Genomic DNA, 141,466 nt, shown 5'->3' on the forward strand with positions numbered 1-141,466 from the left:
GCTGCCAACTTGTAAGATTTTTGGAGGTGGTGTAAGATCGTATGGCATAATTGTAAGATAATTAGGTTTTAAATCTCTAGTATTGCTTTTTTTTTTAATGAGTTTCCTGGTATGTTGCTTCAGAAGAATAGAGAAACTGCAGATGGTGAGCCTAAGATAAGCTCAAGTGAATTTTGCTCTTTACAAATAGATAATTTGCCCGATGTTGTGCTAAAAAGAGAGAGAATCGATAAAAAATTGGCTGCTTTGAAGAACTTAGTTGATGTCGATGGTTCATTGAAGTATGAATGGCTCTCCTTTTTTCTATGCTTTCCATTCTAGCCATACCTCACAGCAATGCAGAGTGCAAAAGAAAATTCAGTAGTTAGACAGAGGACAGAGCTGTGCAGTTCTCTGTCCTGATAATAACCTGGATAACATTTTAATCAGTAAGAACTTACAAAAAAAAACTTTTGTTTTGAATAAGTTATTGAAATAAAATTTTTGAATGTTGTTAAGTCAGCAACTTAAAGCTTAAGTTCCAGTTAAAGTAGTTTCAGCTGACTGCATTCATTTACGAAAGAAAAAGTAAGATAATACAGCAAGTTATTAATTTCTTCCAAAAGAATATTTTTAAAGATTAATATTAAATAATGCATCTTACAGAAAAATATTACAGTATTTTAAAAGTGCAGGCTTGTAATTTAAAATTTTTAATGAACAGGCCTGACTTTTTGAATCTATCTGCTTGTTGTAATCCTACGTTTCTCTTTTGTGAATCCAGTTTTTTTCGATTTTCTTCTGTGCTGATTAATTACAAGAAAAATTTGAAAATATAATGTTTTTAGTTTAAACTTTTTGTTGTTTGTTGGTTTAAGAAGTACAAATAAACCCACGGCATGATTTTTAAAGTTGATACGTTGGCAGCTGTGAATGGGTCTGCCAGACCAATTTATTTCTCAAAAGTAGAAACTAAAGATTTCAAACAAATCTTTTTTCATTTTATTTCATAAAAATAGAACTTTAAAATGGAAGGGAAAAGTAGACGGTGGGCATGTCGCAGTTTTTGAGGACATATTCATACTTGCCAACTCTACTGTTTTTAACAGGAGACTCCTGTTTTTTGCTTCCATCTCCTGATTTCTCGTTTTTTACGATTTTCTCTCGTTTTTGCAATTTTTTCAGTCAATCATCAAAATGTTTCACTTTCTTCTCAATAGATGGCGCCCTTTTCTAGTCTACCAATGTCGGAGAACAAGAATTTTTCCAATTAATAACTCATTTAGAAAAAATTAATTTTTTGGAAACTTTCCACATTGCATGTTCAACGAAGCAGGTGCTTTGCTGAAAATTGCTGCACATTTCAATCCTTTTGCATCTTGGAAGTATTTCAATGATTTTGTAAGTTTGAAGTTATTTTAACGTGTGCTACCCTATACCTACTTATTTTACATTTTATTTTCATTATATATTGATTTTTTTTTTTTATTTTTTTTTTTCAGATTTTAGTAATTTAGTTTTTGTAGCTACTTTTTTGGTAGAGACTGGGGTGGTGAATGTACAAAACTTTAAGCAAATTCACTCCTTATTATGTGGGTTTTCCTTTGCAGTAGGTTTTTCTTGCTGCTACCAATTAGCTTACATCTGCAAAAAAATCCCCATATCATTTAAAACTTAGTATCCATGTTAATTAAAAGCATAATTTAATAATTCTGTTGTGAAGATATGTCGCTGGTGAATCGCCTATATGCCTCTAATGACATCTCCTGTTTTTTTTTTCCTTGGAAGGTTGACAAGTATGACATATTCCACATGTTAAGAAGTTTTTAAACGAGTATTAAAAGATAGTAATAAGCCCAATTTTACAACAAAAAAAAAACAGCTTCAGGGGCCCTTTGGGTGCACTAGTGGCCTATGGGCAATCTTTATACATTCTGATTGTTTTGCATGCCATTGTCGTCTTTCACCATTACTCACTTCTCGTTTTCCGTTTCAGCATTGGGAGCTTAGCGGAGATTCGGGGCGACGAAGGAGGAGTGATCGTTTTTGGAAGCACACAGAAAACCCAGACGCGTCGAAATAATCCCGTAGCCGATCGTGCAATGACTCTCTCTCTCGGAAGACACCCGCCATCCTCTCTTCGTGGACTCATTTATGCCGGAGCTATTCATTTAAAAACTATTTATACTAGTAATTAACATTTGGAAAAACGTGGTTGTCCCGTCTCTCTCTAGTGTGCAGTTTTCCTTTGCATATTCGCTCATGTATTAAAGTCATATTTTGAGTTTTCTTAACCGGCGACTCGTTTCTCTCGGACACATCTCTCGAAAGCGGGCAGTGGCCGAAATTTTTGATTGTTCTGTCTTTGTTTTCTTCGATTCTTTTTATTGAGCCGATTTGTTTCTTTCCAAAATATATTTCAAAGGAGTCGAGAATTAAAGCAAATAAAATTAAGAAATGAATTGTTTAAATTTTTATTATTCAATGCAATGATTTCCGGCTGAAAATGGCGAAAGCGCCAGGTTTGGCCTTTTGTTGATAGTAAACAGCAGGGGTGATTGTGTTCCGGTATTTTACTGAATTTCCGGTATTTTTATGTCGGAAAATACCGGAATTATGTTTTTTTTTTTTTTGTTATGCTTTTATCTCCCTACCTCCGCAATTTTTTAAAATTATATAATACTCATCAAATATACCTGCAAGAGCCTTAATATGGACACCTATCCTTTAAGATTGACAAATGTCAAGATAATTTTGTATAACACCAGCTCAAAAGTAACTTTGTAACCCATTAAAAATTTAATCAAATGTGCACACGATATTTTGACTCAGAACTATTTAAAACTATGGCAAAGGTGCACTTAAGTAATTGTGGCCAAAGATTACCCCCTCCTCCCGTTCTCGCTTTGAAACTTTCAGGTATTTTTTGATGAACTCACAATCACCCCTGAAACAGGGTTCGTACGGGACATGGAAATCCTGGAAAGTCATGGGGGGAAAATAAGCTAATTTCAGACCTGGAAAAGTTATGGAAAATTGACATTTTCATTCAAAGTCATGGAAATTTATTTAAAGTCATGGAAAAATGTCCTGGTCAAAAATAAAGTTACAGTAGCTAAAAGAGCATTAGAAATCTAGAGTGATTTAACAGTATTGCACATATAAAAACTATTAAAACTGGAAAATTGAACCATCTCAAAAACAAATTTGAATTTTGAAATCTCATTGCATCCGCTTCTGTAGCAGCCCCTCATCTTTCTTTGCGATGTGATTTTACTACTTGGACATCACTTATTTTGAATTTACTGTCATTTTCAACACTTCTTATGTCTCATATACCGTAGTAGCGAAATTTCAAATTCTTAGTTTTGCCACACCCACTCAAAAAAAAAAACAATTCAATTGCATTTGAGTTCCATTCCATCACTCGTAAGAACTTTATTGTTAAATTTATCAGAGTTTATCTTAATTTGTTGAAGGTTTTAGAAAATAAAGGTCTTTCGTCAGGCGATAGAGTATAGAAATAAGAGAATTTTAATACTCTAAAACGGTAGGGCCCTACATACAGCCTGCAAAAGTAATCCATGTGACCCACTACTGCATTTAATATCAGGAATCAAACACTATGTTCTGGAATTTCTGAACCTATTAATTCATATACATTTGAATATGTGCAAATAAATAAACAAGTACATTTGAATGAGAAGATTTATTCACTTCTGAATTTTTTATTTAAATAAATGTCTGGTTTAGGAACATGAATTTACTAAAGAATGCAGCTTTACTTTAAAGAACCAAAATACAGTCAAGTTATGTGGATGAATAAATGCACTGTTGACGCTAAAAGACAACCTTTGAAGCAAATTTATTGAAACTTAGTAATGACTCATTCAACCTATGTCCCATTCATTCTGTCTGTTAATAAAACAATTTTGAGACACTTAAGCATAATTAAATTCCATTCACTGTATTTTTACTTTACTTAAAATTATATGTTGAAGACAAATAAGAATATTTTATTTTTTTAGGTGTACACTGATATTTTTTCAATCACAAGCTTCTATGAGGTAGTGGCATTCACTTAGCAGTTTTGCTAATGCTCATTTCCAAAAAATGGCAAGTTTAACGTCAAATAATGCTATTCTGTTCATCTAACAAGGTCATGAAAATTTTTATGAAGTCATGAAAAAGTCATGGAATTTTTTCATCCGAATAGAGTATGAACCCTGAGTAAAGCTGTTTGATTCTTCATATTCATGTATTTTTTAAATATTTATTTAATTGTGATGCACTAGAATTCATACATCATGCTTGGGTTTACTTATTTGTTTCTTTAACACTAGAATTTTATGCCTAGTATACCTAGAAATACGATGTATACTTTCGTATACCTAGAAATACGGCAGGGGTCATTTTGACCCTCCGAGAAGAAATCTGCATAGTTCCCTGTATACTGTAAATTGTTCGAAAATTAGTTTCAAAGAAACACATTTATATTAAATTCAGTTTTTTTAAAAGAATAGAAAGGTTTTAATTACATGTAATGAAGTATTTAAAAAGAGTTTAAACTGTCCTTCATATAACAATCGCTGATTCGGCCCATTTCGGAAATTAGCGGCTAATGGTCTCTTTCATGCACAAAAACATGAATGATTCCAATCCTTAACAGTGATATGTTCCAAGCAGGTCCATGTCCAGAATTTTGTAAAGGGAGGGGTTTTGATTTTGCTGTTTCTTCGTTCTTATCTGCACTGTCAGAAAAACACAACAGTGTATCAAATTATTCATTTCTGTTTTAATGGTAACAATGAAGAACGTGGTGGTGGGGGGGGGGGGGAGATGGCTATAATTCCTAGAAGATTCGGCTTCAAATAGTATCACCAACTCTATTACAGTGTTTTTTTCCTTTCCTAAATATGATTTTAGTCAATACAGTCGAACCTCCATGTATCAAACTTCTACATATCGAAATTTTCTATGTATCGAAATCCCAGCAAATTTCTATGTTCATTACATAGAAAAATTGTTTCTATATATTGAAAAAATCTCTATAGATCATTTTTTTTTTTTTTGGAGACATTCGTAGATTTTTTTTTCCCCTCTTTAGACTGTTTGTCTCATGAAAAATGAAGGTTAGGGGAGAAAATGATGTTCACTAAAGGTTGCTACGAAACTCATAAGAAATCTGGGGTTGAGGAGTGTGTAAATAGGTCGTTGTTTCGTTCTAGAATTCTTTAATTCCCTCAAGTTTATTTCAAATATCTTAGTTGTAACCAGTAACATTGTAAAATCAGTTTCAAGTCATCCCTTTTGTCTGTTGATTATCGTTCCTAGTCGTTTTAGCTGCAGTAAAAATCATTCAAGTTAAGTAGATTATTTTTTTACTTTTCTCTCGATTTGTGGAAACGAAAATCCCCTCATGTTGCGGATCAAGTTGAATTGCCGAAGAATGAAGATGTATGAAGGCGCAAAAATGTCATTTCTGTTATTTTTTAAATTATTAACTTTCATTTAATTCGATGCTCGTATCAATTTCATTTAATTCGATGCTCGTATCAATTAGAAATTAGGTTTCATACACGAAAATTAGCTGTAATTTTAATGTTTTAGGAGATTTTTTAGGATAAAATGAGATTGTTTCTATATATCGAATTTTTTTCCGGCTATTTGCTACTTCAATATATGGAGGTCTGACTGTAAATAGAGGGTATTTCAAAATTGCAGGGAAACTTTAAAGATGTACTTTTCTTATTTGGTTTTTTTTAGTATTTTTTTCCCCAATGGGAGGGGCTTAACCCCCCAAAAACCCTCCCCTTGGACACGGCTCTGGTTCCAAGAGATATTTCTGAGTTTCTGCTCCGTTTCAGCATAAGTAAATGTATTTGGATTTCCTTTTTTTTCTTAAAGGACTCAAAATGACACCTAGGTATAACTCTATCGTCAGAGTTAGACAAAAAATGATTGTTTTGAAACCTTTTTTATTGTTACACAGCCTGGTGATTTAGGTTAAGTCGAGGCCAGAAATTCCGCTACGGTCGCATTTTTCGCATAATGCGAAAACACTATCTGAATTGCGAAAATAAAGCAACGCATTTTCGCTTTTTTGCTCTGGACTGCAACGTTCTAAATACCAATCGTATTTTCTTTTTTTATTTTATGTTTTTAAAAAATAGCTGTTGTATTTATTTCTTCAAAGGTGTCACAGATGAAATATGAATTGTATTTTCAACTGGAGATGAAACACACTGAGTCATATATAAATCTATGAGAATGTGTAACATTTTACCATTTTGCTAACATTTTCCCCTCAATTTTAGCTTTTATGCTAAAGAACTTTTGAACCCAACTTAAACCCTGGTTGAGGCAGGATTAAGCCTTTTAAGTGCTGAGGGGCAGTTAGCAAAGGAAGTGTGCTTGTGGTCAAAATGACCCCTCCCGTCATTCTAGTCTCAACCTGTGCTATACATAAGGTTTTCCTGGTCTATGTTTTTACAGGGTTCGTACGCTCCTTCAAAACTCCTCCAATACTCCTTCATTTAGGAAAATTTTTTGAAGGTCCCTTCAAACTCCTTCATTTTGGTTTCAACTCCTTCAAAACTCCTTTTTTAAATCAAGTCTACATAATCATCCTCTATGACAGTAATTTAAAATACTTCGATCGACAACTTTACTTTGTCACAAGGGCGAAGGTATAAGAGCGATTTTAATGTAGTAATTTGATATAACTTTTTTTCCATAAAGATGTGATTTACAAATTGGTTATAGAAGTCATAAAAGTTGAATGTGAAAATATTATCAGATGACTAAGACATTTCATAAGTGAATTAAATCATGCTTAAATGGTGCTTGGCTATTTTGTCAAGTATTATGATTATTGCTTTTAACACTCTCAGTAGCAAAAGTCCGCTTGTTCAATATTTAAATATTGAAAAATACATAAGTAGTTAACAAAATCACTATATTAAGTGATTTTGTTAAAAAAGCAATTGTTCAGTAAATTTCAGTTTCGACATTGTAAAAAGAGTCATCTACAAGCGATGTCATGCCTTCGGGGGAGACGGGTTCATGAAATTGTGACAAGGGGAAGAGGGGGTAGCAAAAAGTGACATCACACAGTTATTATAACAATATGTTTATGACAAATAATACATGTGACAAGGGAAGGAGAAAGGTTAAGTGTGATGAAGGGAAAAGGGGTTCAAATCTGTTGAAAAAAAAGTGACAAAATTTATAAGGATAAGCACAAAATTATTCCTTCAAAATCTCATTTTTTTTTCCTTCAAAACTCCGTTTAATTTATGAAATTGAGTACGAACCCTGTTTTAATTAGAAATAGCGGGGTCAAGTGGTTTGGGAGGGATCCCATTTCATTTGGGTCTGGAAGGTTAAAACGTATTAAGATGAGCTGTTTCTTACTTGGCCGACAAGAAATGAATGTAATAAAAGAATCGCACTATGTTTTGCATGTTTCATTTTTAACTAATGTCACAAAATCATTTCAATTTTTTAGTAAATATTTCTTCACACAGAAAGGTTTTTAAGAATAATTAAATTGCAGTGAATTTAAGAACAAATCCTGTGATGCAAGATTTGTGTTTCATTATTTTGGGACACGAAATGAAATCCTATGTAAGAAAGGGGGTTTGAAAAATCTTTGCTACCCTTACGGTCAAAATTGCAAAAATCATCCCTACGTAATTAATGAATGGCACCTGCACCCTATATTATTGAGGTTATAACTTTTGGTGAAAGATACAGTAGATTCAGGACACTCATGTGGCCAAACAAAAGTGTCTGGATTATGGGGCTGTTCATTGTGGAGGAGGGAGAGACTGGATAATGCACTTGCAATTGCCGGGATCACAATACAAAGTTACCACACACCTGGAATTGTCGGGGAATATCACAAATTGTTTCTGGAAATATCAGGGGAATTCCTTCCCAATTTTTCCATCTGGTGGGTTCGCCATTCTGGCAAAGGTGCTGCAGTACGGTAAATCAGGGTCCTTACAAGTACTTACCTTTATATTTTGCCTTACAAGTGCCTACTTTAAGGCCGCAAGTCCTTATCAGTCCTTACTTTTTACTCTGCCATTATTTTAAACTAGTGGTACCCGCACGGCTTTGCCCGTAATAGAAAAATTAAAAGGTCTTTTGGTTCGCCTGTATATTTACAAATAATGTACGGCCAATTTTCTCGCCAATTGGCTTGTGCCCATGTTACGATTCCACGTTATGATAATTTCGTAATTTGCTCGTCCATCTTATGATAGTTTTGTTCTTAAAATTGAAATAGAAGAAGAACCACATCGAATTTTCGAAAAATAGCTCCGAGGTGCACACCCCCATGCTACACACTAACTTTGTGCCAAATTTCATGAAAATCGGCCGAACGATCTAGGCGCTACGCGCGTCACAGAGATAGACATCCTCCGGACAGAGAGACTGATTATTAGTAAAGAAAATAAGATTTTTGTTTTTCTGATAGCGCACTTGCAAATCACTTCATCACCCAACTGTGGATGGCAAGCAGTTAGTAAAAATTTACTGAATCGAACTTAATTTCCCTTACCGATCTCCTAAACTGCAGGGCAAGATTAGTTGCTGGTGGAACGTCAAGTGGTATTAATCCCAGACCTTGTTTAGGGAACTCTTGCAGATTGGGGGGAGGGGGCAAATGCTCGTTCTAGGAATCCACGTCCCTAATCCGATAGGACTGGTCTATCGCAAACAATTGACGAAAACTGAACTGCAACAGCTGATCGCTGCAGCCACTTACATTTCTCAGTGTGTAATCATTGAATTTATTAAATTATCTGGGTCAGTTAACAACCTACAAATAACCAAAGAAAGGAAAGCAGCTGCTACATCTGCTAGAGCAAAATTCACCCAGTATTTGGGAAGTTTTTTAAGCATTTTTTGATTCATAAAGGAGGTTTATTTACTTTTACCCTGGAATATTGGGTTATTCACATTAAAGAGTGTTCAGATAGAAAGAATTCATTTTATAGTAAAAACAGGCTCTCTGGAAAACTTCACCGAGTGTCGAAATGAAAACTCCTCAGACACACTACAATGAATTTGAAATTTTTTTTTACAGTCGTACTCCAATTTAACGAATTCGCCAAAACTTTTATACGTTGAATCGGCGTTATTCGTAATTTCCGGGTGTGAAAATGGTACACTTTTTATTCAGCATTTCACGACTTATTACACACTAGTTAATTTGAAATTTTTAAGTACCGAGTAGTAGAGGTTTGACAATTTCCTTGATACTCGACTCGAAATAGTTCTTCATCGTTCTTTTGCAGCCTCCTGCATGAGATATGTTTTTTAGTTTCCAGGCCGTGCAAGGCATTTGAAAAGGTAAGTTTTAATGGGAGTTTCGCTTTCTGCTTCAGGATCACTATTTGTTGGTTGTCCCCTTGCCCTCGAATGTCAAAAATTGCCGATTCCAAAAAAAAAAAAATATTTTTCTGCTGCGGACAATATGGATGTATCTTTGGGAAAACAATCCAATATTTCATAACACTAATAATAAAAAAATTTCCAGCTGTTAAAATAATTTGTTATTTCGGGGTTTGTTATACTGAGCAGGGGTTTTTGCCTTTATTTTAGTCGAGGAGAAAAAAAATTTTGTGGAATTCGTTAGAGGTTCGTCGAATCGGGGTCCGACTGTATTAGCAAGTTTGATTCATATCTCAAAACCAAAAGAGTCCTGTTTTTGTAGGAGACTAGTCCATGAGGGGTGTTTTCGGTTCTAGGAATGAAATTCTTCTGGAGGCCGCTACAGATTTATTAAACAACTATGTAAATGGACTTTTAGGAAAGTGACCTGTGGTAAACAGAAATTCATTGCAGATTTGTTATTAAAAGCCAAAAAATACAAGAAACAAATATTTTAATGCAAGCTAATTTTCGTGTTGCACAGTACCGAAGCTTAGATCTTTCGTCAAATCTACTTTCTCATACTACTGAATTTGGTATTAAGTGCCTCATTACTCATTATACCCTCATCCGAAGTTAAGATTCTGGCACTTTCTTCTTGAAGCACGAGATAATTTCAATCATAAGCAATTCAGATGAAGCATATAAGCAAGCAAATTACAATCAGTAATGCCTGTTTAATTCTGTATGTCTCTCTTTTCTTAAGCACCCGTATGATTTTTCGTGGTTTGTTAGATTAATCCAAACATTAGAGCATCCCCAATTTCCATTTCCAAACAAAATCAAGGGCACTAGCTTAGGATTTTATTGTTTTAAATGATGAAATAAAGTTTATTTTTTTAGTTTACTTAAACAAGTATCATTTAGTAATTACTTGAGTTAGTAAAGACAGTTTTCAGTTTTTGCCAGTTCCTGCCGGTTATAAACCAATTTCTGCCACTGGCACGGCAAAAACTAGTTTCTGCCGGCAGAAGGCCGACCCTGCCCGTAACACGAAAGTAATTCCGTTCTGGATATTGTGATGCTTTAGTGTTCTGTTTTTTAAAGCATAAGGAAGTCTGTCATCTATAATTGTGGGGAAAGAAATTATTTCTGCAGGGTTGCCAACGTCTCTGCATGTTGCGGAGTTGTCGGATAAAACATTGAAAATCCGCAAACAGTTATTTTTATTGCATAAATTCAAAGTAACTTGTATGTTTCAAATCAGCAGAGTGAAGAACCTTTGGTAAAAACCTTTTATTCAACACTAGTGATACCCGCACGGCTTTGCCCGTAATAGAAAAATCAAAAGGTCTTTTGGCTCGCCTGTATATTTACAAATAATGTATAGTGAATTTTCTCGCCAGTTGGCTCGTACCCATCTTACGGTTCCACGTTATGATCATTTCTTATCTCGCCAATTGGCTTGTGCCCATGTTACGGTTCCATGTTATGATCATTTCGTAATTTATTCGTCCATCTTATGATATTTTTTTCTTAAAATAGGAATAGAAAAAGAACCACATCGAATTTTCGAAAAATCGCTTCGAGGTGCACACCCCCATGCTACATACTAACTTTGTGCCAAATTTCATGAAAATCGGACGAACGGTCTAGGCGCTATGCACGTCACAGACATCCTACAGACATCCAGACATCCTCCGGACAGAGAGACTTTCTGCTTTATTATTAGTAAAGACTACGTAAATAGACTTTTAGGAAAGTGACCTGTGGTAAAAGGGAATTCATTGCAGATTTGTTATTAACAGCCAAAAAATACAAGAAACAAATATTTTAATGCAAGCTAATTTTTGTGTTGCACAGTACCGAAGCTTAGATCTTCTGTCAAATCTATTTTGGTATTATGTGCCTCATTTATACCCTCATGCAAAGTTAAGAATCTTGCGGAGAATCTGTTTTCTCAGAAGGAAAAAGAAAAAAGGGTGGTATTTAGGTGCATACAGTAGTTTTTTACCCAATGAGAATTGTATTCATAGTGTTGGCACCCATGCTCCATAACACGAAAGTAATTCCATTCTGAATATTGTGATGCTTTAGTGTTCTGTTTTTTAAAACATAAGAATCATCTATAATTGTGGGGAAAGAAGTTATTTCTGCAGGGTTGCCAACGTCTCTGCATGTTGCGGAGTTGTCGGATAAAATAATGAAAATCCGCAAAGTTATTTTTATTACATAAATTCAAATAACTTTTTGTTCAAATCAGCAGAGTGAAAAACCTTTCATTCAACATAGAACACAACTTGATACAATAACTGAACACATAGCATACCTGCCAAGCCTTCGGGATTTCCCGGAAGTTTTACGGATTTTTATGTCTTTTTCCGGTTATGAGCAAAATCTTCCGGATTTTTCACGTTTTGTAGGAAAAAAATTGTATCTCGCCAATTTTGGCGCTAACGATTCTTTTGTGGAACTTTTTAGGCCAAGTAGCCAAGGAAAGGTTGCCGTAGGAGAATGGAACGAGAAGAAGTGAGGCAAGATTATGACGTCACTGAGTGACAGCGCATGACTTCATCGGGATCCAATCAAAGCAAGCGTCGCGCCTGGCAACTAGGGGCACAATTTCGGCGCCGATTATCTTCTCGTTCTCTCAGTTCGAGCCGTTTTTGCTTCGTTCTGTTTTTAAAATGAGTACCAAATGTTATTTCCAAACTTTTAAAGAAAACAATAAAAGTAATATTTACTAAACGAAAGTAAGTTCAATTGATATCAAATTCATAACTAATATATTGTTAAATGTAAAGAGGATAGGGGTCCTGTTTGATTTTATTTTGCATTAAAATCTTGTGGATAAAAATTAAAAAATATTCCGGATTTTTTTTCTCGGAGGTTGGCAGGTATGACAGTGAAAAAAAAACAAAACGTGGCTGAAAGCCAACAGTTGTAAATGCAGTTACATGTGCAGCCAACACCAGATTGGTCCATTGATGTCATCCTATTTAAATTAGCTTCTGGCTGTTGACCACTCACATGTTGGCTACATTTAAGATACTAATTTTATATAAAGAAATACTTTTAATTTTATATTTATTTTAATAATTTTGCTCTGAATTTCCGGACACTCTCGATCCAGTTCAGTCCTTGTTGATTTAAGCCAACATCATTTCCCAAATTGAACTTTAATGCTTATCAGTCATAACAAAGATATATTTAAAGAAGATTTTAATAAAATTAATTTTAATTACTTTGTTATTTTATTATGACAGACATGCAAATACACCCAAACCTGTTTTTATGCAGTGGATAGGAACCACATAAAAAAAGTCTCACATAGAAAATAACCCAAAAACTTACGAAACTGTAATATTTAAACGAAATCAAAATAAACTGAGTGGATAATTTTTGCCGAGTAGTCGGACAAAATTTCCCGAATAAGGAAATTTTTGGGAGGTCACGGTGACTTCCCATCGGGGTCCTATGTCGTCACTTGACGTACTACTTCACACTTGTTTTAAAAATAATTTCGTCAGTTGAATCCCAATCTGATTGAAATTTTAAAACACTGCACAAAAAAAAGCATAAAAACAGGTTATGTTTTAAAGATGCTCATACTCTAAGTGTTGCGTTGTTTTGTTAGTTTTATTTATTTAAAAAAAAAATATTATGCTAGTGTTTCAAACGGTTATCAAAGCACAAGAACAAACAACATTTTTTCTTATTGTTTTAAAGTAATGTTAAGCAATGAAAGTGAGTTTAAAGTATTCCAATTAGTTAAAAAATAAACGCATGGGACAAGAAATGACAAAAAAAAAAATTCATTACTACCCTCTATAAGTTGACCACCAAAGTACTGCACCGCAAGTGGTCAACTTACACAGGTTTCACTGTACTTAATTTGAGTTACCCTTGAGCATGTGCTTGAAGTGAATAGAAATCACTGAATAAAATCAAGTTTGATAAATAAATACCATTGTGCTGAAAAGTACAGTAAGAAATAAAAACATGAGAAAGCAAAAATTTCAGACCACCGCAGACAGGTGTTTCGGCGTTACCAGGAAGGCCTTTCCCAATGCAAAATAAATGAGCTTTAAAAGCCTTCTGTAGGAAGTCTCTTCATCCAGAAGCTCATTCATTTTGCATTGGGAAAGGCTTTCCTTGTAATGTCGAAACATGCAGCTGCATCAATCTGCAACTTGTGCTTTCTTACTTTAAAATCAAGTTTGTTTGTTTTTTTCCTAGATTAGTTTTTCTTCATGTATCCCTTACTCACCTGGTAGTAAAAGTGGCCTTATTTCTTTTCCCCATACAGCAATGGTTCTACTACTACAGTACCGACCAGCAGGGTTCGCTGATATATATCACAGTATTTATTTTGAAAATATCATGATATTTTGATATTTATTTTTCAACTATGGTATTTTCAATCTAAAAATTATGTTAATCATAGTAATATTGTTCATTCATTATTTAAAGTTATTTTTATAATGTTTAATACATCACTAATATAACAAAATAATATAGTATTCCTTTTTTACTTGTGTTTTATATGGATAAAATTATTAGTAATTTAACAATTTTAATTCATATTAAAAGTGCCTAATTGTATTTTAAACATTGCTCAGAAAAAAAGAAAACATCTTGTGACTGTGCACCAAGTAATGCATATTATTTATTTCTGAATCATATAGCTGTAAAAGTAGCTAACAGAAGAAAAATTAGTAAAACAGCTAATGCTAAATTAACACTATCAAAATTGATCGAAAAGTAAAATGAAATATTAGATATAAATAATTAAAGAAACCTTAATTTTAAGTCTACATAATGTAATTATAATATAATAAAATAAAGAGCTATTAGAGGATGTATTTACCATTTTGAAGACTTTAGTTTGTGCTGATTGAAAATATCTGATATACATCAAAATATCAGATATTTTCGAAAATATGATATTTTCAAACCCTGGGAACCACACACATAGTGAAAAAATGAAATAGGTAGCAATCAAGAGCACACAAAAAGTATTTGCTCCGTTATCGAGAAGGTGTTAAAATATGCCGAAGTTTCAAAACTGCGAGAAATTGAAAGCACCAAGCGTTTTTGCCGTCTGCACAGGAGAGAATATCCATCTGCAAAGAGCTTGGACAATGTGTTTGTTTCATTACTCATTTAATGTAGCGACTTTCATAAAATTTCGGCAGACTTGGAAGCCTCATATATGCGTCCAGAACCATGTTTTACTCTGCTTTTTCAATAACTACTGATTAATTTTTTTCCCCCGCTATTTCACTCGTGCATGATTTCCTGCCTTCCAAATCCGAAGCGGACAGTTGAAGTATTTTTACAAAAGTTATAGCATACTCGTCAACCTTCAAAGAAAGAAAAACAGGAGATTCCACTAGAGGTATATAGGCGATTCACCACCGACATATCTTCTTAACAGAATTATTAAATTATGTTTTTAAATAGAATGAATACTAAATTTAAAGTGTAATGGGGATTTTTCAAAGATGTAAGCTGATTGGTAGCAGCAAGAGAAATATGCTGCAAAGGAAAAACCAAAAAACAAGGAGTGATTTTGCTTCAAGTTTCGTACATTCGCCAGTCTCTACCAAAAAAGTAGCTACAAAAATTTAATTACTAATATCCGAAAAAAGAAAAATCAATATATAATTAAAATAAAATACAAGTTAAGTAGGTATAGGGCAGCTCATGTTAAAATAACTTCAAACTTCCAAAATAGTTGAAATATGTTCAAGATGCAAAAGGATTGAAATCTGCTGCAATTTTCGGCAAAGCACTTGTTTCGTTGAACATGCAAAGTGGTAAGCTTCCAAAATATTAATTTTAACAAAATGAGGTATTAACTGGAAAAATTCTTATTCCCTGACATTGGTAGACAAGAAAAGGGCGCCATCTATTGACAAGAAAGTGAAACATTTTAATGATTGACTGATAAAAGTGCAAAAACGGGAGAAAAACGGAAAATCGGGAGCAAAAAACAGGAGTCTCCCGTTAAAAACAGTAGAGTTGGCAAGTATGTTATAGTTATCTTTCATTTTATTAACTTTTAAAATGATAGAGATTAATTTTTCTCTAACTATTCACAGTCCTGTGCTCAATAGACTACAGGTTGAAGCATGGGTCCAAACGGGATAATTTTAACTATCCTGCATAAAGCAGGCTTAAGGAAGGGGGCAACGTATCGTTGCCCCCTTCACAAGTTGACAAGGAAACAGTGAGCTGTGAAAAAATTCCACGCACCTATGTATTATGTTAAACCACAGGGAAGAAATGAACTGTCTCGAGGTCAGCCCCCATCTTACCAGGGCCAAGCTGTACTTGAACAAGATATATTAAACTGTGATCCGTTTTGAGCAAAACCATCCCAATGGATGGCGTTGAAGAAACAGCTTAACGAGCCGTTCAACACTTTGATTGCTCTACCTTATGAGACAACTCACGCAACCTTTGGCTAAAGCGTAGAATAGAGATACCGTCTCCAACTTGGAAATTCCTTGTTGCAGATGTACAATTGGGTACAGTAACCCCTCGTATCTCGAGAGGGTTTTTGGTGTCGACAGGTGCAATATTTCCAAAAAGGTCATGAAAACTAAGAATTTAATTAAAATGACATGTGCACCTACAAAAAGGCTTTTTTATTACTTTACGATAGTTTCCGTAACAAAACAAGAAACAAAAGGTCCTTTTAAAGTTAAAAAAAATTCCAAAAATTTCTCTATTGTGTTATGGTGGAATACAAATCAAAAGTTGCAGCTGGAATTGCAACAAATTAAGTGCAAGGATAAGTTCTTGGCTTTCCTTGTTTTGTTCATTGATTTAAAAAAAAAAAAAACTGTCTGAGAAATCTAATCATTTTCTTCCTTCTGTGATGTCAAATGTAAAGCAACACTATTTAATAAATATAACTTTTGAAAGACAAGGTGAAGAAAAAGAAGTGCCCTGTATCGCGGTGTTTACACACACACATTAGAGTATTTCATTTTAAATCAAAACAAGCACATTGAACTTCAAAAATTTCTCCAAGATTTAAAAAAAAATCCAAATAATATTGCAAAATCTACCGAATAAATTTAACGAGTAAATCTCCAGTTAAATATTCGTACTATGCATTCTCAAAATGACAAGTGCTTCCATGAGTTTGTTTTAAACGAAAAGAAATATTCCCCCTTTCCGAGCCGAGGAATGTCACCAACAATCGCAACTCTTCTAGTGACACAGAAGGATGTGCGAGCGGGGAAAAGAAATGGAAGTCTAATTAACAGCATAACCATTTAATCGGGGTAACAACAGAGCATTCAACATTTATTACATGATAGACTAAAAACATTCATAACAACATCTTTACATCACAGGCTTTTCATCATGGTTGGCTTGAGCTACGTCCCTCTCTCTGCATAACAACAGCTTATAAAAAATTATTTCACTTTGGACAGATCTCAATCAATTCATACACTGAATAATATATACATATCTTAGAACGTAAAGCAAAAACATCCAATGCAAACAAGAGATTTTATGGGGATGAAATGGACTAGAAATTTCACTATACAGTAGAAGACCATTATAACGCACACCTTGGGACCAGAGCTTTTGCGTTATGCAGGTTTCAGCATTATATAGATCATTTCACAAATTTTGAAACTAATATTCAGAATATATCTGCATATTAGCACTTCAGAATGAGTTTTATCTGCAATGAGTATTACAGCACCAATATTACAATTGGTTATTCACAAATAAATACGTTTCACAATCAAAATCCAGCACTTCTGCTAGCTTCATGATTTGCATAACAGCTGCATTTTCAAGAGCCATCTGGTATTTTCTCTTTACTGTGAATACTGATTTTCATTTTAAAAAGCTTTGAATTAAGACGGAAAGATGGAAAAACTGTTTAAAAATTTAATTTGCCTGACCATTTTTATGTTTGCAAAGCAAAACAAGGGGACTTTTTAAACTACAAAACATATTGTTTACTTTTGAAAAGTGGTGCGGTTTATAGGTCGGCATTATAAAGGTATTCTACTGTATTCTAAAACCACATACCATTTTGATTTTATTATCACTCTTCGCAAGGAAATGGTTTTACATCGCCAAAACTATACAAATACACCCCGGTTCGAAAACAAATTCACGACATACGTGAACTGATGATGTTAAAAGACACGCTTTATTGCTTTTATGATGTGGAACTTGAGGGGAAAGTCTATCACAAGACATGACTTTGAGGATGTTTCCCGCCATGCCACTTCCATTATTTGTAAGAATATGGTAACAAACACTCTGTAACACAACCTGATAGTTCAGGGACATTTCGGTTGGAAAGTTTTTTCAAATGGCGTCACATTACAATATCGCAACTCAAAAAAGTTATTCCCGTGTGGTCAATTGGGAAGTTTTTGTTTATGGTGTTTTTTTTTTAATTGCCAAATTGACTTATTCAACCTATACAGGTATGAAAGTTTCTCACATTTTTCATCGGATATCAGTCTTTAAAAAAAAAAAGTGCGAGTAGGAAGGAACAAGACAACCGTAATAATCAGTTAATGAGTAGAATTTCTGAAAAATTAGGACACTTTTTTTTTTGAAATATTAATACAATAAAATCCCTCTAATGCGGACACTAACGGGACAATTTTTTTTTGTCTGTAATAGAGAGATGTCCGCAGGACAGGGGTTTAATAATGTTATTTGCATCGGAACTGGGGAATTAAAAATTGTCCGAAAAGAGGGGTGTCCGTTAGGAGGGGTATATCATCAAATTAAAGAACTGCTACTCACTACTTAATGATAAAAATTAATCATTTCTGAATAAAGTGGGATCACTTGTTATATGTATATACAGTCGAACCTGTTTATCTCGAATTTTACGAGAGAGAAGAAAAATTCGAGATACGGAGGTTTCGAGGCACAGAGGTTTTAAAAAAAGTTCTAAAAATAAGAAATTGGAGCAATGACTCGAAAGTAAAACTTTGGAAGCAATTTTACTAACCAACAATGTCTCTTTCCTCTCAGTTTCCGAATGGATAAAATAGATGGAAAACTTGCTTCTTGTACATAAAGTTTTAAGTCTGGAGCATTATGTGACTGCTAATATTTAGAAAAATGCTTTTTGTCTCCAAATTCCAGTTAATAAAGATCCTTGGGGATCGAACTCAAGAAAGACACTTTAGTCGAAATTCGAGATATAGTTTTTCAGAAAATTTCATTTGAAACAAACATGGGGGAAAACATTGAATTAATACTTTATGGTACAGGGAAAATGAAAACCTTCGACATAGAAAGGTTTTCGAGATAGGCAGGTTTGAGATAAACAGGTTCGACTGTATTTCCTTGTAAGCAAAAGCAATGCATTTCACCCAAAATAAACCTTAAGTTCTGTATGAATTCTCTTACTTTCTTAAAAGTTAATTTCGGAAAACGACTGCTTCTTATTCTGGCATTTTCTGTCTTGATAGCTTTTGCAACTTCCAGCCCTCTGCTGTAAACAGGGGCTATGGGAAGTCACTGTTTACCATACCGAGATAAAATTTGAAACTATCTGCAAACTCAAGTTATTTCTTTAAAATTTTCTGCAAAATAGTGTCATGCTCCTTCCGAGTGCTATCGCCACAAACAGCAAAAACGAGAAATTGAGAGCAGCAAATCGAGTATCACCGAGCAACCAGCATAGTTTATATTGAGTAGCTTTCCAGGATCATTAAATCGCGACGCTCAAAATTGACAATAAACATTTGTCCCTTGATGAAACTATTTTCTTTTTAAATTGAAAATCAAAGGCAATCTTTTTGAAAATTTTCTGCAAACAGCGTTTGTCTATATCAGCAATTCTCAACCAGAGTTAACGTTTAAAAAATTTCCTTTCTCAAAAAAAGAAAGCATTATAACAGAAAACAAATATCCTACATTGGCATCTTTGACTTGAATTTTGCGATTAATTTTTGTACTTTTCTGCGATTTATCAGCAATGCTTACTACTTCTTTATAATTATTACAATAAATACTATCTTTTTTCTAACATTTAAATACATTTTGTAACAGCTCTTTAACATTGAATCAGGTTTTATTTATGTATTTATTAATTACTATCATTATATTTTGTGAAAAAGAAAAATAAATCTCAGTCGTTAGCAGAATTTTTTCAATTATTTAACGGTCCTGGAGTCGAAAGTTTTTTGATATACCTCTATGTATCTCATGGCCTTTTTCCCATTTTATGGTGGACTACTGCGTAAAAGAATCACAACAGAACTCATAAAATCATTCGTAATGGAATATCGAAAGGAATGCCCTAACCCATTTTATTCCACTGTCCTATTTAAGGGAGGAAACCAGTTTAAACCGGTCAAATAATCCACTTTTTTATGTCATAAAATATTGGTAAAACAATTCAGGAATGTGTTGCCAAAATTTGAGTGAAAAATTCCGATCAGTTCCGATGCTACGAGTACTTAAAGTGACTGTGGAGATTCAAAAACGTTCACATCATTTTTTTTTTCAAACAAGTTTTTCTGGAAACAACTTTTTTCCAACAGGTGTGCATTCTAGCTCGAAGCGTTTTTCACCCATCGTTCTGAAAAATTTGTGTGAATATTCTTTATTCAATTATGCTCTGTATGAACCTAACTGTTTTATAATATTATTAATAGGAATATTTTCTTAATGCAAGAGGTGCGAAAAAAAAATGGTAGAAAAACATAACATTGTAATCAAGCACCTCAAAAACATGCCATTTTCAACTTTTTCGATCACAATTAAGTTCATATTCTGAGGAAATATGTCGTTTACGAGAAAAAGAAATTGTAGTGATTACAGGCAAAAATGGTGTCTTCGGTGATGCACACCAGCAACAAGCTCCGATTGAGAACGTCCACGAACAGCAGCTTCTAACTCTACTAATGATTCTGGAGGAAAGGACTTCAAAAAATGACAAAATGTACTTCAAAAAACAAATAAAATATCCTTTAAATTAGAACAAATTCCGATCATTCCTTCCCTGTTCAAGGGCGGATCCAGAAAATGTTCAAGAAGGGGGCGGTTATTTTTTACTCTTTAGAACTTTAATTTCTAAAAACTTTCGAAGGAGTGTACTGAACCCCATCGCTTACCCTAATGCATTCAAAAGTGTTCTACAGCTGTGTTTTTTTTCGAAAAATATTCAGGGTGATCCTTTGAACCTGTCTCTAATGTCATCTAAGATCGTCTGAAATCGAGATTTTGGAACAAGAAATCATATAGAATGTTCTTGTACCTATACCCAAAGTAATAAGAGAAGAGCTAAGATTTCGTTTTCAAGACTTCAGTTCTGGAAAAATTCCGGGAAGAGCTCCCTTTCTTCTAACACCGCCGAATATTGTGTAAAATTGCGTTTGTAGAACTTAATATCGAAAATATACCTCAAAAAAGTTCCTGTATCTCGGCCCAAGGAGGGGGCGATCGCCCCTCCCTTATATCCGTCCTTGTCCTTGTTGAAACAATTCACGAAAAACACTATAAAATTTCCGCCTCCTAAGCTGGTTTCCACCCTTAAAGGACAGCTGAACCAATCTTCAAAAATAACATTCTTTTCAAATTTAAGGGGACCAGTTTAGGAGGTAGAAATTTTATAGTGATTTTCGTGAATTTTTTCAACAGCATACTTGCCAACCTTCGAAGGAAAAAAAACCAGGAGATTTTACTAGAGGTATATAGGTGATTCACCATCGACATATCCTCTCTACAGAATTATTAAATTATGATTTTAAATAACATGAATACTAAATTTAAAGTGAAATGGGGATTTTTTTCAGATGTATGCAAATTGGTAGCAGCAAGAAAAATATACTGCAAAGGAAGAAACTAAATTATAAGGAGTGAATTTGCTTAATGTTTCGTACAATCTCCAGTCTCTACCAGCAAAGTAGCTACAAACATTTAATTACTAAAATCCGAAAAAAAAAAAGGGAAATCAATATATAATGAAAATACGATGTAAAATAAGTAGGTATAGGGCAGCACACACACATGTTAAAATAACTTCAAACATTAAAAATAATTTCAAGATGCAAAAGGATTGAAATCTGTTGCCATTTTCGGCAAAGCACATGCTTCGTTGAACATGTAAAGTGGAAAGTTCCCAAGAAATCAATTTTTACTAAATGAGTTATTAATTGGAAAAATTCCTTTCCTCTGACATTGGTAGACTAGAAAAGGGCGCCATCTATTGAGAAGAAAGTGAAACGTTTTGATGATTGACTAAAAAAACTGAAAAACAGGAGAAAATCGTAAAAAACGGGAAATCGGGAGATGGAAGCAAAAAACGGGAGTCTCCCGTTAAAAACAGTAGAGTTGGCAAGTATGCAACAGGGAAGGAATGATCAGAATTTGTTCTAACTTAACGGATATTTAATTCGAGTTATTTCTGCCAGAAATAGAAGAGTTCGTAGCTGATGTCCGTGGATGGTCACCAACAGAGCTTGTTGGTGTGCTTCCTGAAGTCACGATTTTTATCTGTAATCATCACAATTTTTTTCTATCGTTAACAACGTGTTTCTACCATAGGCGTGTGCACAGGGGCTTCAGAAATGGGAGTACCACTGCACCAGGAGGTTGAAATTGAGCTTGAAAAGACTCCCATACTTGCTCGCTCAAGGGGTCACAGTACCTTTCAAACATTTTTTACAAAATTTAAGTAAATTTTATATATTTTTTTTGAAACTACAGTAGAAGACCATTATAACGCCGACCTGTATAACGCAATTCTCTATAAACTGCACTACTTTTCAGAAGTAAACAATAGGTTTTGAAGTTTAAAAAATCCCTCTGTTTTGCTTTGCAAAAATAAAAATTGTTAGGCAAATTAAATTTTGAAAGTTTTTCGTCTTTCTATCTTATTTCAAAGCTTTTAAATTGAAAATGAGTACTCATAGTAAACAGAAAATGCCAGATGGCTCTTGAAAATGTAGCTGTTATTCAAACCATTAAGCTAGCAGAAGTGCAGGATTTTGATTGTGAAACATATTTATTTGTGAACAACTAATTGTAATATTGGTGCTTTAATACTCATTGCAGATAAAACTCATTCTGAAGTGCTAATATATAGATATATTCTGAATGTTAGTTCCAAAATTTGTGAAATGATCTATATAACGCAGAAACCTGTATAACGCAAAAGCTCTGGTCCCAAGCTGTGCGTTATAACGGTCTTCTACTGTATAACATACATACTTATTTCTTAATCAATAATTTATTTTCAAAATTAAAAAATATTGCCTACTTTTTTTAAAATTCAAAAAATTGAAGAAAAATCTTAATTTTTTCAAATTCCTAAGGCTTTTTTATTTTTGCACTAATTAAAAATATTTTTTTTGCTAAACGATCACTATAATCATCTCAAAATCTGTGCATTCATTTGCTTATGAGTTGATTAGAAATTTTTTTGTGATTAATTATGTAAAAAATTAAAGTTTTCTTTTTAAAAAAATTGGCTTTTTAAAGGTTTAATATGCTCTAAACACTTGAGTCATTTATAAAATGCTTATCCAATGCAGAGTTTTGTTAACTGTGTTATCCCAATTGCAAAAAGTATTACTTTAAAGTCGTATCTTTAATAGAAAAAAATCCTTAGGGTTTCTAATGACATGAAAACACAAAAATACCATCATCGAGAAAAAGCAGTTTAAAGTTTCCCTTTTGCATAAGAACACATAGCGAGCACGGCCTAAAACCACTCGTAACTTTTTAAATATTTGAACTAAAGCAATGAAACGTTTTCCCTGTGTTCAGAATAGTTTTTAGTTTTGAAATAAGCAATAAAAATTTTTTTGATCATTTCATCATTTTTGAGGTACAGTAACGTACAGTACTTAAGGAACATTTTCAAATATTGCGAGTAAAAAATCATTTCTAAAGCGTATGAGGTAAGAAATCAATGAACCTAGAAATGTAAAATTTTAGCCACTTTCGTGTTAACTTTCATTTGTATGTGCTAATGGGGGTACAACTATGATTTCTACAGAATATGAACCTGATTCTGGTTAAAAAAATAAAATATTTCTTGCTTTTGAGGCGTTTGATCACAAAATTCACGTTTTCTACCATTTTTGTTCCCCGCATTAAAAAAACATCTTTAATAATAACATCCTCTCAGAATGAGGTTCATATAGAGTGTCATTGAATGAAGAACATTCACACGAAATTAGAACGATTGGCCAATAACATTTTTCGCTAAAATGCACACCAGTTGAAAAACGCCTTGTGAACATTTTCCAATCTTCAGAGTTTTTTTAAGTGCTCATAGCACTGCAACTGAACGTCATTTTGAATTAAAATTTTGGCAACCTATTTTTTGAATTATTCAAGAATAGAATTTAGTAGAACTATTCAGAATAGTTCTACTAACATTTTATGACATTTAAAAAAAATGGATTTTTTGACCCACTTAGTTTCCCCCCTTAAGGGGTCTAAGGACCCTTAACCTTCAAAATGTTCGATTTTCTGGAAAAAATATATGTGATGCCTAATTTAATTCTGAACAATTTTATACCTTATTTATTACCATACTCAAAAAACTTTTCAAGTTATCGAAAAAATGCCTATACTTTCCCAATAGATATTTATGTTAACAGCAGCTGTTCAAGCCTCTATTCTCAGGTTGTGTTTTCTCAGGTTTCTCGTTTTGCGCACATGATATCTCAGAAAATTTCTTATATATATCCGTAAAACTTTTTGTGCATGCTTGTCTGGTTTAGTTTTATGATCTGAACCTAAATTTATTTATTTTTTTTAAATTATTATTATTATTATTATTTTTTTTTTTTTGAAATTTTATAAGTTTATATCAAAATTTTGGGGGAATTTTTTTTAATATTAACTTTTATTTTTAGTTAAAATTTAGGTTCAGATCATAAAAATAAACCAGACAAAATGCATGAAAAGTTTTATGCAAATACATAAGAAACTTTCTAAGATATCATGCGCGCAAAACGAGAAATCGGCACTAGAGAAAAAGAGGTTTAAACAACTGCTGTAAACATAAATCTCTACGGGGAAAGTTTCCGCATTTCCAGGATAACTTGAAAAGTTTTTTACGTATGGTAATAAATAAGGTATCAAATTGTTCAGAATTAAATTATGCATAACATATTATTTCCTGAAAATTGAAAATTTTGAAGGTTAAGGGTCCTTAGACCCTTAAGAACAATTAATAAATAAGGATAAAATGGGTTAAAATGAAATTCTAAACTAATGTTGAGACCTGTTTTCAGTTGATACTGTTATTTTTATAATTTGAACAGTATGCTATGGTGCTAAGCTCATCGGCATGGCCCCCACTCCTTCGGAGGTATCACAGCAAGATTGGGCCTGGGATGAAAAAAAAAGTACACGGCCAAAAAATTTTAAAAAAAATAATAATAATAATAATTATTACATACTTGCCAACCTTCGAAGAAAAAAAAAACAAGAGATTCCACTAGAGGTATATAGGTGATTCACCAGCGACATATCTTCAACAACAGAATTATTAATTGTGCCTTTAAATAACATGAACACTAAATTTAAAGTGAAATGGGGATATTTTGCAGTTGTAAGCTAATTGGTAGCAGCAAGAAAAACATACTGCAAAGGAAAAAACAAATAATAAGGAGTGATCTTGCTTAAAGTTCTATACATTCCCCAGTCTCTTCCAGAAAAGTAGCTACCAAAATTTAATTCCTAAAATCCGAAAGAAAAAAAATCAATATATAATGAAAATAATATATATAATAAGTAGGTATAGGGTAGCACATGCTAAAATAACTTCAAACTTTCAAAATAGTTGAAATAGTTTCAAGATGCAAAGAGATTGAAATGTGCTGCAATTTTCGGCAGAGCGCGTGCTTTGTTGCACATGCAATGTGGAAATCTTCCAAAAATTTAATTTTTACTAACGGAGTTATTAATTGGAAAAATTCTTATTCCCTGACATTGGTCGACTAGAAAGGGGCGCCATCTATTGAGAAGAAAGTAAAACTTTTTGATTATTGACTGAAAAAACGGGAGAAAATCTTAAAAAACGGGAAATCAGGAGATGGAAGCAAAAAACGGTAGTCTCCCGTTAAAAACAGTAGAGTTGGCAAGTATGTTATTAATAAATATGACAGGTCCCATGACACAATCTGCCAAAGGACTCCCACAATTACTAGAAGTGAAGAAAATACATAATGCTTCGTTTTCTATTAAATTTCAGAGTGGGAAAAAAGAGTAACAGTCAGGGGGGAAGGGGTTACAAAGAGTGAACTGAAAAAATGCGAGATGACATTTAGTCTCCAATGCCATCCTCCATGGCTGCCAAGATTAACACTAGAATTACGGGAAGGGTCACTTTGACCCCAATCAAACATTTTTTGCCAACTACTCCTCTGTATTTCCGTAATTAATTCTTACTTGGCTTTTCTGAAAGAATCGTGCTGCATAATAATAAAAAGTTTTCAAGAAAATTGTAATTCTTTTAAACCCAAACTAAAGGGTGGTTACAACTAAAATTGTGGGTAGGTGTCATTTTGACCCTTTTGAGGAAAAAGAACTGCAAATACATTTATTGAAGCTGAAACAGAGCAGAAACTCAAAAATGTCTCTTAGAACATATTTTAAGCACCTGAAGCATTTATAGTGTTTTTGTACATAAAAGGAACCATCTGCGGCTAGCTTCTGAAATGCAACTGAAACAGCGCTGGTTTTTTTTGAAGGGCATTTTCAACTTTTTTTTAAATATTTTATTATGTACCCTGAAAACCTCTGTATTCTTAAAATAACCTGCATTTTTTACAAATATGTTTATTTTAAACTAATTTTTAAAAACATTTAACATTACATGGAAAACTATGCAGATTTCTTCTCAGGGGTCAAAATGACCCCTACCGTATTTCTAGGTATAAAAAGATCGCCGTAATTCTAGTGTTAAAATCGGGGAGACGAATGTTTAAAATTAGGGGGCTTAGCACATGAATTAATTTATCGTCGAAAGGTTACGAGTAAAAGGGATTTTTTAGATTAATATAAATCTAGATTAATATATTATATCTGTTAAGATTTGGTTTTTGTTAATACCATGGGACCTAATTTTTTGAAACTGAAATTACTGTTTTTGCATTTTTGAATTAAAAAAAGAAAACCTATAACATTTAGGCTTGAACAAGAAAATTTAAAAATTGGCATTAATTTTTCATCCCTTACAATCGATGACAGACATTCCTTGCAGCAAGTAAAGATTAAGATAGTTTAGAGAAAAAAAGAGAATAGTTTTGTGGCATTTTTTAGGAGATAGAAGTTTCAAAAAGAGGGAAAGTAACACGTCGATCGGACACGTATTCTTTCCATACTCCTGTACGAAAAAGTTCTGCGATGGGGATTGTTTCGGCACAGGGATTTTTTCTCGAAATCCTGATCGCCAAAGAATCCCCCTTTTTAGGGAATTTCGTTGTTCCGATGAAAATTTGGGAGATATTTACTTCATCCGGAAGTTCAAGAAAAGGGGTCCCATCCACATTGAACGTTTCTGCTTTATCTGCACAAACAAACGGAAATCCGGCCCTAAAGAGTCCATGCTCGATTGTGCTCTCGGGAGAATCTCCCCTCAGGAGGGAGGGGGTGAGGGGTGAATCCGACTTCACATGAAGTATTTCGCATACGCTTTCCTTTCCCTGGCTTTGTAGGCTTGCATTTCTCCCCGCACTGCAGCCAGCTCTGCGAGGACAGCTGGAAAAGGGAAAAAAAAGGATTCAATAAATAAACGCTCAGAGTAGCTGCACTATTGATGATGGGATGAAACCCATCTCTAATAAGTTCATAAATTAGCAGAGTATAATAAATGACTTTAAACTTTTTTAAAAGAAGAAATAGCTTTATTTGCTATCAACACTTAAAATAAAAACATCATCATTTTAATAAATATTTCTTCGATGACCAATTGAATCTAAAGTAATAAGCTTTATAAACTATTGCACTATTAATATGAGTTGCCGGGATACAATAAATATCACCGGTAATAATAATTTTTCCTATCATTCAATAGACTAACTCTGTAAAACTATCTTCTAACACCATCCCATCGTGAGGGAAAAAGAGCGAAGTCTTTCGACTACCCGAACGTCGTGTATTAGATTGCGGAGTGCAAGTGGCGAAGAGACGAAGACCAGATTCTTTTATCTTCCACCTAATTACCATATCATTCACTAAAGCCGCTTACGACCAGATGCCGACGCCCACTACACGTGGATAACGCTATTGGCTCGAGTCAGCAATGACGGGATAAGCCACTCCTTCTTCAGCGTCACACTCGTGCCGCTACCCTTCAATGACCTTCACACGTGCGGAAGAAAAGAGAGCACGAACAAGAGAACATCCAATAAATTTCCGATTAGGAATCGGTGAAAATACGATGTAGGAAAGTACTGATACTAGCTTAATATAATGCAGATTGAATAGTAAAAAGTGAGAAACATAATATAGCATTTTTATCTAACAACTATTTCATCCCTAGAAATGAGAATTCAACTCGAAGATAAATAAATACCATTGTGCTGAATGGTAAAGTAAGAAATAACAAAGTCAAAAAAGCACAAATTGGCAGATGACAGCAGGCACGTGTTTCAGCGTTACGAGGAACGCCTTTTTCGATGCAAAAAGTAATGAGCTTACGGATGAAGAGACATCCGACAGATGCCAAGAGCTAGATAAGCAAACAGCTTAACTAATTTTGAAGGAAAAAAAAAATAGAACCGACTTCAAAATTGCTCTAAAAAGTGAAAAATAATTTTATTCTTTAAACATCATCGATAATACTTTTAAACATAATTTTTGAAGTTGGAGCAGAAACGATAGATAAAATCCAGTGTAACCATGCTTTGTTCATATTTTTTTGGAAAAGCATCCAAAGTTACGAACGAAACATTTATATCGTTATTCAAATATGCTGTTATCATTGCATAATGTATGTGGTAGTGAAGAAACTAGGTCTGGTTAAATTTATGATTGCAGTTGAGTTATTTTAGTTATCTATTTATCTATCGTTTTTGCGCCAACTTCAAAAATTATGTTTAAAAGTATTATTGATGGTGTTTAAAGAATAAAATTATTTTTCACTTTAGAGCAATTTTGAAGTCAGTTCTATTTTTTTTTTTTCAAAATTTTTTTATTTCATTCTCTTTAGTGTAAATGTAGATATTTCAGTAAAAGTAGGAAGTTACCTAGTAAGAAGTGCGGCTCTATATCACTGTATTACTTCAGAGAAGCCTTTATTCAAAATTATCATTACAATTACTATTAATGTTACTGTTATATGGCACCAAACTTTTACAACAATGGGATTCATATCATTTTAATCATTTAATAGGGAAATTGCATAAAATTTATTGTTTTTTGCCCATAACGTTTTTTCTAAAGAACAAATATGGACAAACAAAGTAATGGGACCTAAGTTGAGCCATCCCCTATCCATTACAAAAAGAATCATCAAAATCGATTCACTAGGTAGGACGCTGTGAGTGGACAAACAAAAAAAAAAAAACATACGGTATGAACTGATAATCGCCTCCTTTTTGAAGTCGGTTAAAAGGTAAAAACAGCGGATTAAGCAAACACCAATGAGGAAATTGTAAACCAATTGTGGTGGACCCAACAATATAAACTTTAACTTTCTGCTGAAAAACGAACTTTCACTTCCACCAAGAAATAAGAACTGTCACTTCCACCAGAAATACTAACTTTCACTTCCACTCAGCAATGCGGCAGAAAAACGGCCGCCATTGATGGGTCAGCAGCAGTTCGTCTCTGCTCGGTTAACTTGTGTCGTGCAGAGCGGCTGGTTGAATAGTTATGTTCGCGTTTACTATTTTAATTGCTTTTTAACGCTTTAGCATTTACCAGTTATTAATAAATGTCTGACCAAGAATGTTCGTCGTCTATAGAAATGGTGTTCCTTAACTGGATGGTGATATTTAACAGATATCAAATGTTAAAAAGTAATTGCTACAGATATGTCCACTTTACGTATACGTGAAGGATGGGAAAGGAAGTCATACTTTAAAAATGCAGAATGCTTTTCTCCAGCAAGGAACAAAAAAAAAGTTTGTCAGGAGCAGAGCTGAAAATAATCCTTTCTAGTCTCTACTTCAAAAGCTGTCTGCTATTATTTCCTTCTATTAGGCGCCGCACACGCTGGAATGAAATCCCTCCACCTCTCTTTTTTTTTTTTTTTTGGAACTGTATTCCATTTCATTAACTGATAAGTAATGATCCTAAGCTTATTAGTGCAGAGCATAGCAAATTCATATGGGTTGTTTTTGCTTTTTCTTTTACTTAAAAAGATATCCACACACATCCTATCATGTCTTCACACCCACCTTTCAATTCTGTCTACCTAACACCTGCACTGCAGCTGCCTTTATTTTCTTCATTTCATGTAATAGACAAAACATGTAGCTCTAGTTGTGCATATAAATATGTTATTTGAACTGCACGCTCCACCATCTGGGGGGGGGGTTGAGTAGGATTGTTTTTTTAAAGAGGGAAATAAGAGCTCTAATGCTAGCTAAGGTTCAAAAACAATGAAATTGAGATTTTTCAAATGCATTTTCTGGAATTGAATTTAAAAAAAAAAAAAGATTTAAATCAATGATTTTTTTTTATAAAAATCAATTGATTTAAATCACTGGTTTAAATCAATTGATTTAAATCACTGACACCCTGGAAGAAATATTTACTAAAAAGTTAGAATCTTGACTGAATGTCTTTGACATTTTTCGTTTTTGTATATGATGCAATACCAAATAAAAATAAAACATGTCATACACAGTGCAACTCTTATATTTTACACTATTCATTCTTTGTAAAACAAATAAAAAACAGCTCAACCTAATATGTTTTTTATCTTCCGGACGCAAACGAAATATAATCCCTGTCAAACCAATCGACCGTGCGATTTCAAATGTAAAATATTGACTGGGAAAATATTACGTAAGCAAGGGTTTGAATCCCCCTCCCCAAGTAAGGGTATGTAGAGATTTTTCCAACCCCCTCCCTCTCGGGACCCTTACGTAATTAATGAATGGTCCCTTACCCCGTTGGAGACGGTCAGTGGCATTTTCTTTGCCAAAGCGCCGAGTTTGTATGGATCACTGTTCAAGCACACTGCATCCTATGCAGTATCATCAAAATTTAATCAATTAGACAGACTGCTTCTCACATCACAATCCCTGCTATGCATAAAACAATATATTTAAAAAAAAAACTTTTTGCTTAATGCAAGAAAACCTGAGCCAAAATAAAACCAAAAAAAAAATTTTATATCCATTAACTTTCTTTGAAAAATTCCATGTATTTTTCGATGCCCTTGCCGTCAGATAAAATTTTTAAAAAAAGCTAGGGATTTCGTTATCTATTAGTATTTCCGAACTGCAATGGCAAGCCAGTTTTAGTCTGTGTAGATCAGGGGTGCACAACATTTTTTGAGATGACGGCCAAGAACCAGAGGGGGAGGGGGGGCGTTAAGGGAATAAAACCTTATTACATTTTAGCTCAGTAAGTTTTATACTCTTTCCTTTTAAGGTGAGAATCAGAGAAATGATGAACCAGATGAAAATGTTAATATATTGCTGCACAATCAATCGGAATCATAGACTAATAATAAGAATAGACCGAGCTATGGCAACCCTTTTGGTGCTCATAAACCAAACCATGTGACTGGAGTTCGATTTGTAAATCTGTTATTCCAAGCTGTAAATATTTTGTTAACATAGTGAGTTTTTCGTTTAGATAGTAGTGTGCATTTTCTTTAGTCAATTTCAATCACTCTCTAAGCAATTAAAGATGCAAGCGCCCCAAAAGAATCGGCAAACGGTAAGATTTTTACCTACAATTTCAATTTAAGATTCCGATTAGTACATTTTTGCGTTAACGCAAAACAATTACGCCATTCCGTTCACGCCAACGCTGACATAGCAGTTCCGAATGAAATAAAAGTTACTGAAGACTGTGTTATCAAAAACTAATTACTAATGTCAAAATATGCATAACTAAAAGAAAAACAGTTCAATCTCTGCACCTGGAAGTTTTTTTAATGAAAACACATTGTCTTAAAATACATGTCGAGTGCCAAACTAGAGATAATGCAGTTATCTAGCAACCATGCTGCCAAAGTATTCGCCAAGCCTCCCACCAGTCACATGATGTCACCATGAACCAATTTTTTCATCAGCAAGTCTGGGAAAGCTCGGTCTACTCTTATTATTAGTCTATGCTCGGAATGTACCGAATTTATCTAAGCCTCATTTCTCACATGCAATTGAATAATGTGTTGTATTCATACGTTTGCATTAATTAGCACAGCATTCAATTTCATGACCAAATTTCGTTTTACGCAGAGCTCCATTTTCGTTAAGGAACCATCTCTATTAAATGATTCTGGTGAATGAACCAACTTGACTAATCCAATTTTGGTGAACAGGGTACCCAAAAATGGCGGTAAAACCGACCAGCATTTAAACTTGAAATCAGGGGGGGGGGGGGGAGAAGGGACACCTGTTGGCTCGAGCCTAAAGGGGACCCAATATTTTTTTAACTGGAATGAAATATAGAGGTAAACATAATGGAGGGGGGGGGGAGGTCCAAAAAAGTCATATGTGATAGGCCCCAAAATTTCTGTGCACACCCCTGCTTGAATTAGTAAAATTGTATATGATACAGTAGAAGACCATTATAACGCACACCTTGGGACGAGAGCTTTTGCGTTATACAGGTTTTTGCGTTATATAGGTCATGTCACAAATTTTGGAACTAATATTCAGAATATATCTATACACTAGCGCTTCAGAATTAGTTCTATCTGCAATGAATATTGAAACACTAATTATACAACTAATCATTCACAAATAAATATGTTTCACAATCAAAATCCTGCACTTCTGCTAGCTTCATGGTTTGCATAACAGCTGCATTTTCAAGAGCCATCTGAGATTTTCTCTTTACTGTAAACACTAATTTTCCTTTAAAAGCTTTGAATTAAGCTGGAAAGATGAAAAACTTTCAAAATTTAATTTGCCTAACCATTTTCATGTTAGCAAGGCATTTTTTAAACTTCGAAACCTATTGTTTACTTCCGAAAAGCTGTGCGGTTTATAGAGAATTGCGTTATATAGGTCGGCATTATAATGGTCTTCTACTGTAACTCGCAAAAAAATTCAACGGGAAGAAGAAATATTGCACTCACATCGGTCATTGGGTGCCAGCCTCAGGGCTTCCTGCAAATCTGCCTGCAAGAGACGGAAATAGATTACCACGGATGCAGCGACAAAAAGAAAGATCTTGTGCAAAGAGAGCAGGGTTGCCAGACTCAAGAACAGTAACTAAGGGACGGGCTTCTAGAAGTGAAATGGGGGGGGGGGGGGGGGTTTGAGGTTTGGGGCAATTACTGGATATGGTGCATTTTTAAGGGGTGCTTTCTGCCATAGAATACTCTTTACGGTAAATCTGAAAAATTCAATCGTTACAAAGCATTAAAATTCAAAATTTCGCCAATCAGAGCATGTATTAAAATCGTTTTCATTGCTATTGGCGACGCATGCGCACGATATATTCAGAGCCTGATTACCGCAGGGGCATGCAGGGCACAAGCCCCTCCTCTTAGATTTCAGGGGGGGCCCAAAATCCACTTAATTTATCATGCTAATTAAAAATAATGATTTCACTCTGAATCTGGATCTTCTACTTTTTAAATGTATATACTCATACTATATTGTGATAGGAGGTATCACCAAATTTAGTATGGTTCTGTTAATACACAAGTACCGAAATATTTTATAACTTCATTATATTGAATGAGGGGAGGGGGGGGGCACAGAATGAATTTCCTGCCCAGTGTCTTCAAAAATCTTTGTCAGGCCCCAGGGGGCCCTGAAATAGAAATGTGCCCCATGTCGAATATCAGAATGATCGGGTTCTGGATATATTTCCAACATTAGTTGGTTGGTTCATTTAGATTTAATGGTGCAGGATCCCTTGAGGGCTACACTGCGCCATGTAGTTAACGAGCAAAGAGGAAGCAATCAATCGGATACTTATGATCTGCCGCCAAAATAAAAACCGAATTAAAAACGAAAATAATTTTTGCGTTTGCAGCCACAAAATTTTCTTATTGCTCTTTATTTCAAATTTTTTGTTTTGCTTCAGTTTTTCCCTTAAAATAATGTCTCGTTTGGTAAAATATTGTTATTAACTAGAATACGGGATTTTACCCGTCCCGTATGGAAGTTCCCGGGGACAATTTTTCAAAATCCGGGACTGTCCCTTGAAATCCGGGACGTCTGGCAACATTGAAAGAGAGTGTCATGGGAACCTTGAGTGGGCTACATAATCTTGAAACAAAAAAAAAACATTTATAACGCAGTTAAGGCTGGAAATACAAAATTTCAAAGGTTCTGAGATACAGTGGACGCCGGTTAATTGAATTAGTAACACTAGAACGTTTTCTTCCCCTAGAACGCCGAATGGTGTCATTTCGACACTGGTCGAAACTAAGCGAGATATTCGAACAAAATAAAAGCAAATTTCGTTTTAATATCGTTTTAATTTGTGAATGGTAATAAAATAATAAAACGCCGTCAAGCTTATTGACAGACGTATTATTGTATCTATAGGGAAAAAAAATAATCATGCAGAATATTTTTCAGAAAAACTTACCCACATCATGTACATTAAACACAGACATAATTTATATGTTTGGTGTACTTTCCACATGCTACTCTTTTACAGCAGAAACATATTTTGGTCGCCCCATTTCCATTACAATTTTTTTACCTGACATTTTTTGTGCTTCGGCGGGCTGTTATTTTGAAATTCATGTTCATTTCTTTTTTCCTGCGAATTATTGATATATTCACTGCGCATGTTGCCTTTTTTGCGAGACATTTTTAAATTTTCTAACTATAATAATATAAAACACTCGTATAAAAAGCATCCTAAATAATCCAGAGAGCTTCAAACACATATGCAAGCGCATCTGTAGAGTATTCTTTCATGTTGAAAAATAAATAAATTAATTAAATAAAATACATATTTAATTACCTATTAAAATTAACATAAAATTAGATTAAGTATCAATATAAAATTAATTTTTCAGCACCTTAACTCAGCCAACATGTGATTGGTCCATTGAATATTTAAATTAGCTTTTGGCTGTTGACCAATCAGGTGTTGGCACACATGTAACTGCATTTATAACTGTTGGGTTTTTCAGCAACATGTTTTGATTTTCACCATGTATTCTGTGGTGTACATGTTAAATAAAAAGATTTTTACAGAAAGCTTTTTACTCTGATTTGAAACAGATAAGTAACTTTGAATTTTTATAACAGCATCAACTATCTCAGCAAAAAATGAAATCCAAAAGTCCTGTGCAATTGATAAATCACATCACATGAGCATCAAATACAGTAAGCGCCGCTTAATGTGATCACTCTGGGACAAATACAATTTGATAACAACAATCGAAAGGAATCCAGGAGACACAAAAGTCGTTTTCTTTTCAATTGGGAAGCATTTATTTTTGCAACCATAAATTCGAATTCCCATGACTCAGCTTAAATTATAAATTACTAAATTAGCAGAATGCAAATATCTTAATCATAAAAGGGAAAACTAAAATATGCAATTTTTAAACACATGGTAATCTTTACTAATAATAAAGCTGAAAGTCTCTGTGTCCGGAGGATGTCTGGATGTCTGTAGGATATCTGTAGGATGTCTGTGACGCGCATAGTGCCTAGACCGTTCGGCCGATTTTCATGAAATTTGGCACAAAGTTAGTTTGTAGCATGAAGGTGTGCACCTCGAAGCGGTTTTTCGAAAATTCGACGCGGTTCTTTTTCTATTCCAATTTTAATAACATTTTCCCGAGCAAAATTATGATAAGATGGACGAGTAAATTACGAGATTATCATAACGTGGAACCGTAACATGGGCACAAGCGAATTGGCGAGAAAATTCGCCATGCATTATTTATAAATGCACAGGCGAACCAAAAGACATTTTAATTTTTCTACTACGGGCAAAGCCGTGCAGGTACCACTAGTCGGTGATATAAAATATGACCGTTTGCTCGCGCATCCTTTTCCCCGACATTTGCAGACCACATTTTAGTAGAGATTTTCTAGTGTTTTAATTTTGTTTATTTTTAAGAGGTCACAGTACCTTTCAAGCAATTTCTTGTAATTTATATAAATTTTATATTTCTTTGAAACCATAACATGCATACTTATTTCGTAATCAACAATTTATTTTCAAAATTTAAAAATATTGCCCACTTTTTTTGAAAATTCAAAAAATTGAGGAAAATATCGACTTTTAAAATCTTTAAGGCTTTTTTATTTTTGCACTCATTTAAAAAACGTTTTTTGCAAAACGATCACTATAATCATCTCTAAAAATCTGTGCATTCATTTGCTTATGAGTTCATTCGAAAATTTTCTGTGATTAATTATGCAAAAAATCAAATTTTTTTAAAAAAAAATGGTTTTTAAAGGTTTAACATGCACTAAACATTTGAGTTGTTTCTAAAATGCTTCTCCAATGCACAGTTTTGTCAAATAGGTTATCCCAGTTGCAAAAAGTATTACTTTAAAGCTGTATCTTTAATAGAAAAAAATCCTTAGGGATTCTAATGACATGAAAACTCAAAAATACCATCATCGAGAAAAAGCAGTTTGAAGTTTTTCTTTTGCATAAGAACACATAGCGAGCGTGGCGTAAAACCACTCATAACTTTTAAAATATTTGAACTAAAGCAATGAAAGTTTTCCCCTGTGTTCAGAATAGTTTTTTGTTTTGAAATAAGCAATAAAAATTTTTTCCATCGTTTGATCATTTTTGAGGTACTGTAACCCCTTAAGTTTTCATTCAGCTTATCGCTTTGTTTTCAATCTCGTCTCCATTCTTCAGGGAACTCACAAAGTAATGTCAATTTTTAGCTCTGCTGCATCATTTCTTTGACTTAGCATGGGTAAATTGTCGAAGCGTTTTAAAATGTCGACTTTCTCCCTGACAGTTAAACCATGACGCTCTTCCTTCCGGAATCTACGTTAATTCTAAATGGGAGGAGCTTACCACCTGCAACCATGCAAATTTGAAAACAATTTGAAAGTTTGTGAGAAAACGGTAACAATAAACGAAGGCACCGATTACAATGTCCGACTTTTTTAACGCGTGCTAGCATACAAGTGTCTCTGGACTTTGTGATTCTGATCACATTAACCGTGATCATATTAAGCGGCACCTACTGTACTATATATACCCTGACGAGACTAACTTTCTGTGAAACATTTTGTAGTTTTCAATAGCAGTTCAAAATTTTTCTAGGAATGAAGCTACAGAAAGTTCGCCCCCAGTGTCCACAGACTCCCCTTAAGAAAACTTTCTTTTGCACCTAAAAATATTCAGTTGCTGGACATGTTGCAGGCATTGATGTAGGACCTCCATTGTTGCCATTGCTTTGTAAACTATTAAAGAATTGTGTCGAGATTGAAAACAAAGCGAAGTTAAATTAAAATTTAAAAAACAAGCAAAACCATGCTGGAAAAGATAGAAAAACTGAATGTGCTTTGAAACTGGTTTACAGATGTCAGGGAAAACGGTCATATCTTACTTCACCTATTACCATGTGATTAAAAATTGCATAATTTAGCTTTAACTTTTTATAACTCAGATATTTCCATTCTGTTAATTTAATAATTTATAATTTAAAACTGCGTTTAGTTGAGTCATTGTGATTTTAATTTGAGGTTGCCAAAATAAATGCACCTTAATCGGAAAAAAAACCTTATTTTGTGTCTCCTGGATTCTTTTCGGATATTGTTATCAGTCGGTTATTGTTATCAAATTGTATTGGTTCCAAAGTGATCACATTAAGCGGCGCCCACTGTATATATCATCAGATGTGGCATCAGAAACTATCACGTGATAAGCAGGTGTTTGCTCACAGGCGTCGGTGTCCTTCAATACTCTGGCGCTAATGATGGAGCTGCTGCTAAAAAAAATAAATTCAGTATATTGGAGATAAAACTATTGCAGTGTCCAATTGACACCACACCGGCGTCCTAGGTAAAATCTCCCATAAAATCAGTTTTTAAAAAGCTAATTTCTCATAACTTTGTGCGTGAGTTTTCCTTACACACAGTAGAAGACCATTATAACGCACACCTTGGGATCAGAGCTTTTGCGTTATACAGGTTTTTGCATTATATATCGGGTGAGTGCAAACGTTCGTGCGGAGTTTGTGAACGAAAGTCATACAGTGATTAGGCAAGCAAAACTCTTTATTCAATCAATGATATATTCTCCATCGTTGTCTATAATCTTCTTCCAACGTTCTGGCAGCATACGGATGCATAAAAAGTAGTCAAAAACTTTGTACTGCATAGTGAATAAAATATGACAACGTATATAAAGTACAAATTCAAAATGAAAAAAGGTTAAAAAACCAGCAAACAGCTGTTTCGGCACTCTAAAATACAAGTGCCATCATCAGTGCAATTAAAAACGAAGACAGGTTCAACCCGACTAAAACACAGTCGAGGCGAACATTGGAATGAGAGGAATGACCCGATCATAAAAACTGCGTGGTATAGATTCGAAGAACGAAGACACGATGTTTTGTAAGGCACTCAAAGAGTCAAGTTTTTTTCCCATTTAAATGATTTTGCAATGACCGGAATGAGTGATAATCCGATGGTGCGATATCAGGAGAATACGGTGGATGAGTTAGGACATCCCATTTCAGGCTGTACATTTTGCACAGCGTCTGTCTCGAAACGTGTGGTCTAGCGTTATCTTGATGAAAGACTACGCCTTTGCGATTTGACAAACTCGGACGTTTCTATTTGATTTCGCGGTTCAGATTAGTTAATTGACGACAGTACTCGTCCGAATCAATCGTTTGGCCGGCGAGGAGAAACTCAAAATAAATTATACCCTTGCAATCCCACCAAACACAGAGCATCACCTTCATCGGGTGCAAACTGGCCTTTGCCATTGCGTCACCATGTTCACCTGCCTGTTTCCATGTGCGTTTGCGCTGAACGTTGTTGTGCAGGACCCATTTTTCATCGCCCGTCACTAATCGATCCAAAAACGGCTCGTTTTTGAGCCGCCCCAGTAAAGATACGGCAGCAGAAATTCGCTGGATTTTGTTGCTCTCGGTCAACAAATGGGGAACCCATATATCGAGCTTTAAATCAAATCCGATTTTTTTTAACGCCGAAAAACGGTTGATCGGTCAACGTTAAGTGCTGTAGCAACTTCCTCTGTTGAAATTCGCGGAGTATTCTGAACTATAGAACACAAAACGCCGTCATCAATGTCGGAAGGTTGACCTAAGCGTGGCTCGTCTTCCAGCTTAAAATCTCCGCAACGAAATTTTGCGAACCATTTTTCCACAGTTCGTTTAGCTGGTGCTTGATCTTGATAAGGTCTTGAATGTTTTTTACGGCTGCTGCAACATTTATTCCCTTCCGAAACTCGTAAAGCATAACATGCCGTAAATGCACTTTATCAACACTCATTTTAAAAGTAATCTTTCTCGAAGCAGTTTGTATCTGCACAAATTATTTTGATTGGAATGAAAGCTGCATATGTCACCTTTCCAACGATCTGACTTACGTAGATAGTGGCATTAATGACAATACGTTACGCCCGTTCTAACGCCATCTATTGCAACTCCGCACGAACTTTTGCACTCACCCAATAGATCATTTCACAAATACTCTCTACTCCTCACTAGTAAAATACACTACAGTTTGCAAAGCAAAACAGGGGGATTTTTTAAACTTTAAAACCTATTGTTTACTTCTAAAAAGTCGTGCGGTTTATAGAGAATTGCGTTATATAGGTCGGCATTATAATGGTCTTCTACTGTATTAAATAAAAGTCATGAAAATTCGTATGGATTCCGTGCAAATTTCAGGTTTTGCATAACTTTTAAAATTTGGACACCTCTCGGCGTTCTAGTGTCGATTGAATCCACCGCTTTAACAAATCAAATTATCCAAAACAGAACAAAATCCAGCTTCATTGAATCAGCCGCTTTATGGAATTGAAACTTTTTAGGACAAACGCGATTCATAGAAGCGGCGGCCAATGTAGCGAAAAGATAAAGGTTTTTCTTGAAAATTTAGAAAAAAATGGCAAAATTGATTTTTTATGAATTAAAAGGTAGTTCACCAGTTATATTTCCTTCGAACACATAACAAGTGTTCTAAATACAGTCAATTCGCGATAACTCGAATCTAAAGGGGGCCGACGAAAAACTTCGACTTACCGCTAGTTTTGGTTCTCGGCATTTTAATCTTAAAAACCATCGAGTATTTCAATTAACATGTACACATAACCGACAAAATTACAGAACTTAAAGCACAATATGCGCAGTTTAATCAAAAATATCGAGAGAAAAAAAAACAAAAGAGTGGTTTTGCTTTCGATACTGCCGGAACCACTCGAATAGAGCCGATTCTGCTTCAGGAAAGGTGCACATCTTCATTCGTTTCCAATTCGGATTCGTGGGTTCTACCGCTTTAGAATTTTACATTTCTCTTTTAGTATCACATGGGCAGAGTACTTGCTCAGACATCTTTAATAGTAAAGAAAACTCACTCTGTCTCAGGAACTTATCAGCAAATGATTGAACTAAAGAATGTAGGGGAACGCATCTCAACTTAGGTCAACCTTTGAATAAAGGACTAGACAACAGCTTAAAAGCAAATTCCTAGTCCAGTAACATGTCGAAGTTTAAACAGTACAGTACAACAAAAGAAAACAAGCTGCACTCATTTTTGCACATGTAACTCCTTTATCGCACATCGGCTCAACAGGTGCTCTTCTTGCTTTAGAGATCTATTGTGCAGGAATTGCAAGTGAAGGTTAATCAATTTTTCTCACATAGTCACTTGTTTCTATCTTTTTCTTTTCATTTTTTTTTTTTTTTTCATTTTTTCGAAATAAATTTCGAGTCATCTTGGGAAAAACTTCCAGTTAAAGGAAGTTAACTTGGAGACATCGAGAATAATTAGCATGGAATCAAAGACAAAGGGGTCGGGACTTGACGAAAACTTGGAGTTATAGCAATATTCGAGTTATCGTACTTCGAGTTATCGAGAATTGACTGTACATATAAACATCTTTGTTGTCCTTTTTACTTCCTTTTACAAAAAAGGAAGTATTGTATTCGCAAAAAAATTTTCACTCAAAAATCGACCTTCATTTCCATTTTGCTCACACCGAATGAATGTTGAGTTTTTTTTCGACTCGACCACACGTGGATAAGTGACTAAGAAAGTATAGACACACGAAATAACCATTTTGACGATTCCCGAGAAAAAATTAATGAGGTTTTCTTGTGACGTCTGTATGTAGGTATGTATGTGCATATGTGTGTATGCATGTCGCATAACTCAAGAAATGAATGTCCTAGAAAGTTGAAATCAAACAGTCAAAAAGATAGAACGTATGGAGTCAAAATATGTCTGATGTCAGCTTGTATTTTTCAGAGTCTTTAGAATTGAATTGAGAGATATTTATATATACAGCCAATTCACGATAACTCGAATATTGCTAAAACTCGAAGTTTTTATCTAGTCCCGACCCATTCCTCTTTAATTCCATGCAAATTATTCTAAATATCTCACAGTTAACTTCCTTTAACTCGAAGTTTTTTCAAACATGACTCGAGATTTATTTTGAAAGAACGTACAAAAAAAGATAGAAACAAGTGACTATGTGAGAAAAATTGATTCACCTTCACTTGCAATTCCTGCACAATAGACCTCTGAGGCAAGAGGAGCACCTGTTGAGCCGATGTGCGATTAAAGGAGTTACACATGCGAAAACGAGTATAGCTTGTTTTCTTTTGTTGTACTGTACTGTTTACACTTTGACATGTTGCTGGACTACGAATTTGCTTTTAAGCTGTCAAGTTGTCTAGACCTTTAATTGAATGGCTGACCTAAGTTGAGATGCGTTCCCCTACATTCTTTAGTTTAATCATTTGCTTATACAGTCGAAGCTCGATATAACGACAATATCCGTCATAGATAAAAAGGTCTTTATAACGAGTGGTCGTTATAAGAGGTATAATTAAAAAAAAATAAACACAGTCATCATGCATGCCCCGTTGTTCCATAAAAAAAGGTACTTTTTCAAACATTCCAGTTAAATGCCCAAATTATTTTTATCATAGGTTTTTTAGAAAAATCGTGTGCAAAATACTATGACAGGATATTAAAGAACTTTTAAAGTAGAAAATATAGGGAGGAAAATGTTACACACTTACAAATCTGCTACCACTACACTTTCTGAAGATAAAACAGACGTTTGGCTCTTTAGCAGACGTGATTTTTGCAAAACATTATTTTCCGTTTCAGATATAGGTGATAAATTGTGTTTTTTTCTTTGCTTTTCTAAGAAACATTTAAAAGTCCCTCGAGAACCCCAAATCATAAAAACCACTAGATTCAAACACCAAACTACCAACACGTCTGTCAACTCCCTTTTCTTAGGAATCTGGAAATTTCTCGATTTTTCCTCCCATTATTTTTCTGTGCTAGAATGGTAATCCCCCCCCCCCTCTCAAAGTTGTATTTGACATTGAAAACTTCAGGCAGATGTCCGTAAACAATAATCAAGGTCATTTCAAGCTACAAACTTGTTTTATTGGAAAGAACACCAGAAATAGCTTCCGTGAATTCGGTCGTTGTATTGGATTAGACGATACAAAACGGTCGTTATAACGAAAGCAAATTAACGTTGAGTTCATAGGAACAAAGTTGGGACTTTTACCACTGGTCGTTATAATGAGCGTCGACTGTAATAAGTTCCTGCGACAGAGTGAGTTTTCTTTACTATTAAAGATGTCTGAGCAAGTACTCTGCCCATAAAGATAAACTTCTAAAGCGGTAAAACCCACGAATCCGAATCGGAAATGAATGAAGATGTGCACCTTTCCTGAAGCAGAATCGGCTCTATTCGAGTGGTTCCGGCAGTATCGAGATCAAAACAACGTTTTTGATTTTTTCTCTCAATATTTTTTATTAAACTGCGCATATTGTGCTTTAAGTTCTGTAATTTTGTCGGTTATGTGTACATGTTAAAGGAAATGCTCGATGGTTTTTAATTTGTTTGTTTCAACGGTTATTAAAATGTCGAGAACCAAAACTAGCGGTAAGTCGAAGTTTTTCATCAGTCCCTTTCGATTCGAGTCATTGCGAATTGACGTACATACAGAAAGGAAGGGGATTCTGGACTTGGTATTCATCGATTATAGTTATAAGTGGGCCCACCCGAAAAAGTCGGGCTACGTTTTTTCGGGGCCCATTTTGGCGAATCCTGCATAAGTAAAACACACAGATGGATGGAATTGTTTTGTTAGCAGGCATAATAGCTGCTATGGAAATTAGAGACTTGAATGAACAAAGCTAGTAACCAAAAGTTTGGTGTAAGAAATTTAAGATATACGAAGGGATTTCTTAAATCGAGCCTCTTTAGTACCGGAAATTCGGAAACTGAAATTACTATTTTTACTTTTTAAAAACAGATTAAAAAGAGGCACAAGTTTCTTTAATTTGCAGCGGGTAAAATTTTGGGAAGCTCAGAGAGAGATCGGGGGCATTTTACTGCATTTTTTTAGGAACTAAGGGTTTTAAAAATGAGGAAAATAAAATGGAAAAGGGTTTTTTTGAAAACTTTCGCAGTTCAGGGTTCGTACTCAATTTCAGAAATAAAATGAAGGAGTTTTGGAGGAGTTTTGAAGGAGTAAAATGAGATTTTGAAGGAGTACTAATGGAGTGTCACTAAATGATGTCACACTTTTTTTTCAATATATTTGACCATCTGCACCTTTTATCACAAAGTGTCACACTTCACCCCCAAACTCCTCCTCTTGTCACATCATATTTTTTACAAACATATCGCTACAATAACTGAGTGATGTGACTTTGTGTCACCCTCTCTGTTCCCCTTGTCACAATTTCATGAGCCCGTCTCCTCCTCAAAGTATAACATCACTAGTGGATGACCCTTTTTACAATATCATAACTGCAATTAACTTAACAAACTTAACAATTTTTTTAACGCAATCACCTAATGTAGTACATTAACTTATGTATTTTTAAATATTTAAATAATGATTAGACAACCTGACTTTTGCTGCTGAGAGTGCGGTGGAGGGAAAAACAATAATCATAAAACTGGAAAAAATAGCCAACCACCATTTCAGCAAGTTTTACTTCACTTATGAAATGTCTTAGTCTTCCATTTAAATTCTCACCTTCAACTTTTATGAATTAACTATGATCAATTTGTAAATTCAAAAAAAAAAAAAAAATGCAGGAAATTACTACATTAAAATCTCTTTTGTGAAGCAGTTAGTCGTCAATCGAAGCATTTTAAGTTTCTGTCATAGAGGAAGATTATGTAGTCTTGAACTAAAAAAGAAGGAGTTTTGAAGGAGTTCAAACCAAAATGAAGGAGTTTCAAAAAAATTTCATAAATGAAGGAGTATTGGAGGAGTTTTGAAGGAGCGTACGAACCCTGCAGTTCTACGAAAAATTCGGGAGATATTTAATTCGGGGGAAGGCGTTGAAATTCGGGAATCTATGCAGTTAGGGATGGTGAAATAGAAAATGTACTTACTAAACTCCTCTCGTAGTCACTGACCCCATGGAACGCCTGACCTCTCCTGTAAAGAGCCTTGGGGTTCTTTGGTTCAATGTCTAGTGCCTGCAAGGAGCACAAGAGAAATAATCATTGGTTGCCTTTTTCCAGCACTGCACAGCAGATTTAGATAAAATGAAAAGCTTTCTGCAAACACAAATCCTAACTGGAAATTTTTCTCTCCAGTCTCTCCTCCGACTCCAGTATAAATCTTCCTCCGACTCCAGTATCACTTCTTTAGCAAACAACAATGCTTTTGTTCAAAATACGCTGTGTGTGTTTTGTGTTCCTTTTAATTCAACTACATATATTTAAAAAATGCAAAAGAGAAGTCAATTAAAGAGTAATAAATAAAATAGTTGAATTAATTCAGCCTTTTGGGGTTGGGGACTGCCTACATCGTTCCTGGATTGAGCTTGCTGCCCAGGTCTCTGATGATCATCTGGCTGGAGCTGGATCGACAGCCAGATCCAGTGGCGTAGCTAGACCCGACTTTCGGGGGGGGGGGGGGGGGGTTACTTCTTATATATATATATATATAAAACATATATATGTATATAAAACATATATATATATATATATATACATATATATATATATATATATATAATCGCTTGGAATTTTTCCCTTTTCTTCTTTTTTTTTCTTTCTCTTCTCTCTCTCTTCTTTTTCTCTTTTTTTGAGACTAACCCCTGGCTAGATCCATTTGCTGAAGGCTTACGCCTTCTGTGTTCCGTTTCTGATTTGTGCCACAAGTTACCGGTGTCCAGTTAGAACAAGATTTCAGGGCTGTTTATCAAGATCGATTTTTGTAGAGCACCAGTGGCAGGGTTTGAAATAGAGCAGGGTTTAAGCTGCGTTCAAAAGTTCTTTAGCATAAAAGCTAAAATTGAGGGGAAAATGTTAGCAAAATGCTAAAATGTTGCACATTCTCATATATTTATATATGCCTCAGTGTGTTTCATCTCCAGTTGAAAATACAATTCATATTTCATCTGTGACATCTTTGAAGAAATAAGTACAACAGCTATTTTTTTAAAACATAAAATAAAAAAAGAAAACACGATTGGTGTTTAGAACGTTGCAGTCCCATCCTCCTAATAAAGCAGTTTTTGGGGGGACATAATGCTAGATAAGACTAATAGTTATTGAACTTAATTATAGTTTAAACATCTTAACTAAGATTTAAAAAAGATTAAGTTGATTATCGCCATACATGCTTCCTTTCTCGAATCATAGATTTCTTCTTTTTTTTTTTAAATTAATTTATTTTTTATTTGAGCAAAAAAGCAAAAATGCATTGCTTTATTTTCGCAATTCAGATAGTGTTTTCGCATTATGCGAAAAATGCGACTGTAGCGGAAACCCTGAAATAGAGGGCGGGATTGCGCGAAACGCACACAAAATCGTTGAATCCCATGCAATCCAAAGGTCTGTGCGGGATCCCCCCCCCCTCCTTAAATTCTTAAACTCGATAACGAACCCCAGGAGGGTAAAAAGCGGAGAAGATAAAAAATTCTTTCCTCCGTGTGGTAGTATTGGAAAAAAGCGAACGATTTCCTCCCCCACCAGCACAATCGGTGCAATCTGCATTTCCCAGTCTCATCAAACTTTGAGAGCAACCTTACTGGAAACGCCACGTCATTCATTCTTTCATACGAATAAATAAGAGAGGTCATAGGTTACAACGTATTTCTGTAAGTGCTCGGCTCGTTTTGAAATGCATCAAATCCTTTTCGCAATTTTGTCTTTGCGAGTTTAAACGTTGTATTTTAAAATAGTCAAACTCCATAGCTCCTTTTTCATCAAGATGGATAAATTTTTGATAAAGCGTCCGTCAATTCAAATCAATTCAAGTTACATCGACCGATTCCGATTCGCCAGGCGAAATGCGATCCGAAAGCTGCTGGAAACGACAGTCCATTTTCAATAGGTACAGACAATTTTTTACTTTGATCGTCAGGCAACTTTTTGATCGTCAAAAAGCCTTTGTGCAGTAGAAATATTATTCTAATCAATGGGAACCGATCCCCATTCGGATAATTAGATCCAGAAAATGGTCTATTTTAAAAAATAATTGAGTGTATGTAGTACTTAGTTGTAAAATATTTTATTCAAATTGAAAAAATAAAATAAAATCGTAAAATTACAGAATAATTAGTTGAAAATGGGGTTGATATTATGCTAAAAAAATTATAATTCAAAAATATAATAAAAATGAATTATTAAAAAATTCTCACCAAATTTTCAGTACTTATAAAAATCCCCCCTGAAATCTGAAGTAAAGGGGGACATTCTCCCCTAGAAATTGAACCCTATTTCAAACCCTGAGTGTTTTTCAATTATGTTAGGGTTCCTGCAACATTTTTCTTGATTTTATTGCAGGATTTCCAATTCTATACGAATTTTACTTGGAAGCTTTAAAAAATGTTAACATCTCGTACTTTTTATCGAGCTAATAAATGTTAATGATTTACTTAAACATGTTTCCTAATTGTTTCCAACCAAGACACATTTGTGAGGTCCACTAAAAACCTACTTAGTTTTTCCTAACAGCGTTAATCCGATGTGGCTCATGCATCCGCCAATGAATGTCAACTTTCCAAAGTTTGTTTCTTTTTGATTGGACGTCGCCCATTTTGGCCTCAAGAGGCGCCGAACGGAACCCTGCATCCACCAATCAATGGCAATGTAATCAAAACATTGGCTCCCAGCAGCGCCCTCTTTGTTGCCATGAGTTTCAGCGATTTTCACGGCCCATAAGAACTGAGTGCGGCCACGGTCAGACTTGCTTTCAGAACATTGAAGTACTGACACTGCAAAGCACCGAACTCAAGAAGAATCCTGTTCACCCACTGGATTATACATACAGTCGGACCTCCATATATCGAAGTAACAAATTTCCGGAAAAAAATTCGTTACATAGAAACGATCTTATTTTATCGTACAAATCTCCTAAAACACTATAATTAAAGCTAATTTTCGTGTATAAAACCCAATTTCTAATTTATATGAGCATCGGATTAAATGAAAGTTGAAAAATAAAAAAATAACAGAAATTACACTTTGGCGCCTTCATACATCTCGATCCTTCGGCAATTCAACTTGATCCGCAACATGAGGGGGATATTCGTTTTGACAAATCGAGAGAAAAGTAAAAAATCAATCTACTTAACCTGAATGATTTTTACTGAAGCTGAAAAGACTGGGAATGATAATCAACAGACAAAAAGGATAACTGGAAACTGATTTTACAGTGTTACTGGTTACAATTAAGATTTGAAATAAACTTGAGGGAATTTAAGAACTCCAGAACGGAACAACGACCTATCTACACACCCCTCAACCCCAGATTCCTTTTGAGTTTCGTAGCAACCTTTAGCGAACATAATTTTCTCCCCTAACCTTCATTTTTCATGAGACAAACAGTCTGAAGTGGGAAAAAAAATTCCATATATAGAGATTTTTTCGATATATAGAAACAATTTTTCTATGTAATGAACATAGAAATTGGCTGGGATTTCGATATATAGAAAATTTCGATACGTGGAAGTTCGATATATGGAGGTTCGACTGTACTTATAATCAAGCTAATTTAACAGTCCACAAAAAAATCATCAAAATGTTTTACGACACTGGAAGATGGGAATGAACATACCTCATCGCAATCTTCTAAAGCTCTGTCATATAATTTAAGCTTCAACTTGCAAGCAGCACTGAAAAGAAACAGGGAGGAAAATTGAATCAACTTTCAAAGAATGATGTGTTGTTTATCATTTGAGAGACATGAAGCGACTACAGTTTAGTTGTTGATAAACTATTACACAATAATCACACAGGGATAAACAACATAAGCAATTTCAAAATCTATAAATAAAACAAAGAATATGTGTGTATATATATATATATATATATATATATATATATATATATATATATATATATATATATATATATATATATATATATATATATATATATATATATATATATATATATATATATATACAGTTGACGTTCGTTATAACGACCCCTGTCATCCAAACGAAATCGGTCGCTATAACGAAAGGTCGTCATAACGTATTGCAAGTTGTTAAGTCGATTTTGGAAATGCAGGAATAATTTCTCATAGTTATGCTTCATTTTAGAAGCTAATCAAGAAACTAACAAAATAATTTTTTAAAAATTGCGTGAGTTACTTTTTCTTTTTTAAAGTTTTTTGCTGCAATTGTAGAAGCTTTCCGCTTTTTTAGACTTTTTCCATTTGTGATGTTTATCATTTGTGCGCTATTTTCATTATTTCTTTTACCTTATACTAAAAAATAATTCATTTAAATTAACATATTTTACCTTTAGAAACGTATAGTGTTAAAATATTAGTTTTCCGATAGTTAGTCCTGAGATTAGAACAAAAATGTAAACTTAGTTTTGGACGTTATATTGGAATAAACGGTTCAGTTCGCACGCTCTAATGGACAGTAAAATAACATTGCATCTATGGAATTGGAAACGGGACTTCATGCATCGGTCGCTATATTGGAAAGGTCGCAGTAATAGGAGGTTGTTATATAGAGCGTTGACTGTATATATATATATATAAAATAAGCAAACAAAATTTCAAATATTAAACAAATTATATAAAAATAATGATGATAAAAAGGAAACGGATGGCTAATTATCGGAACTTGTTTTCCTAATTAGTCGAGACGAAATCCCCTGCTTTTAGTTTTAGGTTTGAGCTCTTGTTTATCGTTTATAGTTTAGCAAGTGGTGCATTTGCCGAGTGTTACTCCATATTGCATGTACTGGAGCTTAAACATTCTCTTTTAGTTCATTGTTAAATTTTTGGTCGTTTGACCATAATTAATGAATCCTCCACGGCTGATGAGCTCTGGATTCATACTTTATCTTTTCCTATTTAATAGCTATTTGCAATTTTCCTTTTTATCATCATCATTTTTATATAATTTGTTTAATATTTGGAATTTGACTTGCTTATTTTATATTTACTTGGCTTTTTAGTTTTGCTGCGTTGCGCATCTATGGGCTTTTGGTGTGGTCTTTTCAGTATTTTTCACTTTTATTATTATATATATATATCTATACATATAATAAAATAAGATGTTTGTGTGTGTGTGTGTGTTTGTGGCGCGCATCCCGGGAAAACAGTAAGGCCTAGAAAGATGAAATTTAGTATACAGATGCAGTTTTTGCTGAAGATGTGCACCTCGGGCTTCAATTTTTGATATTTTAATTAGAAAAAAAGTTATTTAATGTTTTATGTGTTTTTTTTGCATTTTTTAGTACTTTTCACCTCACAGACCCCGAACCAATCGCACCACACAAATATTTTTTGTACTATAGTGTAGGAAATTTAATTTTAAATATGATGAATGAAAAAATTTTGAAGATAGAGCAATTTTTCTATTTTTTATAAATTTTTGAAAAAACCTTTAATTTGCATTTTTTTCTGGGTTTAGTTTTTTTCGAAAACCATCCTGCAGAAAGTATTGAACCCTCAATTCTAAATTTTTAGTTGGTAATAGTAAAAACATTTCACCCCCCTCAGAAGAAAAAAGTTTTTAAAAATACGCAATAGTTTTTTTTTTACAATTTTTTAATGCAGAACGCAACGCGAGCTCTTCGCTTGCCGACTGAGTTCCGAACTTACCGCATCACGTGATCCAACTGAAATCGTTTGCCTTCTCTTCACCTTTTTTTTTAGTTTTTTTATCTTTTTGCAAGCGCCACTTTTTGCATACTATGGGGGAACATAGAGCTTTTTTTTTTTTTTTTGCGGGCAATATTAATTAAATAAGCCAGCGGTTTTTGGCACGATCTCTGTTTCCGTTACGGATTGACGGTTAGGTTAGGTAGATGCAGAGATAGATAGAGATTGAGAGGACAAAAAATGTTTTTTTCGAATTAATACTTATATAAATAAAAAAAGATTGTTAATTACTGGTCAGAGGTAGATATGCATAGATTGTATAGATAGATAGACAAATATAGAGGTCGATATAGTAGATGGACAGCAAGAAGGAGACATGCCCGTCATTTAAGGAACTTCAAAGGGGTGTCAATGCCCCCCCCCCACACACACCATGACTTTGAAAAAACAATGCTTTCACATAAAAGTGGAAGTGCTTTTTGTTATTTTTCGACAAATTTTGCATGAAGAATACACCGTTTGTGTCTCCCCTCCCCCTCCTTTAAAAATATTCCAAACGACGGAACTGGAGATAGATCTAGAAGATATTTTATTCAAATTACTAATGATATAGATAGATAGAGATTGATTGATACCACGACGTTTATTTAAGCAGCCGCCGAAGGCGGCAACATTGGTGTAAAAGGGCGAATGATAATATTAATATATAGAAAAAAACATTAATAATACTGTCGCTAAATTGTCTAAGCAGCCGCCGAAGGCGGCAATCCTGGCGCAAAAAGGCGGACCAGCTGGTCGCCGTAGGCGGCTAGTATATATATAAAATAAGCAAGCCAAATTCCAAATATTAAACAAATTATATAAAAATAATGATGATAAAAAGGAAAATTGCAAGTAGCTATTAAATAGGAAAAGATAAAGTATGAATCCAGAGCTCATCAGCCGTGGAGGATTCATTAATTAAAATTTTTCCAACTATGAACTAAAAGAGAATGTTTAAGCTCCAGTACATGCAATATAGAGTAACATTGGGCAAATGCACCACATGCTAAACTATAAACAAGAGCTCAAACCTAACCTTTGAGCCGGCACGTGTGAAGTTTCAGTTTAAGGTTGTCATCCTTTGATGCCCAGTCCCATACAAATGAGGCAAGTATAAGTAGTGCGATGATTTCAGTCGTTCATTCTCTTTTTCTTTTGCTCTGCCCCTTGGGTGTTAGGTCCGGTAGGTGTTGGGGAGTTGTGAACTCCGCCTCCGCTCATAGCCAGGGTTTATTTTTATTAATTTATGTTGTGCGTTTATTTCAGGGGTGATTGTGAGTTCATCAAAAAATACCCGAAAGTTTCAAAGCGAGAACGGGGGTAATCTTTGGCCCCTATTACTTAAGTGCACCTTTGCCATAGTTTTAAATAGTTCAATAGTCAGAGTCGAAATAGTGTGTGTACATTTGATTAAAATTTTAATGGGTTACAAAGTTACTTTTGAGCTGGCGTTATACAAAATTATCTTGACATTTCTCCATAGGTGTCCATCTTAAGGCTCTTGCAGGTATATTTGATGAGTATTACATAATTTTTTTTAAATGGTGGAGGTAGGGAGATAAAAGCATAACAAAAAAAACATAACTCCCATATTTTCGGGCATAAAAATACCGGAAATACGTCCGAAAATACCGGAAATTCGTTAAAATACCGGAACACAATCACCCCCGGTTTATTTATTTTAGTTTCAGTGGATCAATAAGCTTTGGGTATGCTTTTAAACAAGCTTCCAATGTTCATTTCTTCACATCGACATTCATTCTGCATATTCCACTGCGTTGTATTATCTCTGCTTGTATAAGCAAGTAATATTGTTGACCGACTTACGGAACTCGGCTTTCCGTTTAAGAACCATAAGTTTTCCTTATCAGCGATCTAATGAGCCGAATTTCAATAATTCTTGGATAGGCAATGAATAGTAAGGGGTCATTCGCAAACCGGCAACAGTTTCCTGTTGTCGTGCAGAGTGTTTCATGACAAAAACAGATTACTTGCGACAGATCCCCCATGGTTCGCCCCATACCCAAGAATTATTAAAATTTGGCTCATAAGATCGCCGATAACTTTTTAAATGTCAAAGATATCCAGCTGGAATTTTACTATGAGTTGCATGATCTATGTGGGTTTTGAAGTATGAAGATTATAAATTGCAATTTTTTTCATGCATGCGCATTGAAAAATTAACTGCTTGAAACGCTCATATTTCATTCAATTTTTAATCCTTTAATTTCAACCTTTATTATTATGTTCCTCTCGTATGCCGTCGATTATTCTGAAAGTTTAGTAACATGTGACAGAAAACTCCGAGTCGAAAACCTTCAAATAAAATTTATATTTTAGAAAAAAAAATGCTTATACCTCCGTAGGTATAGGAGATACCCTCACGAAAATATAAAAATAAATTCTACATAGTTTGTTAACTTATTTCCAAAATTTATGCCTCACTCCCAGCTAATTACAATGAATGATGGTCAAAAACCCATTTCTGTATTCTCGATTTGTTGCTGGTCCTCTAAATGAATAGTAGATTTGGTTTTTACTGAAGACTTGAGTACTAATTTTATGTGGAAAAAACTACAGAGCAATCGGTCTCCTATTACTCAAGAAATCCGTTAAATGAATTTTTGAAAGCGTCCCAATGCTTTTGGTCATATTGTGTATATGCATAGGGGTAGGGATGCATGCGTGTGTGGTCACTGACTGCTTAATTGGCAAAACGGGAGCGTGCATAAGGTCCGGAACCACTTATCTAGTTGAAACAGGGTTCGTACTCAATTTCAGAAATTAAATGAAGGAGTTTTGAAAGAGTACTTTTGAGCTATCCTTATATATATAAATTTTGTCACTTTTTTTCAACAGATTTGAACCCCTTCGTCACACTTTACCTTTCTCATTTCCTTGTCACATGTCCTATTTTTCAGAAACATATTGTTATGATAACTGTGTGGTGTCACTTTTGCCACCCTCTCTTTCCCTTGTCACAATTTCATGAGCCCGCCTTCCCTCAAGGCATGACATCCCTTGTGGATGACTCTTTTTACAATGTCGAAACTGAAATTTACTGAACAATTGCTTTTTTAACAAAATCACTTATATATATTATAGTACATCTACTAATGCATTTTTCCAATATTTAAATATTGAACTAGCGGACTTTTGCTACTGAGGGTGTGGTGGAGTTAAAAGCAATAATCATAATACTTGACAAAATAGCCAAGCACCATTTAAGCATGATTTAATTCCCTTATGAAATATCTTAGTCATCTAATAATATTTTCACATTCAACTTTTATGACTTCTATACCCAATTTATAAATCACATCAAATTATAAATTACTTCATGAGAAAAAAATATCAAATTACTACATTAAAATTGCTCTTATACCTTCGCCCCTGTGGCAAAGTTAGGTTGTTGCTCGAAGTATTTTAAACTACTGTCATAGAGGACGATTATGTAGTCTTGATCCAAAAAAGAAGGAGTTCTGAAGGATTTTGTAGTAAGTTACAATTAAAATACACCACCAGCTCAGTTATTCCATCCGAGGACTGCAGTTTCGTGCTTTTTAGCACTCATCAGCCCGGAATAGGAATCACGTGAGCTGGTGGCGAAAATCCTCTTAAGGGAGCCAAGAGAGCCAAACAAACTGGTAGCTAATGCAGAATTAGAAAACCAGATGAGCGACCGCAGCAATGGTGCGGTTAATACAACAAAATACCATGCCTTGCCATCAATCTTTGAGTTGAACGCACCATTGCTGCGGTCACTCATCTGGTTTCCTAATTCTGCATTAGCTACCAGTTTGTTTGGCTCTCTTGGCTCTCTTAAGAGGATTTTCGTCACCAGCTCACGTGATTCCTCTTCCGGGCTGATGAGTGCTAAAAAGCACGAAACTGCAGTCCTCGGATGGAATAACTGAGCTGGCGGTGTATTTTAAGGAGTTCTGAAGGAGCTAATACCAAAATGAAGGAGTTTGAAGGGCCCTTCAAAAAAATTGTCCCAAATGAAGGAGTATTGGAGGAGTTTTGAAGGAGAGTACGAACCCTGTGAAAGCACCAAAATAAGTACCTGTTTAAAATGCAGGGCAGCACTAGGACATTCATCCTCTTCTCTACGTTCGGGGAGGCCTCGTTCGTTTCGTGCAGTTTGTTCAGGTACCTGAAACGGACAGCAGAAGCATTAAAATGAAGAAGTCGACGACCCACTTTCAGAAACAAAATCTCACTCTGATGAAGGCGATGAGAACGGAAATCTATTTCGCTTTTCACGAGGATGGATTCCGAAAAAAATCCCCTTTAATACGGCAGAATACCTATTACCCTTTGGGCAGTTTGCCCGTAAAGTGTACGTGGTACCCGAAATTGGCCTCATCTGGTTTGCCCGTACAGCATACGGGCATCGATGTTTTGTCCTTTCCTTTTCTGGTTTGCACGCATTTTTCACTATTGAAAGAGACTATTTAGTACAGTGAAACCTCAATAAGTAGTCAACCGGTTAAGTGGTCGTTTTTCTTTGGTCCCGACAAGGTCTCATTCACAGTAATGTAAAATGACCCTCCTTTACTGGTCGCCAAATTTAATTTTACCCGCTTAACTAATCACTCAAAAATTGTTTTTTTTTTTTAAATTCCTTTTCCTTATCGGATCTTAGAAAATAGTGTCGGACTGAGTTGACAGGCTGTTCGATAGTCATTTTTCCTTGAAATCTCGATCATCGGTTCTGGTCGTTCAAAGCATACTTCTTGCTGTGACTCTGCCGAGAGTATGAATCAAATTCCTTTCAGCAAGACATACAAAATCTAATACCCGGAGAAAGTTAGCCAGGACTTAACATCCGTTCAAGGAACAACAAACACAAAATTTAAAGCTTGATGTATGTTAGAAGAGATAATTCTTTTCCCTAAGCAACAACTTCATCAGTCAACATTGAAGGATGGTATTAATGTATCGTAACTACATTAAAATAAGTTGTTAAAAAGTAATGTATAAGTAAGAGAAAATAAAACAAAGTAACTATCATTAGTATTTTTCCCCCTTTTTAATATTTCCACTAATTTATAAACATAGATTACATAAGCTATTGTTTTTCTCACAGAATTCTACTGCTATTCATGAATATTTCTAGGGCATTTTTTTTTTCTTCCTTAATTTCCCACTCCACATAAGTAGTCACTCCACCTAAGTGGTCAAAATTTTTTGGTCCCTTGAGTGACGACTTAACGAGGTTTACGAGGTTTTACTGTATATGTATTTTTCACCTGAGTGTTATTTGTCTGCGCAAGTAACCGGTGATCAACCGAAAGCGTCAGATGAAGCATTGGTTCGTGAGCAACCGGTTAGTAATCGCTGACGTCATTGCTGTCACGTGATTAACCAACCAATCGTCCTCGTCGAACGTAAGCTTTGAAGCCTTGTAAAATGACTACCGAGTAAAAGATGACCTACCTCAAAGCTTTCTTGTATTTCATATTCGCATTGACATAATCTTCCTTCCTGAAGTAGATATTACCCGACAATTTGATTTTGTCCGCAACTTTCAACACCAGATCAACCTGGAAAAAAAAAAAATACTCGAAATGAATTTTTAAATGAACGACACAGATTTCTTCTATACTTGCTTGCAACTGAAGTCGACAATGACGTCACAGAAGCGGAAGAAAAAACCGAGTGGACAGATAAAATGTCACACTTACTAGCTACCTCCCCTACCTTCTTCGCTAATAAGAGAAGATCGTTACATGTCTATGAGCTGCTATTTGCTGGTGCGTCAAATGGGCGAAGTGCTCCGAGCTGCTTCACTGGGAAAATTGAAAATATTTGACGATTGACAGGAATTATGACAAAAAAGGGTAACGTATGCGTGCGTTTAACTAACTAATCCGATTTCTAAAGTCAAAAGTGTAATTTCACCCGAATATCAGACCAGGCGCCAGGGACTATTTCATTCTCTTCACCTTACAGGGGCCAATCCAGGATATTTTTCTCGCCTCTTTTGTGAAAGTATTGCATCATTCTATTTTTGTGAAAGTTTTTTTTTTTTTTTTTGTCAGCATTGTTTTTGAACTTTTAGAGTCATCCTAAGTTTTGTAAAAGAGAAGTAGAACAAGTGAAATTTTAGTTGGAAAAGTGTAAATGTCATCTAGTATTATTTTTAACAGGTTTTGTTTTTTGGGGAGTGGGGGGAGCTAAAATACCATCGAAATTTCAGCTTAATGGGCTATGTATTGTGTACAATATTGGAAATTATGAGAAAAAAGTTTCCCCAAAACAGATGTTTAAAGATTGCGATAATATTGCATAAATACACTTTGGCGAGAAACAGCTAAAAATTAGTTAAAATATCACAAAAAGGTTGCTATTTAAGTGATTGTTCATATAAACCTGCTTAGAATTTTATGTTATAAGTAAATTTTGATTTAAACGGAGAAGAAAATTTTATATTTTAAAATGCGAATTTTTGTGAAATTTTCGATGTTTTTCTGAAGCTGCCTGATTTTATTACTTGATTTTTGTGAAAATACCTATTTCAAAACAAGATTTTTGTGAAGGTACCGAAAAACGGTAGCAAAATCAGCCTATATTGGGCCCTGCCTTAGCATATTTCTCCATAGATAAGTAAGCTCGCAAGCGAATATAATGAAACTATTTTCTACTTCAGGGTAAAAACTATGTGGATGCTTACTTTTAGAGAGCTCAAAATGTTCAATAGATTTTTTGTTGCATTTGAATTTTTCTGTGGTGCTTTTTCGGGATTGTATGGCATCACTGATACCGACATCAGAAAAGTACCTTCCGGCTTGCAATCGGTCAAGGTGAATCGAGATCAGGGTTCAGTTGGGTTCAAAGGTTCTTTAGCATAAAAGCTAAAATTGTGGGAAATGTTTTAACAAAATGCTAAAATGTTACATACTCGCATATCTTTCTAAATGTCTCAGTGTGTTTCATCTCCAGTTCAAAATAAAATTCTTATTTCATCTCTATGGCATCCTTAAAGAAATAAGTACAGCAGCTATTTTTTTTAACGTAAAGTGGAAAAAAAACCCTACATATTTGGTTTTTAGAGCGTTGCACTCTCTTCCTCCTAATAATGCAGTTATTGAGAGTTAGTTACTATCTATGCTATTGAGAAGGGCATAATGCCAGAAGACTAAGTAATGGTGACTTCATAGTAATTTTTAAATCTTAGCTGAAGATTTAAAAAAGATTAAGTTGACTATCGTCGTGCTGCTTCCTCTCTTGGATTATACATTGTTCCTCTCTCACTTTTTTTTTAAAAATAATTTATTTTTTGTTTGAGCAAAAAAGCGAAAATGCTTTACTTTGTTTGCGCAATTGAGATAGTGTTTTCGCATTTTGCGAAAAATGCGATCCTAGCGGAAACCCTGATCGAGATGGGCAATGAATTAAAACCAGGCTTTAATCTAAATTTCAGAAAACGAAACACCAGCAATACACAAAAGTTAAATGATTGCCATTCAAAACAAATCAATCCCATGGCATACAAGAAGAAATTTCTAGTACGTCATGTTGTCAAGAACAATTATAAAAAAGTCTGCAACAACCGATCAACTGTAAACAAATTACAAGATCAATATTCTAAAAAGATAAGATAATAAAAATTAACTAACATAGGGCCCAATACAGGCTCATTTTACTACCGTTTTTTGTAACCTTCACAAAATTTCCTTTTTTTTTAAATCTGTACTTTTACAAAAATCAAGTAATAAAATCAACAGCTGCACAAAACTAACTTTGAAAATCTGCACAGTCAGAAAACAATATTGAACGAACTGATGTGTGCATCACATGACTTCCTTTTACTCCAATTTAATGTCATTTTCCCATTATTGCAATTTTAATGTGATTTAATAGTTTATTCTCTAAATATCACCAACAGTGGACAAATTAAAACCAGATGTAAAAAAAAAAAAAAATTGCCAATTTTGTGGCCAAGTTGGCGACCAAAAGACTGGCGATCTATCGCCAAGTGTCCGCCAAATTGTAACACACTTGAGTTTACATCGAAATTAACAATGATTTCCCGCCCCCTTAAGAAGATTCCCCAAAAGATCCCCTTAAAAATACCCGAATGCAACCAAAAGGGGAGGTGCCCAACTAGGCCACACTAGGAGTCTACGTACCAAATTTCAACTCTCTAGGACATATCGTTCTTGAGTTATGCGACATACATACGCACATCCGCACATACATTTGTATATAGACGTCACGAGAAATTGTAACTAACTCGGGAATGGTCAAAATGGATATTTCGAGTGTCTATACGTTCTTAGGCATTTATCTACGTGTGGTCGAGTCAAAAAAAAAACTCAACATTCATTTGGGGGTGAGCAAAATGGAAATGAAGGTCGATTTTTGAGTGAAAATTTTTTCGCTAATTACTTCCTTTTTAGTAAAAGGAAGTAAAAATCGAAATTTTCACAAAAATCCGCATTTTAAAATAGAAAGCTTGTTTTTCTCTGAACAGTTTACTTATAAAATAAAACGCCAAGATGATTCATATAAACAATTACTGAGGGAACAACATTTTTGAAGCATTTTATTTTAACTCATTTATAGCATTTTTTCGTCAAGTAAGAATCGAAATTTTCACAAAAATCCGCATTTTAAAATAGAAAGCTTGTTTTTCTCTGAACAGTTTACTTATAAAATAAAACGCCAAGATGATTCATATAAACAATTACTGAGGGAACAACATTTTTGAAGCATTTTATTTTAACTCATTTATAGCATTTTTTCGTCAAGTAAGAATCGAAATTTTCACAAAAATCTGCATTTTAAAATAGAAAGCTTGTTTTTCTCTGAACAGTTTACTTATAAAATAAAACGCCAAGATGATTCATATAAACAATTACTGAGGGAACAACATTTTTGAAGCATTTTATTTTAACTCATTTATAGCATTTTTTCGTCAAGTAAGAATCGAAATTTTCACAAAAATCCGCATTTTCAAATAGAAAGCTTGTTTTTCTCTGAACAGTTTACTTATAAAATAAAACGCCAAGATGATTCATATAAACAATTACTGAGGGAACAACATTTTTGAAGCATTTTATTTTAACTCATTTATAGCATTTTTTCGTCAAGTAAGAATCGAAATTTTCACAAAAATCCGCATTTTAAAATAGAAAGCTTGTTTTTCTCTGAACAGTTTACTTATAAAATAAAACGCCAAAATGATTTATATAAACAAAAACTTAGGGAACAACATTTTTGTAGCATTTTAACTCATTAATAGCAGTTTTTCGTCAAATTGCATTTAAAAATCTTCTAGCGTCAGTTTTGGGGGTCGTTTTTCGGATGATTTCCTGAGTTGTACACAGTACAAAGCCCATTGAACTGAAATACGATGGTATTTTTTGTTCTTAGGTTTTTAGCCCCCCCCCCCCAAAAAAAAACTGTTAGAAGCAATAGTAGATGACATTTGCACTTTTCAAACTAACCTTTAATTTGCTCTTTTTTTTCTTTAATAAAAATTAGAAAGTGCCTTTAAAAAATTACAAAATCAATGCTGATGAAAAAAAAAAAACCAAACTTGCACAATAGAATATTGATGCAATACTTCCACAAAAATAGATAGTGAAAAAAAAATCCTGGATTAGCCAATGAAACTAAATGAAAGAATGATACAAATAAGTCGAATAATAAGAATTTGCTCTGAAAGGCAGGGGTGCTCCCCCCCCCCCACCCAAGTTCAATAACACTAATTCCCCCTCCCCCCTAAAAAATATCAACCCTCTTTCCCTTTTTTATTTTTAGCTCTCTGTTTTGATTTATTCATTTAAAAAATATTTATTTGTTTTTAATTATTTTTTCCTATTATTATTTTATTAGAAAAGTTCTGACTTTTAATGACAAAAACACACACAAACTAAATAAATAAATGAAATGAAATCTAAACAGAATAAAATTAAATAAAACAAATAATTTAAATTAAAAATAAATCAATGAATAAATTAATAAATAAATTTTAATAAATAAATTTAAAAAAATTAACCCCTCCCCCAATTTTAATGGCACTGATTTGTGCCATCACCCCCCCCCCTCACCCCCTAGCACCCCTGCTGATAGGGAATCCAAAACAGATTAGGATACCCACTAATTCATCTCCATTCTGCCAAATTTCCGGGTGAGCCAGAATCTCATTTAAACTTGGTAACAAACATAGTAATATTAGTTAAATTAAACGGTGCGTAAAAGTAGGCTCTGAACATATTTTTGCATGCATTCATTAAAAAATCATATTTTTATTTTCAAAAAGTACAATCTCCAAATTTTTTGACTCTAAAAAACTTTTTTCGTGCAAAAATATTCAAGTTACATCTTATTTGAAATGACCCCCAATACAATTGCTGATAAAATAAGCTATCACAAAACTCTAGCTGCACAGAACTTGTCATAAAACTTTTAAAGCATGGTGGAAAACTTATTTTTAAAGTATTTTTTAGCAAAATTCAATTTATATCAACTTAGAAAGCAGAATACAGTCGAACCTCCATATATCGAACTTCCACTTATCAAAATTTTCTATATATCGAAATCCCAGCAAATTTCTATGTTCATTACATAGAAAAATTGTTTCTATATATGGGAAAAATCTCTATATATCGAATTCTTTTTCGAGACATTCGTACATTTTTTTTTCCCCTCTAGACTTTGTCTTATGAACAATGAAGATTAGAGGAAAAAATTATGTTCACTAAAGGTTGCTACGAAACTTGTAAGAAATCTGGGGTAGAGGGGTAAGTAGATAGGTCGTTTCGTTCTGGAATTCTTAAATTCCTCCAAGTTTATTTCAAATCTTAGTTGTAACCAGTAACACTGTAAAATCAGTTTCAAGTTCTCCCTTTTTGTCCGTTGATTATCATTCCTAGTCTTTTTAGCTTCAGTAAAAATCATTCAAGTTAAATAGATTGATTTTTTACTTTTCTCTCGATTACTGTCAAAACAAAACCCCCCTTAAGTTGCGAATCAAGTTAATTGCCGAAGAATGAAGATGTATGACGGCGCAAAAATGTCATTTCTGTTATTTTTTTATTTTTAAACTTTCATTTATTTTGATGCTTGTATAAATTAGAAATTGGGTTTCATGCACGAAAATTAGTTTTAATTTTAATGTTTTAGGAGATTTTTAGGATTAAATAAGATTGTTTCTTTATATTGAAATTTCTATATATCAAATTTTTTTCTGGCAATTTGCTACTTCGATATATGTAGGTCCGACTGTACTTGACAATGTTTTGCAAGATAAAATCATTTGACCAACATGGTTCTTAAGGGCAAACTGGCCAGGGGATACCCGACTGAGCCAAATTCTTAGGGGGGGCAACTTAAGAAGCCGACTCTTTTTCGTCAAACAAATTTTCCTAAAAAAAATTACTTAAGCTCTTCTCCTTGAAATTCAAGTCGAAATTGTGTATAAAGTAAAATGGGAAAAGTTCTATAGAACTGAAATTGATGCTATATAATAGTGGTGCCCAACCTTTTTCATTTTTAAGTTGGGCCACACTTCATGTTAAGAAGAATATCGCGGGCCAGAACAAATATGAAGATTTTTTTTCTAAATAGACCAGGGTTGTAGCTTTGGCCGGCCAAAACTGATTTTATCCAGGCCACTGGCTAAAACCAGCCAAAACTGGATTTAACCACCATAGGACTGGCCCAGGGTTTCCGCTACGGTCGCATTTTTCGCAAAATGCGAAAACACTATCAAAATTGCGAAAATTAAGCAATGCATTTTCTCTTTTTTGCTCAAATAAAAAATAAATTAGTTTTTTAAATAAAGAAGAAATGTATGATCCTAGAGAGGAAGCGTGTATGGCGATAATCAACTTAATCTTTTTTAAATCTTAGCTAAGATGTTTAAACTACAATTAAGTTCAATAACTATTAGTCTCATCCAGCATTATGTCCCCCCAAAAACTGCTCTATAAGGAGGAGGAGACTGCAACGTTCTAAACACCAATCGTGTTTTCTTTTTTTATTTTATGTTTTAAAAAAATTGCTGTTGTACTTATTTCTTCAAGGATGTCACAAATGAAATATGAATTTTATTTTCAACCGGCGATGAAACACACTGAGGCATATATAAATATATGAGAATGTGTAACATTTTAGCATTTTGCTAACATTTTTCCATCAATTTTAGCTTTTATGCTAAAGAACTTTTGAACCCAGCTTAAACCCTGGACAGGCCAAAACTAAATTACGTAAAAATACACCTCTAATTTGCGTGTATGTGAGAGATGTGTGTTTTGCAACTAATAAATCTGTTAGTTGGAAGTTGTTCAACTCAGCATATGAATTTTAGTTCACTAAATTCGTGGAAGTATAATTTACATTATTATATAAATAGTAGTGTGAACAAATTTTAACTTTGCTCAAAATTAATAACTGAAACTGCTCACAACTAAAACAAAAGACATAAGGAATACAAAACAGCCTGTAACATAAATATAGTAACTTTTCAGTAGTGTTGCCTTTTAATTTTCAAAAATGTTTTCCCCCCGTACCTTTCGTTTTGTTTTTAAAAAATATGCCAATGTTTATAAAAGAAGTTCCTTTTTTTCTCTCTCATTTATTCTTCAAAGTTACTTGAAATACTTTGTACGTTTGTGTGTGAGAATTAAAATTTATCTATTCAGCTTACAATGTTTCACTCTATTATTTTTTTAATGTTACTGCACATTTTTCATGTAAACCTTATCTTACATGCTGTAATTTTTACAAACTGTAAAACATGCTATTTAGGTAATGAAAGGTGATTGATTATGGTTTGTTTTCCATTTCTTTTTGATAATTTATTATTTGGTTTTCATTTAAAATTTGATAATTATCTAAGTGGCCAAAACCGGATAAAACTGATTTTATCCCGGGCGGTTTTAACCGGTTTTATCCATGGTTAAAACCACCACTGGCCGAAACTCTTACAACCCTGAAATAGACTGGGAAAACAAGGAAAATGAATGACAATTACAAACCAAAACTTGCTTTCATTCGGCTCAAAGATAGCCTAAATAAGGCTTCCAATCTCAAAAAAGCATCCTGAATCCTTTAATACCACAAAAGATTTGGAATTGACTTAAATTCGAGAAAGATTTCATGATGAAAGATTAAAGATGCTTGTACCTTGCATCCCTTGTGATATCTCCTATAGTTTCCAAACCAAGCCTAAAGTCGCATTTTTAGATCCTCAAAAGCGAAAAACTTGGCAGAAGAGCAGGGTTTGCCGATATATATCATGATATATATCCGATATTTATTTTGAAAGTATGATATTTTGATATTTTCGATATCTATTTTTTCAACTACAGTATTTTCAATATGAAAATTATATTAATCATGGTAATATCGTTCATTTTTGAAAATGGCCAAAAAGTTATGTACAGTGAAACTTCAATGAGCGACCACCTCCATTAACGACCACTTTTCTGAGGCACCGATTTTCCTCGTATATGGCTAATGTTAAAATACCTCTGGGAAAGACCATTTTGAAACCTCTCACAACGACCAGAAAATTGTGAACCTCAGCATTAACAAACATAGGAATTTTTGTTAGAGAAAACTGAGCGGAGCATTCCTAGTTCATTATAGTGGACAAAATCTATTTTTAGCACATTTGAATAGCTCAAGAATCGGTTTCAGTAAAGTTGCATTCTGCGTTTCATCACCATACATCGTAGTGAAAATTCTGAAAAAGCGAGTTATCTCACGCTCGACAAACGTGTAGAAGTTATCAACTTACGCAGGAAAGGAAGATCAGAAAAGAAATTAATGTAAAACGTATATTTTATATTAAAAAAATGTAAGAAAAAAAAAGATTTCTTTAAATACCATACCTGCCAACGTCGGAGAAAAAAAATCCGGAAGATTTTTTTATTTTTATCCACAAGATTTTAACGCAAAATAAAATCAAACAGGACACCTACCCTCTTTACATTTAACAATATATTAGTTATGAATTTCATATCAATTGAAATTACTTTCGTTTAGTAAATATTACTTTTATTGCTTTCTTTAAAAGTTTGGAAATAACATTTGTTACTCATCTTGAAAAAAGAATGAAGCAAAAACGGCTCGAATTGAGAGAATGAGAAGATAATTGGCGCCGAAATTGTGCCCCTAGTCGCCAGGCGCGACGCTCGCTTTGATTGGATCCCGATGAAGTCATGCGCTGTATCACTCCGTGACGTCATCATTTTGCCTCGCTTCTTCTCGTGCCACTCTCCTACGGCAACCTTTCCTCGGCTACTTGGCCTAAAACGCGGTGCCGCGTTCCACAAAAGTATCGTTAGCGCCAAAATTGGCGAGATAATTATTTTTCCTACAAAACGTAAAAAATCCGGAAGATTTTGCTCATGACCGGAAAAAACGGAAAAGGACATAAAAATCCGTAAAACTTCCGGGAAATCCGGAAGGGTTGGCAGGTATGAAATACATTCTTATGATAATGTTCTTGATTAATACAGCTCAGACCACACTCTTCATTTCTTCTCGACCAACCCCTTCACCACAGGAAGAAGGGGGAGGAAAAACAGCTATTGGTGCTGCATTTGCATGTCCGAAAGTGACCTCTAAGAGGGACCGACCTCCATTAACAACCACTTTTTTTAGGAACAGAGAATGGTTGCTCCAGAGAAGTTTCACTGTATTATTTTTTTTATGATATATACATTATTAATATAACAAAGTAACATAGATTCCTTTTTCATTTTATATTCATAAACTTAATAGTAATGTAACAATTTTAATTCACATTAAAAGTGCCTCATTTAATATTAAACGTTGGTCAGAAAAAAAAAAAGAAAATGTCTTATGACTGCGCACCAACTAATGCATATTCTTTTTATTTCTGTATCATATAACGATGTAAAACTAGCTAACGGAAGAAAAATGAGCAAAACAGCTAATGCTAAATTAATTTCATTTAAATTGATTAAAATGTGAAGTTAAATGTTAGATATAAGCATTAAAAGAAACCTTAATTTTAAGTCTACATATTGTAATTGTAATGTAAGAAATTAAACAGTGATTTGAGGATGCATTTACTATTTTGAAGACTTTAGTTTGTGCTGATTGAAAATATCAGATATCAGGGTTCGAAAATATCGAAAATATAAAATATTTTGATATATATAGGATAATTTGATATCTATCTGATATTTTCAATTAGCACAAACTAAAGTCTTCAAAATAGTAAATGCATCCTCAAATCTCTGCTTAATTTCTTACATTACAATTGCAATATGTAGACTTAAAATTAATGTATGTTTCATTATTTATGTCGAATGTTTCAGTTTACATTTCAATCAACTTTAATGGAGTTCATTTAGCATTAGCTGCTTTACTCATTTTTCTTCTGTTAGCTACTTTTACACCGTTATATCACACAGAAATAAAAAATATGCATTAGTCGGTGCACAGTCATAAGACATTCTTTTTTTTCTGAGCAATGTTTAAAATATAATTAGGCACTTTTAGTGTGAATTCAAATTGTTAAATTATTAATAATTTTATGCATATAAAACGCAAGTAAAAAAAGAATTTGTATTACTTTGTTACATTAGTGATGTATTATACATTATAAAAATAGAGTAAATGACTTTTTGGTTATTTTTAACTAGCCGCCTTCGGCGACCAGCTGGTCCGCCTTTTTACGCCAGAGTTGCCGCCTTCGGCGGCTGCATAGACAATTTAGCGCGGCATTAATCAATGTTTTTCTCTATATATCAATATTATCATCTGCCTTTTTACGCCAGTGTTGCCGCCTTCGGCGGCTGCTTAAATAAGTTTCGTGGCGGTATCAATCGATCTATATCATTATTAATTTAAATAAAATATTTTCTAGATCTATCTCCAGTTCCGTCGTTTGGAATATTTTTAAAGGAGGGGGAGGGGAGACACAAACTGCTTGCACTTCATGCAAATTTTGTCGAAAAGTAACAAAAAACACTTCCACTTTTACTTGAAAGCATTGGTTTTTCAAAGTCATGGTGTGTGGGGGGGGGGGCATTGACACCCCGTTGAAGTTCCTTAAATAACGGACATGTCTCTTTCTTGCTCTCCATCTACTATATCGACCTCTGCATTTGTCAATCTATCTATCTATCTATACGATCTATGCGTATCTACCTCTGACAGTAATTAACAATGTTTTCAAATCGCAGCGGCGCCCCCCCCCCCCAACCCCCGTTGTTGTTCTTTAAATAACGGGGTCTGTCTATCTCTCACTGTACATCGACCTGTAGATTTATCTTTCTCTAGATCCATGGAAATTTACCTCTGATAGTAATTAACAATCTTTTTTTAAAGAAAAAAAGTATTAATTCGAGAACAAAATTAAAAAAAAAAAAAAAATTGTACACTCAATGTATATCTATCTACCTATTCGATCCATCTCTAAATTTTCTGATCTATCTCTATTTATTTTGATCTAACCTCCAATCTTATTCCCTAACAAAAAGAAAATCATGCAAAAAAAGCGCGCTTACTTATTTATTAAAATGCACAAAAAATTGATGTCTTTGTGGTACCCGGAGTTTGCCAAAGTATAAAAATCATTGTTTTTATTGAAATTCAAAAAAAAAAAAACTTTTATTCACATTATAGAACAAATTAATGTACCAAACCGCTAAAAGAAAAAGAGCTGAATTATATTACACAACAATGTATCAACTGAAACCAAATAAAAATAATTAATAAAACAAAAAATGCATTCAGTTTTTAATATTAATAATCAAAGATATTTATGATCAAAATCTTAGCTTTAGCAATGACGAAGTCACAGCATGGCCAACTTCAGAACATCGCTAATAAAAAAACACAAGAATTTAAACGCACAGCTTGACATAATGCAAAGAAAATTCGTTCCTCCAATTACAATTTAGCGATTAAGATTTGATGCCTCATATCGAATCGAAATCCAAATAGCGACGTCAGAGGCATAAAAGATTGAAGAACGCTTTTTTCCGACCGATGCGTTGCAGAGACATAATGTGTTCAGCATTAAAAAAATTGTTAAAAAAAAACTTGCGTATTTTAAAGAACTTTTTTCTTCTGAAGAGGGCGAAATGTTTTTACTATTACCAACTTAAATTTTAGAAATGGGGCTTTGATACTTCTCGCAGGATGATATTAGAAAAAAGTAAAACCCGGGAAAAAATGTAAATTAAAGGTTTTTTCAAAAATTCGTAAAAAATACAAAGATTGCTCTATCTTCAAATGTTTTTCATTCATCATATTTAAAATTAAATTTCCTACACTATAGTGCAAAAAATATTTGTGTGGTGCAATTGGTTTGTGGACTGTGAGGTAAAAAGTACTAAAAAGTTCAAAAAAACACATAAAACATTAAATAACTTTTTTTCTAATTAAAATATCAAAAATCGAAGCCCGAAGTGCACAACTTCAGCAAAAACTACACCTGTATACCAAATTTCATCTTTCTAGGCCTTACCGTTTTCCCGGGATGCGCGGCACATACACACACACACACACAAACATCTTATTTTATTATATGTATAGATAATAAATGAACAATATTACTATGATTAACCTACTTTTCATTGAAAATACCATAGTTGAAAAATAAATATCAAAATATTATGATATTTTCTAAATAAATATCGGATATATATCCTGATATACATCTTTTTTCGGCTGAAGCCAACGAATCGAGCCTGTACGACAAAGCCGACGCAAGATGGCTGACAAAAACGGAAAATTCCCAGTTACTGCCGTTAGCCTGCCCGGCGGCAGAACACAATAAGCACCCACCTCGTTGAAGTCCAGGTCCGAGTCTTCCGGAAAGGGGGGGTAGACGTCTTCCGTGCCGTCCCTCTCTCCCAACCGGAAGTCCTCTCCGGGGGCAAATGCCCCGCAGTCCGCGATGTAGCAGGGCTGCGGAAGAAGGAAAGAAACAGTCAAACTACCAGACTTAGATAGAATGAAAAGCTTTCTGCAAACACAAATCCTAACTGGAAAATTTTCGGCAAATAACTATTTTGCCTAACTCACCCTTGAATAAAGAATTAAGTTAATACAGCAGAACCTCTCAATAAAGGACACTAAGGGGACCGGACAGCTTGTTCCTTAAATAGAGGTGTCCCTTCTTCGGAGGTAGATGAATTCATGCATGCTGCGCAAACTCAGTATAATTTCATAATAAACGTAAACTAATAACATTTGAGATGAAGTATTGAAAATGTTTCTTACATATATATATACTAAATGAAACTCGAAGTATTCAAATTACAAAAAAAATTTTTTTTTAATTGTATCAAAAATTTTGTAGTCTCACGGTTTGTTAACTCATTTTCTTTTATTATGATTTTTAATTAATGTGTTACACATAGACTAATAATAAGAGTAGACTGAGCTTTCTCATTCTTGCTGATGAAGAAAATTGGTTCATAGATGTATCATGTGACTAGTGGAAGGGCTTGGCGAAGACTTTGGCAGCATGGTTGCTAGATGGCAGCATTATCTATAGTTTGGCACTCGACATGTATTTTAAGACGATGTGTTTTCATTAAAAAAAACTTCCAGGTGCAGAGATTGAACTGTTTTTCTTTTAGTTATGCATTATTTTGACATTAGTAATAGTTTTTGATCAGTTTTCGGTAACTTTGATTTCATTTGGAGCTGTCAGCGTTGGCGTGAACGAAATGGCGTAAACGTTTTGCGTTAACGCAAAAATGTACTAATAGGTATCTTAAATTGAAACTGTAGGTAAAAATCTTACCGTTTGCTGATTCTTCTTGGTCGCTTGCATCTTTTATTGCTTAGAAAGTTATTGAAATTGACTAAAGAAAATGCACAATACTATCTAAACGAAAAACTCACTATATTAACAAAATATTTACAACTTAGAATAACAAATTTACAAATCGGACTCCATAAAAGTTCATTCTTCCGTGCTCCATCAATTCTATTTATTTTATTTATTGTTGATCGTCTGCTACGATCAACGCCCGCTGTTGCTAGGATATCCACCGGTCACATGGTTTGGTTTATGAGCAGCAAAAGGGTTGCCATAGCTCGGTCTACTCTCATTATTAGTCTATGGTGTTACATGTATTTGTTTGATGTCATGTAATTTACAATGTTAAAAACCGTGTGATCATACTTCAAGTTTTCTATACAAAGCTTGTCTTGGGTAGTACACTATGTGTGGGGGCTGAGCCCATATGAAAAAAATTGATTAGAGGGAAAAGCATGATGCAGGTCTCAGCAAGAATTTTGGAATACTTGTTTATTTGCATACTAATGTCAAGGAAAACCTTTACTGGTTAATTTTTGGACAAAAAAAAAAACTTGAATTCCAATAAATTCGACATTTCTAATACATTTATACATAATTTTTTTGAAATACATTTCTCTGTGACTGTCCCTTAAATGGAGTGTCCCTAAATGAGAGGCAAATACATGGGGGTCCCTATTTAAAGGGACTGGGACCAGAAAAAGTGTCCCTTAAATAGAGGTGTCCCTTATTCAGAGGTGTCCCTTAAGAGGTACTACTGTATTCAAATATGAAAGAGACAAAAAAAAAAGTGCTTTAAATCATTTAATTTTTTTTTTACAATAACATATAGTTTGCTTATTTTTCACCAACTGAAGAAAACTGCAAAAACCATTATTTTTTTTACACATGTGCTTTAAAAGGCTTTTGGAGAAAAGCTTCAACAGAAATAAACTCTGGGATTTTCTTAAAAATTCCCTTTAAAAAAAAGTTAATCAACGTTAGCAGTTTGGGAAAAAATTTCTGCAGAGCCAAAAATTTTCTGCGAACGCCGTTCACGCCTTCGTCTATATTATGCAAGACTGCGAACTACCTTCGCGAGGCTTCAATATGTTACCATTTTAGTCACGTTTTCCATAAGATAAAACTAATAGATCGCTGCCTCAGAGCAATAGTAAGATATCATTTCTGGATTAGATATCTTACTGTTGCTCTGAGGCGACGACATGGGTATTGCAAAAAAAACTTTTTTTCAGCTACAGTCCAAGACACCCCCTTTTTTTATTTAGACTCACTAATAGTGTTATGCTGTAAAAGGTTCTCAAGTTTTGAGAGGGTGCTCAGTGACCCCCTCATTTAACATTAGCCGCAGCATAGAAAAGGCCAAAAGTTCAGAAACATTTCATATTTCCCCAGCTGTTCTTTTGTAAATAATTATTTTATTGCAATGTATATGCGTGTATATTATAATACGCAGCATTGCCTTTTCAGTTCAATGTCTTTTTTTATGTTATAAAATTCAAAATTACTTGTCTGTTTCAAAGAGTAGAAACCTTTCTATAAAAATCCTTTATTTAACATAAACACCACTTGCTTCTCGCAAGATAAAAAGGCAACTGAATACATGGTGAAAAAAAAACATGTTGCTGAAAAACTAACAGTTGGAAAAGCAGTTACATGCAGTTAGAAATGCAGTTACATGTGCAGCACATGTGTGCCAACACCTGATTGGTCAACAGCCAAGAGCTAATTTGAATATCAATGGACCAATCACATGTTGGCTACAGTTAAGATACTAAAAAATTAATTTATATTCAATCTAATTTTATGTTAATTTTAATAAGTATTTAAATATATATTTTATTTTATTTATTTATTTTTTAACATGAAAGAATACTCTACATTTTAAACCCCCTTCCCCTAAGGTATGAAGTTTGGGGGAGGGGGTTGAGCACCCTCTTTCAGTTGAAACAGGAAGCTCAAATTCTTCCAGTGTGTTACAATCCACAAGTCTAAAAATATGGAGGGGTGTCCTTTTATCCTCCTTTTTTCACAAGTATTTTTGAACCACACTAACGTACACAGTAGAAGACCGTTATAACGCACACCTCGGGACCAGAGCTTTTGCGTTTATACAGGTTTTGGCGTTATATAGATCATTTCACAAATTTTGAAACTAATATTCAGAATATGTCTATATTTTAGCACTTCAGAATGAGTTTTATCTGCAATGAGTATCAGAGCACCATTATTACAATTAGTTGTTCACAAATAAATATGTTTTACAATCAAAAGAAAGTGAATTATCCTGCACTTCTGCCAGCTTCATGGTTTGCATAACAGCTGCATTTTCAAGAGCCATCTAGGATTATCTGTTTACTTGGAGAACTAATTTTCCTTTAAAAGCTTTGAGTTAAAATGGAAAGATGAAAATTTTTTAAAATTTAATTTGCTTAACAATTTTTTATGCTTGCAAAGCAAAACAGAAGGATTTTTTGAACTACAAAACCTATTGTTTGCTTCTGAAAAGTAGTGCGGTTTATAGGGCATTGCGTTATATAGGTCGGCGTTATAAAGGTATTCTATTGTATATTCACATATACACTATGTGACCAAAAGTATTGGGACACTTTCAAAAATTCACATTTTTAGGGATTTCTCGAGAAAAAAAAGCTCTGTAATTTTTTTTACATAAAAGTTATACTATAGCCGCTATTTTCCAACCAAAATTAAGTCAACTGTTCATTTAGGGGACGAACAACAAATGGAGGAAACAAAAAAAGATTTTTGATCATTTTTCATTGTAAATAGCTGGGAATAAGCTATAAATTTTGGAAATAAATTAAAAACCTGTCTAGAATTTATTTTTATATTTTCATGAAAGTATCTCTTATATCCACGGAGATATAATCGTTTCTTACAAAAAGGCAATATTTTTTTGAAGGTTTTCGGTTCACATCACGCAGAGTTTCCCGTCAAACGTTACTAAACTTTCAGAATATTTGACAGCATATTAGAGAAACAATAAAGTTTAAAGTTAAAATATTGAAAATTTAATGAAATATGAACGTTTAAAGCAATTCATTTTTCACTGCACATGCGCAAAAGGTAACAATTCATAACCTTTATAGTCAGAGGCCCAGATATATCCTACATCTCATTAAAAAAATTCCAACTTAATAGCTTTAAAATCTAAAAAGTTATCAGCTCTATCTAATGAGCCTAATTTTAATCATTCTTAGCTAGACGACGAATCGTGAGGGATTGTTCGCAAAAAATCTGTTCTCATCATGAATCACTCTGCAACGATAGCAGGGAAGTGTTGTCAGTTTGCGAGCAACTCCTTACCATTCGTCGCCTATCCTATACTGCCGTGCTAAGCACAGATGTGGTATCTGCAGTAGAGCTCAAAATGAGAAATCGACGATTAAAGTTTCACAACTCGTTTCTTTGATTTATGACTTAATTAAATGCTCAACTTGCGGTAGTTGTTCCGTAAATAACTTATCTAAAAACCGTAAGAGAGTTTTTTTGTAAAAATCTTTATTTAAAATTAATAAATGTAGTTGCGACAAATTTTCTTTTCAATGCCTTTTCATATACTAAGCTATTTTCACCGTAAGTGACAATTACTAGGCATTTTTAGGGGTATCTGCACAGATACGACAAAAATAGCTTAGTAAAAGTGCTCAAAGTATCATTAAATAATACTGAAAACATCTGCTTTCTTTGGAGTCAGCTGTTTCGCTTTATTTTGTTAATACAAATCTAACAGAATCTACCTTCTGAAAGATAACATTTTCAAAACTCCTGACAGTTAAAACTGTAATCCATTACAATTTTCTGTTCTATATATTAAAAGAATGTGTTTTTTATAATGTTTTATTTTCTAGATTCATTTTTACTGAGCACGAAGAAGTTAGAATCTGAAAAATGTCATTATTTCATAAGTCAAATTTTATTTAAAAATGCAGAAAAATATGATCCCATCGAGATCCCAACTTGAAACTTTGCACAAATGAAGATAAAATACACACAAATTTTTGAAATTTTTTTTTAAAAAAATTCATTATACCTTTTCTGAGAAATTTTAATTTAAAATTCATTTTTTTTAAATTAAAATTTTTTTTAAATTAGTCATGTTGCATATTCCATTAAACAGCAACTAATGTACTTTAAAATGCTTTTTACCAAATCTTTCTATCTATATTTGGTGCTGAGTTATCGTCCATTTTATGTTCAAGCATCCATGAAAAAAAGCGGGTTTTTCGAAAAATCAAAAGTGTCATAAATAAAAAAATAATAGAGAAAAAAAATCTAAAAATTTGGACTTTTGATTACCTCAAAGGGTACAATCGATGAGCCCAAATTTCAAAGAAATACAAAAAGGTGAGGGAAAAAACTTTGGATCACTTGATATGGAATGACCCTTAAGAGGTTTTCCATCTCCAGCTCAGTCACTCCTATGCCGGGCTGATGAGTGCTAATAAGCACGAAACTGCAGTCCTCGGCTGGAAATGACTGAGCTGGCGGTGTATTTCATGTATTTCTGCTTTAGCCCTGGCTAATGGGCGGTAATTTACTGAATATAGAGAAATTTGTTTACTGTCATCAAAAAAAAAACTTATGCATACAAATTGAAATTTTAATCAAGAATTCAATTTCTATGTAACTGGATTAAAATCAACTGCGTAAATAAGTTGAATGTTCACCATTGAATAAATGCTTAATATAAAACATTACTTTGACACATTTTATTCTGTTTTTCATGTTGTCTCACAAAATACAATTTATCTAAAAAATATAGTTTTGGACACTTTCAGACAGTTTTGGACAGGACGGTAAAAACCAGGGTTTTTACCGCAGTGTCCAAAACCTTGCCAACCTTGGTAAAAACCAGGGTTTTTACCATGGTTTTTACCACAGTGTCCAAAACCTTGCCAACCCTGTTGTATTAGTCATGGTGTATAAGAAAAACTGCACAATTTTTTTTCTGTTCTGAACAACGAGTAAAAGCAATAATTGCAAGTTCTAAAATCTGTTACACACACAGAAAGAGGGATCCATTTTTGCCAGTTGAAGTTAAGACTGTATAATTCAGAAATACAGTCACCCGCCGCTCCTACAAATCACGTTTGCTCCAAACAGTTTCGATTCCATGAAGCGGCCGATTCAACGAAGCTGGATTTAGTTCTGTTTTTGACGATTTGACTCATCAAAGCGGCAGATTCAGTTCAGGGGTTACACTACCTCAAAAATGATGAAACGATCAAAAAAATTTTTATTGCTTATTTCAAAACAAAAAGCTATTCTGAACACAGGGGAAAAGTTTCATTGCTTTAGTTCAAATATTTAAAAAGTTATGAGTGGTTTTAGGCCATGCTCGCCATGTGTTCTTATTCAAAAGAAAAACTTCAAACTGCTTTTTCTCGGTGATGGTATTTTTGAGTTTTCATGTCATTAGAATCCCTAAGGGTTTTTTTCTATTAAAGATACAGCTTTAAAGTAATATTTTTTGCAATTGGGATAACCTATTTGACAAAACTCTGCATTGGAGAAGCATTTTATATACGACTCAAATGTTTAGAGCATGTTAAACCTTTAAAAACCATTTTTTTTTAAAAAAAACTTTGATTTTTTACATAATTAATCACAGAAAATTTTCGAATGAACTCATAAGCAAATGAATGCACAGATTTTTAGAGACGATTATAATGATCGTTTTGCAAAAAACGTTTTTTAAATGAGTGCAAAAATAAAAAAGCCTTAGGGATTTTTAAAAAGTCCAAATTTTCCTCAATTTTTTGAATTTTTAAAAAAAGTAGGCAATATTTTTAAATTTTGAAAATAAATTATTGATTACGAAACAAGTATGCATGTCATGGTTTCAAAGAAATATAAAATTTATATCAATTAAAAGAAATTGCTTGAAAAGGTCCTGTGGACCACTTAACCAGCGACTCAGTCCACTGTAGCTAAACTTAGAGCAACACATTCTAAAAATGCAAATTGATAAAAACAAATTCCACTGATTTTAATCCAGGGTTGGGTTTTTTGACGGGCCAGTGGAAAAAACCATGGAAAAAATGGAAAAAAAAAACGGCAAAAATGGAAAAAACGGCAAAAACCTTTGCAAATAAAGTAGCATTATAGTGTTTAATCAAGAAATAGAGACAATATAATATAAATAATGCACTTTAATATTTTAGTTATGTCTCTCCGTGTTACTTCTCATTTATAAGGTGAAAAATAAATAAAAAACACAGGTTGGTATCGCAAAACTTAAGATTTTAAATGTTTGCTAAAACAATTTTTTTTCAGAATGAGCCAATTCCTTCAATGCTAAAACAAAGAATGTTTACTAAAACTTAGTAAATTAATAAAAAAAATGAATTCTAATTATATATATTTAATTAATCACCTTTTTTTTTGATCCCACTAAGATTTTTAAGTTATTTAATTAATAACAGAATATTTACTTGAATATAGAAAAATATTAACTTTTCCTCACTAAAGAAGTAATGCATTTTTTCTCACTGGGAAAATGTATAGCCAAGAGAAGAATTTAAAAAGGAGAAAAAAAAAACGATCAATATGAGCATTCTATATTCACTCTACTTTTTAGTGATACTAGCTCACTCCACAGAAAATGGCAAAGCCTTTTATCAAAATCTTTTCATACTTTTACTTTTATATAAAAGGGAAAAAAAAAACTACGTAAGTTGTTAACACAAAATCTATTTTTGCCACTTTGGGCAAAAACTGGCAAAAACCATGGTTTTTTCCATGGTTTTTTCCGCCTCCGGCAAAAACTTGCCGACCCTGTTTTAATCGATGTGATTTCCTTTTTAAAAAAAATCACTTGATTTAGATCAGCGCACCATAGACTAATAATAAGAATAGACCGAGCTATGGCAACCCTTTTGCTGCTCATAAACCAAACCATGTGACTGGTGGATATCCTAGCAACAGCGGGCGTGGATCGGAGCAGACGATCAACGCCAGCGGGAAATAAAATAAATAGAATGGATGGAGCACGGAAGAATGATCTTTTATGGAGTCCGATTCGTAAACTTGTTATTCTAAGTTGTAAATATTTTGTTAATATAGTGAGTTTTTTGTTTAGATAGTATTGTGCATTTTCTTTAGTCAATTTCAATAACTCTCTAAGCAATTAAAGATGCAAGCGCCCGAAAAGAATCGGCAAACGGTAAGATTTCTACCTACAATTTCAATTTAAGATACCGATTAGTACATTTTTGCGTTAACGCGCAAAACGTTTACGCCATAACGTTCCCACCAATGCTGACGTAGAAGTTCCGAATGAAATAAAAGTTACTGAAGACTGTGATCAAAAACTAATTACTGATGTCAAAATAAAGCATAACAAAAAGAAAAACAGTTCAATCTCTGCACCTGGAGAAAAAATTATAATGAAAACACATTACGTCTTAAAATACATGTCGAGTGCCAAACTAGAGATAATGCTGCCATCTAGCAACCATGCCGCCAAAGTGTTCGCCAAGCCTCCCACCAGTCACATGATGTATCCATGAACCAATTCTTTTCATCAGCCAGTCCGGGTAAGCTCGGTCTACTCTTATTTTTAGTCTATGCTGCGCACCAAGAGAAAGACTCACCTCCAGGGGCTCGTCCCCCTCCCCCGTGGGAACGTTCTCCATCTCGTGCAGCACCCCCATCCCCCTCCTCACCCTCCCGAAGACCACGTGCTTGTCGTCGAGGTGGGGGGTGGCCACCATGGTCAGGAAGAACTGCGACCCGTTGCTGTCCGGCCCGTTGTTGGCCATGCTCAGGAGGCCCGGCTGGTCGTGCTGCAAAACAAGAAGAAGACGCCTGGGTCAAAATCGGGAGTCTCGCGAGAGGTCGGAAGAAATCCGACGAAACGAAAATCCCGCCATCAAACGCATCGCGAATTCGGAACACGAGTGCCACGATGCGAAGAAATGAAATTTTACAGGGGAAGCATTTGGAGTTGAACTCTTCAGGCAATTTGCGTTAGGAAAAGTAAGTTTGCTGCGCTCCCCCAGTGGTTAATGTGTTAGATTTTTAATTTAAACTTTCACAAAAAGTGAAAGAATCACTTAATTTGAAAAAAAAAAAATTAAAAATACGTTTTTGCATCATGCAGAATCAATCCTTTTTCGATGTAAACATTGCATCACGTTGTGATGTCATTCGTGAGATCGGTCGCGATAACTCCGTCAAATGAATGGACTTTTGGGTGAACCGAGTCACCAGTTCATTGTATCTTATAACCGCGAGAGTTTTTTTTTTGATTGAGTTACTTTTTGATTGGCAACATATCTTTAACTTTCTCGCATTGGCAACACATCTTGTGTCTTGCATATTCTTAATTCGAAAGCCATGTGAAGACTTTAAATACTTGGAGCGATCTTTTTCGCTCTCTCTCACCTCTCATAGCCGTCATGAGTGGAATGTTGTAATTTGCCGTAATTTCGTGATGTCTGCCAGTGCTCTTTACTCCTGGCAGGTCGTAATACAACGTGATGTCAATTTTAAAGTTATAAAACGCCTTTAGGCCTATTTTGTGTGTTACGGTAATGCCCTCATATTCCTTGGAATCAGCATGTTCGTAAACCGAACGTTTCCTTGTATCATAGCGGCTAATATTTGTTTATTTTTCAAAATGTTTTTTAAATATCAATGAAGATGTTGTTCGTCAACTTCAGAAATCTTTTGAAGATAATAAATACACCACAAACAATGCCACAATCAAATTTTACAGGGGAAGCGTTTGGAGTTGAATTCTTCCAGGGTTCGTACTCAATTTCAGAAATAAAATGAAGGATTTTTGGAGGAGTTTTTGAAGGAGTAAAATGAGATTTTGAAGGAGTACTAATGGGCTGTCCTTAAACGGTGTTGCACTTTTATTCGTCGTATTTGACCCCCTTCCCCTTTGTCACAAAATGTCACACTTCACCTTACTACTCCTCGTCACATTGTCATAACATAGTGTTGTAAAAAACTGATGTCACTTTTTATCACTCTTTCTCTTACCCTTGTCACAATTTCACGAACCCTCAAGTTATGACATCAAACGTGGATGACCCTTTTTACATTGTCCCGAACTGCGATTTACTAAACAGTTGTTTTCTTTAACACAATTGCTTAATATAGTACATCTACTGATGTATTTTTAAATATTTAAATAATAATTAGACAAACTGACTTTTGCTGCTGAGAGTGTGGTGGAGGGAAAAGCAATAATCATAAAACTTGAAAAAATAGCCGAGCACCATTTAAGCATAGTTTACTTCATTTATGAAATGTCTTGGTCATCTAATAATATTTTTACCTTCAACTTTTTATGACTCAAATGCTCAATTTGTAAATCACATCTTTATGAAAAAAATAAACATACGAAATTACTACACCAAAATCGTAAATATACCTTTGCCCTAGTGACGATGTTAAGTTGTCGATTGAAGCATTTTAAGTCACTGTCATAGAGGAAGATTATGTAGTCTTGAACTAAAAAAGAAGGAGTTTTGAAGGAATTAAAACCAAAATGAAGGAGTCTGAAGGGCCCTTTAGGAAAATTTCCTGAATGAAGGAGTATTGGAGGAGTTTTGAAGGAGCGTACGAACCCTGTCTTCAGGCAATTTGCATTAGGAAAAGTAAGTTTGCTGCGCTCCCCAGTGGTTAATATTTGAACAAAAAAATCCGTCATCATTTTCCAAAGAAGATCTGAAGGCCTTTAGCGGATAAAAGGAGAAAATTGAAAATTTTGTATTGTACCACTCTTTTTCCAAACGAGCAATACCAGGGCCTAATACAGGCTGATTTTACTACCATTTTTCGGTACCTTCACAAAAATCTTATTTTGAAATCGGCACTTTCACAAAAATCAAGTAATAAAAGCAGTAGCTTCACAAAAACATCGAAAATTTCACAAAAATTTGCATTTTAAAATATAAACTTTGTTTCTCTATTTAAAACAAAATATACTCATAAAATAAAATTATAAGCAGTTTATATGAACAATCGCTTAAATAGAAACCTTTTTGTAGTATTTTAACTAATTTTTAGCTGTTTCACACCAAAGTGTATTTATGCAATATTATCGCAATCTTTAAACATCTGTTTTAAGGAAGCGTTTTTCTCATAATTTCCTATATTGTACACAGTACATAGACCATTAAGCTGAAATTACGATGGTATTTTTCGTACTTCTTAAGTTTTCAGCTGAAAAAAAAAAAATAAAACGATGTTAAAAATAATACTAGATGGCATTTACACTTTTCGAACTAAAATTTCACTTGTTCCACTACTTCTTTTACAAAAGTTAGGATGCGTCTAAAATTTCACAAAAACAATGCTGATAAAAAAAACTTTCACAAAAATAGAATGATGCAATACTTTCACAAAAATAGGTAGCGAGAAAAAAAGCCTGGATTGCCCCCTGAATACGTTAAATGCAAGCACATTGTTGCTGCGGTGAAATAGAATTATTACATTTTCAATTAAAGTATAATTTTACAGGAATATTTACTATACTAAAATATTTTTTGATTAATCATATGCATAGTTAAACTAAACTGATTCTACATTGATCAAAATCAAATAAATGTACAAAGAAAATGTTAATCACGCTTTGGTAAGAATAATTTTCTACCGTTGGAGTAATCAAATTGGAGCAACTGAAGCATTTAAGCACAGTTGCAAAGTTTTACTTTTACTGAAGTGTTATACATCATTTTAAAGCTTAAAATCTCTACTCTTTTAAATTTTATTAAAATAATGTCATTATTTTTACTTTCAAAAAAATTACTGAGCTTTTTTTATGGACTTGTTGTAAAGTCTGTTACGTACGGGACATTTAATTGTTAACCATAACTCAAAAAAAAAAAAGATGCAAAATTGCTTTGTTAAATAAAATGCATCTTATAGAAGTATAATTAGAAAATTTGATAAATACTAGCTGTACCCGACGCGCGTTGCTATGCCAACAAAAAAAATACATCATTATACTGATTTTCATGACAATCGGTTGAACGGGGCAGAAGTTGCTACTCTGCAGTGCCACCTGGTGGCCAGTGGCTTCAATGAGCTTATGATGCACCTTCTACGTGGAAAAATACATATATATAGCCATTTTCATAATAATCGGTCCAGGTATCCAGTGAAGCCGTGATTATGCTCAAATTTTGTACTCACGCAGTTTGCAAGATCAATCCATCGCTAAAAATATCAAACAGAAAAAGTTTTAAATCCCCCCGTTGCATGAAAAGTCATAAAACAATAAAGAAAGAATTTATTTTTTCAAACTCAAGAAAAATGGCTTCTTATCAATGAGATCTTTCACGCGAATTCAATTCTGCATTTTATTCGTATTTATCCAATGGATTGTGACTTAAATTGGAATAAAAAAGGAACTATCGATCGGATTTTTTTCGAACTGGTCTATAAACATTCCCGGTACCAAAAATAACAAACGGTGAAAGTTTGAGCCAAATCTGCCGGGTAGTTTTTGAGTTCATGGATGACATACAGACAAACATTCATTTATATATATATATAGATAAATTAAAAAATTTTTACAGGAAATTTCAATAATTCCTTTCCCTTTGTCCTGTACGTAACAATTTTAAGATTATTTTTAATTTAAAACATAATTACAGTTGTGAGATTTCAACGATATTTTGTTTTCTCTTCACTTGAAACACAAGCTTCCTAAAATAATAAATAACATTTTTATATCTTTAAATTTGTAAGCAGTGCATGATAAATAAAAATGTGGTACAAAAATGGGAGTTCTGACAGAAAACTTTTTAGAAAATAAATAACGAAAGGATCTTTTTTGTATTTTTCTAACATAAAAACCTTGTAAACAAGATGTGCTCCCACAGTTGTTGAGGTGTAAGATTGTTTGAAATGACCTCTCTCAATCTTAAGTTATCTGTTTGTTTACATCAAAGTTTCCAATGAAATAGCAATTATTTTTTGTGCAACAACATTTTATTACAGGGTTGGCCGGATTGGACCCAATGGGTTTTTTCGAAAAAACCCATTTAAAAAAAACCATTATTTAGCCCACTTTTGGGTTTTTAAAATAATTTCTGAGAAGATTTTAAAAAAATTAATTAATTTAAATACTTTCGCAATTTAAACTTCTTTTTTATTTGTTCTTACTACAGACAATGGCCATAAAAATGAATTTTGAACTTTAACAGTATTTCTTAACTATTAACAGCATTAAAAAAAAATTCTTCAAAGATTTTAAATAAATATATTTCACTTTTTTTCTTTAACTGGTCAATAAATAACTCAAATTATCTTGACTAAGTCCTGTCATGCCTGATTTTCTCAATATTTGTAGATTGTACAGAGGAAACTACTCTAGCTAAAAGGCTTTCATGTGAATTATTTTCTGCAAACCAACACGTCACAAATCTCGAATAAACAAGGTATATTTTTTTTAGAAATTAACAGGTTTTACAAGTGGTCGGACAGAAAACAGAATAGGATGTACAATATTTTCATTTTCTTACCACGAAAAAATTTAATATTTCTCACTCTATACACAGAAATAGAAAAACAGGCAACATAAAATTCAAAGAAATGTCTTGATTAAGCTGGAATTCAGTAAAAAAGGGATTTAAACTACTTGAGGTTCTACAGTAGTTTTGCGTGACAAAATGAAATACAATAATGTAAAATGCAAAAAAAAAAAAGAATTAAAAACGAACAAACGAACAATAGATTTTATAACTCTGGAAGTAACTTTGTCCTAACTGTTGGTAATCATGGAAACTAAAAAATCTGAAACTTCACCATTCTTGGGTTTTGTCTTTTTTACTTTTCTTCAGAAAATGCTGAATTTTCCAGCTTTTTTTACCCCAAGACATTTTTTGTGCTTTGTCCATATACTTACGCTACAATATGCTACAAGCATCCCACATTTTCCCTTAAAAAAGACAAAAAAAAACATTTCTTTTAAAAAAACCCAGCTTTATTTGGGTTTTTTTGGGTTTTATTTAAAAAAACCCTGGGTCCATGGGCTTTTTAAAAAAACCTGGGTTTTTGCCAACCCTGTTTTATTAACATACTAGTTGGTACTTTATTTTAAAAATATTTTTTTATATTATTGATTGAGTAAGAACCACGTGGCTTCTACTTCAGCAGAAAGAGTGAGGAAGCATCGTTTGAATAAAAAAAAAAAAAAAGAATGACAAAGAAGCAAGCGTAGCTGATAAAGCAAAAGAAAGGAAAAGAATTAAAGAATACAGAGAAAAGAAAAAAAATAAGTATGACTGAGAATGAGAAAATCAAACTGAAGCAATATGAGACTGAGAGCACAAAGAGCAAAGAAAAGGGAACAAATTGGTCACCAAATAAAATGATGATTTTTACCAAGGTAATTAACTTGAAACTTTTAGAGACTGCACGGGGGGGGGGGGGGGGGGGGGGGGAGAACAGATGCTGTTGCTGAAAATCAAAAAGAGGAAAGTTCTAAATTTTAAAGACAAGATTTGGCCAGGAAAAAAAAAAGAGTACATTTCTATAAAGGATCCTGCCACAGGAGAGCGGCCAAAGCAACAAAAACAAATTTTTGTTATGAAAGTTAAAGAAGCCTATCAATTGTATCAAAAAGAATCAGATATACAAATACAAAAGTGACGACCAGCAACAGGCTCTGGGCCCAACTAGACTGGTCCTAGTCCATTTACAATCCCCAGTGAAGATCAATGGCCCTCTCAAAACTGTCTACTCCTTTGCTCCCTCTTCCGGTAAGCTGTTCCGAGGTTCCACTACCCTGCTGAAATAATTATTTTTCCTAACATCCGTGTTAGCCTGAGATTTAAATAGCTTGAAACAATGACCCCTCGTCCTGTTTTCAGTGCTAAACTTCAGCCCCGTAACATCTTTCGTTTTAATACATTTAAACAGCCGAATCATGTCCCCTCGGTCTCTTCTTTGCTCAAGATTGTACATTTTTAGCCTTCTAAGCCTGGAATCATAATCTAAGTGGGAAAGTCCACTTATTAGCCTTGTAGCCCGCCTTTGAACCCTTTCCAATACATTAATGTCTTTCTTAAGATAAGGAGATCAAAACTGAACAGCATACTCCAAATGGGGTCTTACCAAACTTCTATATAAGGGCAGAAGAACTTCTTTAGATTTATTTGAAATAGATCTATTGATAAACCCAAGCATCTTATTGGCTGCACTGTTGGCTGAACTTTAAATCCTGACTTATTAATACGCCCTTCATATCAATAGGTTTCTGTTTATTTGCTGCTCTTCGTCCAGCGAAAGTATTTCCAGTTTCCCAGAAAGATCATGAAGTATGCATGTGTTTATGTCACGGAAACATTCAGACCATTCCAGAAAAAAACAATTTTTTGACTAAGATTGAAGCACCCAAGCTAAAAAATAGAGGACATTTTTTCCATATCACTGGAAGATGTGAAAAAAAAAATGAAAACATTAATTGATGTTTCAGGACTTAAGTGGTTTATATAACTTTGAATAGTATTTATCATCATAATAAACTAGTCAATCAACAACCTAGAAATGTTTAAAATGGAAATTTGTTTAAAATATAATATAATTTTTAAAAATGTATTAAAATGTTAAAATTATACTAATTCTTTTTTTAAAAATATTTTTACCATTAGGGCAAAATTAAATACTGTACGTAAAACAAGTAATTAGCTCTCAACCAATTAATTAAGCAATTTTTAAAAATTATTTTATGGTTTATTAAAACAATGAATATTTTTGTATCTAGCCATCAAATTTATTTCTTAAAATATTTTATAAATTCTGAGAAAAATTCAGTACCGTAGAGGTACTAAAAAAATATTTTTTTGTGATGTCCCGTACGTAACAAAGCTTAATTATTTAACAAAAAAAAAACACACACACACACACAGATAGCTCAAATCTTAAAAATTTAGTAGCATAATATAGCTGAGAAGATGAAGAATGCATTAAAAATAATTGAAAATTTTATTTATATTTTAACTCTAAAAAAAGTAAAAATATGTCGAATATTGGCTGTGAAATGTCCCGTACAAACACATGAATACTGTGGAATGACCCATTACTATAATTTATGAATGTTATTTATTTTATATTTGAAATTAAATAAATAGCATTCATAAATTTGTTATTAACAAAAAGATCTCACATTAGTTTCTATGAATCATAATGCAAGCTAATGCAAACATAGTAAATGTCGGTATCATTGTATTTTGAAACTAATACAGTAGAAAAGCATTATAACGCACACCTTGGGACCAGAGTTTTTGCATTATACAGGTTTTGGCGTTATATAGGTCATTTCACAAATTTTTAAACTAACATTCAAAATATATCTATATATTAGCACTTCAGAATGAGTTTTATCTGTAGTGAGTATTAAAGCACTAATTATACAATGAGTCATTCACAAATAAATATGTTTCACAATCAAAAGAAAGTGCATTATCCTGCACTTCAGCTAAGCTTCATGGTTTGCATAACAGCTGCATTTTCAAGAACCATCTGGTATTTTCATTTTACTGTGAACGCTAATTTTCATTTAAAAACTTTGAATTAAGATGAAAAACTGTTTCAAAATTTAATTGGTCTAACAATTTTTATGTTTGCAAGGCAAAACAGAGGGATTTTTTGAACTTCAAAACTCATTGTTTACTTCTGAAAAGTTGTGTGGTTTATAGAGAATTGCGTTATACAGGTTGGCGTTATAAAGGTCTTCTACTGTATACAGGGTGTCCCAAAACGACTGCACAGCTACATTCCTCGTTGGGAGTACATAAAAATTGCCCAAAGAAGCGTTCCTGTACGATCCATAGTTTAAAAATACGAAAAACAAAGTATGACGTCACTGGTCGGTGCAAGGAAAAAAACATTTCGTTGGACGTATCCACAACAGTATTTGCACACCTTTCCAGACAACAATGTTTGAAACGTCATTACTTGCGTTTGCTGTTACAGTCGAGTCCCGACTTACGCGAGGGATGCGTTCCAAGACCCTTCGCGTAAGTTGAAATTTTGCATTGTGGAAAAGGTTATGTGTAAATATTTTATAAACTATACGATTAAAGACACTTGTAAACACCACCTCAAACTGCTAAAAACCATTTCTTAACTATACATTACTGTTTTTTAAATAAAAAATTGAATTTTTATTTATTGTATAAAAAAAACGTCTTATTTAACATAAAAAACTGCTACGATGCACAATATCAATGATCAATGGGAAAGGAAGACGTGAAATAAACCACTACAGTACGTACATTATGTAGTAAGAAAAATAAATCTATATATATAAAAATGAATGTTTGTCTGTATGTCATCCATAAACTCAAAAACTACACGGCAGATTTGCTGAAACTTTCACTGTTTGTTATTTTTGGTACCGGGAATGTTTATAGACCAGTTCGAAAAAAATCCGCGATCGATAGTTCCTTTTTTATTCCAATTTAAGTCACAATCCATTGGATAAATGCGAATAAAATGATCGGCTGCAGAAATGAATTCGCGTGAAAGATCTCATTGATAAGAAGTTAGCTGTTGCTTGAGTTTGAACAGATAAATTCTTTCTTTATTGTTTTATGGCTTTTCATGCAACGGGGGGATTTAAAACTTTTTCTATTTGATATTTTTAGCGATGGATTGATCTTGCAAACTGCGTGAGTACAAAATTTGAGCATAATCACGGCTTCACTGGATACCTGGACCGATTATTATGAAAATGGCTATATATATGTATTTTTAAACGGAGAAGGTGCTTAATAGGCTCATTGAAGCCACTCGCCACCAGGTGGCACTGCAGAGTAGCAACTTCTGCCCCGTTCAACCGATTGTCATGAAAATCGGTATAATGATGTATTTTTTTGTTGGCGTAGCAATGCGCGTCGGGTACAGCTAGTGCCCTATAATTGTTGAAACCTTCTCTTTTTCCTTCTACCTTCACAAACTTTAAACGAAACAGCGCTCTTAGGTCTCATTATATTTCATTAATTTTTCCCATATAGAATGAAGAAAATAAATGGAAAATGAGGAGTACAGAGTCATTTGTAAGTCGGAAAATTTTCGTGTTGCGGGTGAAGAATTCGCGTTAGGAATAAAATTCTTTACCGGGGGGAGGGGGGGGGAAATCCCGTTACAGCCATTTCGCGTAAGTCGGATCGCATTGTAGCGGGAGTCGATTGTATACGTAATGTACGTCTACTGCTGTTGATTCAAGTCTTTTTTCTTGTGCCAGCAGTGACGTCATACTTTGTGTGTGTAGAGTATTCTTTCATGTTAATAAATAATTTATATATTTAACTATCTATTAAAATTAATATAAAATTAGATTAAGTATTTCTTAATATAAAATTAGTTTTCCAGTATCTTAACTGTAGCCAACATGTGATTGGTCAACAGCCAGAAGTTAATTTAAATATGATGAAATCAATGGACCAATCAGGTGGTGGCTGCACATGTAACTGCTTTTCCAACGGTTGGTTTTCAGCCACATTTTTCCATTTTCACTATGTATTCAGTTGCTTTATCTTTCAAGAAGCAAGTTGTGTTCAAGTTAAATAAAAGATTTTTACAGAGAGGTTACTTTGAATTTTATAACACTTTGTTTTCCATATTTTTCTCGTAAACTATGGATCGCACAGGAAGGTGTTTTTCTGCGGTTTTTATGTACTAACAATGAGGAATCTAGCCTTACAGTTTATGTGGTTGTTTTGGGACACCCTGTACAGTAGACCCTCATTTTATGGGGGGGTTACATTCTACGGAAATGCCGTGCAGGGCTCGAAAATATATTTTCGATAATATCCGATATATATCTTATATTTTGATATATCAGGGTCCAATCCAGGATTTTTTCTTGCTACCTATTTTTATGAAAGTATTGCATCATTCTATTTTTGTGATTTTTTTTAAATTAGCATTGTTTTAGTGAAATTTTAGACGCATCCTAATTTTGTAAAAGAAGTAGTGGAACAAGTGAAATTTTAGTTCGAAAAGTGTAAATGTCATCTAGTATTATTTTTAACAGGTTTTTTTTTTTTTGGGGGGGGGGGGGCTAAAAACCTAAGAAGTACGAAAAATACCATTGTAATTTCAGCTTAAAGGTCTATATACTGTGTACAATGTAGGAAATTATGAGAAAAACGGTTCCTCAAAACAGATGTTTAAAGATTGCGATAATATTGCATAAATACACTTTGGTGAGAAACAGCTAAAAATTAGTTAAAATACTACAAAACAAAAAGGTTTCTATTTAAGAGATTGTTCATATAAACCTGCTTATAATTTTATTTTATAAGTATATTTTGTTTTAAACAGAGAAACAAATTTTATATTTTAAAATGCGAATTTTTGTGAAATTTTCGATGTTTTTGTGAAGCTACTGATTTTATTACTTGATTTTTGTGAAAGTACCGATTTCAAAACAAGATTTTTGTGAAGGTACCGAAAAACGATAGCAAAATCAGCCTGTATTGGGACCTGTATATCCGATATTTTCAATCGACACAAACCAAAGTCTTCAAAAGAGTAAATGCATCCTCAAATCACTCTTTAGTTTCTTAAATTTTTACTACTATACGTAGACTTAAAATTAAGATTTCTTTCATTATTTATATCTAATGTTTCAGTTTACATTTTAATGGAGATCATTTATCATTAGCTGTTTTACTCATTTCGCTTCTGTTAGTTACCTTTACACTTATATGATTCAGAAATAAATAATATGCATTACTTGGTGCACAGTCATGAGACATTTTCTTTTTTCCTGAGCTACGTTTAATATTTAACTAGGAACTTTTAATGTATTAAAACTGTTACGTTACTAATAACTTCATGAATATAAAATACAAGTAAAAAAAGGAATATCATACTACTTTGTTATATTAATGATGTATTAATACATCATAAAAATATGTTACATAACTTTTTGCTTATTTTTAATAAATGAACAATATTACTATGATTAATCTACTTTTTGTATTGAAAATTCCATAGTTAAAAAAATAAATATCGAAAATATCCCCATGATATTTTCAAAATAAATATCGGATATATATCGTGATATATATCGGCGAACCCCGATGCCGTAAATCGAAACCGCGTAAATTGAGACCTAATAGTAGTGTTAAAATAGGGGTTTGGTTCCATCGATAAAAATATACTTCATTCTACTGATGAATAATTGTATAATAAGTTTAATGTGTACTTATATCGATTTTTATGCACAACATGTATAAAGAAAACAAACTAATTTTGTGCTCTGTTTATAATGAAGAGCTGACTATGATAGTCTTTTGGCAATCATTAAGAATTTTTCTCAGTAATTCTTTGCAGAGCATCGACGCATCCATCACCACTTGCGTCATTTCCATGATAGAATCTTCCTTCACTAACAAATCAGAAAGATCACTTCTATCGTCTAGGGAATGGCTCAAAATTTTCATCGTGAACATTTTTGGTTGTGCTTTACCGACGTTGGTATCCTCGTTGGTTTTGGCCTCTTCTGTCACTCCCGAAAGCTCTCCTTCCAGTGAGTTCTGAACTGTGTGAGTTTAATAACTTTACTTCTGCAAAGAGCTCTGGAACCAATTGCATAAAATGTCTCCAGCGCCCTGAGCTCGATGATTAGCTCGCCAAAATACAGTTGATTACGCGATACCTGCAATCTTTAGGAGTTTGGATTTTGAAAGAGAGGAATGTTTTATCTGTTTGCATCGTGCCGCATCCACGTGAAATAAAATAAAGGTGTCAAATCCTAAACTGCGTATAATTGAAATGGCGTAAAATAAACCCACGTAAAACAGGAGTCTACTTTTTCTTAAAATATCGGAAGTTTTGACATTTTCCAAAATATTACGATATTTTTGAACTCCGCATGCAGCTGTTCGGGTATTTTCCTTGGAGCAAGAATCAGTAAATGGAGAGAGCAAGTCCAATCATTGATGAAGCAAAAGTTTGGGAAAAGGCTTCGAGTGACGTGAATCAACAACCACGAATGGTCTTGCGTGAGACCAGATTTCTTAAAATGCTGTGCTTTAAAATCTATCACTTTTTTGTTTCTTTCCGAGATTTACTTATTTATTTTACAAATTAAAGCACTTTTAAAATTTCCTTTTTTGCATAATCACCCCATACCGGCCAACCACCAAGATAAAAGAAATCCGGAAGACTTTTCTTTTTTATCCACAAGATTTTAATGCAAAATGAAATCAAACAGGACACCTACCTACTTTACATTTAACAATGTAGAATTAGTGATGAATTGAACCTAATTTCGTTTAGTAAAAATTACCTGCATTGCTTTCCTTTAAAATTTAGAAATAATGTTTACTCGTCTTTAAAAAAAGGACGAAGGAAAACAGCACCAACCGAGCGAACGAGAAGATGATAAACGGCTCCGAAATCGTTCCCCTAGCTCGCTTCGATTGGATCCCGATGAAGTCATGCGCTGTATCACTGAGCGACATCATAATCTTGCTTCACATCTTCTCGTCTGATTCTATTACGGCAACCTCTCGTTGGGGCCTAAAACGAGGTGTCGCGTTCCATAAAAGCATCGTTAGCGCCATAATTGGCGAGACACAATTCTTTCCCTACAAAACATGAAAAATCCGGAAGATTTTACTCATAACCGGAAAGGGACATGCAACTCCGTAAAACTTCCGGTTGGCAGGTATGTCACATAGACTAATAATAAGAGTAGACCGAGCTTTCCCAGACTTTCTGATGAAAAAATAGGTTCATGCATACATCATGTGACTGGTGGAAGGCTTGGCGAAAACTTTGGCAGCATGGTTGCTAGATGGCAGCATTATCTCTAGTTTGGCACTCGACACGTATTTTAAGACGTAATATGTTTTCATTATAATTTTTTTCCAGGTGCTGAGATTGAACTGTTTTTCTTTTAGTTATGCATTATTTTGACATTAGTAATTAGTTTTTGATCACAGTTTTCAGTAACTTTTATTTCATTCGAAACTGCTACGTCAGCGTTGGCGTGAACGTAATGGAGTAAACGTTTTGCGTTAATGCAAAAATGCACTAATCGGTAACTTAAATTGAAATTGTAGGCAAAAATCTTACCGTTTGCCGATTCTTTTCGGGCGCTTGCACCTTTAATTGCTTAGAGAGTTATTGAAATTGACTAAAGAAAATTCACAGTACTATCTAAACGAAAAACTCACTATATTAACAAAACATTTTCAACTTAGAATAACAAATTTACAAATCGGACTCCATAAAAGATCCTTCTTCCGTGCTCCATCAATTCTATTTATTTTATTTCTCACGGGCGTTGATCGTCTGCTACGATCGACGCCCGCTGTTGCTAGTATATCCACCAGTCACATGATTTGGTTTATGAACAGCAAAAGGGTTGCCATAGCTCGGTCTATTCATATTATTAGTCTATGGTATGTCACCCTTTTAATCCAATTTTGGAGCCGTAACATCCCTCGAGAATGGAAATGAACTCACCTTGAGCCGGAAGTTTTCGTCCGGGAATGTGAATCCGTAGATGCTCTCGCTGCCCCTCCCGTCCCCCAGGATGAAGTCTCCCCCCTGGACCATGAATCGGCGAATCACTGAAACACAAAGGTGGCAAACAGAACAATAGAGAAAGGCAAACACTAAAAGATTATGCATCAGGGTTGCCACTCAATTTTGGAGAAAAAAAAATCACCGTGTTTTCCCTGTATGAAAATAAAACATTACAAACGAGCGAGCACTGATTATTTGGAAAAGAACATTAATATCTTGATAATTTCACCACAGGGTAAAAAAACGAAACACAAATTTCTAAATAAATAAGGGAAAATAAATACGAATTCATAATAACTGAAATAATAGCATGGTGATTGAATATATTCAACTTTTTATTCAAAAAAAAAAAAAACTTCTCTTAGCCATGGACATAAAAGTGTATAAGTGACCCAGAACAATGATTATTGACGACTCATTTCATACACTCTAAATTATCATGAAATTCAAGATTCTATTTTTATGATAAATATTTTAATATTTACTTTAAAAAAAAAACTTTCAAGCAAAATTACCATTTTTTATTTTACTTTATTTCTGAACTTTATTAATATTCTCATTATAATTATTACTATTTATTTAATTTTTGGTAGTTTATATATTTGGGGATTGATTTTTGTAACTTTAATTTAAGAAGGAAAAAAAATTCCCTGTATTTTCCAGGTTTTTGAGGAAATTTTTGAAATTGACTGGATTTTCCCTGTTTTTTTTGTCGATTTTTGAATTCCCTGTGTTTTTCCTGTTTCTTCAGTTTTCCCTGTGGCGTGGCAAAACTGTGCATGGTCAGAGGCAAGGACGGCATTCGAGGCGCAGGGTTGTAGTTTCAGCAGGACAAAACCTGTTTTGGCCATGCCACTGGCATAAACTGGTTAAAACTGGCCAAAACTGGATCAACCAAAATGTGGCTCGGGATGACTGTATTGAATGCATAATATACACTTCAATGCATGATTAATCAGGGTTGGCAAGTTTCTGCCAAGCCGGTTAAAACCACTGGTAGAAACCGGTTAAAACCAGCATGGCAAAAACCACTTTCTGCAACTTTGAGGCAGAAACTGGCAAAAACTCACAAAATAAAAAAATAATTCTTGGTATGCAACTGAAAATGCATGGAAAAAATGTTTATTTGTTTACCAAAGTACTGTAATTTTATTACAAAACTATAACAATTCAAAATCAAATGTTACATTGTTTGGACCCTGCAATTGCCTATTAGAAAAGGTGGTTTCAAAAATCTAAACAGGTTCTCAATTTACTACGCACAAATGATAAATTTTAGAATATTCTTAAAACAGAAGAGCTAGCAGACAATGCATCAAGGAGCCAGCAATGTTCGTGAAACTTTTATCTATTGTATAACTGGTCCACGATGTAGTAACTGGGGTTGTGGAATGGGGCCAATTTGTTTTTCAAAGCTGTGACATTAGGTACAAAATTGAAGCAAGTAAAATTCTGGTACTTGCTTCTTGAAGCACATGACATGATAATTTCAATCACAATTTAGAGGAAGCATATAAGTGAGCAAATTGCAATCAGTAATGCCTGTTTAATTCTGTATATCACTCCTCTTTCCTAAGCACCCCTGTATGATTTTTTATCCTTTGTTAAATTAATCCAAATACTACGAGCCCCTGCAATTGGAAAGTTCCCTTTCTGAATTAAATCAAGGGCACTAGCATGGGATTTTATTTTTTTTTTAAATGATGAAGTGATGTTTCAACAAATATCATTTACTAATTACTTGAGTTATTAAAGATATTTTTAAGCTTTTGCCGGTTTCTGCCAGTTTTTACCAGTTATAACCAGTTTCTGCCGGCAGAAAGCCAACCCTGTGATTAGGAGAAATAAGATATGTAATACAATTAAATCCCGTTACAACAAACTTCAAGGGACCACAAATTTCGTTCGTTATGACGAAAGCCAAGTGACGTACTATAAATTACATCGGGACTGATATTTTACGTCGTTGAAATGGAAATTTCGTTGCATTGGTATTCGTTGTAACGGGACTTCACTGTACATGATAATTGAAATAAATTTTAAAACTAATTTATTGATTTAAATGCAACTTTTCTTATATTAACATTAAAAATTGTTCACAACAAAGACAAAGAGCACCCGTTTATTAGGAATACCAAACAGCCTGCAATAGAAACTATAACTACTCCTCATGTGAAAAAAAGAATTTAAAACAAGTATTGGAGCAAACAAAAGTTCCCTTTCCATACGAAGAAAAAAGAATTTAATTAGAATATGCATTTAGAAAAAAAATCTAACTTCTCCAAAGAGAGAAGATTTTCATTCATGTAAGCACCCCTATATGAATAACGATTGGTCCGCCCAAAAGAAAACACAATTTATCAAGTATTCCATCTGTTTTCCGTTGCTGCAACTTGCGACACCGCAAATAAGCAATTTTTAAGGGCTTAAATTAATTTTTCAACAGGGTTGAAAAAAAGCAAGTCGGCACAGGTCTTTCACACAAACAAACACAAACATGTGCGTTACCAGCCACTCTTCTTTGATCAAAAGAGGGTTGCTTTAAAATCGCTCCACGTGGTAAGAAGTTCTGGTTAGAACTGGTTTTAATCCATGCCATACCTCCCGATATCCGATGTTGCCAGTCATCAATAATCGCTCGATTTGGCGCTCGCCAAAGTTTTTTTTTTTTTTTTTTAAATGTCGCAATTTTATTTTTCGTGGGAAATCAGCCCCTTTCCTTCATTTATAGTCAAGTCACATTTTTTACAGTGAAACAGCTATCCTTTGGTATTGTTCTGCAGAATGATTTTATTGCTGACCTTTTTTTCCCCCTATCCCTTTTTTCCCTTCTTAGCAGGGTTTCCGCTACGATCGTATTTCTCGCAAAATGCGAAAATACTATTTAAACTGCGAAAGTGGAACAAAGCATTTTCGCTTTTTTGCTCCAATATAACAAGAAAAAGAAGGGGGGGGGGGGAAATGTGTACAATCAGAGAGAGGAAGCGATATTGAACTTAATCGTATTTATAAATCATATCTAACATGCATAAACTGTTATTAAGTTGAACAATATTTTGTCTTAATGGGCATTTTATCCCCCCAATAAATACATTGTTGGTGGTTTTCAGAAAAAAAAAGTTTGCTCTCTCAATATCAAGAACAATTCTGAATTTTTCATTTCAAATTTTTAAAAGATATCACATAATGTGCATTTATTTCTTCAAAGATGTCAAGCCTGAATTTTAGCATTTTGCTAAAGACTTTCCCCCCAATTTTAGTTTTTTTGCTAAAGGATTTTTAAACTTGACTTAAACGCTGCTTCTTAGTGCAAAATCTTTCTGCACAAACTCTCTCTCATTCTGCGACAATGTCGCTGTGTCGGCAGCTTTCTGCCACGAGGGTCATGTGGTGTACACATTAGCTCCGTTTTTTTTTTACGATGTTATAAAGAAATTTTCACAAATTATGGGGGATTATGATGCAAATCGGATACTGAAACGAAAATTTGTCCTCGTCTATGATTTCCTTAAGGGGACCGTGGACCTTCTAAATACTCAAATCAGCCAAAAGTATGATTTTTTTTATTCCGTGGAAGTAACAATATATGAAGTGTGCTGAATCGTATGAAAAAAACCTCTTGTTGATATGATGCTTTATCGCGAAGTTATATGCGTTTAAAATAAAGTAAACAGAGCATGTTTTCGATTAAAATGGCTGTAAAACATGTAAACAAAGTCGAGAAACTAAGTAAAACTAAGTGTCAAACATGTAAACTAAGTTTGAATAAATTCTTACATTGGTATTAATGTCAAATATTTAGTCATCGTGAAAATATCTTTCGGGAGGTATTGAAATACGAAGATCGTGAAATGTAGGTGAAATTCGACTTTAACGTCATTTATCTCGGACTGGAAAATTCGATGCCGACACAGATTGAAAAAAGCTCCATGCGACTTCATTTTTGTTCAATATGCTTCAAATTTCAGAATATGCTACTTTGGTAGTAGTTTGATAAAACTAGGTATGCATTAAGGTTTAAGAGAATTTTATGTTGCTTAAAAATATTAAAGTTTTGATTTTTATGTAATATTTGCAACAAAAACTTACTTTACGCGAAAAAAAATATTGTACTGTTAATAATGGACCAATCCTTAAATGGATACCCAAAGTTCTTGGCAATCTTCTCTTCTCTGATAAAATGCAAATTGTTTGAGAAAAAAGCAAAAATTGAGTCGCATGGAGCATTTTAAAATTTTTATTTTAAATTTCAAAATTTTTAATTTTAATTAAATTTTTATTTTGTTGCATTTTCTTGCTTGATATTTTGCATGCCGAAAAACTTACTAACTTTTATGCCCAGTGTCATATTTCAAAATTAATAAATAAAAGAAAAAGCTTGCAAGGTACACAGTCCCCTTAAATGAACCAAGCTATTTTAGCTGCTCAATCGCAAAAACAAAAAAAGGCGGGAATGCTTAAAAACACTTACACTTGTGGAAAGGGGATCCCTTGTAGTGCAGGGGCTTCCCCATGGAACCGATCCCCTTCTCTCCGGTGCACAGGGCTCGGAAATTTTCGGCAGTCTTCGGGACGACGTCTCTGAAGAGCTCTATCACGATCCTCCCCACTGTGAAAGAGAGAAAAATGTTCCAACCAACGCACTTCAAAAACACTCAGCATTTTAAGTATCATTTACAGAGATGCACCGTTGCTTCGTACTCAGTACGTTGCCTATACAGAGTATTCAGTTTCGCCAAATACAGGGCGATTGTAATTAAAGTTCCACTTTCAAAACACTATAAAAGTAAAACCACTGGTCAGAATGGCGTCAAACTCCAACGGAATATTATCGAAGAAGGGGGGAACTTGATGGGAACACTCTTAAAAAGCACAGAATTTCATTTAAAACTTATAAATTCCGTCGTTTTAACAAAAATAAAAAGATATTTCAATTGTTTACCTCTTAACAAAGCGTAATAATCATCAAAAATTCGAAAAAATCGGATTCCCATAGCGGATGCAAAGAGATCGCAATTCTCAAAGTGAAGGCATCAAAAGTATAAAAACGGCTCGTAAAAGAAATATTTTTGATAAAATTATTTTAAAATTGCATTTTAGAGTCCTATGATAACATATCATTAATATCTGTGGACACAGTTGACCCCCCCCCCCCCCACCCCCAAAAAAAATAATAAAATAAAATAAACCATCTATTCAGCATTTTAATTTTTGACTCATAACAGAAAATGGAATTTTGCTTTAAAAACTTGAAATGAGAGTTCTAACAGAAATAAAGACTTTTCATTTATTTGCATCCTAATAAAGCAAAGTTAGCTTGAAAAAAGAACAAAATATGATTCTCATCTCGGATGTTAAAAGATTGCATTTTTCAAAATGTAGACATCTAAAGAAAAAAAAAACGGTAATTAAAAGAGTTTATTTAAAGTTAATTATCCTTGTTAGCATCGAAAAATCAAAACCCATATAATTTTCTCCCAAAATAACAATTAAACATCACACCCGCACCGTAAAAACACAAATATTGACAAGCCAACAAAATGATGAGAATATTTTCTAATAAAGCCATTATAAAGGTTCAACGAAAGACGCTACGTGGTGATGGTTTTGAAGTTGGTAACCCTATCTGAAGCGATCATATTTTTTCCTCACCCTTACTATCCCTTTGTAGTTCAAGGTTCATTTCCCAGATATATATTATTATTGTTTATTAAATCATGGGTGGAGAAAAGTGCTTACCAATGCCTTTTCAGAAAAGTTTAAAACAACGTCGCTGCTAATTAGCTGTGATAAAACAAACAACCATTATATTTATTTGGCAGTAGCAATTATTTATCGCTTGCAGGAGCATCGCAAGAGTGCTGATTTTTTTTTTTTTTCTTTTTTTAAAATTAGCCGATTTTGTATAAGCTGATCCCTCTAATTTGACTTAAAAAAAGGTTCCAAAAATTATCGAACAGAAATATATGCGTTATTTTGCTTTCAGATTTGCTCTTTCAATAAACAATTTGTGACAGATCCGATCTTGTTTATCAGAATTTTGTGAAGGGTCCGTTTTGTTTGATCGGGATTTTGTGAAAGGTCCGTTTTGTTTGATCGGGATTTTGTGAAAGGTCCGTTTTGGTTGATCAGATTTTTGTGAAGGGTCCGTTAACGGACCCAAATATCCTCTGGCCAGACCCCTGGCACTGTAAGCATCATATTTAATAGTGGCCGACTACAAATGACAAATAAATCAAAAAACATTACCTAAGGTGTAAACTATACGTTAAAACACCGTACTACTCAGCGTGCACGAGGGTATTGGTGTGATACTGTTAGTTAAGTAAGCCCATCCAACACGGAAAGGTCATATCACATCGGATGGGAAAAATTGTTTTTTAATTGAGCCGCTCAGAAGCCAATGCGGTTAAGTCCAAAACACAAAAATTGAGAAAATTAATGTTTTATGATACATTAGTTTTTAAAATTCTTCGTTTATTAATTTAATTAGAAAAGTGTATAAAATCTTTTTTCGAAATGTAAACTCTGCAAAAAAAACAAGATATGTACAGGATGTGTAAATAAAAATTGAATCTATTCATTATTAAAATCATCTATTAAAATCATCATTCTATTATTAAAATCATCTATTTGCTGAAAATTCCAACTATTTATTTTTCTTTTGGCATACGTTTTCCCCCTTCTTCGATAATATTCCGTTGAAATTTGAGGTCATTCTGACCAGTGGTTTTTTTTTTACAGCGTTTTGAAAGTGGAACTTTAATTATAATCACCCTGTACATCAAAAATTTGCAACCAAATAGTAAACAAATTAATAAAATATTTGATAATTTTTAACACTTTTTCATGCAGTGGATGGAAGTTTAGTACCACATCACAAAATGAATTCCTATCGTTATATACACTTATAGTATCACATTCGAAATAATTTCGATGCAAGAGAAAGCGCTCAGATTTTAAATTTAAATTTGGTTGTCTGATATTCCTTAAATCTAAAACATACTTATAAGTAGAATACCTTTATAACGCCGACCTATATAAAGCAATTCTCTATAAACCGCACAACTTTTCAGAAGTAAACCAATAGGCTTTGAAGTTCTTCAGTTTTGCTTTGCAAACATAAAATCTGTTAGGCAAATTAAATTTTGAAACAGTTTTTCATCTTTCCATCTTAATTCAAAGCTTTGTAAAATGAAAATCAATATTCACAGTAAAAAGAAAATAACAGACAGCTCTTAAAAATGCCGTTGTTATGCAAACCACGCAGTTAGCAAAAGTTTAATGAGTATGCATGAAAGTAAAAAGTTTGCATTGATGGATTTTATAAAATTTGTTTACGTTTTATTGTATCAAGGAATTGACACAAATTTTGAAATTTAATCATCTTTTAAGCCACATTTTTAAATTGAGAAAAATTGAACTTCACTACTGCATTAAAACTGCGATGAAATATTATTATAAAATACTCATTTATGCAAAAAAAAAAGCTGTATGACAAAATATAAGAAATCATAGCAACACATGTTATGCCCAATCTTTTTTTTTTTACGTGTTAAGTTGAAATCTTTTAGTACTTGTAAAAGTGCAATTTCTTTAGTACGTGATCTGTTTTCCCAAATTTAATAAAAAAAAATATTTCTTTAGTAAGTGATTGATTCAAGAATGAAATCAAAGCATATGGAAATAGCTTATCAAATGATCATAAAATTGATCCTGTAGAGTTGTTGTTTTGCTAAAAATAATACTACCCAAGTATTTTTTCACTTCTGCGTCATCTGCTTCAATTCAATGATTGTTTAGTATTGCTGGAAATTTTTTCACTTCTCAAAGAATGAGAGAAAAAAAAACAGACATCTTGGAAGTATTAATTACATTTAAATGCATTTAATTCCTTTTTTTTTAAATTTTCAATTGTTTAGTTCCGTATCTTTTAGTTATTCCATTTTCTGAGTATTTTATAACATCGCAGTGTTTCTGCATAAAGACCCATATAAGGTTCTTTTTTTTAAATAGCTGCATATTAAATTATCTGATAATATACTAAATAATTGAGAATACAATGCTGAAATATACCACGCAATTTTCAGAAATTAAAAGCTCTAAAATGTTGAGCAGTTTAGCAGTAAGTCATTGCCCTTAAGCCAGAGCTAAGGCAGAACTACTGCAATGGCAAAATAATAATGAACAGCTGAGTCAAAAACCATATGCACTGTGTATCCATTTGAATAACAGTATGCCTATACCTGTACAGTCATTGTAGCATTGTGTAATGTACACAATTTGAATTTTCTAGATTTTTTTTTTTTTAACTTTCATATAACGCTCTTTTCCAGCAACAGCTCGATAATACAAAGTAAATAATCTTTAAGTTAATACAACACGGTAGTTGCAATTATCTCTTTAATATTAAATCAAAAAACATAATTTTCAACTATCACGTTGTTGATGCAAATGAGTGATATATATACATTATAATATAAGTCTGTAATCGTAACCAAAATCGTAATCTGCATATTATAATCGTAATCGATTACATTTTCTACATAATCGGATAATTGCTGTAATAGTAATTACGTTTTGCCAGATGATTATAATCGTAATCCCCCTTTTTTTTGGCCCGTAATCATAATCGTAATCGATTACATTCCCTCGTAATCGACTCCAAGCCTGCTAAGAACGATGTTTGACATATGTCATCATACATTGTTTTCTTGGCAACGCTTTCTTGGAGCCAACAGGAAAAAGTCGCCAAAGGTGGGGTATATGACATCAGTTCCTATTAATATTATATATCGTTGGAAAGGGTAGAATTTTCCGTGTTCTACACAATTTGTTTCAATGCTCTAACTTAAATACGGCAGGAGTTATTTTGGTTTTTAGCTCGAACTTTTTTAGGCTTAGCTAAAATTTAGGCACTACTTCCTTCATTAAATCTATCAGTAAAAAGCGAAGGAATTGTCCTACAGTTTTGTTTTTGACACCACTGAAAAGAACAACTTTTTTTACTTCAGAACTAACTTGACCTATGGTCGAAAAACTTCAAAGGAAAAAAGTTACAAGCTGTTAAATATCAAGTTTGAATAATCCTTATCTCCATTAAAATTATTGATGTTTTATTTGGCGTTGCCATAGTTACGTCTTTTCGATTTACATGTTTCTTCTTATTTCTTATTCACAAACTTTAACGGTTTTGATTTTAACGAAAAATCTTAGCCTCAATTCAATTCTAGCCCCGAGCTAAAGAGCATAATTATATTGCTGCTACCATAAATATGCAAAACTGCAGTTTTGCGATGCTCAGGAGCTCCTTAGCCCTTAAGGACTCTGCAAATTGGTACAAGTTATTTGATCCAAAAGCTGTTTTTACGCTATTTCTTTCTAACTGAAGACTTAAACCTTTGCGAATCAAATAAGACTCTGAAGCAATCTTCGGGGGTTGGTGAACGCTAGAGAGCAGGGGGAAGAGCCCCCTAGTTTTTAAAAAAAATACATTTACATAAATGATTTTTAATTTTGATTGCAACAACAGAACTTTGTATACAAATACCATCGGGCATAAGTTGACTTTTAGGAGGGAAATTGGAGGAAAATTGAAACCCAAGTATAAATCAAGCCTCGCTTTCTGAAAAATTCGGAAGTATTTTGCGGCTAATTTCAAATATGTTATAAGAAGGAGGAAAATGAAATGTAACGAACATTTATACGTTGAAAAACTTCCGATTTTTATTCTTTTGCACAAAAAGGGTTTATTTCTGCAATTGCGAGTTTTGTGAAGGACTTGATTTTGCCGTTTCGATTTTTGTTTGCTGTTGCTTTATTTTGAACTAACATCAATAAAATTTTACATTGTAACCACATTACATTTTTTAAAAAAAATGAGCATTGATTTGCAACTGTAACATCAATCTTTTAGACTTATTATTGGAGATTCTGCAAGGGAAAAAAAAACAAATTGGGAACTCAATGTCTTATGCATTGTTATTAAGGGCTATCAAACTGAACTGTGTCCCACATTTAAAATAAGCATTTGTACATTTAATAACATTGCTCCCTTGATTTCTGGTTGAAATTTTTTTTAAAAAGTTGAAAATTTTCACACAAAAAAGAATGAAATTTTAGCATTTAGCCATGAGTTTTAAAATTTGACAAATACGTTGGCTGGCAATTTGAAATTCCATTGCAGGCCCAAATACTTATCACTGAAATTGTAACAGAACAGGGGTCTGGCCAGAGGATATTTGAGTCCGTTAACGGACCCTTCACAAAATCCCGATCAAACAAAACGGACCTTTCACAAAATCCCGATCAAACAAAACGGACCCTTCACAAAATTCTGATAAACAAGATCGGATCTTTCACAAATTGTTAATTGAAAGAGCAAATCTGAAAGCAAAATAACGCATATTTCTGTGTATAAACCGATAATTTTTGGAACCTTTTTTGAAGTCAAATTAGAGGGATCAGCTTATACAAAATCGGCTAATTTTGAAAGAAAAAAATCGGCACTCTTGCGATGCTCCTGCAAGCGATAAATAATTGCTACTGCCAAATAAATACAATGGTTGTTTGTTTGTTTTATCACAGCTAATTAGCAGTGGTGTTTTTGTAAACTTTTCGGAAAAGGCATTGGTAAGCACTTTTGGTAAGCACTTTTCTCCGCTCATGATTTAATAAACAATAATAATATATATCTGCGAAATGAACTTAGAACTGCATAGGGATAGTAAGGGTGAGGGAAAAAATATGATCGCTTCAGATAGTGTTACCAACTTCAAAATTATCACCACTTAGCGTCTGGCGTTGAACCTTTATAATGACTTGATTAGAAAATATTCTAATCATTTTGCCAGCTTGTCAATATTTGCGTTTTTACGGTGCGGTGCGATGTTTAATTGTTATTTTGGGAGAAAATTATATGGGTTTTGATTTTTCGATGCTAACAAGGATTATTAACTTTAAATAAACTCTTTTAATTACCGTTTTTTTTCTTTAGATGTCTACATTTTGAAAAATGCAATCTTTAAACATCCGATATGAGAATCATATTTTGTTCTTTTTTCAAGCTAACTTCGCTTTATTAGGATTCAAATAAATGAAAAGACTCTTTATTTCTGTTAGAACTCTCATTTCAAGTTTTTAAAGCAAAATTCCATTTTCTGTTATGAGTCAAAAATTAAAATGCTAAATAGATGGTTTATTTTATTTTATTTTTTGGGTCAACTGTGTCCACAGATATTAATGATATGTTTATCATAGGACTCTAAAATGCAATTTTAAAATAATGTTATCAAAAATATTTCTTTTACAAGCTGTTTTTATACTTTTGATGCCTTCACTTTGAGAATTGCGATCTCTTTGCATCCGCTATGGGAATGCGATTTTTCGAATTTGTAATGATTATTACGCTTTGTTAAGAGGCAAACAATTGAAATATCTTTTTATTTTTGTTAAAATCACGGAATTTATAAGCTTTAAACGAAATTCTGTGCTTTTTAAGAGTGTCTTGGGTCAAAAAGTTTAATGCTGAACCCTATTCTGAATTTTATTTTATTTATTTATATTTTTGTTACAATTATTTTAAGTACTGTACAGAAATATATCTAGTATAATTTAACATAATGTAGAATGGTAGATAAATATTGATACTTGAAAGAGCGATTCCCCCCCCCCCCCCGCCAAATATTAGAAAAAAAATTCAGAATGATTTTCTCGACGTAGAAGAGGAAAACACTCAACTTAAAGTTTAATTGATGCAGTTTGTGCCATCTCTAAATTCTAAAAATTCGTTTTAACAAAAAAAAAAAAATTTTTTTTTTTTTTGCGAAATTTTTTGATTTTTCACAAAATTAATTCATTTTTCACAAAATTATTTGGTTTTTCACAAAAAACGGACCTTGTGAAAAATCCTGGACAGACCCCTGCAGAAGTCGTTTCCGAAAAGCATATCAACCAAGTCGGACCATGCACCCCACACGTTCATACAGTTTACAAGGTTCTGTTAAAAAGTAATCCAAAAAAACGGTGATAAACTGAACATTTTCCAAAAATTCAGGGATGTTGAGAAATATTTAACAAAACCAGTAGTCAAATCAAACTGCTCATTTAATTTTACGGCAAGGTGAAAAGGAAAAGAACAAAATCGGACCCTTTATCAGGCACAGGCGTCAAAAACTTTGGAGCCCCGAGTACATCGGAAACCGGGGCCTCCCAAAAATTCCTTTTTCCCCCGAATTTCGTACCTTGGATTCCCGCAAACATATCCCCATTTTGAAAAAATTCGAGAGGAGTTCTATTCTGCAAAGTTATCAATCGGTCAAATTTGGAGTTCTGTTGATTCGGAACATCTATCCTCATTCTGCGAATTCCGGAGTTCCATTCCGCAAATTGATCCGAACGTAATCCCTTTATGATGAATGCTTCATTGACACGTTTCAACTAATACAAAGTGAAAATGTAAAAAAACAGATTTTCGTCATCGCTTCCTGAACGAAATTACTGAAGGGACATTTCACAATATATTTTTGATATTTATGTACAGTCCGGAAAATGACTTTTTGGTATAACTTTGATATACCCCCCCTAAAAATTATGCGCCAAATCTGGCACTACTACGGACTTTTTAGGGTTGCTGTTTCTTATTTTGGTTTTGCCAATTTAGGTTTTTTTCAGCTTTTAGGTTTTTCCTGTTGCAAAATTTAATGTATTCTTGCATTTTGTATCATTTTTTGAGTTTTTTAAAAAAGTTTTGTGGAAAAAAAAGGCGCCAAAAACAGGTATTTCCCTTGGCGAGGAAAAAAACGTCGCCAAATTTCCGATTTGGGGGGGGGGGGGGGGGGGGGGGGTGGTATATCAAAGTAGTTCCTACTTTTTTCGCCATATCTATTTAATTTACTGTTTGATTAGCATTCTTTTATTTTGAGTTCGTCTTACCAACACATACACTCGAAATGAAATAATGTGCCGATCAAACAGTAAAGTAAATAGTTCTGGCAAAAATGTGGAATGTTACGGACTCTACAATTGTCCAAAATACCCTGAAATCAGTGGCGCAGCCAGGAAATTTTTCTGGGAGGGGTTTTCAAAATCAAAAATTGTTGCTTTCTTTCCCATTCATTTACAATGCGTAATCAAGGGCACCCATATAGGGGGGTAGGGGGGCTCAAGCCCCCCCCTTAGAAATGAGAACTTTCTTGCTTTTAGTGCTTTCTTTCTTTGCCACAATGCATAAAAAAAAATTTTCCAGCCATTAATGAATAATATGAGCCAATAATGAATAGGTATAAAAAAAATGTCAAATTTTAACATCTCTAATCTGTACTAAAATCGGTTTCCATGGGGAAAATATTCTGCTAAACCATGGGGAAAATTTTTGAGCCCCCCCCCCCTTAAAATTTTGCATATGGGTGCCTTTGTGCGTAATTATTCAATATCAAAGAATTTCTACAGATTAGTAATTATTCATTCTAAGTAACTTCTTGAAAACAATTAATAATCCGTATTGATGTCACTATGAAACGGAGAAAGTGGGAAAAGTTATTATTAGTTTTACTTTAATCTTATATTCATTTTTTGCGTGTTTTTCGCGAGATCACTTAAAAGCTCCTCCTAAAATACATTCATGTATTTTTGAATGTCAAATGCTAGCTAATAACGATTTCGATCTTTCGATGAGAATTGGTTAAGAGCCTCAGAAAATTCGGCGCGGAAGGTTTCCTCTCTCTAGATGTCCCTAAAAAGGAGTTATGCGGAGATGGAAGTGCTGAGGGACCATGATACCCTGTAGAGCTTTATTGACACCATTTTAGCTATCTTATACCAGGGGGGACTTGGGGTGCTTATCATGAAACACAACTTTTATATTTAAGAATTGAAAAGTAATTTCTGACTGCTTCCCGATTATTGAAAACAGTAAAATATTTTGTTGAAACCTATTCCGCTTGGAAAAAATCAAATATTCTGCTTTTTCCCTTGATCTTAATGGAGGAAATGAATGTGCTTGTGTTCTGAGAGGGGTTTTAACCCCAAAACCCCTCCCGTGGCTGCGCCACTGAGTGAAATGCCCCTGAAGCACTCCTAAGAGACAGAGGTCGTAAACAGCACCATTCATGCAGCACTGCTAAATACTGCGAGAAAATAATGACTGCTGATACATCTCTTTCGAATGGATGACACACACAGCACCGACTCCTTAGGACAATTCCAAACGGAAACGGAATACAGTCGAACCTGTCTACCTCGAACTTTATGAAAAAATCGAGATATGGAGGTTTCGAGATAGAGAGGTTTTGAAAAAGTTCTAAAAATAAGTAATTGGAGCAATGACTCGAAAGTAAAAACTTTGGAAGCAATTTTACTCATCAACAATGTCCCCTTCCTCTCAGTTTCCGAACGGATATAATTGCCGGAAAACTTGCTTCTTGTACATAAAGTTTTAATTCTGGAGGATTATGTGACTGCTAATATTAAGAAAAATGCTTTTCGTCTCCAAATTCCAGTTAATAAAGACCGTCGGGGATCGAATTCAAGAAAGACGCTTTAGTCGAAATTCGAGATATACAGGTTTTCGGAAAATTTGATTCGAGACAAACATGGGGGGAAACATTGAGATAATACTTTATGTGCAGGGAAAATGAAGAACTTCGACATAGAGAGGTTTTTGAGATAGGCAGGTTCGAGATATACAGGTTTCCAGAAAATTTGATTCGAGACAAACATGGGGGAAAACATTGAGATAATACTTTATGTGCAGGGAAAATGAAGAACTTCGACATAGAGAGGTTTTTGAGATAGGCAGGTTCGAGATAAACAGGTTGGACTGTATTTAAAACGGACAGTACCGGCAACTTCCCAACCTTTCGGGCGACAGCTGAACAGTTAAGCTGATCTAAAATGATTATTATGTGGTAGATCGGAGAGACACATATTGTAAAGGGTGGCACTGACCTCGCTCTTCGCCAATCCTGACATCGAGAAACACGTGCGGGTTCCCTTCCAGCGGTGCAGACATTTTGGCACGAATGGAGAAAGAAAAACAAATGCTCGATGCAGATGACGTCACTAGGGAGACGCTGCTGCCGTTCATGAACAAGAAAGGAAGAGGAGAGGAGTCGAGCGTGGAGAAAAACACAAGTCTTCAAGTGAAACACTACACAATCGCAAAAAAGACAATCGCAATCCACCGGATTTGCAATCGCTGTTGGATGTCGAGTTCAAGGGACCTTATTCACGGTTTGGCAACGGTCCCATCAGCTGTCCGTCTGCGGGTATTTTGACCAATCACGCAGTGTCAGCAGTGCTAAAAAAACTCGTTTTATTTAAGGATTACTGGGCTTGATGCGCATAATGAACATGTTTAGAGCTTAAAAAGACTTACGAATGCATGGAAAATGCCGAGAAACGGAGAAAATAAAAAGAGAATTCGAGTTTTTCACCATGTTCGTGATAAGGAACCAAAGAGGCTTAAACCCATGAAAATACGATTATAAAGAAAGTATTTCGTATCAAATGAATCGTTCATCATTCTTTTACAGCGTTTCTTAGTTAAAAACGTAAAAAATCTCCCATTTTTAAACAGAAAGAAGAGTTTATAAGTCACACAAAAGCAAGTGTTATTATACGCTGTGGTGCCGGATTTTCGTCTGCTACAGTTCCCACAATGCACTGCAGTGAGGGTTTTTACCCGCAGTGACGTCAGGTGAATACTGTCCATTCAGAGTCACAACTGACTACAACTGTATTTATGTCGAGGACGGCATACTAAGTGCCTTGCCTCCATTATTTCATCTACCGATAGATGGCAGCACCATCACCGGATCGAACAGTTAATGAGAATTTAGAACTAGTCCAGGAGCTAATAGCTACCTGGTGCTAGCACCCCCAGAGGTATCGTTTCACTCGGAGGACATTGAGACCACGAGCCTATTTAACGTCGCCCAGTCCCCTTTAATGACGACGGTGGGTCTTCGACCATCGAGGTTCGAACTCGGGACCCTCCGGCCCCGAATCCGACACTCTACCGATCGGGCTACCACGGCCCCAATTGAAACATTAAGGACAATTGCAAGTGGCGAGTCGGGATAGGAGCTACTGGTCGATGATAATCGCAGGTACTTGGAGCGACTGCGACTAATGGGGTCTATCCACGATTTGGGTTCGAGGTTAGGGAAACCACGTGATCCGTGAGTTTACATTTTGAATATCAATGCTAAGTACTGGAAAAGTTCGCCTTTAAAATTCAGGATTAAAACTATGTTTTTGTTGCTTTCATGCTCTATTTGTGGTTTGGGAGAAAGATCACATTGTGCTGCGCTTGAATGTGGGAATAGTGAATCAAGATCATGTTGTAGCGTAAAATGTAGAATCCTCCATACCTGTCATTTGCTCGATCCACAGTCTTAAGAAAAAGCATGTAAAAAGTCAATGGGATTCGTCTTATTCTGTGGTCTTTTATTTAGTTCTCATTGTTAATTTCAGTGAATGTGCACTATTTGTGACACGCGCTCTGTGGCATGTTGCACCGCCTTGTTGTCTATTCATGATGAAATGGCAAACCGAGCTGAACACAAAACAAGTGGCAGCTATCAAAATGGCACACATATCAGACAGTGTTTTGCCAACTTAAAGTTCTACACCTCTAAAAAAAACACCCTGTACATGGTTTCAGGGTGCGTCTCATTGTCCAGTCAGTTACTATGTTGAATAACAGTCCCGACAACACGCATCCCTGTCTTACTCCAGTTTTTATTTCAAAATTTTCCGCACTATTTCCATTAATTAAAACACTGCCCTTGCTTCCTTGGTATAAGTTTTCAATGATATTAATTATTTTTTGCGGCAGTCCGTAGATCTTCAAAATTTTCCACACACACTCTCTATTTATGCTGTCAAAAGCTTTAGCAAAATCAATAAAGTTAAGATATAATGCTGAGTTGAATTCAACGCTTTGCTCTATTTTATTTCGAAGTATGAAGAATTGATTCATTGTACTTCTACCGGCTCTAAAGCGTGCCTGTTCAATTCTTAACCTGTCTTCAATGCTTTCCTTCATCCCGTTCATTATAATTCGAGAAAAGATCTTACAAGGAACCGATAGGAGGCGAACTCCTCTCCAATTGCTACAGTTCGTAAGATCGCCTTTCCTAGGTATACACACAATCTGGGCTTCTTTCCACGATTCGGGAAAAGTTTCATTCCTCCAGATGTAATTAAATAATTTGTACAGCGTGTTTGCACTTGTATCGAGATCCACTTTAAAAAGTTCTGCAGTTAAATTATCATTTCCGCTTGCTTTCCCATTCCTTTGCATTTTTATAGCTTTTCTGATTTCTTCTTTTGTTATTTCATTTAAATCCAAGTCCGGTTCATCGATCTCCTCATCAAAAGGCGAATCAGTGTTCGAACCAGCCGAACCCTGATCCACATTAATCAATTTCTGCGATTAATTATGTAAAAAATCAAAGTTTTTTTTAAAAATTGATTTTTAAAGGTTTGACATGCTCTAAAAATTGAGTCATTTATAAAATGCTTTTCCAATGCACAGTTTTGTCAAATATGTTATCCCAATTGCAAAAGGTATTACTTAAAAGTCGTATATTTAATAGAAAAAAATCCTTAGGGATTCTAACGACATGAAAACACAAAAATATCATCATCGAGAAAAAGCAGTTTGAAGTTTTTCTTTTGCATAACAGCACATAGCGAGCATGGCCTAAAACCACTCATAACTTTTTAAATATTTGAACTAAAGCAATGAAACTTCCCCCCCCCCCCCCCCCCCCCGAGTTGAGAATAGTTTTTAGTTTTGAAATAAGCAATAAAAATTTTCTGATCGTTTCATCATTTTTGAGGTACTGTGACCCCTTAAACTTCTTTTCTACCGGGTGTTCCGTTTTAACCTGCTATCCAGAAATGCTTTCAAAATAACTACCAAAAATATCTACTGTATTTTACATAAAATAACACCTTCATATTTTTATAAAATGCTAGAGTAAAATGAAAATTGAAATATTTTATCCCATGGTTTCAGTTTCATGCATTTTTACACTAGAGCAAAGTATAATTTTAAAAAAGAATCCATTTTCAATTCGCAACTCCAACGAACTATAGGGGGCACTGAAGTCACTGTCTAATGGCGGAATTGAAAACTACAACAAACGCACATGGTAACGAAGAAAATGCTAAAAGTGTTGTGATTTTTGTTCGTACGTATGATTTTTTCGCTTTATTCTTTTAAAATTAATTTTCAAAGTCTTGTGGATATTCTGGCCCACGTAGAAAGAAATGAGAATTCAAGAAGCATTACTAAACGTCAAAGATTCATGCAAACTACGTAGTTCGTAGTTCTAAGCAGCTATTTCCACGATGTTGAATTCGATATTTATCAATTCTTGATAAAACTAAATAATAATTGTGGCCTGACAAGAATAACAATTAATGCTAGAAAATTCAATGTGACATTACAAATTGTTATCGAAAGAAGATGATACTTTTTTGCCTTGCTTGGCTAGCGCTTATTTTTTTTTTTCCATTTGTAGTTGAGTTATCGGTTCATTTAAAAATTTTCTGTTTCGATTTTTCTAATTTCTGAGTTACGATTTAATTGTGTCATGTTATGCAAATCATCAACAAAATTCTCACGGATATATGGTGGTAGTTTTCTTTTCAGTTGATTGACCATTATTTCCTTTCACTTATCGAATTCTGTAATCTTACTACCATTTTATTCCACTCATGATAAAAATTAAAAATGGTTTAACTAAAAACGCGAAATCTCGCCAAGGCTACTTTGCTCGCACAATACTAAAATTTAATAACCCTAAACAAATTTGGCGAAACCTTTCAGCTGAGAATAAAAGGAATAAAGTAAATTCTTTCTCGGTTATTCATTTTGTTCTACGATAATATATTCAAGAAAATATTTTGCATACTGTCCATTCCAACTAAATGCTGCTGTAAAATATGGTAAGTTTAATTAATTTAAGATTAAAAAAACCCCCATATTCTTACAAATTCATACAAAACAATAAAAAATTTTACCTGATATAACGTTATCCAATTTTGTTAATCCAGAGTTTTCTTGTTTACGCTTCCACCATTTAATACTTTTTTGAAAGAAATAAGGAAAACTAACATTATTTTGAGAAGCTCGAGAATACTACTAAGGGACGAATTAATTTCTGTTGTTGAAGGCGTTCTTAGACATGTTGAATGCGTTACTCAGAACAAACTGACCGCGTTTACGTCAACAGACACACGTGATGCGCAACGTGGCAATGTTTTAGGTGCAGACGCAGTTTTATAAATCACCGCAAGGTAGCGTATTCGAGCGCTGGAGTTCCGAATAGAAAAAGTATTTGTATGGAGATTGAAGATTAAAAATCTTATCATGAGCCTGAGGCCAGAATCTATTTCAAGTTCTTGCTGTTTGGCTGTTCCGGTAGAAAAACATGCTAAACTTGACTCTTTGGGAACAGCGACAAAAGAAATCTAATCGCCGGATTGCAATGAAACTTTTTACTATATCAGATGAATGTGTAAAAAACAACGTGCATGAAGTAAATTGCTGCTGAGTTACCTACATTTATCACAAAATGATATTAAAAAGTACTTTTTGTCAAATATGAAATATTTCTCTTAAACACATTCATGAAAAATCATCTAAACACAGAGATTCGAGATTTTTTTCTCTGAACCATAGAAACAATGTAGACGCATTGCAATTGAAATATTTTGTAAATATCATTAAAAAAATTTTCAATGCTCACGTGTTCTGAAACTTACTCGATTCTGTCCACTAATCTTATAGTTGCCTAAAGTGCCAATAGATGGCGTCAAAAACTCGAATAAGTAAGGATACGTGAAATTAAGGTCTATTTTATTAATAGCTCGGCTTTTTTCTCATTTTTATGCTAATAAATGATTCCATATGGACCATAAACTTTCTGTAACAAGTTTCATTCCTTCATATTCTTCATAAATCAGTCTAGATTTTTTTTTCTCTAAAACCAATTGTTCGTGATCGCGTGGAGATCCCGCCGGACAAATATCGCCATCAGTCAGTTTTGCAGATGAACTAGATTTTTGCGAAAAAGTGAGGCTTTCCATGCGTGTGCCTGAAGTGATGGCCAGTGGTATCGGATGTCAGTGCTTGTAGCTTATGCTTGAGGCGGCAGTGATTGTAGTCGAGGAAAGAGAAAGGGGGGAGGGAGGACATCCCCGTGTGTATTTTCCGTGTTGTTAGAAACAGGTGGGTGAACAAGAAGTGGAGGATTGGCCTACGAGTGCTCGCCACAGAATCTTTCCTAATCCGCAATGAATATCTTTCTAAATTGACGCCACAGAGATCATTAAAATTTCGTGATATTTTATTTCAACAACGATTTTAACTATTTTTCAAGAAGTAATTAATATTTTCTAATGTTAACGAAGGACAAAGATGATCTGAAAATAGTTCTTATTTAATTAAAAAAACCTTGCTCAATCCATTTGCGCAGGTGTGACATCTTTGTGCATATATTTGCCCTTTATAACAAAGAGCAAAGTATTATGTATGATAATATATGAACTTTCAAAAAAAAAAAAAAATGAACTTGAAAAGTAAAGATTTTTACATATTGTGTGCGTACGCGTAATAGGCTCAAATCATTACCTTGTAGACACGAAACTTTTTTAGAAAGTAGGTACTTCGTATATTATGTAACGTTTAATGGTTTTTATATTTGAATGTATCAAAATTTTAAGACAAAGCTTAAAATTCTGGGAATAAATTGCAAATACAAGCATAAAAATGTCAAATTTGTGCAAATGGATTAAGTAAATCTTCATCTCAATTTTATACTTTAAAGTTTTAGACTTGGAAAAGTAACAGATTAAGTAAACATGATATTGATAAGCGTTTATTTAAATTGCACAGGAAGTATTATAGTGTGATCCGCGAGTTACTGACCATCAGCCAGTAAGTTGAACTAAGTTGTAACAAAGGTTTTGATTTGACCATTATGAAGGTTACGTACGATATACTTACAGAGACATCTAGAAGTTTTCAAGGAAGTCACTTTTCTTACTGGTGCAAATTGTTATCAGATAAAATGTTGAATCACCTTTTTCTAGGTTAAATTTAATTTTACAGGTTCATTTACTGAGATATGCTGATCAATGCTTATTCTCAGTGAAGGAAAAAAAATGCATTTAATAACTATCCATTTATGCTGTTTGTTATTGAAGGTTGGTCGATTACATGCATTGATCTAAAATGCCTTCAACGCCAGTAATTAACAAACACGATCTACCTGTAGTAATGACATAGTTAAATGCTAGTTTTAAAGCTTTTTTCTTTATACAAAGTAATTACAAACATTTTTATGCTAAAGATATGAATGTGTATAGTACAACTTTTATTGAGAAAAAAAATATTTTAACCATTAATTGACTAGCTTGGTTAATTACTAATGCTCCAGATCAGCGGTTCCCAACCAGCATGTTGTGACTTCCAAGGGAGTCGCGAAGAATTTCTTATAAGAGAACACATTCAAAAACATATCATTAAACAGTTTAAAAACTAAAATATGTAGAGGAAAAAAATCATTTTAGCGAAGCATCAATACTTGAGCGTAGTGGCGAATTTAAAGAGCCTGATGATCCCTCAGCATTATTACATTTTGGTTTACGGACTTGCATCCCTACAAATTGCCGCGAAAGAGTCGAAAAAAACCTCACTATAACATTATCTAAAATTGTCTGAAAGTTCGTTTTTGGAACTTCAATATCGAATTTTTTTGTGAGACAGTCTCTTAACCCCAACCCTCATCCTGAAAGATGTCATGTAATTGCGTTTTCAGGACTTAATTTTGGAAATATTTCGAGAAGTTCCTAGAACCCTATCCCATTCCCTAAAAATAGCAAAGAAATAGATTTTTAAGCTTTCAATTTCGGAAATATTTCACAGGAGTGCCTTCTATTCCTTTTGCATAATTAAAGACCGTACAAACAATCCTTTTCAGGATTTAAATTTAAAAAAAAATTCCGGGTGAGGGTCTCCGATCGTTTCGCCTTGCCATCAAAGATAATCTACTATTCTATTTCTGAAACTTAAATTTCCAAAGTTTCCTTCATATTACCCCCAATCATTTCTCCCCCCCCCCCCAATCACTAAAACTTGATTAAAATACGTTTTGGTAACTTCAATTCCGGAAAAATTCCGGGGGAGAGGCTACCTATCCAAACATTTGCCTAATATTTAAAGGAACAAACAAAAAATACGAACAAAAAGACTACTTTTTTTTAAAAATATTTCTAAAATCCAGGGGGTTCCAATGGCCCCTCCTCACCCTGATTTCCCAAATGACGGACCTGAAATAAACTTTGAAACGAAATCCAGGAAGGATAGATCGTTTTATTGATTTTTAAAATATTTTTGGGGGAATACCCCATTGGATCTCTCTTTTTGCTACATATTTTCCTGGTTTTCACCTCTCTAGCCCTTCCGAAGAATGCTCGTAGTCATAGTATATATTCCATTCTCCTCCAAATAAAAATGATGACAATCAAATGACTACTCATCATCGAAGGGGGGGGGGGGGGAGTTCACTAATCTTGCTAAAACAAAAGGAAAAAAAATCAGTATTTAGTTAAAATTTCATCACGTTTGGGAAGCAGAGAAGTGCTTGAACTAAATCCAATAAGTAACTTTTCTAACTTGGTTGTCCGTTTTCTGCTCAAGTCATTGTGGCAAAACAAGACGCATGTTTTATTCTGATCAACGTTTTGAATACAACCAACTTTAAACTATAATACTCAAAAATATACTGTCGTGAAATGTATGATAAATTTACATTTTCCCCAATCAAAATTGAACATTTATATCTCTCATATACAGTCGGCTTCCGCTCCAAAGCGATTCAACTTACGCCAAATGCCTATAACGCGAGTTTTTCTCGAGTAACGAATGTTAGAGCTAACGCAAATTTCTCACCCACAACACGAAAACTTTTGGAAAGGAATCGTGGCGCAAAATGACGGCTTCGCTATTTACTACTAAATATTAGTTTCGTGAATATACTTTCATCCTTTTAGCATCACTAACTGCTCTAGTTCCCACCCAGCGCTAGTCAAAACATCGCTTTGTTAGTGTGTATAAATAACAACTCCACAATTTTCTTTTAATATTTTAAATTCTAAATATGAAAGGTGATGAAATATTCTGCACCAAAGCACGCTGTTTCATGCTATGTTTGTGAAGATAGAAAGAAAAAGTGAAAATTTGTGACAAGATAAGGAATTCTTGAACGCTTGAAACTCTAAAAAATGGTTCGAAGGCAGTGGCGGATTTACCAGGGGGGGGGGTGGAGACGACCGCCCCCTCCGTAACTGTCATTTTCGAAAACCAATAATATAGAATTAAAGGAATTACTAGCTTTTGCTATTAATTTCAATCAAGTACATTCCACAAATTTGCTTTAAATTAAGTTGAGACAGTGTAGTCGAAGATGGACAGCATTACCCACTTTTTAATTTGAAACCGAAGCTCGCCCCTCCCCTCTTTTTTGAACATTAATAATTTTTATATTTCTATATGTATCTTCCAACCTTTTTCTTCCATGGACTACACTATACTGGTATGATGATACATTTTGCTATGATTTAGAACAGTGGTTTCTAAACCTGGGGGTGATAGCCACCAAAAGGGAGATTTAACTCTTGAGGGGAGCGATAAGTTTGTGAGGGGCGATAGGGGGTGATTAAAATTTAAAATACAGGCTAAAAGTGGGCAATTGATTCCCTCCCCCCTACATAGTGGGTTGAGGGGAGAAATATGGCTTCCACGTTTTTTAACCGCCACCCCCTTGAAAAGAATGTAAATCCGCCACTGATCGAAGATAGCACAGCAATACTGTATAGTACTATTACAGTGTAGTGCTTTATTATTACTGCATACTGTATATGTACCGTACTGTTTTTTTTTTTTTTTTTCCATGTCTCTCTCTCCCATTGATAATTGATATTGTGCATCGTTTGAATACTGCTGTTTTTTTTAAAATACGGTAAAAATTCAGCTGTTTATGCAAGAAACGATAATATATTGTTAAGAAATGGTCTGGAACAGTTTAAAGGGTGTTTAAAAATGTCTTAAATAATTGGATAAGTTAATACAAAATTCGTATATTGTACACGTATATTTGTATATAACACACACACAAAATCAACTCCTTCAAAGTTTCAGTAACGATACTAAAGTTAGTTGAAATCTATGATCTAATAAACTTTAATTTTAAAAGCACCAGCTTTGATACGGTGCTCCAAAACTTGAATTTGTTTATATATATATATATATGTTTTTGTTTTTTTTAATTATAAAATGAGAAAAAGCTTATTGATGATCAATTGGGTGACGGAGAATTAAAAACAGCAACAATAGCGATAATAATAATGAACAGAAATTTAAAATTAACTTTAAATTTCTTTCTATTAGAATTATGTTGTCTGAAAATTAATTTTTTTTCTCTCTTTTTTCTTCAAGTCCTTATTCTATTATACCCTTCTCAAATAGTTTCAATTATGCGTGCTCAGTCATTTAAAACGAGGGGCATCATGACCGGATAATTGGACAGTTCGGGCAATTAGAGTTTGGATAACTGGAATCCTACTTTGATATAACACAAATGTAATGTATCTTCAAACTCAGAAACCTGTAATTCTGTTATGGGGGAAAAATTCACTTCAGAGAACTCATAATTTAAAAATATTGATTTTATTTTTAAAAAACCATTTTTTGTGAAGTTATTTCTGAAATTAGATTTTTTTGGAGTTTTAAATAATAAAAAATGTAATAAACATCCATGGAATGACACAACCAATGATTAAAAAAATTACAATAACGAAAATTTAAAAAGAATCGCCGTTTTTGGTTCTGGACCAGAAATGGCAGCCGGGGGGGGGGGGATTTTGGAATGCCTCCCCTTTGTAAAATTTTTGTTTATACAATGTCTACAAGCATGCCGAGTTTCATAATTTTATCACAATTTGCAGTTTCTTCCCCCGTAGCCCCCCAACTATTTCCAAGTTAGGCGAAAACTAAGATCGATCTCGGGGGGGGGGGGGGCTGTTCCTCCCCCTCTTTGCACGACTGGGCCCTGTTAAATGCCGTAAAAAACTATGTTTTCTTCTTCAAAATTTTTAAAGATTCGTACCACCAAGTTTTCTCTAATTCCATGGTAATTTTTGTGGACCTTTGTCCATGAACAAAAGGTAAAATTCCTCGTAAAGATTAAAAAAATGTGACCTTTCAAACACAATTTTCTTTTAAACTGTCCAAGTCTGATTTAACAAACTTTCCAGTCTTTTCTATTACTATTTAGCAATTCTATAAATGCAGCATGAAGGAAACAAAGCTTCTAAAGATTAATATTTAAAAAAAAAAAAAATACATTAGATTGACAACTTTTATTAGTAGATTTAATAGCCAAAAAGAAGACATTTCTAAAATATGTTGCGATAAATTTACCGAAGTTTCCGCGGTTAAAAAGATGAACCCTTAGTATAACGAAATCATTTCTGATCTAAACTTCAAATCGAAGCAAAAATGCTCTCATCTCATTTCTCTGCAGCGGTTTTGTTTGCTTTTCCGATTCCTTCGCGCTGTCAATGCCTGAAGGCACTTGAGGGGTGTGTTTCGAACAATGAAAGACATTCCTCACTGACTCCTCTGAAGAACAATATCTCCTCCACACAAATTCCGGTTTGTACCCTTTTCTGGATGTCGCGTAAATCCTGTCAGTTGTAAAACTAGTTTGCGGCTAAAACGTACAACGAGCATGATGCTTTCGTCACAACCAGGGTGCAACATTTTGCGCCATCTATTGGGTAAAGGAAGTTTTTTTCATAAAATGGGACAGTCTTAAGGAACCATACAGAAGATGAGATTGGAACTTATCGCCCATTAAGAAGAATGTAAGGAAGTTGAAGTAATAAAAACAAGGTATAATTAATTTTCTTTGCTATTCAAAAATAAAAGCAAATGTTATGCCGTGATACGCAAAAACACACGACGAAACCTCGATCAATTTGAAAAAAACTCACTCCGTGCACACATATAGGTTGCGTTCGACGAAACTCACCGGTCGACCGGTAACTAACTGGTTACTAACCGAATCGTTCTATGATCAACCGGTTACCACGGCGGTTACCATTCTAAGCAGTTGATTGCTTCATTAGAGCACGTGAGCATTAGCTCTCACGTGATTAACTAACCGGTCGCTCTCGTCGAACGCAACCATAGTTGTAAACACTTGTTTCCTTCCAAAACTCAAAAGTAATGTAAGACACAAAACGCTGCGCTTCAAATCTTGGTGAATACTGGTCGTACTAATTTCAAATTTTTGGTGTTGTAATTATTTTTCAATGGATATTATTTCCCTAAATATTAGTTAGGGGACCAGGGGACGGTATAAAAAGTTAAATTTTGTATCTTTCGACTTATTTTTATTTTCACTTCAAACTTTCAATATCTTAACTCCTATCTCTAATCTTGAACATTTTTGCAATTGGAAGTATACATCTAGAACTAACACGGTTGCGAAAATAAAGGTCTTGCAGGTCAAAACAGAACACCGTGTATATAGCGGCTCTAGGCCGACGCATCAGCTTAAGTTTAGCCATTTCGGATCGGATTTTTCAGTTGCAAAGCAAGCATTACAGCAAAGTTACGGGTTTCGCCAAATTGGCCAACAATACTATTTTATTTAATTAACAATTCACGTGCCGCTCATAATTGCTCGCAATGAACAATCACCAAACGCGATAACTTGCCAGAAAAGACAACCACTAAAACACGCGCTCCGATCCAAAATGGCTGTATAACTTGCTTTTATGCGGCTTATAAACTCTTCTTTCTATGTATAAAAATGCAATCTTTTGGAAGTTTTTAACTAAGAAACGTTGGTAAAGAATGATGGACGAATCATTTTTTTTAATACGAAATACTCTCTTTATTATCAGAGCCTGATTGCCGCACGGGCACAGGTCCCTCCTCTTAGATTTCACGGGGGCCCAAAACACAAAATAACCCAAATGTTTATATGAGGCTGCAAAATTTTTTCAGAGCGATTATGCCAAAGATGTAGAGCCAGATTTCCCTAATGGATTTCAGTAACTTCATTGAAATGAAAGATGAAGCTACGGACATTTTGAAACAATCACTAGTTAATCCTCTCTTTAGGGTTTCCAAATGTTGAGACTATCATACGCACTGTTTTTAGTATTGCCAATATCCAATTGCACTGCTGAACGATGATTTTCATTGTTAAAAAGAATGAAATCTCCTTTGAGAGCTTTTTTGCAGCAAGGAAAGCTGTCATCCATGGGTGCCACTCTAAAAATTGGCCAGGACTGAAAAGCGCGTGGCTCCATTTCGCGACACCAAAACGTTAGCGCTTAGTTTGTTTGATGTTTTAGACATATATAATGCTAATTTTTGATGCTGTAACTACATAGGAAAACCAAATTGGAAGATTAAGTAAAAATTAAAACCTAAAATAAAAAAAATAACATATCATTGTCCAAGATTTTTTGGAGGTAAAAGCAGAAAAAGAACTTAATAATAAAATACACTAAAAAACTTACTATTTGCTACAGCAGAAAAAAAGTTTCAGATTTTATAGTTCATATTTCATACAAAAAAGTAGTAATTAAAAAAAATTCAGGTATGAGGTATTCAGGTTCTTGGCTATAAGATGCATTGTGATAAAAACTTTAATAAAATTTTCCAGATTAAGATAAGAATGGTTGGAATCAACAGATTGAGTGACTTATTTAATTATTTTTTGGAAAAAAAAAACAGCTTATCTTTTTAACTTTAGCACATGGGCCAGTTTTTTGTCCTCAGAAGAATAAGACCTTTTTTGAGAGTGAGAGATTCAAAAGTAAAGATTTGTTTCATCTATAAAAATGATTTTGAACATGGAAAAAAAAAATCCGATGTCCGAAATTTTTGAAAAGACGGAATTCCGTCCCTTGGACGGAAGTGTGGCAACCATGCTGTCATCCTTATCATTATTATGCTTAAATAATGATTTCACTAAGTAGAATGTTGTCATTAATATTTTTGCAAATGAAAAGACCAAGAAAAAATAACTCTTTATTTGATGATAAAACTTCCCCTTAGAAATTTGATCTCTTTTGCAAATCCCAAAACAACTCGTTTAGTCTGTATTTACAGTAAAAAGTTACATCATCGAAAACTTTAATACTTACGGTTTAAAATCACAGCTTATATAATTATAGTATACTATATCTCTTTTTTTTTAAATGTATATACTACAGTCAACCCTTGACAACTCGAAGTCCCAAGGGACCTGCTAAAAGTTCCTTGTGCTTGAGAAGTTCCCACAACATTCTCAAGAGTTTGGGACCCGATGGAAACTTTGAGTTATCTAGCTTCGACTGTATATTGTGATATGAGGCTCCACCAAATTTAGCACGACTCTGTTAATACGAAAGTATCGAAATACTTTATTGCTTCCTTATATAGAATGAGCGGGAATGGGTGGGTGTGCAAAAGGATTTTTGTGCTCCGTTTCTTCAAAAATCTTGGGCTCTAGGGGAGGGGGTCCTGAAATAGAAATTTGCCCCACGTCCAATATCAGAATGATCGGGCTGTGTTTGTTGATAGTTTGATGTCGGCAAAATGACTTTTATGCCCTTATGCAGTAAACTTTGTACTTAAAATTTGGTATTTTCTCAAAGTCCAAGTCCCATTATCTGTGCCATTTGGCACTTGTCCCTTGCCGTAACACCAAAACTTACTATGTTTCTGAAACCGGTCATTTTTTACTGTTTGCATTCACATTTATTACTTGATATGTAGCTACACAATTATTTAGTTTCGTTGACCTTTTTAGTTTCCATTACTTGGAAAGAATTTTCATTTTGTGCAAGTCCTTCACGGAAATGTAAGAACCTTTTTTTAATTAATTTTCAATTTTCTGTGTTTTACCTACGATAAATCTTTACTTTTGATACTGAAACGAACATTGCTTATTTGTTTTATTTGTATTTGTGGAATAAAACCAGCTGACAAAACTATTCTGAATGTAACGTTTCTTCCCACGGAAAGGACTTTTAAACAGTGATATTCCCACCAATTTTTCTGAGGGTATACTTCCAGTAATCCATTACGCACAATTTGTGTATGTGATCATATACATAGTATGTCATGATATGAAAGTATATGAAGTTTCAGGGTGTACGCCGTGTCTAAAAAATATTTGAGAGTCTACAGCGTATACGGAGATGGGAATACCACTGCTTTCAATATCAATTTGTGAGCAAAATTTTGAAAAGATCGTAAGGTATGACTTTTTCCCAGGACCCCAGATAAAACGACTTGCCGATCAGAGTTCATAGACGAATGAATGATGCAATCAAATATTCATCTTGATGCATAGGGTATAGCACTGTTCAGAATAAATTTAAGACCTTACTTATTTTATTTTTACTTCTGATTGTAAAATAAAATCAAAGGCTACAAAGTTAAAAAAGTGGATTCATTTTCATTTAAAAAAATCAACTCTTCTATTTAGCATTTTTGTGCTTCACAGTAATGTTCTTTTTTATATTCACCGTCCGATTTTTTAGTGCAAAACTAAAAGGAAAAGTATATGACTCAAAGAAAAAAAAATTTTTTTTCTATGGGGGCTTAAAAAAACTGACACAGGTTTTACATGAAATGTCATGTTTCTTGTCACAGTGAATCTTCAAATTGACATAGATAAACGAATAAAAACATTTGAGCTAAGTATAAACATAAACAATGTTGGAAAATGTAAATGACTGCTCACATGTGAATGAACGTACATCATTGCATTGTGTGGAGGCGAAAGGAAACCGCTTCCCAATGCATAAAAATGCGAGCCTATGGACGAAGAGACACCCGACAAACGCTCTCTTCTGTGCCGTCAAGTCTTCACAGCCATTTACCCACATTTTTGCATTCAACAGATTCTTAGCAGCTCCGAAACAGTTTTCTTTTCGGCTAAATGGATGCATGCTTTTCAACATCATTGTTTACATACATTAGTAAGATAACTAATGCATTAAATTAAAAGCTTTTTTTTTTTTTTTTTGTCATTTCAGGCACTGCCCAATAATAAACAGACTTCGGTTGAAAAAGCTGCAAGTACAAATACCCAAGATATAAAAGTAGTAATTTTAAATCTGTACCTCAGAGCAAGACCGACGTAAGTCCAAAAAATGCGATTTTCAATTTTTTTGGTGAATTGCACGCAGAAGCTTATTCCGGGGAAGATTTCAACAATTGGGGATCTGGCGATCTTTCTGCATTGGCGTCCATTTTTTGGCTCCAGTGCCAGAAGTATTTTACCGAAATAAAAATATTTACCCCAAAAAATGAGACGGCCGAGACAGATTCCCAATTATCGAAATATTCCCCGATGACGCATCGAGCCATGTGAACGTCATTCTGTTTTTTAGCAGGGTCAATATTTTCGGCTCACTCTACTTCTTTCGTGCCAATAGGGTACAATAAAAGAGAATTTATCAATGGCTAGAATATTCCTTTTATTACGTGATTGATACACACAAAGCATTTTGCACACGATAGACAAAGCCATTTGAAAGGTGTCTCAGAATAATCATCTTGCGCATTTCTTTCAAACTTCTGCCCAGTGTTACACAAAATCTGTGGGTGATGGCGAAAAACTGTTTGCATATTTGAATTCAGCGCATCATTTTACGTGAAGATCAGGTCCGTATAACAAAAAAAAAGTTGTTTTTTTTCTACACTAGTTATATTAATTTTCAATTTTCTGTTTTATATACCTACGATAAATCTTTACTTTTGATACTGAAACGAACATTGCTTATTTGTTTTAATTGTATTTGTGGAATAAAACCTGCTGACAAAACTATTCTTTATGTACCGTCTCGTACCATGGAAAGGACTTTTAATCAGTGATATTCCCATCGATTTTTCTGAGGGTATACTTCCAGAAATCCATTACGCTAAATTTGTGTATGTGATCATATACATAGTATGTTATAATATGAAAATTTATGAAGCTTGAGGGTATACGCTAAGTGTCTAAAAAATGTTTGAGGGTATACGGCGTATATGGAGAAAACCTATGGGAACACCACTGTTTTCAATATCAATTTGTGAGCAAAATGTTGAAAAGATTGTAAGGTATGATTTTTTCCCAGGACCCCAGATAAAACGACTTGCTGATCCCTAAATGAGTTCATAGATGACTGAATGTTGCCCTCAAAGATTCATCTTAATTCATGGGGTATAGCACTAATCAGAATAAATTTAAGACCTTACTTTTTCTATTTAATTTTTATTTCTGATTGTAAAATACAACTAAAAGCTACAAAGTTAAAAAAGTGTATTCATTTTCAGTAAAAAAAATAACCTCTTCTATTTAGCATTTTTGTGTTTCACAGTAGATGTTAAACGAGCTCTTTTCTATATGCACCCTTCGATTTCAAGTACAAAACTGAAAGGAAAAGTATATGACTCACAGAAATTTTTTTTTCTCAGCTTAAAAAAACTTACAGGTTTTACAGGAACTGTAATGTTTTCTGTCACAGTAAATCTTCAAATTTACAGAGCTCAAATGTTTTTTATTTCTCAATCCAAGTATAAACATAAGCAATGTTGGGAAATGTAAATGATTGCACTCATATGAATGTACGTACATTGTTGCATGTGTGGAGGTGAAAGGAAACTGTTTTCCAATGCATAAAAATGCGAGCCTATGGAAGATGAGACACCTGACAAACGCTCTCTTCTGTGTGGTCAAGTCTTTACAGCCATTTACCAACATTTTTTGCATTGAAAGTGATTCTTCGCAGCTCCGAGTTTTCTTTTTGGCTAAATGGATGCATGCTTCTTAACATCATTGTTTACATACATTATGCATTAAATTATAAGCTCATTTTTGTCATTTCCCAGTAATAAATAGACTTCAGTTGCCAAAGCTGCGAGTTATAAACCCAAAATAAAAAAATTGTATTTTTAAATCTGTACCTCGGAGCAATAGCTCCGTAAGTCCAAAAAATGCGATTTTCAATTTTTTTTTTGGGGGGGGGGGAATGTACGCAGAATAATATCCTGGGGAAGATTTCGATCATTGGGAATCTGGCGATCTTTCTTCATTGGCGTCCATTCGCAGTTCCACTGCCAGCGCGAGAGGCATCTTACCAAAAAAAAAATAAATAAATAAAATATTTACCCCGAAAATGAGACCACCACACCAGATCCCCAATTATCGGAATATCCCCCGATTACGCATCGAGCCATGTGGATGTCTTTTTCAGCTTTTAAGCAGGGTTAAAATTTTCGGCTCACTCTATTTTTTTCGTGCCAATAGGGTACAATAAAAGAGAATTTATCAATGGCTTGAATATTCCTTTTATTACGTGATTCATACACACAAAGCATTTCGCACATGATGTACAAAGTTATTTGAAAGGTGTCTCAGAATAATCATCTTGACAAGACAAACGGGTTTGTTTTCGAAAACAGCAGATAAAGTTCAGTCAACTATCTCGGGCACATTCAAAAACAAAAGATTCATACAGTTCAAGTCCTGATTTTTATTTTCTTTTTCGCCGTAGACTAGAGCTCTGCGGCCCGGGCGAAGTTCCTCAGGTCGTCGTCCGCCAGGCACGCGAGGAGGACGTCGGTGCAGGTGGTGGGCAGGGGCGGGCAGAGGAGGGGGAAGCAGCGCAGGAAGCGGTCCTCCAGGGCCCTCCTCTCCCGGACCTCCCCCAGCCGGACGAGGAGGAGGTCGCCGAAGAGCGGGAAGTCCCGCGCCAGGAGGTCCCGGTCCGAGAGCCGCCGGATCGCCTCGTCGGAGAGGCGCCGGGCCAGGCGGGAGGGGGGTCGGCGGGCGATGTCGCGGAGGGAGAGGCGGGACCCCTCCGTCAGGGCCACCCTCATCTCGGCCTCGCACTCGGAGAGCAGCCGGACGCCGCGCTCCTCGCCATCCTTCGGGAGTTCCATCTCCTCCCAATGTATCTCGATGGAACTCCAGGCGTAAGCCGCCAGGAGCACTCTCGCCACATCGTCGTGCCCTCCCGCTAGGGCTAAGTCCAGGGCACAGTGTCCAAATCTATCTTTAAGCTTGAAACGCGCACCCCTCGACAGCAAAGATTGAACTATCCGCGGGAGACCTTCTTCCGCAGCATAATGCAGGGGGGTGCGGTAAACAATGTCCGGCCCGTCGCATTCGGGGGCGGCCTCCAGCAGCGCCTCCGCCGCGGCCTCCTTCCCCCAGATCACGGCAACATGGAGGGGCGTGTTTTCACTTCTGTCTTTCGCACTTTCATTCGCCCCTCCCGCGAGCAGCATACGGATGACATTCACGCACCCACTCTCGGCAGCGCGATGCAGAGGGGTGCACCCTTCGTCATCCGCGACATCCGTGACGCAGTCGGCCTCCACGAGCAGCTCCGCCGCGGCCTCCTTCTCCCACACCAGGGCCAGGTGGAGGGGCGTCTTTCCATCCACATCCCTCGCCCTCGTGTTCCATCCTCCTTCCAGCAGCTCCCTGATCCTCTCCGTGTCTCCGTCGATTGCCGCCCAGTGCAACGCGGTCCGCCCGCACTTGTCCGTCTCCGACGCACCTCCGTCCTCCGGCCGGCGTCTCCTGGAAGAGAGAGAGAGAGATTCAGGTTCCGCTCAAACTGAAAGCGGAAGGGATTTCGATCACTTTCCCGCTCCCGTTCACATGAAATCTTATTTGAATGAAATCTGGACTAGAAAACCTCCAAAATAAATGAAAGATAATTCTTAAATCTAAACATATTTAGCTTGATGCAGGTACGGGACATTTTGAATCAATGCCCTAAATTCTTACTCCATCATGAATTTTACTGGATTGGAATTTGAGAAACAGCACACGATTTCCACCAAACTATATTTATTACTAGTGGTACTCGCACGGTTTTGCCCGTAATATAAAAATTGAAAGGTCCTTTGGTTCGCCTGTATATTTACAAAAAATGTATGGTGAATTTTCTCACCAATTGGCTCGTGCCCATGTGACGGTTCCACGTTATGATAATTTCGTCATTGACTCGTCCATCTTCTGATAATTTCGTTCTTAAAATTGGAATAGGAAAAGAACCACATCGAATTTTCGAAAAATCGCTTCGAGGTGCACACCCCCATGCTGCAAACTAATTTTGTGTCAAATTTCATGAAAATCGGCTTAACGGTCTAGGCGCTATGCGAGTCACAGGGATCCAAACATCCATACAGAAAGACTTTCAGCTTTATTATTAGTAAAGAAGAAAAGAAAAGAAGAAAGATAAAGAAGTAAAGAAGAGAAGAAAGATAAAGAAGTAAAGAAGAGAAAGATAATTTTCAGAACAAATTCTTTCCCATTTTATTAAATTTCTGTGAAAAATGGGCTTAAAATTAGAATAGAAAAAGAACAAAATCGAATTTTCGAAACATCGCTTCGAGGTGCACACCCCATGCTACATACTAACTTTGTGCCAAATTTCATGAAAATCGGCCGAACGGTCTAGGCGCTATTCGCGTCACAGACATCCTACAGACATCCAGGCATCCTCCGGACAGAGAGACTTTCAGCTTTATTATTAGTAGAGATGAGCATATTGAAAAAGTCCCTGACCGCCACAACAGCTTTACACATTGGACAACACTCTGTGGCCACACCAAGAGCAATGGTGGTAAAAGATGGAAACAAGGTTCATTTGCATAAACATCAATGATTTAACGATGTCGGTCATTAAACATGAACACAAAACATGGAGAATATTCTATTTAAATTATCTGCTTTCAGTTTCGACAACAACAATGATTTATAAGTTGAAACTAGGGTTGTTTATACGCAGATATATTTTTCGTTCAAAGTTTGTGCCCTACGATACGATCTGGGGCTCTGCTCTTTTAGTGTTTCATTGAATGTGCAGAACGGCTCGTATACACCCTACATGGAAATAGAATGGTTTAAAAAATTACATTTAAATGCATTTAATTTGTTTCTGAGGAAATGAGTTGTGAAAAAGCTCGATTCCTTATTCTGAAACAGCATTTCGTAAAAATGAATAAAGATGCACTGTTTTACTAAAAACAACTGTAGAGCCGGATATCCGGAATCCGGCAGACAAAGCGCGGGATATCCGGTATCATCGCTATCCGGCGCATCCCTAGTACGCATGCGAAGAAAACTGCATCGATGAACAGTTTTCCAAATATTATAGGAACACTTTAATGTATTAGATCTTCACCTCTTTCTACCCACAAATGTTCGCCCAGTGATCGAAATTCGACCCTATTCACAAATGAATATTTGAGAAACCTTGTATGAATTTAACTGTTCCCAACATTTTTATTTCCACTTTTGCTCTCGTTTACTGCATATCCGGAAACAGACAATTTTTATACGTACACGCAATGACGAAAGGTAATTTTTTTCCAATTTTGCTTTTTGTCCGTCAATCTCAAAATATATCGATGAGAGGGGATATATCGGTAATGGGGTCGTTTCCGAAATTTTAAAGTGTTTTTTTCTGAAAAAGCAAGTTTAGAAACATGGATTTTAACCATTTTTTAAATAATTTTAAAAAATTTAATATTTTTTAACAATTATTTTAGTCGGTGCGCAGATTGAAATTCAGTTTTTACGCTTCTGCACATGGCATCAAAGGCGATGAAATGCCATTCATTGATGCCATTAGCGCACGGCGCAAATGATCATAGCGTGGCGTAAACATTTAGCACGGTAATGGAGTAGCGCGCCAAAGTACATCACTTGTAACGTCATAAAGATCACGCTTTATTTCCAAAATCGAACGTTTGAAATATGAATAAAAAATAACCGTCGAGAAAACAAAAGTTTTTTTCTGGCCCCATGTTATTTCTTTTACTTATTCTATCAATTTCAGTGAGTAAAAGTAGTACTTTTGACTGAAGAAAACAGCCCCATTGAGAAGTGGTCGTCCAATTCCTGGCTTGATTCATTTTATTTTGGATACCATGTTGCTTTGTGCTAACCCTATGCAAATAGATTCTTCCCGACTATTTGTTTACGTATGCAAAGCAAAAAAAAAATTTTGCGCTGGCATTGGAAACAAAAAAATGGACGCCAATGGGTAAAAATCGTCAGTAATACAATTTTGGAAATATTCCCGTATGAAATGAAGCATCAAAACTCAGTTTATACGAAAAACTTCTGTGTGAACAATATCTTAATATATAAAAATCAATGTCCTGAAATAATATATATATATATATATACATACACATATATATCGACGCACAGCCGAAACCGCTGAAGCTTCAGACTTGAAATTCGGCAGGCATGTCCGCATGATTACGAAAGTAACCACTAAGAAAGGATTTTTTGAAATCTCAATTAGTTCGGGAGAAATTAATTAAAACCTCTTAATTTCTGCGAAATTAAAACCTGTCATTGAAATTCAAATCCCTTATTTTCGGAGGCTTTCCTCCATTCAAATCATTATTCAGTACTTCATCTCAACTTTTGGTCGATAGCGAACTATAAATTTGATGTTGTTTTTGTTTCTCGCGTGATTCTTCGAGGCTTTTCTCAAGTCAAATCATAATGTTTCTGTCTTTTGCTTTCATTTTTTTCAAAACTAGAAACGAAGTTTTAAGAACATCATCACAGGCGGACTATCCTTTTGAAGTTAGAAGAGTGCAGTTTCCTGTTAAAGTTTGCTTTGCAATAACCATTAATAAGTCACAAGGACAGACATTAAAAGTAGCAGGGATCGATTTATGAGAAGACTTATTTTCACACGGCCAATGTTATGTAGCTTGCTCCAAAGTCAGTTCGTCAAGCAGCTTAATAATTTTAGCACCAGGAAAAAAAAAAAAACTAAAAATGTTGTATGCAAAGAAGTTCTTGCTTAAACATAGGTATAACAATAAAATGTGGATGGTCTGTGTTTGCAAAGATAATCAATACTTTAAAAGGATCGTTAATAACAGTTAAAGATCGGTTAAGGACAAGGGCACATATATAAGGAATCCAGGGACCCCGGGATCCTCCCAAAATTAGGAAAAATTATAGGTAACTAGAGGACCCGACAGACGTTGTTCTGTTCAAACTTTGTAAATTGAAAAGTAAAAAAAAATCAATAAACTATCAAGTGTTTGAACTGTTTTGTTGAAAAAAATAAGTAAAAAGAAAAGGTTTTAAGCTGCTTGGTGTCAGAATGCGTATATTTATTACAACTTGATTTATCTAATGCCCACTGAGCAGTTGTTTTATTAACTATTTTTTCTCCCGAACTTGACGGTTTGTTCTTTCAGCCATACTCAAAGGATAAAAAGCGTCCTCAGATATTAAGTGTAAAAAACTAACTACCCATCTAGAACAAACGGGAAATCCCGTTGCAACATCCCCCATATGAAAAAGAATAAAACAATAAAAAAGATATCGTTTAAAAAAATGATAAAGGTAAAAACAGTTCTCCGAATAAGCGAAAATCACTCATCCCTCCCCTCCCCCCACATAACGATGTAAAATAAACGCTTTCTTCAACTAAAATGACTAAAAACTCTTTAAAAACGAAAAGCAACTCTTTGCAATTGGAAATCATTCGCCAAATAAACAAAATATACAATAAATTACATTAACAGTAGCTTTAAAATGTAAACAAATGATCACACAACTCTATTGTTTACAGCCAAAGTCGCCAAGCCTCCACGTTACTGTAATCCAGCCGATCAGTGAGCGAAGTCAACTCCGACCGATTAGCGCTCCGATCTTTTGATGAAAAACTTTTTAAACTTCATATATTGCCTAATTTGTTCTTTCCACCAAAGATAAAGATCTCCCACTGCACTGATCTTTCGTGTACAGAACTACCCTGTTGTAATTTATCTGGCCGAAAATAAAGTTTGTTTTGTCTTTAAATTCTATCATCTTTTCCTTTAATAATGTACTGATTTGTTAGATAATTCTTAACGTATTCTTGACATTGGTGCCAAAACTCAGATGGATTTCAGCCGAGAAACATGTGTTGCTAGGTACGGTACTTTCTGATCATTTGGTTAGGAAAATCTAAAGCACCGATCCGGTCACATGGTTCAACTACGACGACAGAACACACGTTTTGCGTGAACCTTCCAGTACTTTACTTTAAAATATATCACGGGACCTAAAATCGTTGCTTTTAAGAAATGGAAGGCTTCATTCTCTCTCTACGTTTTATCTATTCTCAATTGACATATCACAGTAGGAAATTTCATTACAAAAAGCAGAACTGGCTTTCTTATTGTCCTTTGACAACAGGTTAAATATTTATTTCAGTTCTCGCTCAACAATAGGTTAAAATAAATATTAATCATTTGAGAGGTATAACCACCCAATGTTTAAATTAATTAATTAATTAACAAAAACGTTTCCGATTCGATCCATCGCGCTTCGAAACCATGCTTGCACACAAAAAATTTGATCAAAATTGGTCCAGCCGTTTAAAAGCCTTATGGTGACAAACGTCTGCACAGAAGATCTTTATATTTTAAGATAAGTAATTATTATTACAGGGGATTTTCGAAACTAGGTGCACCAAGCACTGTTAACCCCAAATAATTCCATTATCCGAGCAATGCCGGGTATGGGAATGCTAGTTACTTATAAAACGTCTACTATTACTGAGTAAGTAGCTTCTTCGTCGTTAGAAACATAAATTTCCAAGCAACAAATGAACGAACTCTACTCGTGGCAACTGTCAATTCGAAAACACTGGAGGTCGCAATAATAGTACAATTTTTAAAAAAGGTCATCTTTGTGATTTGTTTATGGTTAGGGGTGGTGAAGAGCTGATGTCACATTTTTCAGTATTTTTGACCCTTTCTTCCCTTTGTCAATGTCACGCTGTTTTTCATAAACGTTACTATTAAAAAAAGGCTTGTTGTCACATTCTCCCCATTGTATGTCCCTCCTGTCATTTCTGTCCTCTCCCTTGTCACAAACTGTTACTATTTCGTGAACCCCACCTTAGAGCGGGACTTCATTCGTGGACAGCCCCTGTTTTGTGGTAACCGCATGCAAATATGTATTTCCCTACTCTTTGCTTGCGTATGCAAAGAAAAAACATTTCTCGCGCTGCAATTGGTGCCAAAAATTTGACGCCAATAAATGAAGAGCGCCCATTTCCAAATTATCCAAATCTTCCCGAATGAAATGATGCTGCAAAACTCAGACTATACGTAAAACTTCTTCATGAACAATATTTCTTCTAAAAAGTTTAATACTATTGAGTAAGTTGCCTTGACCTCTTCCATTAGAAATATAAAATTTCAAACAGACAAATGAACGAATGATACTTGCTACATTAAAAATTGTCCATTCAAAAACACTGGACTTCGTAATAATGGTGCAATTTTATTTAAAAAAAATCGCTTTTGTGATATGTTTACGGTTTAGGAAATAACTGACTAATGCACTTTTAAAAATTTTTGACCCCTCTCCCCTTTGTCACAAAGTTTCACACTTCACCATGCTCCCTATTTCCTTTGCCACATGTCATACTGTTTTTAATAAACTTTCTTATCAAAAAAAAAAAAGCTTGATGTCACATTTTCTCCATTGTATGTCCCTCTTGTCATTTATTTCCTCCCCCTTGCCACGAACGGTTAAAATTTAATGAACCCCACCTTAAAAAGGGACTTTATTCGTAGTCAGTTCCTTGCAAATAGACATTTCTCTACTCTTTTTTTTTTACGTATGAAAAAGAGAAATATTTCTCGAGCTGGCATTTTGGTGCCAGGTGTTGGTTGGTGGTCAAAAATTTTACACCAATGGATAAAGTTCGCCCATTTCACGATTATGGAAGTCTTCCTGAATAAAATGATACCGTAAAACCCCTTTAATACGTAAAACTTCTGTATAAGCAATATTCTTTGTAAAAGTAGGCGAAAATACAAAATTTTCAACAGTCAAATGAACGAATTCTACTCGCGGCAACAGAATTGTCCATGAGAAAGCATTGGACGTCGTAATAATACGCCAATTTTATCAAAAGTTTCACCTTGAGATTTGTTGCTGGCGATAGCAAATGCAGATATTATTTTGAGAAGATAATTTCGTCGAAACTGAAAGTCCTCCCACCCCTCACTCCGTAAAATGATTTATTTAAATATTAAAATCTCGAAAACATAACAAAAATGAAAATATTTTTAATGCCCATAGTTACACAAAAAGCCTCAATAATTTTTTTAAAAAATGCAAGAATTGCATTTCTTTATGGTCAAGCGAGAAATGGCAACACATAATATTATCTAGCAATTTCTTCACGCTAAGTCGCGTGAAAAATCAAATAAAAATGAATGTTCACTAACTTTTAATTGCTTCTAGTTTATTTTCTAGTCATCTTGGCGGGTTTTCGTTTTTTGCCGTAAACGGGGGATAAACGTTTTTAGAAGTAGTTTTCACGAGCTTTTCAACCATACCAAGCTCAAAGCACTAAAATTATTTTTTCGTGTAAAAAAAGCGGTTTAAAAAATGAATTAAAACTTAACGTTTCACGCTTCTGACAATGAATTTCAACAATGGAAAAGAGATAAAAAATTAATATTTTTGAGTTTCGCTAACTAAAAAACGCTTATAACTTTTTTCTAATGGATTTAGGTTGTTGGACCTTGGGCACCCTGACAATTTTTTCGTTAGGAGTATTTTTTAAAGACCTTTCCAACCATATCAAATTTGAAAATATTGTACCATCCGTTCGCGTAGAAAGAGCCATGCAGGACGAAAATGCGTTGTTTATTAATATCTCAGTTAATTAGCGTTCGATTTCAAAATTTGTTACTGATGACACTAAAACTGGGCAATAGCTACCGAACAAAGAAAGAATGAAGGAAATCGGTTCACAAACAGAGGAGGAATCGGTACCGAAAGAAAACGGCTTGCCTATTAATATACAAAGATACCCCCTTTAAGTTTGCATTCGTCCTTCACTTCTTATGAGAACTAAAAGGTGTGGGAACGTTATTGGGGTTGGAAAATACGTCACGTGTACGAGTGGCAGTGGCGTGAGTACGTACCGCAAGGCCCCACAATCCGGGGGCCCCAAATTCGCAAGGGGCCCAAAAATGTATGAGCTTTGTTTTCATTCAATTTTATTTAATTTTTCCGTGAATCAAACTTGGTTTGAAAAGCTTAAACATAAGAGCGTTAAAAAAAGGTAAGGAATTCATTAAATTTATGATCCTTAGGGACACAGTGAGGCACCTAGAATCCCAGAACCTATTGATTTAGGACCTCCGATTAAGATATCGGGGGCATTTGGCCAAACGCATTTTCGGGGCCCTCATGTAGCCAAATATTACAATTTTTTGCCATTTTGGGATCTTAAATAGCAGGGGCTCTAGGTCACTGTCTAGTCGGCCTATTCAGTAAGTAGGCCCCGAGTAGAGAGAAGGGGGCCCACGGTCCAACTTCCATGCGCGAAAACCAAACCTTGGCTCGGTACAAAGAGTACCACATGCCCTCCCTAGACCATCACCTGCCACGGAAAGAAGGGAAAATTCCTGAATGAAGAGGAAAGGAAGGAAACAGTCCTGACCGTACCAAAGCCAGATAAGAGACAGCCAAAAGAAGTTTTTTGGGGTAGGATCTATATTTGGTGGGTGGGGGGGGGGACCAATCGGAAGGAGGTCTAAAAAATTTTTGAGCTTTGTTTTCATTCAATTTTATTAACTTTTTCTAAAAATCAAACTTAGTTTTAAATGCTTATATTGATTCTGGGCCCCTGAGCCTATTGGTCTAGCCCCCCCCCCCCGAGTAAGATATCAGAGGTAGTTGGCCAAACACTTTCTCCGGGCCCTCTTATAGCCATACGTTGCAATTTTTGCCACTTGCTAAAACAGTTTTCGCAATTTGGGGGCAACCCCGAATGGCCGGGGTTGTAGGTCATGGCCCAGCTGGCCTATTCAGTAAAGAGGGTCCCTGACATTAGAAGGGGAAATCGAACTAACTCTTGACCTCCCAACTTACAGAAAAGAAATGGAATAGCTACTTTGTTTTAAGATTACTTTTTTTGCAGGCAACTGTTAATATATTACCAACTAAGTTTTCTCTTTTTTTTTTCTTCGAAACAAATAAAAGATAGGGACTTTACCAAGAAAGTGAGACAGAAGAGATCCTCTAAATAATTTCCTTTAATTCACCAAAAACAGCCTAATGTGTTTTTAATCTTCAATTTCGTTAACATTCCGGAAGAGAGTCCAAAAAAACCTCTTTCTTCTTAATATGTTCAAAAATTCCTTTTTTTGGAACTTCTATTTTCAAAAATTCCGGGGCAAAGTTCCAAAACCTTCCCAAAAAGTTTTGATTTTCAAAAAAAGCTGGGACAGTCCCGGAACCTCATCTCCTATCGTCAGGTCATCAAAAGTGGCCTACAATTGCGTTTCAGGAAAATTTCCAGGGGAGAGCCTCCGACCCCTCAATCCTTTTTGAATTACCAAAGATCATTTAAAATTGCGTTTTGGGAACTTCTATATCGAAACAGTTTTCCGGAAGTCTCATCTTTGTACAACTTCCCCTTACATTTTACATGTCATCCTATAAACACATTTGTGGATCACTTTGGTTGAAGTTAGGGGAAGGGATGAGGGGGTTCAGAACTTTTCCTTAGAAATCGAAGTTGCAAAAAGGCAATGTAAGAATGGCTTACAATCGCCTTTTTAAAACTTCAAATTTCGCAAAATTTACAAAGGTCCCCAAAGAAGGCCACCAAAATCGAAAAAGTGTACTTCAAATATACAATAATACGATTTTTAGTAGGGGGCCGAAATCAGATTTGCTGGGGGGGGGGGCAGAAAATTTAAAGTTACACAACTGACCAGTGGCGTGGATAACCGCTGGTTTTTTTTAATTGGGGGGGGGGGAGATTCGGCGGGCACTTCATTTTTCACCCTATATATACATACTAGCTGTACCTTCACGGCGATACCCGTGCAAAGGAATTTAAAGCTTAAACTAATGCTCCATAACATTAAACTATGTCAAATGTTGCGCTGAAGCATAAAATAATCCCCCAATTATATTATTTAACTTCACTAGAAAGTCGCCCGTCATGGTATGAGGGGGTGGTAAATTTGCTTCCACGTACATTTGAAAGCAGCGATTTCCTGTTTGGGGATATTTTGGTAGTTTTAAGTTTTAAACCCCACACCTCCAGTGGATTAATCCTTAACTCTGGTAGATAGCAGATAATGATGATAGACTAGCAAAAATACCACCCGCGTTGCCTGGGTCAGTAATAATTATTAGAAAAAAATCGTTACTTGCTTCTTGTTTTCTGTTTCTAAGTGAAAGAATTTAAAAACACATCTTTTTGACGTGATTAAAAATCGAGTTTCTTCCTTACCCATAAAACTAAAATAGCAATAAGTATAAAGAACAAAGTAATATTGATTTAGAAAACGAAAGCACTATATTTAAGCATATACAAATTTAAAAAACATGAAATTAATCTTCTCATATTTAAAAAGATTAATCTGTTGATACTTTTTTTTCTAACATGGAGTCTAAAACCTTCTCTGTATGGCTAATGAAGTACGAAGTGATTAAAAAAAAAGTAGCTGCGCTCGTAATCCCCCTTATACTTGCTTAGTTATTTTCGGGGAAATTTCAATCATTGTGGCTCTTGGTGCGATTTTACCGAATTTGCGAAAGTCGTTTCGGGGGTACCTTCGATGATGCTCCCCCCCCATTCTTTCCTTACTTTGTAAAACGATATAATATTAATTTTCGTTACAGAGATATCGTCGCTAGATGCTGAGATATTTTTGGTCACCATAAAATGGCACTAAACAGTTTCATCCGAAATGTTACCAAAATAAGTAATACAATTTGGTGATTGTTTGAAATTGTGCAAAAAGGAAAATTAATGGAAGTTTTTGTGCTGTTTATGGATTTGCCTAATTTAGTTGCTGGATTATTTAACACAGTAAAAAAGGTCTTTTGAAAATTCTTTGATTGGCGATATTTTGTTTACATGGTGAAAGCTGAGAAACATTATGACGTAGTCTTCGGCTTCAAAAACAGCAACGTTGAAAAAAACTGCCAAATGCATCAGCTACGGAAATCTTTCTGCAAAAATTTTGGCGATCTGCTGGTTGTTTGGATAATGAGTATGTGTTTCAATCAGCATAAAATAATAATAAAAACCATTAATTACATTTAAAGTTCCGTTTTTAAATGGAAAATCATCAGCCAAATCATGTATTATTTGCCAATCTTGTGCAAAAAATCTTACTTCAAGATTTGACTTGAGAAAAGCCTTGAACAATCACGAAAAGCAAAGAAAGTCAACAATACAACAATTGTCGCTATCGACAGAGAGTTGAGATGATACACTAAATACTGTATTGAGTTGAGGAAAGCCTTCGAACATGGATCTAAAAAGCTCATAACTCGTTTTTTATTCTACTTAGAAATTTCGAACAGGTGCCATCATCAGCAGAAAAATCAGAGCTTTTCGATGGACATATAATGTAAATATGTGCAAGTATTTTTTTCATCCCAATATTAGAGAATTTATACAAAAATTGTGTTTTATTGCCCCCCTAAGGGGGGTTTTGCCCCCCCATAACGGGACGAAAACTACCCTATGTGTTATTCTGATGCATATGCTATATTATTGTAAAGTTTCATCAAAATCCGTTCAGTAGTTTTTTGCGTGAAAGAGTAACAAACATCCATACATACATCCATACATCCATACATCCATCCATACAGACAAACTTTCGCATATATAAATATTAGTAAGATTATGATGCAGTGGCTAGTAAACAATTTTTTTTTTTATTTTACAAAATGATGTTTCCGTGTTTCACTTTAAAAAACGTAGCACTTCAGCGACTATTCGTTTTGAAACAGGGAACATATTAAAAGCCTGGATATTCACCGTGGGGTGCAAAAATGTCAGTTTATGATTTGACTTATAAGAAAAACCTTTAAATATTCAAGTGGAAAGCAAAAATGAAATTGACGCAAGACTGGCTTTCGACAGGGAGTGAAGACGAAGCACTAAATAACAATTTGGATTGACGAAAGCCTTCGAAATTTCTAAACCATTTGATGATTAAAACTAATTAATTCTTTAGAATGTGACACATTAATTGACAAAAAATTCAATTTTTCTATTCCCCCCCCCCCCCCATTTTTTTTTGCTTTAAAAACCCACTTTAAAATTTCCATAATTGTTACATCTTCAAATGTGACACATTAGGGAAGACATCCCTTCCCGTTCTGAATGAACGACAGCACAATGTCACTTCGTATACAGATAACTTACTTGGGAGGTTGTCCTTCGCCATCTTGGGATTGACGCTTGGACGTCGATGGCAGCTCCCCATCTGCTCCTCGGTCCACTCCCCTGGAACAGAGAGAACACAGGGTTCTTAGGGATGGACAGCGGAATCGTGACTCGCTAACACATCAAACTGTAGTCCAAAAGACAGCCGAAGAGGATGGTTCCTTTTCCAGTGACGATTTTACAAAAAAAAAAAAAAAAAAAAGTCGAAGGCGGAGAGCAGTCCTTTTTACTTAAAGAGTTAACTTTCAAACCGGATTATATCCTGTTTTAAATTTTTTTGGAAAAAAGAAAAAACCACGTTTATACGCAGAAATAATAACTGTTAGAATTTCGAATTTCCCACAATGTTTTGGTAGTGGCTATTCGCAACAACAAGTGACTATTGGCGTAAGTCTAGGAATTTTTTCCTTCATGTTATCAGACCTAAATTACCAATTTTGTTTTGGACTACGAATCAGAATACTTGGTGATGTTCTGCTACGTAAAATCATTTAACCAAAATTGTTCTGCAAGTACTTCGAGCGTTGTATACACAAGAAACCAACCTGACCTTTTCCACAAATCGGATGCCCTAAATCAAAATCGTTTCATACAGGAGGTTTCCTTTCTTTCACTTTACAGTTTTTAAAACTCAACTGTTGCTATGCACTTCTGTGGAACCTTAACCGATTGAGGCTCTAATAAAATATTTTATATGCCTTCTAAAACGCACAGAAAGAGCAAAGATACAAAAAATCCGAACCTAGGCGTCGAACCGCACATTTTTGGTTCATTTTGCATAGCATGAAGGAGCAATTAAAATAACTTTAATAAATAAACAAAATAACTAAAATAATATATCAATTGAGTCAAATTAGGGCAGCACATAAAAAAACACTTCAAAACTTTCTAAATAATTGAAATATTTTCAGGACTTAAGAAGGTTAAAATCTCAAACAAGACACGCAATTTTCGGCAATGGACGTGCTTCAATGTTGGCATGTTTCCAAAACATACTTTAATGGAGGAAATGGCAGTGGATGAAGATCGATTGGGAAAAATAAGGTAAAGGGGAACCAAAAACGCTAGAAAAATCAGGATCTTTTCAGCTTTAGAATAATATGATATTTCTGCAGAAACTGCCGGATGTCAGCAGAAATTTCACAGAAAATTTGTCTAAGTTTTCCTCACCACATTTGAACAGAATTGTTCTGCAGCTCAAGCATCTGTTCAGCGAGGCATGTCACAAAATTTTATATTACTCTGCATTGGGGGTTTAAATATATTCTTCTAGTATAAAACAGTAGATATCATCTCTTTTGCAAAAAAAAAAAAAAAAAAAAACACGGCATTTTGTTCAGAAATAACTTTAAAAATTGAAACAAAATGTTCAACATTTTGTAATACATATATATATATATATATATATATATATATATTACTCTACTTTACTCCTTCCTACTTACTTTATTCTTTTGACTGAACATTTCAAAAAAAAAAAAAAAAAAAGACCTTCAATCCAATTAAGTATGACCAATAAAACCACCCAAGCCGATTCAAATAAAAACGTTGTTGGTATTAATAGAGATCACAACTTTCATCACAAACTAATCACAATTTTTATCAATTCTTATCACAATAGTAATATTCATTATGCAATATTAATTTAGTAATCTTAATTTGAGGTCGCACTTGCCTAATATAGTGTTACAAATCTTGAAAATAGTAATTGTTTCTATGATTAATTTGTTGCAGTCTGGCTAATTTTGGCGGTTGTTCCATTAATTTTCCTCTGAAATTATCGTATTAACTTAACCGGTAAATAGTTTCTTGTAATGAGTAAACAACCCCCTTACATTCGAAATGACGTATATGGTCCCCTGATGAGATTTCTGAAGGGAATAAAAAGAAAATATTGGTACAACGTAATCGAAATTTCTCAATGGAATATTGTGGAAACTTTCCGGGGATTTATAAATAGCCAAGGCGGCGTGTTCAGAGATAGTCTTGACTGAGTCGTTGCGCTGTTAAGTGTGTAGGGTATTGGGGTGATTTGCCAGTGGTTGACCACCTGCCAGTAGTTGACCACTCGAGCACTAATATGTGCAAAACAAGAACAAATAAGTAGATATTTTCAATCTGATTGCTGGAACTAATTTATAGCATCCCATGAAGTGTTCTCTTATAATTTATAGTTGTAACTAAAGTTTTGAATGGAGGTTAAGACGGTACAATTTACAGAGACACATGAAAATTTTCAAGAAAATCACTTTTCTTACTAGTAAGAATTGTCATGAGATAAAATGTTTAATCGTATTCCTTGAAGCCAAATTTTATTCCTCAGGTTCAGTTACTGATATATGCTGATCATCCATGTTTATACTAAGTAAATAAAAAAAAATTGAATCATTTTACTAATCATTTATGCTGGGATTGAGGGGTGGTCAACTACTGGTTGTCTAAAATGCAATTAATGCCAGTAGTTGACCAGAACGGTCAAGTAATGAACTTTGTTGGTTTTAAAGCTTTTTTCTCGAAAACAAAATAATTAAAACATTTTTTAGCTTAAGATAAACTACAATGCTACTTTTGTTCCAAAAAAAAAGGTATTTTTGCAACTAGCCACCTGTCTGCTGAACCAATAGAACCAAAATTTGTGTTACGGTTATTTGAACATATGCTCTCCTAATTGCGAAAACTTTAAACAACGTAGTTTTAACACAGATTTTATTACAAAAAATTAATTTCGGAAATTTCGAATCGCAACATCCACATTTTTCTTGCGCAAATTGATTCGCGTATTGAAAAACCTCAAATTGCGTTGTAACGAGTGGCGAGTGACCAAAAACTGCAAAGATGAAAATTGTTTATCCAAGTGACAGTATAAACAGGGGTAGAAGTGACCGACTTGTCACATATAGGACATTTTCCACAAAAAATATAGGACAAATATAGGACACATTATATGAATATTTTTGCTATGAAAAAAGAAATAATACATATCATATATTATTCAGTTATTCTTATCAATGATTTTGTTTAAAAAAAACCTCAACAAAATACCTTACATCTATAATGACTTTCCTGTAGTTGAAAGAATAATTTTAGAAAAGGTGTACTTTATAGACTAAATAACTAAACAAAATTTGAACAAAGATAATTTTTATTTTTTCTTCCTTACTCATGACCCACATACTAATTCCACTGCTCTTAGATTTTATATCTAAACTGAACCCTTTACCACTTGTATTAAGAACAAACAGAGCTTGAGAAGGATCCTTCTGACGTTTTTCAGAGTTTTCTTTATGCTTGAATGTTTTAGCATGCTGCCTCCATTGCGAAAATCCACTATTGCTTATGGGCACTGAACAGTTGCAAAAACGGCAAAAAGCGGTAAAATCATCTTTTCCTTTAGTGCACCATGCACCAAAATTTGTAGAATTAATGTCCTCCTGGTTCAACAGCTGCACACGAAATGTTGTTAAGCGATGTGATTTTGCCATTATAGTTCTACTTATTACAACAAACTACGTTTTAACATCATAAGGAACTAACCATTCCACGATCCCAAAATTCCACAAAAAGAAAAGATTGCAAAAAGAAAATTAGAACATTCCGATCAGAAAATGCACTGAACGCAAAATTATACCAACAGAAACGAAAACCATGATGGAAAACAAAACAAACGGCTGTTGCCCCCCCCCCCCCAAATGCAAAATTCTAAAACCAACTTCAGCATTAGTTCTCGAAACTCCACACACTATAGAGTGACGTCACATTGCTGTAGCCAATGAGAGATGATGCCTGTAGCAGAATTTAGTCAGTTGAGTTCTTTAATTTGAAATTCGTTTGGGCACGTACTTTCAGCGAAAAATCCGATGTCAGAAAGTTTATTTACCGTTCTTTTTAAAAGATATATTTGGTATAAAACGGGAATATAGGAAATATAGGACATTTTTGAAAAATATAGGACGATTTTGATGCTTTTTTTTTGAAAATATAGGAAATATAGGATATATAGGACTACTTCGACCCCTGTATAAAAGATAAGCATGTCGCATAACTCACAGGGTAGGACAGTAGTAGAAGCACGAGCCACTTAACACCATGTGCAAAGCTTAAGGAAAAAAATCTGTAAAATGCAGAGTGGAAAGCGTGCTTCTTCAGTCAGTGCTAAAATTTTCAAACAAACTATTTTCGTCACACGTCGATGGATCAAACGCCATTTCTGGCTCATCAATACACTGATCAATTTGAGCAAGGAACACGTGAGTGTTGTCATTTGAAAATTTCGAGATTCTATCACTGTAACCATGAGATCACTGCTCTGTTTAAAATCATAAACCTCTAACACATTCCTTTAAATAACTGTTCTAAAATTTTGGATCGATAGGTTCAGTGAATATGCCGCTAGGACTCCGTACATAAGGAAATTTACTCTTGACACCTCTACAAACTATTAAGCATTTTTCATTCAAGTGTTACTCAACAGTAATGTTATCATGTTTAGGCATTATTCTGGCAGCTATGCCGACTAGATTCGTGTACTGCGGCGACTTACACGATGATGATGTCATATCTGCTTGGAGTGGCTGCTGTGGACTCGGCGAGAAATTAAAGAGACATCGCTAAGTTGGCATCATTTTTGGCAACTTATTTTTGGTGCAAATTTGGCGAAAAATTGCTAAATATCGCCAAATTTGGCGACTTTTTAAAATTTAATAGGTCATCGCTGGCAGAGTTTAAAAGTATGTGCGAGTGTTGATTTTAATTTAGTTTGAAGATTATCCGCGGTTACCATGTCACCCTATTCTGCAGATAATTGGGAGTTTACTGCACTTACACTGATCACTCATAATATCAACGCATGATTTTTAGTAAATATTTAAGCATGATACGAGTGGTCTAGGATGGCTCGATTCTCTGCCTTCGGCGTCTCATATATCAATGACGTCATATGGGTTTGTAGTCCATGGACTCGGCAATAAATTGAAGATGTAATATAAAGTTGGCACCATTTTTTGGTGACTTATTTTTGGCACCAAACGTGACGACATTTTAACCTATTAGTCATCACTGTCGTGTAACCATCAAAGTCACGTGACATGTCATCTACCCAACAACCAATCAGGAGCGACCTTTAAGGGAGTGCACACAAGCATGCATGCGGTCCGATTTTAATTTAGTAGCTTTCAAATTTTACATTGTTTAAAAAGTGGTCAACTACTGCGACCACACGCTGCTCAACTACTGGAAGTGAGCTGTCAACTACTGGCAAAATCTCCCTTTTTAACTTCCCTATTCGAAATAACTTGAAAAATAGCAAGTAAAACAGAAAAAAGACTAGTAATCGTTGATGCTGATAGTTTTATAGACACGTAGAAAATTTTTGAATTTTTTTCCATTTTTTTTCCTGTGAAATTAAATAGAACTTGTAGATATTTCCACTAAATGGTCAACTACTGGCAAATCACTCTAGCTCTGTTTTGCGAAGCCTTTGCGCTGTGTGTTTTGCGTATTTCGATGTGAATACGTGTGTTACCGCTGAGTTTACGGTGTTAGTTGACATTTGCCTAATTGCTGAGAATAATTTAGCAGTTGTTAACTACATTTCCTGTACATAGTTGTGAATAAATCTCCCGTGTTTTTCTCAAAAACTGTGTCGTCATTTAAGAATTTCTTGAAGTGGATGGACCAGTAGGGTTGGCAAAAACCTGGGTTTTTTTTAAAAATCCCATTGACCCAGCGTTTTTTAAATAAAACCCAAAAAAAAAACCCCAACTGAAGCCGGGTTTTTTAAAAGAAATGTGTTTTTTTTTTTTTTGAAGGAAAATGTGGGGTACTTGTAGCATACTGTAGCGTAAGTATATGGACAAAGCACAAAAATTGTCTTGGGGGGAAAAAAAGCTGGAAAATTCAGCGTTTTCTGAAGGAAAGTATAAAAGATGACGAAATCCAAGAATGGTGAAGTTTCAGGTTTTTTAGTTTCCATAACTACCAACAGTTAAGCA

The 141,466-nt window shown here is 34.4% G+C and overlaps 2 protein-coding genes across 2 annotated transcripts; both read right to left on the reverse strand.

Moving 5' to 3' along the window:
- Positions 1-26,896: 26,896 nt before the first annotated feature.
- Positions 26,897-105,135, reverse strand: LOC129233494 (peptidyl-prolyl cis-trans isomerase D-like). Its single transcript, XM_054867513.1, has 11 exons — positions 105,072-105,135; positions 94,597-94,734; positions 90,063-90,169; positions 76,202-76,393; positions 67,598-67,720; positions 55,250-55,356; positions 53,874-53,963; positions 47,753-47,810; positions 44,074-44,160; positions 32,612-32,654; positions 26,897-27,102 (listed from the first exon to the last, which is right to left on the reverse strand). The coding sequence occupies exons 1-11, from the start codon at positions 105,133-105,135 to the stop codon at positions 27,014-27,016; spliced, it is 1,098 nt and encodes a 365-aa protein (XP_054723488.1). The 3' UTR covers positions 26,897-27,013.
- A 17,625-nt stretch (positions 105,136-122,760) lies between these two features.
- On the reverse strand, positions 122,761-135,536 carry LOC129233493 (ankyrin repeat and protein kinase domain-containing protein 1-like; the record flags this gene model as incomplete). The annotated part of the gene is made up of 2 exons (XM_054867511.1): positions 122,761-123,793; positions 135,456-135,536. Coding segments are annotated over 2 exons (1,114 nt in total), but the record flags the coding sequence as incomplete, so codon positions are not given.
- Positions 135,537-141,466: the final 5,930 nt, after the last annotated feature.

The sequence above is a fragment of the Uloborus diversus genome, unplaced genomic scaffold (genome assembly GCF_026930045.1).
Source record: "Uloborus diversus isolate 005 unplaced genomic scaffold, Udiv.v.3.1 scaffold_468, whole genome shotgun sequence".
Classification (NCBI taxonomy): domain Eukaryota; kingdom Metazoa; phylum Arthropoda; class Arachnida; order Araneae; family Uloboridae; genus Uloborus; species Uloborus diversus.

Coding starts and splice junctions, on each gene's coding strand:
- LOC129233494 (XM_054867513.1), bottom strand. CDS start 105,135: ATGTCTGCACCGCTGGAAGGGAACCCGCACGTGTTTCTCGATGTCAGG. Junction 90,170..94,596: donor GGGATCCCCTTTCCACAAGT/GTAAGTGTTTTT, acceptor TTTGTGTTTCAG/TGATTCGCCGATTCATGGTC. Junction 44,161..47,752: donor CTTTAGAAGATTGCGATGAG/GTATGTTCATTC, acceptor TGCTCCTTGCAG/GCACTAGACATTGAACCAAA.